This window comes from Balaenoptera musculus, chromosome 2 (genome assembly GCF_009873245.2).
Source record: "Balaenoptera musculus isolate JJ_BM4_2016_0621 chromosome 2, mBalMus1.pri.v3, whole genome shotgun sequence".
Classification (NCBI taxonomy): Eukaryota; Metazoa; Chordata; class Mammalia; order Artiodactyla; family Balaenopteridae; genus Balaenoptera; species Balaenoptera musculus.
The window spans coordinates 82,287,018-82,409,076 of record NC_045786.1 but is presented as its reverse complement, the minus strand read 5'-3'; the positions used below and the strand labels follow the sequence as shown (position 1 = coordinate 82,409,076).

At 37.7% G+C, this 122,059-nt stretch overlaps 4 protein-coding genes and 1 pseudogene across 4 annotated transcripts; 2 read left to right on the top strand and 3 right to left on the bottom strand.

The window, feature by feature from the left end:
• Positions 1-8,557: 8,557 nt before the first annotated feature.
• On the bottom strand, positions 8,558-34,284 carry LOC118889843 (annotated as a pseudogene).
• A 1,850-nt stretch (positions 34,285-36,134) lies between these two features.
• Positions 36,135-95,224, top strand: USP8 (ubiquitin specific peptidase 8). Its single transcript, XM_036843187.1, has 19 exons — positions 36,135-36,270; positions 48,930-49,098; positions 52,807-52,951; positions 57,822-57,907; positions 59,598-59,760; positions 62,337-62,379; positions 64,164-64,308; positions 68,308-68,470; positions 71,484-71,628; positions 71,930-72,150; positions 75,266-75,850; positions 84,925-85,002; positions 85,417-85,679; positions 87,675-87,887; positions 89,313-89,523; positions 90,416-90,652; positions 91,381-91,523; positions 94,081-94,213; positions 94,382-95,224. Exons 2-19 carry the CDS (start codon positions 48,995-48,997, stop codon positions 94,565-94,567), a joined length of 3,264 nt encoding a protein of 1,087 aa, XP_036699082.1. The 5' UTR covers positions 36,135-36,270; positions 48,930-48,994; the 3' UTR covers positions 94,568-95,224.
• On the bottom strand, positions 79,511-80,107 carry LOC118890389 (ATP synthase F(0) complex subunit C2, mitochondrial-like). Its single transcript, XM_036843188.1, has one exon. It carries the CDS (start codon positions 80,054-80,056, stop codon positions 79,628-79,630), a length of 429 nt encoding a protein of 142 aa, XP_036699083.1. The 5' UTR covers positions 80,057-80,107; the 3' UTR covers positions 79,511-79,627.
• Positions 95,225-96,164: 940 nt separating the features above from the next.
• USP50 (ubiquitin specific peptidase 50) lies at positions 96,165-120,812 on the bottom strand. Its single transcript, XM_036843553.1, has 7 exons — positions 120,607-120,812; positions 118,848-119,042; positions 118,414-118,609; positions 116,568-116,777; positions 115,178-115,320; positions 111,211-111,343; positions 96,165-96,481 (listed from the first exon to the last, which is right to left on the bottom strand). The coding sequence occupies exons 1-7, from the start codon at positions 120,657-120,659 to the stop codon at positions 96,290-96,292; spliced, it is 1,122 nt and encodes a 373-aa protein (XP_036699448.1). The 5' UTR covers positions 120,660-120,812; the 3' UTR covers positions 96,165-96,289.
• On the top strand, positions 100,183-109,906 carry LOC118891125 (acyl-coenzyme A thioesterase 9, mitochondrial-like). Its single transcript, XM_036844760.1, is given in 2 exon segments — positions 100,183-101,058; positions 109,850-109,906. Coding segments are annotated over 2 exon segments (933 nt in total).
• Positions 120,813-122,059: the final 1,247 nt, after the last annotated feature.

Sequence of the window (122,059 nt, the reverse complement as noted above, 5' to 3'; positions counted from 1 at the left end):
AAAGGAGTCAGAAGGACCAAGTTCCCAGAAGATTAATCTAAACCCAGTGCCATTTTTTTTTAACTTTATAGTGAGAACTATAATGGCTAATAGGGGAATGGACATCTACTCAGTTTCTCCCCCTATACCGAAATGGAAGTCTACATGGAAATAACCAAATTTATAATGGCTACCACTTATTAAATGTTCCTGTTTGCCAGCCACTGTGCAAAACCTGTTACATATTATTGTCTCATTTAACCCTCATAACAACTCTTAAAATACGTATTATTAGCCCCATTTTTCCAAAGAGGATACTGAGGCTAAAACAGTTTAAATAACTTGCCTAAAGTCACCAAGCTGGTAAATGTTAGAGACAGGATTCCAATACAGGTCTCTTTTCAAAGCTATTGTCCCTAATCACTTTTTTTGCCATTATATTCCAAGTATCTAGCAGATTCCATGGCACAATAACTCTACATTGGTTTAGAGAGAATGCACGAAGTTGACCGCATTACCTACCAGAGGGTCATTAGGGAATTTGGGGTTCTGCAGAGTAAGAGGAGTTAGTGGTATTCTAATAGCATCCGACAAATGCATTCATTTCTACAATAGAAATATGTCTGTTTTGCTGCTATTCAGAATTTGTAGACTCCCACAAATCAATAAAAAATAGAGACAGCCCAACAGAAAAATTGGTAAGATTTAAACAGTCACTTCACAAGAGGGTATCTAAATGGCCAATAAACATGTAAAAGTGCTCGACTTCTGTAATCATTAGGGAAATGCAAATTGAAATCATCATGAGCTACTGTGGCACACCCACAATAATGGCTAAAATGGAAAACAAAATGTCAAGTATTGGAACAAATGAAACTATACACTATACAATGTCAAGTATTGCAACAAAAGAAACTATACAATAACTATACATTATTGGAACAAATGAAACTATACACAATATGAATGTTTATTGGTATAACCATTTTGGAAAATTCACAGTTCAAGAAAACACATGAAACCAAACTAGATTTAGGGATACAGGTTTAGGTAGTAAAATCTATAAAGAAAAGAAAGGAAATGATTAGCTTTGGGTGGGGGAGTAATGCTTGGGAGGGTATGTAGGGGTGCTTCTGGGGTGCTAGCAGCGTTCTGTTTCTTGACGTGAGTGGGGGTTGCATAGATGTTCACTTTGTGATTCATTGAGGTGTCGGTTTTGGGGTGGATGACTTTTCGGTAAGTGTATTATATATTTCATGGTTTTAAAATTTTTGCTGAAGTTAACAAGTTAGAAAAAATATCCCATGCTGGATACAGACTACCAACTATTACCTTACTGACTGAGCCAAGCGTTACGGATGTGAAAGATAAGGCAGGCCTGAATTCTGGGGTGGGCAGTGGTGAAGGAGAGGAGAGACAGATGCAAAAAAATGCTGCAAAACTTGAGGCAGTATGAGATGGTGAAAGAGCATAGCAATTGGAGTGAGGAGTCCCAAGTTCAGGACTTAACTGGTTTTTCATCTAGACTCTAACCACTCTCTAGCTTATGACCTGGGTGTATCTGCTAACTTGCCTTAATATCATTTTTCCCACCTGGGGCTGAGGGGAGTTTGATAGAAAGTACATTTTTGTTTTGTTTATAACACTTCGTAAGCTATTAAAATGTCATATAAAATTTTTACTGATGTTCAATTAGATGTGATGGGAAAGGGGGAAGGAGTTAGGATGATTGAGATTTTGAGTCTGAGTGATGGAGGTTATGGTGATAGCATGAACTAAATGATTTGGAGAAAGATTTTATTTAAACTCTGTTTTATACGTGTTGAGTTTAAGATCATGCCAGAACATCAAGGTGGAATTTTCAAACAGATTTAGAACCTAAGTTTTGGTACTCTGAAAAAAGGGTCAGAATTGGTGATAGAAGTTGGAAATTACCCACATAAGGGTAATAATTAAAGCCATGGGCGTGAATATGATCATTGGAAGAGAATATAGAAAAACAGTACTGAGGACAAAGAAGGAGAGAGGTAAAGGAAAAAGGGAAAATCAGCACTTACTGAGCACCTGTTGAACTGTGTGCCAGCTGTTCTATATTTGTTATCTCGTTTATTCCCCTCAAATTCCAGGGTAGCCAGTTGAGCTTCGTTTGGTAGACTGACTTTGTAGACTCACAGTAAGGTAAAGAACCAGCATTTAAAACCAGCTTGACTCCAGCTTGTATGGTGCAATACACCATGCCTGTAGAGCCAAGTATCTAAGTCCATGGGGAGAATTTGAGTCAAGGAAGGATATGCCCTGAGAAAAGACCATTGGAATTTTGTGATTTGCGACCAAGGGTTTCTGGAACATAAAGCGGTGCCTGTACTCTCATATTTGTTGTGCTTCTGTGAGCATGGTTAATCCAGACAAACATTTGTGTTCTAGACCTCTGGTAATAAGAAAAAAGTCAAGGTGGTAACTGTGAAAATTAGTATAATGAAAACAAAGTCAGTTATTAAAGCCTAGCTAGATACTCTTGTGCCAAGTGTGTTAAATCATGCCAAAGCATGAAAGAGAAACGGGAATAACTCATACGTGATTCATTGTTGTTTGCTGCTTTGTTCGCATACTGCCAAGAACCATCTCGCATATCACCAGTGGTATGGATCCTTCACATTGGAAAACACTGAAATGTTATATAATAGTGTTCACTGTTTACAGGCATTTTCAGTCACCTGAAATTTTAAGGGGAAAGATCAAGATGGCTTTGCCAGCCAAGGACATTATAACTTAGAATGAAAGATAATTTTGCTGGTGATAAGCACTTGCCTTTTGGAAAGCAGCAATACCTCCTCAAAATTTAGAGTAATCCACTGTATCTACGAGGAAGACTTTTCTCTACTAGGTTTACTAAAACTATTTACTCTTAGAATAGCATCTTAACATTAAAAAAAAGTAAAAGAAGAATGTTCCACCACAATACAATTACTGGTTTCTTACTGTGTGTTTTTAGATTTACAGATGAATAATGTGTGCATTTTTGGAAAACAGACTCTTGAGGAATTTTAAATTGATTGCAGGAGACTGATGTCTTCTGTCTTTATCTACTCCCTCTTTCTGAGTTCTAGAGAAGACCTCCGATAAGCAAGTGAAACTCTTTGGCGTAGTCACTGATCTCAGAATCCCCCAGGAGCACCGAGAACTTTGATTTCCAGGAATTGGTTAGGCACAGCCACTTCACTCAACCTTATATTTTACACCCCAGAGTAAAGGTTGCATTTGGGCAACCTGATTTTCTTTCTTTCTGTTTTAAGGCAGTGGGTAATTAATAATTGTGGGTTGGTTACAGCCTCCAGTCAGATTTGTTAAAATAGATAATCCACCCACGGGTGCAAAAAACTTTTTAAACATCATCACTGTCTTCCATCTATACATTTCCCACCCCCAAGGTAACCTCTACTCTTACTTTCTTGTGTATTTTTCAAGAGTTTTTTTTCATGCTTATACATGTAATTATTTCATGCCTTTACATGTTATTTTTCCCCATTTTTATATAAAAGGGAGGATACCGTATACAATATTCTGCACTTTGCACTTAAGACATCTTGGGCTTTTCCATATAAATGCATAAAATACATCCTTTATTCTTACCCCTGCAGATTATTTAACCAGTCATTATCCAGTTGAAGAACATGAGTTTCTTTTTTCTTTTTTCTTTTTTTTTTTTTGGCTGCGTTAGGTCTTCATTGCTGCATACAGGCTTTCTCTAGTTGCAGCACGTGGGCTTCTCATTGCAGTGGCTTCTCTTACTGTGGAGCACGGGCCCTAGGAGTGCGGGCTTCAGTAGTTGTGGCCTGCAGGCTCAGTAGTTGTGGTGCATGGGCTTAGTTGCTCCACGGCATGTGGCATCTTCCCGGACCAGGGATCAAACCCATGTCCCCTGCATTGGCAGGCGGATTCTTAACCACTGTGCAACCAAGGAAGTCCAGAACATGAGTTTCTAATCTTTTATATTCTAATTAGTGCTTGGATGGGTATCGTTGTACACACATCTTTTCTTGTATATTTAAGCATGTCTCATCTCAGTTCCCAGACTAGAATTACTCTGCAAAAGGGCGTATGTGTATTTTTAATTTTAATAGGTACTGCCATATTGCCCTCCATGTACCAAATGTTTCTCCACAGAATTGCTGATAGACTAGAGTATTACCAAATTTTTTGATATTTCCCTGTGAACTTTTGAAGGGTAGATTATTTCAAGTCCTACCTAATATTTTCAGGACCAGTAACAGAATCATTTGGTTAAACTGGGGGAAATGAGATTTGGTTTACACAGTTTGTTCAGGACACAAATTATTTGCTGCAGATCCTGCAGCTACACACCCACAACTAGTAAAAACATGGTTGCTTATGCAGTGGAAGCAGCCAGCAAAAACCTGGAAAAGTGCCAAGAATGACTACAAACAGCTCCACCTACCCTTTTTTTGTGTGTGTGTGGCAAATTTGCAAGCTTAGCAGTATCTAAAAAGATCCTTCAGCCTTTGTTTGAATTACAGAGAATCAACCTGGTAAGAGGGAGGGAGTTACTCATTTCATGAAAAACTCCCCTGATATGATAGGAGCTGAAAATGATTTTTATTTAATTTTGCTTCAGTGCTGAAGTGGCACAGGGAGGGAGAAAATAGAGCTGTTAGGCCATGGGGTCCACCTGCACTGGGGGTTATGTTAGAGTGTGAAGAAAGATTTCCAGGAATGATAATCTCAGTTACTTGGAGCCAAGGTAATTTACAGAGGAAAAAAAAGAGTTCAATGTGGCATGCTAGCTTACTGGCTTTTCAGACTTTTTTTGTTTTTTTAACATTTTTTTAAATTGCAGTATAGTTGATTTACAATGTGTCAGGTATACAGCAAAGTGACTCAGGTGTGTGTATATATATATATATATATATATATTCTTTTTCAGATTCTTTTCCATTATAGGTTATTACAAGATATTGAATATAGTTCCCTGTTCTATACATTAGGTCCTTGTTGGCACTTTTAAATCATTTTACAAATTTGTAGGCTTTTATGGACTAAATGTGTCTCCCCCTCTCCCCCAAAAATATTCATAACTCCTAACCCTTAATGTGATAGTATTTGGAGATGGTGCCTTTGGAAGGTAATTGAGGTTAAATTAGGTCATGAGAGTGGGGCCCTTATAATAGGATTAGTGACCTTATAAGAAGAGGATGAGAGAGATCTTTTCCAGCTGGAGCACAGAGGCACAGAGGAAAGACCATGTGAGGACCCAGTGAGGAGGCCATCTGCAAGCCTGGAATAGAGCTTCCTACCAGGAACTGAAACGGCCAGCACCTTAGTTTTGGACTTCCCAGCATCTAGAACTGTGAGGAATAAATTTCTGTTGTTTAAACCACCCACTTTATGGTAGTTTGTTATGGCAGCCGAAGTTGACTAAGTTTATCTCTAGTTTCCCACAGATTCATAAAGGTCCATCCAAAAAAAATTGTGATGACTATTAATAGTGTCCTGTCTTTCGTCAAATTAACTGCAACCAACATATTGTCTGTGTAGTTCCTGCAAAATTTGGAAACTTACCTCTTTAGGCATGGCAGGTGACTACTGGGGAATCCTTCCATTTATTTAATATACCCAAATGTTAACTTGCATCTCAGGAGTGGCTTAGAATTTGGAATCCTTCTGTCTCTTGAATTGGAATAAGAGGCATATAAATGCAGGCCTAAACTCATTCACTTGATGGGCTGTAAGTAGTGGTACACACTGGTGATTGATTGGATATTCGATGATACCAAAAAAACATATTACTTTTATTGAACTTTGATGTTTTGTTATGATAATAGTATTATGATTAAGTTTTTTAATCCAGAGTCTTTTAGACATGATATCTGGGGTTTGTTTCAAAATAATGTGGTGTTGCAACAGGGTGTAAAGTGTTGGCAGTATCAAGGAAGTAATAGTGGTCTAGGGTATATGATAATTGGAGAAGCTAAATGACAGATACTTGGGGGTTCTTTGTATTGTTCTGTACTTCTGTATACGTTGACATTTTCTGTACTAAAAAATTGTTAAAATAATTTATGATTGTGTATAACTAGTGACTTATAATTTTACCTGCTGAAATTAACATATAAAGAATCTTCAACTTAAATGTCTTCTTAAGCGTGGGAATTTAAATGCTGGCCATGAGCATGAATTGGACTTCACTTACCATGCATTTATTTAGCAGCTGCTAAATGCTTTCCTGTAGATTTTTCTCATTTAATCTCTGCAAAGGTAGGTGTCATCCCCATTTTACAAATGAGGGAAATGTAGACTCTAGGTAAGTAGTACACAGGTAGAAAATAGCATAATTGGAATTTTCCCCCCATTTGGTCTGTCTCCCAAAATTCATGTTTTATTTCTACCATACCATGCTGCTTCTCAGACATACCTGACCACCTTTTCCTCCATGCTGTTTTCCTTTTAGTAGTGAAAGCTTGGCACAACAGGTGGACAAACATATATGAAAATGTGGAAGATTTCTGGGGTCTTTGTCCTCTCCTTTCCTGTTAGGGCAGCTAGAGTCCCAAAGCAGGAGTTAAAGGTTTGTTGTACCTAAAGGAATCCATGAAGCAATGAATTGATAAAATTCTAGACCAAACTCACCAGCCTTTGGTTCTGCAAGAATTCATTTGACGATTATTACATATATTTGTGTCAGTTACTGTTCAAGATACTGAACTGATACTCTCATCTCACTTTCAGAACATAAATTAAGAGCTCAACCTTGAGGACTTTATGCTAACCTTGAGAGCATTATGCTAAGTGAAGTAAGTCAGAGAAAGACAAATTCTGTATGATCTCACTTATATTTGGAATCTAAAAAAACCAAACTCTTAGAAACAGATTTGTGGTTGCCAGGCATAGAGTAAGGGGAGGGGATGTGACGAAAGAGGGAGGAATGGGTGAAGGTGGTCTAAGGGTACAGCCTTCAGTTATAAGCTAGATAAGTTCTGGGGATCTAATGTACAGAATAGTGACTATAGTTAATACTGTATTGTATAGTTGAAACTTACTAAGAGAATAGATCTTAAAAGTTCTCACCACAAAAAAAAAAATACAAGAAAAAATGGTGTGAGGTGATAGGTGTGTTAACTAAACTTATTGCAGTAGACATTTTGCAATATAAACCTATATCAAATCATCATGTTACGAGCCTTAAACTTAATGTTATGCATCAGTTACATCTCAGTAAAGCTGGTGGGGGATGGTGGTGCTCAGTCCTAACACACTTACCTCTCTCCTCCTCCCTCCTATATCCCTACTCCACCCTCAGTTAGAAGCAACAGCTACACAGCTCAGGAAATGGACTAAGTGCAAGGTAGAAACACTGAGCAACCTGTCCAGCCACTCACTGCTTTCTCCTTTCTCTTCCCAAGAACATGCCAAGTTTGCAATATAAGGGAACTTGGGATAACCCCCTACTTCCATGCCAGTTGTAACAATGGAGCTTTAAGAATACTTAATATATAGTGTGGCACAGCTTAACAAAAGTCCCATCCTGAAGTGTGTGGAGGGAAAAGACCAGATTTTATAAGCACTTGTGGTTAAAGCAAGACTTGAATCCAAGGAAGGCTTTATGTGCAATCTGGATATTTACACTCCCTTTATTCTCCGTCACCCACCCATCCCCAAATAAAAATCACCATACTTAGGCAAATCTAGACTTACCTGTGCTTAAAATAACCCCATGCTGACTAGCCTACAGAGTGGGTCATGTGGGATAGACTTTCAGCTCCATGGTGTACTTTCCCTGCCCCTGAATTTCCACATCTCTAGGCCAGAGAAACCTAACATGACAGAGTTAGTAAGAGCACAAACTCCAGTTTTATCCACAGAGCTGTCCTTTGACCAAGCAAGAATGCTGAATTACTGGAGAAGCTATAACATGTTTGATTCTTTAAAAAAAGATTTGATGCTTGAGCCCAAAGAGTTGGAAAACTAAGAAATGAGAGATTGAGAGTTTCAAGTTAGAGTAAGAGAATACCTACAGATTATTTAAGGGCATAAATTCAAAAATGCCCCTGCCCAGCCTCCTGAGAAGGCTTTCAGTAGGATGGAAAGCTGAGAGCTGCCTTTCCCCCTGGCTAACCCACCTTTTGCTGGCCGCAGGCAATCAATAGGTGGAGTAATGTATTATTTAATAAAGCACTGAAACCCATAGCTTGATTTAAATTTAGATGTTTAGTTTTTCACATGTACTAAAAACTGATTTGTCTGCCTTTCTGCCACCTGCACACGTGTACAGGATCTAGAAGAAGGTACTTAGGTTTCGCTCTTCCCCTTAAACTCTTCAAATGAAACTTGTTTTGCTTTTCGCCTCCCCAACTTTTTTATCTTTACCAAGGTGCCACCTTTCTAAATAGGCCAGGCTCAAAACTTTATCTTCATTTTTCTCATTTAGTTTTTATTTCATGATCATAAACTTAACTATGCAATCCAACTAGACTTGGAGGGGAATAAGGAAAATATAGAACCCAAAGAGCTGCAGCACATGAATAGATGTTGAGTATTTTCAGACAGCACAAAGATTATAGGATAGAGTGAGCAGATGAAGGTGGTGGGGTACACTCCTGAGCTATAGAAGGAATGGTATGGAAGTTAAAACACAAGTCAAATTTATTGGAGTTGTCTGTAGTCAGCATTAAAGAGCTTCTCGGTGGTTCTGCCATTCCTGGACCGAAGCACTCCATAGCTTCCACAATATTCATGCCCTCTTCTACCTTGCCAAAGACCACAGGTCTGCCATCCAACCAGTCCGTCTTGGCAGTGCAGATGAAAAACTGGGAACAGTTTGTGTCGGCTCCAGCATTTGCCATGGACAAGATACTAGGACCCATATGCTTCAGGATGAAACTCTCATCATCAAATTTCGCCCCACACATGGACTTGCCACTAGTGCCATTATAGCATGTGAAGTCACCACCCTGACACATAAAACCCACAATAATTCTGTGAAAGCAGGAACCTTTACAACGAAGTGCTTTATCCCCAGTGCTCAGAGCATGAAAGTTTTCTGCTGTCTTTGCAACTTTGTCAGCAAACAGCTTGAAAGAGACGTGGTCCAAGGGCTCGCCGTGGACAGTGATGTTGAAGAACACAGCAGGGTTGACTGTGGCTGGGTGGTGGTGCTGTCTGCAAAGCCAAACTTTCTTCACTCTTTAGTCCAGATTGCTTGTCCTCCTGGGAAGAAATCTCTTGTGTTTTTACCTGTATCTCCACAAGTAAGGACTTCACCCTAAATGCATCTTTATCACTTTTCCTTAAGGTGACTGAGTCTTGTTGCCCTCTTTGAATTTAACCTTTCCTTCCTGCCCCCAGACTACCCTGCCTGACTACCATTGTGATTTTCTTCACATATTGCCTTCATCTTGAGACTCCTCGGAGCATTAGCCTACAGAGTATCTAGGCCCTATCCAGCCCTGGGTATGAGCAGACCTGCAGTCAAAGATGACAGGATGTGAAAACACCTAGTATCGTTCCTGGCACATAGCAGGCACTGTTGACTTCTTTTTTCTCTTCTTATCAAGTTAGTTCCTTTACCGTCCCAAAGACTACCAATGGTTATACCAGCCTCATAGATTACAGGCATACCTTGGAGATATTGCAGATTTGGTTCCAGACCACCACCAAAGCGACTATCACAATAAAGTGAGTCACATGAATTTTTTGGTTTCTCAGTGCCTTTGAGTTATGTTTACACTATTCTGTAGTCTGTTAAGTGTGCAAAGCATTATGTCTTAAAAAATACCTTAATTAAAAAACACTGTATTAAAAAAATACTTCATTGCTAAAAAAATGCTAACCATCATCTGTGTTTTCAGTGAGTTGTAGTAACATCAAAGATCACAGATCACCATAACAAATATAATGAAAGTTTGAAATATTGCCAGGATTACCAGAATGTGACACAGAAACATGAAGTGAGCAAATGCTCTTGCAGAAATGGCACCAGTGCACTTGTTTGATGCCACAAACCTTCAATTTGTAAAAAAAACACAATATATGCAAAGTGCAATAAAGTGAAGCTCAAGCTTTTTGATAAAATGAAATATGCCTGTATTCTCCCTCCAAGAAATATATTCACTCCAATCTTTTGCCTCTCCAAATCTATCAAGTATGAACAAATTCAAATTCTACATTCAAACTTTAGAACAACCTTGAAGGTCACAGAAGTAGGAACAAATGGAAAACCATACCTTGTTCTTGGCTAAGAAATTTAACATCATAAAAACAATGTTATTTAACATGTCCAAAATACTAATAAGGTTCTGGGGGGAACAAAGGAAACGGGAGGAGGGGAGCTAGCCAAGCTGATGCTAAAGCTCATATGGGAAAAATAAAGCAAGAATGGGCAGAAAACTCTGGCAAAGAAGAGCGATAAAGGGAGATGAGCATCTGTTAGATATTAGTCAGATTATAAAGCCTATGTAAGGGCACTAATCCACCCTCATGACCTAAACACCTCCCAAACATGCCACCTCCAAATACCAATACATCGGGGATTAGGTTTCAACAGAATTTTGGGAGGACACAAACATTCAGTCTGTAGCATCAAATGTCCATCAATAGGGAGATAGAGGGGAAAAAAAACACTAAAAGTATAATATAAACTATATCATTAAGGGCTTCCCTGGTGGCGCAGTGGTTAAGAATCCGCCTGCCAATGCAGGGGACACGGGTTCGAGCCCTGGGCTGGGAAGATCCCACATGCCACAGAGCAACTAAGCCCGTGCGCCACAACTACTGAGCCTGTGCTCTAGAGCCCGCAAGACACAACTACTGAAACCCATGCACCTAGAGCCCGTGCTCCACAAGAGAAGCCACTGCAATTAGAAGCCTGCACACTGCAATGAAGAGTAGCCCCCGCTCGCTGCAACTAGAGAAAGCCCACGGGCAGCAATGAAGACCCAATGCAGCCAAAATAAATACGCTATTAAAAAAAAAGAGTACACGCACATTTTCTAAAAATATATATATATATCACTAAGTTAAAAAGTAAGGTGCATAAAGTATATATAGTGTGCTACCTTTTAATAAATAGAGAAGATAGATATATAGATATATAGATATATATAGATATATATAGATATATGCCCATGGGGACAGTAGTGGAGCAGGACCTTTCAGTGTACCCCTTTTGATACTGTTTTGTTTTTGAACCATGTGAGTTAAATGTATTACCTTTAAAAGAAAAAAAAAATGCTTTCCCAACTATAAATAGAAATTTAAAAAGTAAGAGTTGGGAAGGCCTTCAGAGATCACCTACAAGTTTCTTCATCTTAAAAGTGAGAAAAAGAAAGAATATAAGAGGGAAATGTTCATGAGATAGCATAGCTAATTTGTTACAGAACTAGAATACAGGTCTCTTGAGTGCTTTTCTCTTAGGTTTCTCCTTAAGTGCTGTCTACTCTAGCCCATGCTGATCTCCCTTTTTACTGACTCACTGATACCTTATTTGCTGATTTCATGGGTCTTAATTTTTTCTCATAAATGTTTACATCTTTGAAGGTATTCCTCTGTATTTTCTATAGGACTGCACATGGTGTTTGTTTGGCCCATAACTACTTTGTTCATTTATTCAATAATTTATTGAGTGTTCACTGAAAATGCTAGACACACTGCTTGGTTTTATGGATAGCTGTCAATTGGGATACTGGAAGTGGAGGTAGAAGTTTTCATCCTTGTTCTAAGCATTGAACATAAAGTCAATAAAGCCTGTAATTCATTCACCTACTTATATGAAGCCATATTTATGTTTACTTTCTTAATAATTCCTTTAGGTAGGGCCGAAGCAGTGGGTGACATACATCCTGCTGCTCATATGTAGGTGTTAGATGAATAAGATTACTGATCACCAAGCCCAGAGTTAGGTAAACAGAGAAAACCTTTAGCCTGCCCGTGTTAGTCAGATTCCCCTTCCGTCCTACTTCTGGTGACTGGATCACTCTGGGTTTTCAGGAACCTTTTAGAAAAGACTCTCTCCCCTGGTACCCAGTCTCCTATTTCTGTCAGCAGACTGCCTATGCCAGACTGTCAGTGTCTTGAAAGCAGGAACTCTTTCTTTGTACTCCTAGTGCCCGTTAAAGTGCCCAGCACAATCAATGTTAGTTGAACTGAACCAAACCTCTAGGGCCATACAAACCTATACTTAAAATACAAATGTGTCCCCTCCAATGTGTTTCCACAAGAGTGAATTTCGTTTCATTTCCAGTCTGTTTTAATGTTTCTGATTCCCAGCTATAAAACCTGTAGCCTCCATTCCCTTTTCCCATAAACATAACTGCCATCTTTCCTCTGTCCCTTCTGGAAAGTGCCCTACCCGTAAGTGCCCTAAGACCACTGGGAAGCAGGTGTTTCCCTGGTGCTCAAGATAAAACTTGGCAAATAGCCAAAGTAATCTCGAGAAAGAAGAACGAAACTGGAGGTTTTACACGCTGTGGTTTCAAACTATACTACAAAGCTACAGTAATCAAAACAGTATGGGACTGGCACAAAAACAAGACACATAGATTAATGGGACAGAATAGAAAGCCCCAAATAAATCCGCACTTATTGACATATTTTGTTAGTTAATATATGTCAAAGGAAGCAAGAAAACACAATGGGGTAAAGATTCCTCTTCAATAAATGGTCTTGGGAAAACTGGACCACTTTCCCACACCATATACAAAAATAAACTCAAAGTAGGTTAAAGACTTAAATGTAAGACCTGAAACTATAAAACTCCTAGAAGAAAACACAGGCAGTACACTCTTCGACATCATTCTCAGTAATATTTTTTTGGATATGTCTTCTCAGATGAGGGAAACAAAAGCAAAAATAAGCAAATGGGACTACACCAAACTAAAAAGCTTTTGTACAGCAAAGGAAACTCAACAAAAGGAAAAGGCAGCCTACTGAATGGGAGAAAATATTTGAAACTCATCTGATAAATGGTTAATATCTAAAATATACAAAAAACTTACACAATAGCAAAAAAAATTTTTTTTTAATGGGCAGAGAATCTGAATAGACATCCTTCTAAGGAAGATATACAGATGGCCAGCAGGCACATGAAAAAATGCTCAACATCATCATCAGGGAAATGCAAATCAAAACCATGAGATATCACCTCACACCTGTTAGAATGGCTATTATCAAAAGACAACAAATAACAAGTGTTGGCAAGGATGTGGAGAAAAGTAACCATTGTGCACTATTAGTGGGAACGTAAATTGGTGCAGCCACTATAGAAAACAGTATGGAAGTTCCTCAAAAAATTAAAAATAGAATTACCATATGATCCAGCAATTCCACTTCTGGGTATTTATCCAAAGAAAGTGAAAACACTAACTCGAAAAGATATATGTAACCTCATGTTCATTGTGGCATTATTTACAATAGCCAAGACATGGAAACATCTAGGTGTCCCGCAACAGATGAATGGATAAAGAAAAAGTGGTATATATATATATATATATATATATATATATATATATATATATATATATATACATACATACATACAATGGAGTATTACTCAACCATAAAATAAGAATGAAATTCTGACATTTGCAGCAATGTGGATGGACCTAGAGAGTATTACACTTACTGAAATGTCAGACAAAGACAAATAATGTATTACACCACTTATATGTGGAAAAAAATAATACAAGTGAATGTATATGCAAAACAGAAACAGACTCACAGATATAGAAAACCAACCAATGGTCGCCAAAGGGGAGAGGGGAGGGGAAAGGGGAAAATTAGGGGTATGGAATAAAGAGATACAAACTACTATGTATAAAATAGATAGGCAACAAGGATATGTTGTATAGCACAGGGAATTATATTCAATATCTTGTAATAATTTTAAATCGAATATAATCTGTAAAAATACTGAATCACTATGCTGATAGATCTGAAACTAATACTGTAAATCAACTACACTCCAAAAAAACAAAACTTTTTAGAGAAAGACAAATATCATGTGATCTCTCTTATATGTGGAGTCTTAAAAAGAAAACTCATAGATACAGAGAACAGATTAGTGGTTGTCAGAAGCAAGGGGTGAAGGGTAGGCAAAACGGATGAGGGGAGTCAAACAACTTCCAGTTATAACATAAATAGGTAATGGGGATGTAATGTACAGGATGGCAACTATAGTTAATACTCTATTGCATTTTGAAAGTTGCTAAGAGAGTAAATCTTAAAAGTTCTTACCACAAGAAAAAAATAGTCTTTAACTATGTATGGTGATGGATGTTAACTAGGTTTATTTTAGTGATCATTTTGCAGTACATACAAATATCAAATCATTATGTTGCACACCTGAAGCTAATATAATATTGTATGTCAATTATACCACAATTTAAAAAAAGATAAAACTTGGCAAGTTTATTTTTGTTCCTCAAGGATTTCCTCAATAAAAATTTCATAAAAGCCTGATCCTTGGTCCTGGCAGGTTATGCTACCCTAGATTCAAGTGTTTCTCTAGTGGTTTCTCCAGAAACCTTCTGAGTATATTACATGATGAAGTGAGAAAGAGCTTGTGCTTGACAGTCCCATATACTACCAGCCTTCAAATCTCCTTATTTGTAAATTTAGAAATAATAATGCTCATAATAATCTCATAATGTTATGGTGATGTAGAGATAAGGCATGTGAAAATCCCTGGCATATAGTAACTGCTCTAAACACATCCCCCTTCTTATCCACAAAGTAGTTTACAAATTAACGAAGAAACAAATGAACAGCTTTCCCAAGCAGTAATATTTACCTTATTTATAGAAACCTGTGCTACCAGTTCCTGAAGAAACCAGGTCTTCAGAAACCAGGTCTCTTAGTAGCTTGCCTTGGCCTGTCTCTAGCAGTTTAGTTTTGGAACATTGTGCTCTTGAGGTGTGTCATAGTATGTCCTGATCAAAGGACAAGCCTAGTTTTGTCAATGATATTGGTATGTAAGGATCCCTCTTACTAGGTTCCATGAGGTCCTCAGATATGACAAGGCAGAGTCTCTGCCCCTTAGGTGATAACCATCTATTAGAGGATATAAGGTATTTACATAAATAACAGTTACACAAGGTAGAAAGTAATGTGTGTTTTAAGTATATAAGAGATGTACAGATAAAAATGCTATCGCGATTTAATAAGGAAAAATTACTTCCAGCTGGAGAAGATCAAAAATGGGTTCACTCTGGGACTTCCATGGTGGCACAGTGGTTAAGAATCCGCCTGCCAATGCAGGGGACACGGGTTCAATCCCTGGTGCAGGAAGATCCCACATGCCGCAGAGCAACTAAGCCGGTGTGCCCCAACTACTGAGCCTGCGCTCCATAGCCCACGAGCCACAACTACTGAAGCCCGAGCGCCTAGAGCCCATGCTCCGCAACAAGGGAAGCCACCACAGTGAGAAGCCCCTGCACCACAACGAAGAGTAGCTCCCGCTCTCTGCAACTAGAGGAGAAAGCCCACGCAACAATGAAGACCCAACACAGCCAAAAAAATTAATTAATTTTTTAAAATGGGTTCACTCAATCATTCAATAGACATTTATCATAGATGTGTCTCTGCAAGGTATTAGGCTAGACACTAGGGATGCAAGATTTAAATTATATCACATTTGTTCTGGGAGAGCTAAGAGCTTAGTAAGGGAGAAAGTCACAGAAAGAATAATTGCGGTACTATGTGGTAGGGACTGCTTTGTAAGTGGGATGTTCAACGTGCTTTGGAAGTAGAGATCAAGGGTGATTAACTCAGTGTACAGAGACTGGGGAAGAAATGATGTTTGAGCTGGGTCTTGAAGGATAAAGAGGAGTTTCCCAGATAGAGAAGATTGGAAAGGGTATTTATTAAGAAGTTGCCTTTTTATCTTGAAAAATGGGAAGAATTTAGACATTCAGAAGTGGGGAGAATCCAGAATTGCATCAACAAAGATTGGAAAATCAGAAGAAAGCATGAAGTGAAATAGTTCTCATGGGTGAGTAGAAATTAATGAATTTGATCCAGTTTGTGGTGGGATTAAAGACAATGGGGAAAACTATTAAAGATCTTCAAACTGGGACAGGATAAGGTTAGAACTTTGAATTAAGAAGATTGAGCTTATAATTTTGTACAGGATAGTTTGGATAAGACCACACTAGGAGCAAGGAGGGCAAGTAGGAGACTATTAAAATAACTAGGTAAGAGGTAACAAAATCATGTAGAATGTGGCAGGAGGAATGGAAGGGAGAGGCCAAATGGCAGAAGTGTTGCAGGCATGGGGTGTGGTTATTGGCAACCTGAGTGCTTGAGAGGATGCTGTACCATTAACAGGAGTAAGAAACATAAGAGATAAGGCTCGGGAGAAGTGAAAAGTAGACGCACTAATTTTGAGAATCTGCAATAGACTGGTAGAAAATAGACAAGATGGGACAAGTGGTTAAGGAGGAATGGGAAGTGAGAGACAACAAATGTGACTACTTTTCGTGAACTTTGGCAGTGAAGGAAAAGAGTTTATGAGGCAAATATGGAGGGTTTTCACTGTATGATGAACTGGAGAGATTGAGCTAATTTGTAGGTGGAAAGGGAAAATGAAGAGCAGACCAAAAATTGAAGATGAAAGAGAAGGGGGTAAATGATGGAGCAAGGTCATAGTTTCAGAGGTATTAGTGGAGGAAAGGATATGAACTATTTCTGTGACAATAATTTGTAGGCATAAGAGGTGAAGAATTTCACTTTCTACTTAAGATGATGTCAGATGATTTGCAGATAATTTTTTTCCAGTATGGAAAATCTCACCCTGTTTTTCCAGTCCCTTGTCAATTAAACCAATTTCTGACTGGCTAGCAACATGGCCTACTTAGTAAGAGACACTTTGCTGTAGTAGAGTGGGAGTTGTGTAATTGTTTTCCCTAGTATTCCTGCTGCAGAGAGCTGCTTGTTCAACCACTTCAGATTTGATATCATAATACTCTGTGACTGGCTCCTCAAAAAAAGCTCTTCAATTTGGATAGATGTTGATTTTCACAACTTTCCCAACTCAGACATTTTAAAAGTCAGGAGTAAAAGAATAGAGCTTCTAGAAGAAAACAGAATAGCTTCATGACCTTAGAATAGGCAAAGATTTCTTAAATAGGACAAAACCCCGCTAATCATAAAGGGGGAAAAATGTGATAAACTTGGACTATTAAACAACTGTAAAGTCTTGTTCATCAAAAGACATCAATAAGACAATAAAAAAGACCAAGACACAGAGTGAAAGATGTTCTCAATATGTAAATAAAATAGACACATACTCAGAATACATAAAGAATGTCTATAAATCAGTAAGAAAAAGACAGTTCAATCGCAAAATAGGCAAATAATTGAACAGGCATCTCATAAAAGAGATTATCCAAAAGACCAATAAACATTTTACAAGGTACTCAACTTCTTTAGTGATCAAAGAAATATACATTAAAACCACAACAAAATATTTTAGCCATCAGAACTGCTAAAATGAAAACACAAAATATCAAGTGTTGGATAAGGATTTGGAGCAACTAGAACACTCATACACAGCTGGTGAGAGTGTAAATTGGTACAACCACCTTGGAAAATAGTTTGCTCATATCTCATAAAGCTGAACAAATGCATACTCTGTGACCTAGCAATTCCAATCCTAGGTATCTACTCAGCAGAAACAACTGGATTCTATGCAAATGTCCTACAGTAGAATGAATGAATACACATGGTATATTCATGCAGTGTAATACTACTCTACAATGAGAATGAATGAACCACAACTACACACAACAACATGGATGAATTATACTACATCATGCTGAGCAAAAGAAGCCAGAGGCAAAAGAGTTCATGCTGTATGATTCCATTTGTATAGAGTACAAAAACAAGCAAAGATAATCTATTCAGTTAGAAAAGAGGATAGTGGTTGCCCATGGTGTGTGTGTGTGATGGGGCAGGGGGGCAATGGAGCAACTGAAAGGGGGAGCAAGAGAAATTAATGGGGATGGGTAACGTTATCTTTCTTGATCTGACAATAGGTACACAGGTGCATTCAATTTGTGAAACTCATTGAGATGTACATTCATAATTTATGCACTTTTCTGTGTGCTTGCTATACTTCAGGATTTTTTTTTTTTTTTTAGTCAGAGTTCTCAAGTCTGTCAACCTTGTTCTCATAATAGGCTTAAATCAAGACAAGATCAGGATTGTAATTTATTATTTTCCTTCTGATTTAATCTATGAATATTTATTAAAATTATTCATGTTTCTCAGTTTCTACCTTCCAAATCTCTGACTGCCCAGTTCTCCACATCTTGAAACCCTTTAACGATTTCCACACAAGAGAATATTACCCCAAGTTCTGTGCTTTGTGGTCTGTGCTTTTGTGTTACAGAGCACAGAGTATCTCCCTTAAAATACACAACTCTAATGAAATTGATCAAATAACCAAATGGATAATAACATCCATTTAGTTTGGAGTTCACAACCATAAAGTCCTCTCAGCACTACTACAACTATGGACATCCTCGGTTTGGTCAGTGCTTTTGATGCCTATTGTTGCCACATGCTAGTCTTCTGGTCTCCTTGAGAACATTTTGGATGTTAACACCAAGTTCAAGGGAAAATAATGATAATGGAGGGATATTAAGGTCAGGAGTTCCTTGTTTGGGGCAGCTTCCTGGTTTATTAGTTATTCACCATTCTGGAGAGACAACTAACTATGCAAAAATACCTTCAATATGGACATCTGGGTACTAGAGGAAAAAAAATGAAACATGAACTAAGTTTTAAAGAATAAAAATAAGCTTAATATCATGGATTCCTGGGATTTTTAAAATAATGCATTACTGGTTCAGAGGGCATGAACATTTTGACTGGTATTGCATTTCACTGAAAATGTGATTTGCAAGAAATGACATTTTTAATAATGTTCCATTTTCTAATCCAGGAACATGATGTGTCTTTCCGTTTATTTTCTTGTTCTTCTATGTAAAGTTTTAAAGATTTCTCATTTAGGCCCTGCCCATTTCTTATTGCGTTAATTAATTTCTAAGTAAACACGAGTGACGACTTTGAAATTCCTGGGGACTCAGGGCTCCCAAGGGAGCCCAAATGAGCACAAAGTGAATCCTTTTACCTCTTTAAATTGTTTATCTCCTAGTATAATTCAGGAAGGAAAGATTTCCTACTCATGAAGCCTCAGATAAATCTGTCTTTTTATTTTGGCTGGGACAAAGGATAGAAGAGAAACACATGGTCGTGTTTTACCATTCTGTTGTTGGGGTGAAAATATTAATATGTTATTTCTTTTTTTTTTTAATTTATAAATTATTGGTTCACAGCTTTCATCCTCACGACACTGTGAAGAAAAGCAAAGCATTCTTTTTATTATTATTATTATTTATTTATTTATTTTTGGCTGCGTTGGGTCTTCGTTGCTGCATGCAGGCTTTCTCTAGTTGTGATGAGCAGGGGCTACCCTTTGTTGCAGTGCGCGGGCATCTCATTGCGGTGGCTTCTCCTGTTGCGGAGCACGGGCTCTAGAGCGCAGGCTTCAGTAGTTGTGGCACATGGGCTTAGTTGCTCCGTGGCATGTGGGACCTTCCCAGATCAGGGCTTGAACCCATGTCCCGTGCACTGGCAGGCAGATTCTTAACAACAGTGCCACCATTGAAGTCCCAATATGTTACCTCTAATCAGCTAATTTTCTCATTATTATTGCCCTTCTACAGTACTGCCATTAGGCCCAGGATAAAATAAATTATTAAAGAGCACAGAAGTGTGTCTGACACTCAGGATGGGATGAAACCCTTAACAATCACTCCCATGATTACTTTCATTTACTTGTCAAGGAAGCGCTTCACATCTCTTGCTCTTTGAAATAAAAGGCAACTATGTTCAAATGCCACAGAGCAGAGGTTCTCAAACGTTTTAACTCAAGATCCCTTTACATTCTTAAAAACTGACGGCCCTAAAGAGCTTCTGTTTATGTAGGTTATGTCTATTGACATTCACCATAATCTAAATTAAAACTGAAAAAAATTATTAAATCATTTAGAAATAATAATAAATCCATTATGTTAACATAAATAATATATTTTATGAAAAAAAACTGTATTTTCTCCAACCAAAAAAATTTAGTGAGAAGAGTGACATTGTTTTACATTTTTGCAGAGCTCTTCAATGTCTGGCTTAATAGAAGACAGAGGGATTCTCATCTGCTTCCACATTCAATTTGTTAGAATATCACACATCATACAGCCTTTAGAAAATTCCATTGTACATTTGTAAGAGAATGAAAGTGAAAGTGCAAATGATGTCATAGTATTCTTAGGAAAATAGTTTTGACCTTGTGGACCCCCCAAATGGAATTGGTAACTTCCTGGGATCCCCAGACCACAGTTTGAGAGCCACTACCACATAGGGTTGGCAATTTCACATGGTTCAACCTCATATACATCTCTTTCTTCAAAATATTCAGTGCCAATAAGTCAAATAAATACTTACATCTCTTTAAACATGGTATTCACTGCTTCTTAATAATTGCCTTTTATAGTAATGTGTGGGTAGTGTGACACATGTATCCAACTTTTACCCACATAGATTTATGAAATCAGAAAATATACCAGTAGAAAAGTGCTAAAGGATAAACGATACATGTGGGAAATTCAGGAAAAAGAAAGACTAATATACATATAAAAACATTTTTTCACTACCGCTACTCAGGGAAACCCAAATAAAGCAACACTGGGTACTATTCTTCAATAGTCAAACTGACAAACTCTTGGGGGATTTATTGTAAAAATATGAATCCATATCTATCATCATCACATTTAATGTTATCAAGCTTTTGGGAAAATGCTTGATAATGGGGTATGAGCTAGTTCAGCCTCACTAAAAGGCAGTTTGATAACAGGTATAAAAAAGCTTGGGATTTGCCCTGCCCTTTGTCCCAGAAATGCCACTTCTGAAAATTATTCTAAGGAGTTTATCATGGATGTACACTAATATTTATATTACAAATCCATAAGAGTATATGTTTTTATATTCAGTGCTTTTTATAATATTGTTAAATAGGAATAATCTAAGTGCCCAATGGTAGAGTTAAATAATTAAGAGATTATTGAATAATATTGTGCAGTTATTAAAAATGATATTTAGAATAATTCAATAATGACAAGGAAAAGTGTTCATGAAATATTAAGTGAAAAGGAGTATGACAAATCAGTATGTATAGTACAACACAATTGTGTAAATGTATGTGTGCCTTTGCAGAGAAAGGAGGTTAGAAGGCAGGTGTGCCATGTCCATGTTGCATGTTGAGCTCTCCAGAGGGAGCTTAGCAGGAGGAGAGTTAGAGCAGAGGTCAAGTTCTACTCCATTTGCCTAGCCCTGCACCTTGTGCACAGGGCTGTCTACAGCCAAGGGAAGGGGATATCTTTTTCTGAATTGTTCAGGAGCATCAGCTGGACTATTGATAGCCCTGGGATTGTGACCAGTATGTATTTTCTTCTCCTGGGTAATCTGTATTTTCTATATTTTCATCAATGAATAAGCATTATTTTTGTGAAAGAAAAAATACAATTATTTTTCAAATTTATTTATTTTTTATTTATTTATTTTTGGCTGCGTTGGTTCTTCGTTGCTGCACACGGGCTTTCTCTAGTTGCAGTGAGCGGGGGCAACTCTTTGTTGTGGTGCGGTGGCTGCTCTTGTTGCGGAGCACGGGCTCTAGGCGCGTGGGCTTCAGTAGTTGTGGCATGTGGGCTCAGTAGTTGTGGCTCACAGGCTCTAGAGCGCAGACTCAGTAGTTGTGGCACACGGGCTCAGTTGCTTTGTGGCATGTGGGATCCTCCCGGGCCAGGGATCAAACCCACGTCCCCTGCATTAGCAGGCGGATTCTCAACCACTGCGCCACCAGGGAAGTCCCCAATTATTTTTTAACTATATCTTTTTACAGGCAGACAAGTGATAGTAGTTGAAGCTGGGGGATGGGTACATGGGTATTCATTATACTGTTCTATTTTTTCATGTGACATTTCCTATAGTAAAAATATCTTTTTTGACACCCTTATGGACATAATACTTTATATAACCTGCTCTTTGTTAAAATATGAACCCGTTTCTCTTGTCATAACTGGAGCTTTGGTCTCAAAATCTCTGAAAGACTTAATTTAATACCTGAAGAGGCTCTAAAAGATTAACTTTAAAGCTATGCAGCAAATACAAGTCTCTGCTAATTTAAACTGGAATGTTTCAGCAAGATTAATAGTGACTCTTTAGACTCCAGAAAGCCCTATACTTACCTCACGTATCCACTTAAAATCTAAGCCTGTGGGAGTTTTCAATTTGAAAAAGATTACTAGGTCTTGGTTGATAGTTCTGACCTGTAGCAGAAAAGTATTCAAAACTAGACACAGAAACTCTCTGTCCTTTTTTCCCCTTTCTTTGAGTAAATAAAATAATTCTTAACTTGATGAGCTGTTTCCTTGACAATTATCAAAAGCTAAATTGTCACTTTCTGAAATGCTTGCTTGAAATTCGGTCTTTCTAAGCTGTCTAATTGTCCCTTGTGCTTCAATCAAAAGTCATAGGAAAGTTTTTTCTCTCTTACCAAATGTACTTATTTGCTGATCACTATGCCATCCTTAACTGAAGTTGTCTACTTTAACTTGAATGAGAATTTCCTTTTTCACCTTGACTCTGTGAATTCAAGAGAGGTGAAGTCAAATTTTATCTCTAAGCTCTGGACCCATGTATCCAATTTCTCTAAATATCTAACTCCATTTGGAGGTCTCCTAGCCACTTCAAATCCACATGTTCATGGCCCGGGGGGAGATGGGGGGCCGTGGCTGACTAAATTAACATTTTTTGTTTTTATTTTTTTTAAGTATAGTTGGTTTTTTGTTTGTTTGTTTGTTTTAATTTTAATTTATTTATTTATTGGCTGTGTTGGGTCTTCGTTTCTGTGCGAGGGCTTTCTCTAGTTGCGGCGAGCGGGGGCCACTCTTCATCGCGGTGCGCGGGCCTCTCACTATCGCGGCCTCTCTTGTTGTGGAGCACAGACTCCAGACGCGCAGGCTCAGTAGTTGTGGCTCACGGGCCTAGTTGCTCCGCGGCATGTGGGATCTTCCCAGACCAGGGCTCGAACCCGTGTCCCCTGCATTGGCAGGCAGATTCTCAACCACTGCGCCACCTGGGAAGCCCGTATAGTTGTTTTATAATATTATATTAGTTTCAGGTGTACAGGACAGTGATTCAGTATTTTTACAGATTATACTCCATGAAGTGCTATTCCAAGCTAACACCTGTTCAACAGTGAGTCCTTCCCTTTTCTCCCCGAGCCTGATTCTCTTCTAGTGTTCCCCATCTTAATGAATGGCTCTATCATGCACCCAGTGGCTCAAGTGAGAGTCCTCAGCATCCTCATGTTTTTCCCCTCCCCCCGATCTCCCCACATTTCCTCTCACCTACTCCAAACTATTCTCTCCCACAGTAGCAGGAGTGATCTGTAAAAAAGCAAATCAGATCATGCCATCCCTTTGTTTAAAAACCCTTGAGAGGTTTTTCATGGCTTTTAGGATAAAAACAAAATCCTAAATCCAATGTATGGTCTACAAGGCCCCAGATGACCTGGCCCCTGCCCACTCTAGCCACTCTCAGTTCCTATCAGTTCTCCCAAACACCCTGCACCTTCCTCCTGCCTCAGGACTGCAAATATGATGTTTCCTCTATCTAGAAAGCTCTTTTTCCCCACTCCCCACTGCACTTCTAATTAATTCCCATTAGCCATCTAGAATTAGCAACAATTAACAGTTAGCTAATATTTAGAGGGAGCACTTCGTAGGTACTAAATAATTTAATCCCCAGACCCACCCTGTGAGGTGTGTTATCATCTCCATTTTACAAAGGACATAACTGAGGTTGCAGAGCAGTGAAATAACTTGGCCAAGGTCACATAATTATTAACTGGCAGAGCCCAGATTCAAAAACAGCCATCTGGTTCCAGAGGCTATCCTTTCTTAAATATTACCTTATGCTGCTCTGCCATTTCATCCAGGAAATCTTTGCTCTAGACCTCGAATTATGCTTGCTGAGTAAATGGGAGGAAGAAAGAAGGGAGGAAAGAGAAAAAAAGAGGGACAGAAAAGTGAAAAAGGATTCTCAGTTTATGCATGTCAAGTTGCACACCCTAGTTGATTTCAGTCTTCTTCGTTGGAGGTTTTCTGTTACAACTGGCCAAAGATTTAGCTTCTTCAGTTTGATACCATTTGTGTAGGAAAGATATTTCCTGGAAAGCCTAAGAAAAAGGCATAAGAAGAAACATGGAGTGTACAATATACTATTATGTAACAAGAAAGAATTGGCAGAGACACATGAAATTTAAAGACATTTTTAGTAAATGTTATGAAACTTCTGTAGACAATCTAGAGCACTTCTGTGTCCCAATAGGGGGAATGTGCACCTTGGGGTAAGACATAGACATTATTAACAGAACGGTCTGGGTTCAAAGGCAATGTTTTTGAAGATTTTCAGAAGATCATCCATTATATTTTGCAAAGACCATCAGATCATCTGGCTGATAGACTGAGATAGCAAGGTTCATTTTGATGGAAAGTATGGATTCCAAAGGTCCGTGAAGAGGAATGGCCTTGGGGGTGGAGAGTAGGAAGGTAGGCTGGGTCAGCTGGGAATGACAGGGTGGCAGCATGAAAGCAGAAAGTGCCTGGTGAGAAGAAGGAGCTGCAGAATAGGAGGGGGAGATAGACTGTGATTTATAGGCTGCAGCTGGTAGACTAAGAAGCAGACAATCACACTAAGTAGGATAAGTATGCAGTGCTAACGGAACTCAGAAGCAAAAGCAAGGAGGGGATGAGAGTAGTGTCCAGAGGAGAGAGAAAACTTGATATGAAGATTAAAAGGACAGTGGGAATTGCCAAATGGTTTCAGGGGAGGGAGAATATTCCAGGTGAACAAAGGGTACAGAAGTAAATGCAAGAAAGCTAAGCTTATTGAGAGAACTGCAGCTAGTACAGCATGACTAGAAATTCAAGTGCTGTGGAAACCTGATGGGGAATAAGATTGGAGAGGGAGGAGTTCCCTGGTGGCCCAGTGGTTAGGAAGCCGCAGGTGTGGCCAAAACAAACAAACAAACAAAGCCTCTTTGCTGCTGCACTGAGGGAGCTTTATCTTGAAAGTGATGGGCAGCCATTTAATATCTTAAGTAGAGAAGTTTTACTTATCAATTAATCAAATATTTTTTGATCACCAGTTGCCTACCATGTTCCAGACCCTACGCTAGATGCTAGAAATTCAAACCAGATTTTTAAAAGAAGGGAAAAAAAGATTTATAAGGAATTATTCCATAAATAATGTGACCAGTGCTTAAAGGAAGTATTATGTACAAGGTGCAATAGGAACATAGAAGTTGCTTGTTCTGCCTGCCTCCTTCACAGCCTAGGTGAAGCTTGAGCTGTGTTCTGAAGGGTGAAAACCTTTCTAGATGAACAGAATGCAAAGGTACAGAAGTATAAAAGAGTGTGGCAAGCTCTGGGAATGACCAAAGAGTCAGTATGAAAGGAGGAGAAGATGGATGTATAAAAATGGCAGGTGAGGCTGAATAAGTTGAAGACAGTCAGATCATGAAGATTCAAGTGGGTGTGCTAAGGGATTCAGACATGATGTATAGATGATGGGTGTATTAGTCACTGTTCTCCAGAGAAATAGAACCAATAGGAGATAGAGAAAGAGAGAGAGAGAGGGAGGGAGGGGGGAAGGAAGAAAGAAAGAAAGGTGGGAGGGAAGGGGAAGGAAGAAAGGATTTTAAGGAATTGGATCATGTATTTGTGGAGGCTAGCAAGTCCAAAATTCATAGGACAAACTGGCAGGCTAGAGATTCAGGTGAGTTGATGTTGCAGTTTTGAGTTTGAAGGCTGGAAACTCAGGCAGAATTTCTATGTTGCAATCTAGAGGCAGAATTCCTTTTAATTTCTTTGGGAAACCTCAGTCTTTTGCATTTAAGGCCTTCAACTGATTGGATGAGGATGAAGCCCACCCATATTATGGAGTGTAATCTGCTTTACTTTAAGTCAACTGATTGTGTAAATGTTAGTCACATCTGGACAAACCATGACACCACTTATATGAAGAATCTAAAATAGTCAAACTCATGGTGGTTGCCAGGGGCTGGTTAGGGGAGGAAGCAAGAAGGTATAAGGGTACCATGTACTCCTTTGATCAAAGGATATAAGGTTTCAGTTACATAAGATGAATAAGTCCTAGAGATCTATTATACAGCATAGAGCCTGTAGTTAACAATATTGTGTTGTATACCTAAAATTTGACTCAGAGGGTAGATCTTATAATTGTTCTTATCACACACTCGCAAAAAGTTAATAATCGTAAAGAAGGCAAGGAGAATATTTTAGAGGTAACGGGTATGTTTATAGCATAGATTGTGGTGATAGTTTCACAGGCATATACTGATCTCCAAATTCATCAAGTTGTATACATTAAATATGTACTGGTTTTATATGCCATTCATACCTCAATAAGGTGGTTTAAAAAATGTTAATCACATCTACAAAAACACCTGTAATCTAGCCAAGTTAACAAATAAAATTAACTGTCACAATGGGGAAACATACAGGCATAGGTGACTAGTGAGCTGTTTATGTATTTATTTATGTATCTGGAGATCTGGAAGGAATACTGGGCTGAATAACTTAGAGCCCAGGAGTAGTTGAAGTTATGAATGAATGAAATTTCCTGCGGAGAGTAACAGTGTGAGATGGGGAGAGCACTGAGGGTGGACCATGGGAGACATCAACATCTTAGGGAGGGGGTGGATGAAGAAAGTGATATCCTTGAAGGTGACTGAGAAGGAGCTATCCACGAGGTTGGAGAGGTATCAAGAGAGCATAAAGTCACAGAAATCAAGGGAGGAGAAAGTTCGAATGGATGCTAGAGAAAGGCCAAGGGAGATAAAGACTGAAATGTCTCCACTGGATCTTGCATTTAGGAAATCCCTGGTGACCTCAGCAAGAAGAGTCAGTCCTGAGAGAGAGGTGAGGAAAGAGAGACCCTGAATTTAAGCATTCTATTAAGAATGTGAAGGAATCTTGCGTGTGAAAGGAAAAAGGGTGAGAGAGTGATGGTAAAGGAGGATATGGGATGGAAAAAGTTGGGAGGAGGTATGTGTTTAAGATAGAAGAACATGTTCATGTTCAGAGAGGAAAGGGCAATAAGAGAGAGGCAGAGATAGAAGTTACAAGAAAAAAAGGGTAATTGACAAAGCAGGGTTCCTGAGGAGGCATGAGGGGATGGGATATAGAACACAAGTAGCCTAGCACTAAAAGAGAGATGGGTGGTGATAGGTAACAACTCTCAGAGGAAGACACGGCTCTATGAGTGTTGGAGAATAATAAACCCTAGAGTTGGAATGGACTTCAAAATATCTTTAGCTTCAGTCAGGTAGTGCATTAATGTCTCCACTTTATAAATAAGAGGGCTGTGGCCTGGAGAAGTTCATAGTTTATCTATTCATATGACATTATCTTCACAACCACTTTTTAAACCTTTGGGTAATAAGACTGCCAACTCGTGGGGCTTCCCTGGTGGCACAGTGGTTAAGAATCCGCCTGCCAATGCAGGGGACACGGGTTCGAGCCCTGGTCCGGGAAGATTCCACATGCCCCGGAGCAACTAAGCCCGTGTGCCACAACTCCTGAACCTGCGCTCTAGAGCCTGCAAGCCACAACTACTGAGTCCACGTGCCACAACTACTGAAGCTCGTGTGCCTAGAGCCCATGCTCCGCAACAAGAGAAGCCACTGCAATGAGAAGCCCGTGCACCGCAAAGAAGAGTAACCCCCGGCTCACTGCAACTAGAGAAAGCCTGCACGCAGCAACAAAGACCCAACAGCCAAAAATAAATAAATAAATAAATTTATTTTTAAAAAAAAGAAAAAAAAAGATTGCCAACTTGTGCCTTCCAGAAAGAACATTACTGCTTAACAGATCTGTGACAAAAACAGGCTCTGCCTTATTTCACTATTTTTCTGATTCCCTATAAGAGAACCCACTTCTGTTCATAAGCTCTACTGACTCTTTTGCTGTATTTAAAATAAGATGCTAGTAAAGAGGTTCTGGGAATTCCGTGGTGGTCCAGTGGTTAAGACTCCACGCTTTCACAGCTGAGGGCGTGGGTTCAATGACCAGGAACAAAAATCCTGCAAGCCGTGTGGCTTGACCACAAAAAAAAAGAGAGATTCTACTCTTACGTTAGTTATGAAGATGTTTACTTTTTGTTATTGTTATGTATCACTTGTGAAAAAATATTATTTTAATTAGAAATAACTCCTTTTAAACATTTTTATAGAACCATGGCTATAAACAAAGTTTCTGTTTTGCCAAAAAGTTAAATCCCAGTAAAATGTCCTTAAGTCTGTTCCTGACACATAACCTTAGAAAAGTGATAAATAGAACTCAAGGTGCCCTTTAAAATTAAAAGTGTAATATTGTGTGTGCACCTTCTATATCCTAACAGGTCTTTCTTGCCTTTGAAATGCTATAGGTGGTGTGACTTCCCTTCCAACTCAACATTTTTCGTGGGGGTTAGAGAAGGTTTGAGCTAGACTCTGACCATCTTATCCTGTAGACAAAGAGTTTTTTTTTTTTTTAAAGAAATTCACGTTCTTTTATTTATTTATTTATGACTGTGTTGAGTCTTCGTTTCTGTGCGAGGGCTTTCTCTAGTTGCGGCAAGTGGGGACCACTCTTCATCGCGGTGCACGGGCCTCTCACCATCGCGGCCTCTCTTGTTGCGGAGCACAGGCTCCAGACGCGCAGGCTCAGTAATTGTGGCTCACGGGTCCAGTTGCTCCGTGGCACGTGGGATCTTCCCAGACCAGGGCTCGAACCCGTGTCCCCTGCATTGGCAGGCAGATTCTCAACCACTGCGCCACCAGGGAAACCCAAGACAAAGAGTTTTAACCAGTAGTTTGCATGTTATCAGCTGTGGACTCTAATGTTTCTAATAATTGTGTAAGCAACAATTTTGTAGTGTTCAAGTGAGACCATTCGTGAATTCATTGTTATCTGGCCCTCATAGACATAGCTTTTTGGAGTTTGTTTCCTATTTTTAACCATATTCCACTTCCTAAATCTGCCTTCTAAATTATGCTTTCAATTAGGCATTAGCCAGCGGTGGATGACTCTTTTCCCAGAGGATAGCTAACTAGAGACACTTTCTTTTTTTTTTTAAATTAATTTATTAATTTATTTTTGGCTGAATTGGGTCTTTGTTGCTGCACGCGGGCTTTTGTCTAGTTGCGTCGAGCAGGGGCTACTCTTCGTTGCGGTGCGGGGGCTTCTCATTGCGGTGGCTTCTCTTGTTACAGAGCACAGGCTCTAGGTGCGTGGGCTTCAGTAGTTGTGGCACACAGGCTCAGTAGTTGTGGCTCGCTGGCTCTAGAGAGCAGGCTCAGTAGTTGTGGCGCATGGACTTAATTGCTCCGCAGCATGTGGAATCTTCCCAGACCAGGGCTCGAACCCGTGTCCCCTGCATTGGCTGGCGGATTCTTAACCACTGTGCCACCAGGGAAGTCCCAGAGACAATTTCTTGATGTCATAAACTTTTCTGCACAAGATGCTGCTTTAGAAATAGCTGTTGTCACCTGAGAAAACTCTGTTATATATGTGAGACATTGAACATCAAGGCAGATGGCTTGAGGATGGGAATTTAGGTAGGAATAAAAACAGGCAAGGAAGCACTGAGGGAGAAACATACAGATTTTATCACTCTGTGGCCCACTGTTACCGGAATATTATAAAATTGTTGCTCACATGCTAGTATGTGACTTACAAAGCAACAACAGCTGAGATGCACGAGGACATGCATTCCATTTCTTTAATATTTGTTCCCCTGAAATCAATGAAATGAGGTAGTGTTGAAGACATGCCTTGCAGTATGCCCAGATGTTAGAAGAAAGCAGCTGTCAGTATCGGGACATTCGCCCACCCTTGGCTCAGGGTCTCTGGCCTGGTCTGACTCTGAAACCTTAGTGCTCTGTCCTTGGACTTGACGCTCAGTGCCGTGTAACCCACTGGATCCTGTATTAACCCAGGAATGCCTTGCTTGTTTCTGTGCATTTAGCTGTGGTCTTAAGTACAATAAACTGAATAAATTGTTTATAAACAAAAAAAGTGGGGAGCTTTAGCCCATGTAACTTCCCTTGTGCACCCATGTGTTCTCCTTTGGTAGGGAGGAGTTCATATATTCAAATCTCTTTGTGCTGCCTCTCAGCTGCCCAAAGCCTTCTATGAAACCTTGGTTCTCACAATACTCCCATCTTCTTATCTTCACTTTCCAAATCCTATCAAAATTTACCTGTCCTCTGTTTAATTCTCTCTCTTTAATAGAAGGCTGCCTGATATGGGAAACTAGTTTAACGCTAGGAAGGAAGGTTTTTTTCAGAGATGCTCCATTTTCATATGAAGAAATGAATCTTTAATGGTAGCATTTCAAATACTATGATAAGTCAGAGGAGGGATTAAAAATGACCTTGTCTGTCTGTCTTGCTACTAGATAGAAGAACTAAATTAATTGTGGAAAACAAATTGTGGAAAGAAAGCAAGATTATTTCAAAGGCAACACATATGTCAGTGAGTCAGAGAGCCATTGGCGGTTCCACAGTTTGTGTATAGGAAGGAGCAGTGGAACTGTTGAAAGGACAGGCTTAAAGTTGCTTTTACATGTCACTTTACCAAAAAACTGATAAAAATGTTAACTGATCCCATTAAAGAACAAAGGGGGGGGGGGGGTTGCTGATGGAGTCTATTAAAGGGTATTAAACCACTCCTCAATTTTTCCTCCTAGGTGCCAGCCACCTTTACAGTCAGGTAGCATATTCATTGAGGGCCAATTATGTACCAGGCATTAGTTATAATCCTTTAATTATACTTTTAAATCCATAAAAGTATAAATCATTTGATCTTTTCCATACAGTCCAATCATGAAGCAGTGGGGAAAAAAATCTACTTGTGCTTTTTTCCCTTATCCCAAATCATCACACTCCTAGACACAGACTGGTAAATAGGCTCATCCAGTCATCCCATTTTTACCTGTGAATATATTATACAAAGACAGGCAGAGACACTCACTCTATTACAGTCTGAAATATGCTCACCTCTCTATAGAGGTACTGCATAATCACTGAGATATTTACTCAGTTCACAGACTAATACGACCCACTGAGAGGATGCATGTTCTTACTCTTTCTGCATATCTATATATGCAATACACTCACTCCTTTGTAATAAAAATCTAGCAGAATAACTGACATGGAAGAAACATCAACCAGAATGGCACCCTGTTTTTACACATCTCAGTCACAAAAAGGACCATTAAAAATGGCTTGGGCATTGTACCTCTGCACTTAGCAGATTATAGAATGACATACTGATGGATTTAGAATTTTAAAATATTGCAGAGACAAGATTATATACTCCCCAGTAATGTATAAAGAATCTCATCCTCTAGTTAAAATCTCAAAAATCTTCCATACGATTTCTCACAGACAGCTATTACAAAAGTAAATTCAGATTGAAGAGAGTGTTTTGTCATTTCTTCAGGGGTAGTTCATGACGGCCAGCATCGGTATCACCATAGATATTTTTAAACGCAAATTTGTTGTTGCTTTTCCTTATCTACTAAATGTAAACTAGAGGTTGGTTCTTATGCACATTTGAGTAAAGATACACTAGTCTGTCTGCTGGATAACCCGGGTGCTCTCATTCTCTTTCTGCAGCCTAGCAACAAGCTAGCTCAGCAGGGTGGCTCTAAAGGCTCAGGCAGAAACTAGAATTGATAAGGAAAACTTCACAGGCGACTGGTCTCAAAAACCTTGTTTTTTAAACCGATAAAATTGTAACCCCAATAGAAAAGCTTAGTTTTCCAGATTGGCTGGGTGATCCCTGCTCCCTCTCCACTCCTCCAGAAGTATGTGATGAGGCAGGGAGTTGGGATCCCTCATCCAGAACATTTCCCAAGGTGCATCCAGTTGTGCCACGCCCAGGCACAACTCTCCATGTGTTGGCTAGCAGCTGGGGGATCCCAAGCATTGGGCTAGCCCGGAGTCTGTAAATTTTTGTTTTGGGCCTGCATTGTTGTTGTGTTTATTCAAGCCACATATTGCTTGATAATGCTGAAGTTTGAACCACTGGGCATGTATTATTTAATATATTTACCTATAACTTGGAAGACGTAAATGCCACATCAAAAATCGTACCCCTATTCCCATAGACATTACATTACTTTAGATAGTTAAGAGTTGTATAAATGGGAATAAATTACAGAAAGACTTTTTTGGAATTTTGACTTAAAAAGTATCTTCTTTAAATTAGGTGCTTCATTAAAATGTCATTATATTGAAAGCTTAATAAGTTTTTTTTGTAAATATGTAGAAAAGGCTAAAGCATGTGTGATTCTATGATCTCAATTCAATACACTGATAGCTCAACAGTTCCTGTGGTTATTGAATGGGATTCTCTTTCTGCCAGTTAGAGTTAACATGACAAAACTGCAGAGACAATTCTTAAGAAGTTTAAGTAACTCTTTGATGACCTCACTCAAGTAGGTGAAAATTCTGTGATAGGATCAACAAACTGAAAAATTTATCTTGTTGGGATAAAACCATGTGCATCACCACTTGTAATATTGTATTCTGAGTATTACAAGGAAATATCTTTCTGCAAGGAAAATCTAATGGAAGTAGGAAGATCCAGAAGACATTACAATGGGGAACCACTGAAGAACATAATAACCAGATTAAAACTTTTCAGTTTAGATAGAAAATCAAAGGGAGAAAGGAAAGAAGACCTAAATCTGTAAAATCATTAAGGATTGAAAAAAGTAAGTATAGTTGTTCATTAAACCCTGAAATCATAGAATGAGGACATATCTCTAAAACTTAAAGTTTAGGCCAATTAGATAGAAGTATAGGGACTTCCCTGGTGGTCCAGTGCTTAAGAATCTGCCTTCCACTGCAAGGGACGCAGGTTCGATCCCTGGTCAGGGGACTAACATCCCACATGCTGCAGGGCAACTAAGCCCACGCACTGCAACTACTGAGCCCGCACTCTTGAGAGCTCACGTGCCACAACTAAGGGCCCACGCGCTGCAACGGAAGATCCCACATGCCACAACTAAGACCCGATGCAGCCAAATAAATTTAAAAAAAAAAGATAGAAGTATAACTTCACATTAAAAAAAAATAGAACTCAAATCACCTTAAGTGGTGATATAGTAAATCTTTTACAACTTAAGATAAAACAATCTGGTAGAGTCTTAGTGAAGTGCAAAGATTGGTGAGTGCCTAAACTTTGAAGTTGATAACCAGGAGAATAGCCAAGACTTACCACCCCTTTTCTGGTTATGCATTCCCTAGAGATAAAATGTTTGATGGGCCATGCAACTGGCCCAATGCGATGATCATTATGATTTTAGGAAATAAAACCCAGATGAATAGAAAAGAATAAGTGATTAATAAAAAAAAAAACCACAAGACACTTGTGCTTTGGCTAAAAGATAATTGGGATGAACATTTGTACATAATGTAAATTTTATTATACATATGAAAGCTAAATTTTCTCATAAAATATTAACTTGTGATTCACTTCTTGTGTTATTTTGGGATAAACATGTTTTATTGGCTTACAAGGCCTATATAATCTGTGCTCTATTCTCTCCCCACCCCTTTGAGATCATCTCCTATCACGATCCCACTCATTCACTCTATGCTAGCTATACCGTCCTCCTTGCTGTCCCTCCAGCACACTCTCCTTTTCCTCCCTCACTGCCTTCACCTGTGCTGCTCCCAGTGCCTGGATGCTTTTCCCCCACACGTATCCATGGCTCGCTCCCTCTTTTCACTAAATGCTCTATGGAAATGTCACTTTGTCAGAGAGCTCTTCCCTATTTCACCAAAAATACCACTGTCTTTCTGGCCGTTTACCCTGTTTTATTTTTCTTTTTAGCACTTAACAACACCTAACATAGTATACAGTTGACCTTTGAACAACACAGGGACCAGGGGCACCAAGCCTCTGCAGAGTTGAAGATTCGAGTATAACTTACAGTCGGCCGTCCATATCCCAGGTTCCTCCGGATTCGCCAGTTCAGTTCCGCAACCACAGATTCAATCAATGTCAGGTTGTGTAGTACTGTAGTATTTACTATCGAAAAAAATTCACATTTAAGTGGACCTGGGCAGTTCAAACTCATGTTGTTCAAACTCATGTTGTGCATGTATTTGCTTATCATATTTCTCGCCCATCAGAATGTAAGTCAGCTCTCTGTTGAGGAGGGACTTTATAACCCAAGTCCAAAATAACCCCTGGCATAGTATACATATTCATCATATACTTGTTGAATGGATGGAGGATGAATCAGGTTCAGTACGTTTTGGACTACTGCTTATGCTGGATGGCCTGGGTACCATAGATACTGCCGCCTGGTTTGTTACAGTACAAATTTGAACAAGAGTTAGGGTTTATAATTCCATTCAATAAGCATAGTTTCATCTAGGTAACCCTGCTCCTTAAGAACTCTCATTCCACTAATTTTGAAAAGTCCAGAGCCCGTCCCCAGATTTTTGTGAATTTCCCAGGAATGTTTTGTTTTTTCCTGCTTTCACCAACTCAGTTCAGTTTTGGAATCATCTTGTCATCTTGTGCCTGGTTTCTTTCCCACACCTGTCGACCCACATGTGGGAACTTCTTAGTTTTCAAAAAAACGCACGCAAATGACTTATGTTTTAGCAAACTTGACTGATGCTTTAGGGAAGTTGGGGAATTCCACTTACTGGGAGGATGGGATTGGGATTGGGGCAATTACATCAGAGCAACAAAAATAACTTTAGGTGAATGTTAGAGTCCTATTTATTAAAACCTTTCTGTCATCCCACCATAGGAGACTCTTCACTGGTTGATTCATTCTTATGGGCTTCGATCTTTATCACCTCACATTCCTAGGATCCTCCCTCTCCGAGATTGTCTTCAGAGAACTTTTCTTCCTCTGTCTTTGTTTGGTTCCTACTCCCAAACTCAACTCTGGATTTTCTTTGCATACTCAAATTCATCAAGATGCTCAGCAGACCAAAAACAAACCAAAAAAAGCAAACAACCAATAACCAATTTACTTTCTTAAGATCCACCCTCGAAAGATAGATGCAATTTTTCCCCTTAGTTATGAAAAATTTGCTAAGGCTTCCTAGTTAGCAGTCTCAGGTAGTATAGTATATGTCTTAAATCTTTTGGGAAAATAGTGTATAGCTTAGGTATAAAAGAGCTACCATATTTTTGCAGGTATTTCATTGTGATGGAAAGGAAATTACCATTAATGGAAAGACCACTATATGTGAAACACTATTGGGTTAGGTCCTTTCATTTATTCATTACACGTTTACTGAACACCTATGTGGCACACACTTTGACTTAACGCATTTGCTAGACCTCGCCTTCCAGCTTTTCCATCCATGAGACACTTGGACTGTCCCTGGGGACTTAGTGACCATGGCCCGCAACTCCATCCAAGCAACTTTATGTTTACAGATAATCGGAGCATTCAATCACCTACAAAGAATCACCTCGCGAGAAAGTTCAGACCTCTCGTTTTGTTTTTGTAAGATTGGGTTTTTAACTGTGTATGTGTATATATAATGTGCTTTAGAACTGTGTCTATTCTTCTCTTACCAGAGGCGTGGCTTCGGAGAACGTTAAACTTTTAATCAGATTTGAGATTCAAATCCCTTTTCTAGTCTGCCTTAAATCTCCAACCTGAAGAGGAAGAGGCGTAGCTAAGGCGTTAAGAGCAGCCCTGCTTCCTTCACAGCAAGGCCCAGGATGCGAGTAACACCAGGGTGACAGAACTAAGCCCGAGAAATGCAGGGCGCAGGGGACAGGCGGACAAGCTCGCCCCAGCTCGGTGTAGCCTGGACACTACCCAGACCGTCCATCCAAAACGTCCTCCTCGGCCCTCCTCCGCCCTCCCGCGCAGCCCTCACAGGGTAGGATGGGGCTGGGAAACAGCAAATAGTCAAGGGCACGCGCGCGCATCCCCGCCCCTGCGTGACGTCAGAGACGCGACGCGTCGCAACGCAGTGCAAATTGGGAAAGAGGGATGAGCTGAGCTGAGTTCTGTTGGGATAGAGATTTTTCTTCGGGTTGGTGGGAGATGGGCCTTTGGCGAGGAGACCGGCATTAGTGAAGCGCGCCCGGTGCCAAGGTGAGTGCGGGGCTGGGTCCTGGCCTTTGTTCGTCGGGAATCCGTCCGCAGTGAACCCCTTTCCTTCCACCAGCTGCTGGTCACCCGGGAGACAAGCCGTGTCCTCGGAGGGGGTGGGACAACCCCGAACATAGAATCGGCTTTTGGAGGAAGGGTCCTACCTCGAGTCTTTCCCGCTACCCACCTAGGGTTGCCCAGCGAGTTCCGTGTGGGCTCCGGTTTTTCCGGTCTTAGAAGGTGGCCTTGACCATTCTTCCACCTTCTTGGACACTCAGACCGACTTTGACCTCTTTCCTCTTGCCTCCGTTTTCAGATTTTCTGCCCGTCGAGCTACATTCCCAGGCCTTAATACAATCTCTCAGAGTGTTTTCCAATCCTTCCTCTGATCCAGTCAAACTTGCTTGTAGTGAAGTCCAGGTATGAGTTTAAAGAACCTGCGAGCGCTTCAGAGTTAAAACTGTGACTTCCCCAAATAAAAGCTTGTCTTTCCTAAAATGTGGCCTCTCTCCTAGAGCTGTGGGACAAGTTAATTTAACCTCCACTCCACCTTGGAAATTATCAGAACCCTGAATTTGTACTTAAAGCTGCAGACCACACTTCTCGGTTTATTTCTTGCCTCCAGTTCATTTTGTGACCTTGGAGCAAGTCCCTAATCACTAACAAAATATTTACCCGGAGGCAGAGGTGTTGCAGAGTCTAAGGAATTTAATATTTGTTAAGAGGCCTGAGAGTTTCAGCTGTAGGGGATGCCGAACTGAGGATTTTACTCTCTGCATCAGCAAGCATCCTAATTTTTGTGTACTTTCTACTGCAACCATGAAAAATGTCAAGTGATTTTTGTTGGGGAAGTGTTCCTATTCTAGGCTTGCTCTGCGGCTTTGCTATGTAAGCAGATTTTGCATTTCAACAGTTTCTGTTTAAGATTCATTGTTGAATGTCTTTCATGATGGCTTTAGATCGTTTCTCATGATTCCAGAGTACTGGACCAGTCTGTCTGAAAGGTTCCATAGGTTGTGCTATGTCTTTAACATGTTGAAATGTGTATTCCTTTTCTTGTGACACATTAGGTGCATCTTTTAAATTAGATAGTAAGGACCCTATAATAAAAAACAAACCTGTCATTAATGACATAAATTTATATTAATTGCACATAGGTATGCATTGTAGTTTTTGAGAAAACAATGCATGAGAAAAACAAAAATATTTTAAAGATGTCTTTCTAGAATTTAATTTTTAATATATTTACTTGAACTTTGTCAGTCATTATGGTCATTTGTTTATTAGCGTGAACATAATGGGAAAGAACCAAAATGGCTTTTGTAAAGTAAGAGAGTCAGTACATCAGATTATTTTCCCGTAAAATGTCTAGCATTATATTTTATTATGAACATTTTCTACATAAAAACGTACTTATTTTTGTAGAGATGAAAGGGAAAAAAGTGTCTATTAAATATGAGGTGTTAATAAAATTAGATATTATTGAGTCTTTTTTGTTTTAATCTTGGTCATTGTCCCAGTTGCCTATTGCTATATAACAGATCACTCTAAAACAAAGTGGCTTAAAACTACAATTCATTATCTCATGTTTCTGTGGGCTGACTGGACTCAACTGGTTGGTTCTCAGTGAGGGTTTCATGTATTTGTAGTCAGATATCCAGCTTGGGTTGGAGTCATCTGAAAGCTCAGCTGGGCAGGACATCCGAGATGGCTCATTCCCATGGATGGCAGTTGATGTTGGCTGGGAGTTCAGCTGGAGATGTCGACTGGAGTGCCTACAACATAGCCTCTTCATGTGTCTTGGACATACCATAGCATGGAGGCTGAGTTCCAAGACAAGTGTTTGAAGGGTCAGGAAGTGGAAGCTTTCTCTTAAAGTCTTTTAAAGCCTGGACCCAGAAATTGGCACAGCGTTACTTCCAACATTCTGTATTGGTTAGAGCAGTCAGAGCCCTCCCCCAACCAGATGATAGACCTTTTGAAGAGGAGAATGCTGAAGAACTTGTGGCCATCTTTAGCCTACCATAATTTTGTTGACTGATGCTTGGATATAGTAGTAGATGCAGAATAAGTTACGCTTTTGATTTCTTTAGCCATTTCATGGCATGTTATAATTTTCGGAGCACTTTTTATGTATATTTTTTCATTGACACCTTTGAAAACTCTATAGAAGCAGATGGATTATTCCCATTTTGCAGATGATAATAAACTGAGCAGTGGCAGTGGTTGTGGTGGAGGATTTAAGGAATTTGTCCAGAGTTGTATGATAATAAGTGGAAAATGAGACTGACTTTTATAATATAAAATTTATTAGTAAATGATGAAATGTTAAACTTATTTGTAATAACATTTATAACCATACTAATTCAAGTAACACAGTACTCATGTACAGTGAATAAAGTTAGTGTTGAGATAGCTAAACCTTGCCTCTTCTAACAATTACAGTTTAGTCTTTCATAATACTGAATTCTCTGAAATGTACCAACAGTGATGTGAACCTGCATGTCTTTCTTGTTTTTTAAATTGAAGTATAGTTGATTTACAATGTTTCAGGTGTACAGTAAAGTGATTCAGTCATATATATGTATACTTTTTCAGATGCTTTGGCATTATAGGATATTACAAGATGTAGAATATAGTTCCCTGTGCTACACCATAGGTCCTTGTTATCCTCGTGGTTTATCCATTTTATATGTAGTAGGGTGTATCTGTTAATCCCAGATTCCAAATTTATCCCTCCGTATCCCCTTTCCCTTTGGTAACCATAAGTTTGTTTTCTGTGTCTGTGAGTCTATTTCTGTTTTGTAAATAAGTTCATTTGTATCATTTTAGATTGCACATGTAATATCATATAACATTTGACCTGATGTCTTTGTAATGTAGTAAAATGAAATTATTATGCATTTTAATACCAATTTCAAAACAAATTGAAAAGCCGTGGGTATAGGAATCCTGGGGTTTTTAATTTCTTAATTACAAAATATTAAAAATTAAAATGATTTTTCATAATTTTGGTAGGTTGGGAGTTATATAACTTAAGATGTTGATTTCATGTAAAATAGATAGCTAGTGGGAAGCAGCTGCATAGCACTGGGAGATCAGCTCAGTGCTTTGTGACCACCTAGAGGGATGGGATAGGGAGGGTGAGAGGGAGGGGCAAGAGGGAGGGAATATGGGGATATATGTATACGTATAACTGATTCACTTTGTTATACAGCAGAAACTAACACAACATTGCAAGGCAATTATAATCCAATGAAGATGTTAAAAATAAATACATAAATAAAAATAAAATTCTACCTTAAAAAAATGTTGATTTCAGCTGAAAACTAATTGTCATCTTCATAGTGTTTGATTGCTTCTAGTAACATGCTTATATCCATTCTTTATGCCTATGGTTCCCTGTCTTGATTGCACGCTAGAATTCACCTGAGGAGCTTTATAGAAATACCTATGTGCAAGTCTCACACTCAGAGATTCTGATTGAACCATTTAGGAATGGGTCCTGGGCATCAATATTTTTTTTAAGTTCTGTAGGTGATTCTAATATACAGCTAGGGTTGAGAACCATAGCTCTTTTTTTGGTACTTACTAAGTACAGTTGGGTTCCCAGCTCATCCATTTTGCATCTGCTAAAAAAAAATTAAAGAGGTAAAGAGGAAGAGGAGATAAGAAATGGATCAAGGTTATATAGGTAGATAGACACCTATTGTGTAAAACAGTTACCCTCGTGTTTTTTCTAGGAATGGTCCTTAATAAAACCAGAAAATTTGGGCATGGTACGTTAGTGCCTGTACTTGGCTTTGTATTACCACTGTGTACTCATCTTTCATCCTAAGAGGTAGAAACTATGTTAGGAGGTATATTCTTTGTATCCCCTGCAGCCCCCAGTGCTACACTTTGAATAGTTGTAGGTATTCTAAATGTTTACCACATTGAAGCTGGTTTTTAATCACTCTTCAGAACTAGGGCTAGTTATTTTAGTCCGTTTTTCTTTTTAGCATTGTAAGAACTTTGTAACTTTGGACTTCTCTTTTTCTTTGGTTTCCATGATATTGCACTTTCCTGGTTTTCCTTCATTCTGTGTTTCTTTCCTCCTTTAGGAACCACCCGCATCCCCCCAATTTCTGAGCCCTTCAGGTATCTTGTCAGCTGTAGAGAAACAAGATCTCATTTCCTTAGTGATTCATTCTCCTGATTTTAGTTACTAGTGTAAATGATGTTTATGTTTTTAAAACTATTACAGAAGTTTAAAAATATACATAAAAGTGAAGAGAATAGAATTATTTAAACTATATCCTAGATAGCATATTATTTCAATGTCAATACTTTGTTGTCTCCCAAAACACTAAGGATTATCAAAGTAACATTAACGCCTTAATAGTTGATTTAATATCTGGTCTTTCTGTAAACCTGATGTCTGATTACGTATTTACATCTCTATCAAGGCATCCTTCTTTAGATGTTATTCCTTTTGCATACACTCAACATGTTCAAATATTTTTGTAAATCAGTGGTTCTTATTTGGGGGTAATTTTGACACCCACCACCCCCCAACCCCCACCCCCGCCCAGGGGACATTAGGCAATGTCTGGAAACAGTTTTGGTTGTCACAACTAGGGAAGGGTGGATACTACTGGCATCTAGTGGGTAGAGGCCAGGGATGCTGCTACACATCCTACAATGTGTAGGGCAGCCCCACAACAAAGAATTATTCAGTCCAACATGTGAGTAGTGCCCAAGTTGAGAAATGCTGCTGTAAACTGATCAGTTTTTTAAACTTTTTATTTTTGTTAACAGCACTACCATTCTTCACATTTCTCAGGGTTGAAAGTGTGTGTGTGTGTGTGTGTGTGTGTGTGTATACTCAAGAGAGAAAATACTGTTTCAGTCAAAGCACATTTCTACCTTTTTATGTTCTTTTTTTCATGGCCTGCTAGTTACTCTTTTCTAAAGTATCATTCCCTTGTTCCCATTTCCTTCAAATCTGTCTTGCATATCCCCACTTTGACCTGCCCAGAGATACCATTTTCCCTTCAAGATCTGGCTTCTTATTGCCTGCTGAATTAAATGTAAACAATTTGGGTGGCTTCAAAAGTCCTCCATCATGTAATTCCATTTCCTTACCTAATAGAATTTATTATTGTTAGCCAACAGTTATTATGGGTTGCCTATAAGGACTACTAAGGTAGATGTTAAGAGATCTAGCATGTTAGAGTAATGACATATTTTATTTATTTATTTTTGGCTGTATTGTGTCTCCGTTGCTGCGCGCGGGCTTTCTCTAGTTGCGGCGAGCGGGGGCTACTCTGGGGGCTACTCTTCGTTGCGGTGCGCGGGCTTCTCATTGCAGTGGCTTCTCTCGTTGTGGAGCACGGGCTCTAGGCACACGAGCTTCCGTAGTTGTGGCACGCGGGCTCAGTAGTTGTGGCTCGCGGGCTCTAGAGCGCAGTCTCAGTAGTTGTGGCGCATGGGCTTAGTTGCTCCGCGGCATGTGGGATCTTCCCAGACCAGGGCTTGAACCCGTGTCCCCTGCGCTGGCAGGCAAATTCTTAACCACTGCGCCACCAGGGAAGCCCAGAGTAATGACTTATAAAGACATGTTAGTATAATCCCTTGATCTAATTTTATTATTTCCTAATAATCCCTATAGCATTCTTTATTTTTCTTATTACCTTCCCATACTGATTTCTCATTTTGTGTCTTTGTTCGTGTTGATTTCCTCTTCTGGCATGCCCTCCTTTCTCACTGTATTCATAGCTAACTCCTATCCTTAGGGCCAGTTTCTGTCTCTATCACAGCATCATGAAACTGCATGCTTATAAGGTATGAATATCTTAAAGCCTAGTCATAATTGTCATTTGGTCCAAATTCTGTACTAAAGGAATGATATAGATAACAAATACTGATAGTATAGGATTTAGATCAAGAAATAAACTCCAGGGCTTCCCTGGTTGCGCAGTGGTTAAGAACCTGCCTGCCAATGCAGGGGACACGGGTTCGAGCCCTGGTCCGGGAAGATCCCACATGCTGCGGAGCAACTAAGCCTGTACGCCAGAACTACTGAGCCTGCGCTCTAGAGCCCGTGAGCCACAACTACTGAAGCCTGCATGCCTAGAGCCCGTGCTCCACAACAAGGGTAACCACCGCAATAAGAAGCCCGTACACTGCAACCAAGAGTAGCCCCCGCTTGCCGCAACTAGAGAAAGACCGTGCGCAGCAACGAAGACCCAATGCAGCCAAAAATAAAATAAATAAATTTATATACATAAAAAAAAAAAGAAGTAAACTCCAAGAACTGAGACCATCAAGGATGGAAGAGGTGGAACTTAAGTTGGTTTTTGCAGGACGAGGGATCAGCACAGAAGAGTACACTCTGGGCTGGAAGAAGCTCCCCCCTCGCCCCAAGTTACAGTGAATTTTCCCCTCCTTTTGACTTCCCAGTGACTGGAGTCACGTATTAATGTACAGTGTAGGAATTAATTGTTGGCTTATTATTTAATGAGTATTAGTTTGGTCTTGATAAACAGACTAAGGTATTTGTGATCAGAAGCCCTGTGATACTCTCTTTATCTCCCTAGAGCAGTGTTACTCAAAGTAGCCAGTCTCTTACAGGCTTGCAGCTTGTGCTAGAATATAAATGAGTACATTGCTTTCTTTGTAAAGAACGTCTTGCTGCTATGAAAAATTCAGTGTGCTTAATAGGTTTACATTCTGTTATAAGCTTATTTTATCACAGACTGGTAACCAACAGTTCCTCAACCAGCACTGGTCTGTGGACCACACTTGGAGTAGCATTGCTCTGCAGGACTTTTACACTTTCAATTGTAACCCATAGACATTTCACATTTATACCCAGTGTTCTATATGTGCATACACAGGTACACAGCCAAAACTAAAGTTTCATGAAACAATTCTTAACCTTACTATGTGTGACATGCTCTGATATTTTCTCTTCAGGTTTTTTTTGTTTTTGTTTTTTTAATGGTGATTGTGACCTTCTAAAGGGATTTTAAAAAAACACTGCTATTGTCACTAGACTCATAGTAGATACTCAGAAAATACTAGAGGTTATTTTAGCAGTGATTACTTCTTAAAAGGGTTGGGCCTTAACTTTAGGATTGATTTAAAGCAGATTATTTCATCAGTACTTACTTGTCTCTGGCATTTTAACTAGAATGAGTATAGAATGGATTATATGAAATTTAAGATAGTCAGATGATGTAGTGAATACTGTCGCTATCTGAAGGCCAGAGACGGGGTGAGATGAGATGATGGATGGCCAACAAAGACAAACTGCTTTCCTTTCAGTGTTGCCAGCAACCTTGGCAGTGGCTGGTGTGAAGCCCTAGTTAAGATATCAGGACCAGTTTGAATGACAACAAACCTCAATCTTTACTTTTTTGCTTTTTAGTCATCACTCTGTGGTTCAGGTCATCCAATCTCTACTCCTTTCTTTGGAAGGATCAGAAAAATGTCAGAAAGAGAGAGAGTGGTATATATGCCTTCCATTTTCTCCCTATTGTCAGCTCATTTTCAGCACTGCTTGTATTTCATTTTTGGAGCATTGCTGTTTGATTAAGCTGTTCTTAAATCTTTATCAGGTTTACACATCTTAAAATTTTTTTTTTAGGAGAACTTTTTCTTACATATACTTAGTTATTTTATTTTTTGTACTTACAATCCTTTTTGAAGTATAACATAGTTTTAGTGGGTTATGTGTTGTATTTAGTTCTAGAGCTAAACAAGTAGATTTTAAAATTATTTGAGTTCTGTAGTTATTGAACATTCCTATATAAGTATCAGTGGGTTTGTTTTTACTGTTGCAACCAAAATAAGGAAATTGTAAATCCATTCAGTCATTCTGGCCTTAAGTTATTTTATGCCAGTCTCTTTTGAAATTTCTTTAATGGCAAAATGCAGCAGAATGACTTATCAAACATTTAATACATTAAAGTTTACATACATTTAAGTTGGATATGTATTCTTTGCTTTCTCATATGATTAGGGAAAAATACCCTTTACCTTGTGCTTTGACTTCTGCAGAAATATATGTGATTGTAGAGGCTAAAATAGCAATTAAGGCAATGCTGGAGGTATTTTTAACACCAGGCATCTTATTTGACAGCATAACGTATAATTTAATGAATGAAAATGGAAACAACTGTGGTCCTTCGATGACATTATCAGAGCAAGTTCTTTATTTCAGCTGTTCTCAAAAATCAAATAAGGACAGAAAAAGTAACTTTAAAAAAGCACAATCTTTTTCCTGGAAACCCTCATTAGAAACTTTGTTGTCATCATAATCTTATCCCTGTAGTTTCCATCGGTGTGTCTGATCGGTTGTCACTAAGTCGGAGTCCTGTCATTCTACCTTTGCAGTGTCTCTAGTATCTGTCTGCCTCCTCCATTCCATCTCTACTGCCCTAGTTCTGACCTTCGTCATCTTTCCTTAGGATCATTATTATGGGTAACTAATGTCTTCCTTATCTCCAGTCTTTTAAAGCCTAACCTTGTACTGTTAGTTTAGATCATATAACTCTGTTCTTAGAATCCTGCTCTGGCTCTCTGTTACCTTTAGAAAACAAAGTAAATGCTTTAATGTGACATTCACGGCCTTCCATTTATCTGTTCCTAGACTATTTTTCAGGCCTTACTGCCTAGCAAATCCTTGTTCATTCTGTATACTAGCTAGTTCCTAAAGATGTTCTTTACTTTTTTGACTTTTTCCTCGTACTCTTTCTCATCTCTACCAAAAGCCTTCTCTCACCAAGACTCACAGAAATGCTGTCTCTTCCATGATGCCTCCCAAGATCCCTCTAGTCATACTTGATCTTGTTAATTTTCTTATTGTACATTATTTGTAACTGTTTATAGTTTGATATAATACATGTTGTATTAACACTGCTTACAACTTTCTCTTTCACATTAGTTTTTTAAACTTTGTGAGGAAATGGATCACATCTAATTTTTGAGTTCCTGGGAGCACAATGTCTTCTGTACAGTAGGATGCCTGTGAATGTTCTAATGGAATTTAACTTTGAAATAGCTAATGATTTTATTATTTTAAGTTGCCTAGGTAGCATATATAGTATTAATATCCTTTTGTCTTTTAAAGATCCAAGCTTTAAAGGTAATGATGAGAAAAAGATTTGATTGAGACATATTCTAGACCTTCATTTTAGAGGGTTCAAATAAATAGCTTTCTTTTCCCAACCAAGAAACCTAATTGTCATGAATCAACAAAATAGACTCTACCTGACTTTTTGAATATATGTCCTGTGGTTAGACCACTAATACTTAAGATGCAGGTAAAGGATAGAGTAGGAAAAACAGATACTGTCAGACTGGTACGAGGTCACTCTGCCTAACTCTGGCGTTAATCCTTATCTTAGTACATTTAGTGTTGCCAGTAAAAAATCATTGGGCTTTTTGGAAATTACATTTCAAGAGCTAGCCTATATCAGGGGAGCATATGTTGGCTTTTCGTGGTTGAGTAAGCTTAAGATCCTAGCTGAGCTACGTGGGGGCAGAAAAGTCAGGGTTAACTCTTGTTACTGTTATCTTACTGTCCTTTAGCCCTCCTTAATAGTCCAAGCTCCAACATCCCCTGCCCTCTGCCACCATGGTGTCGGTTGTGGCATCACTAAGGCCTCAAGTTTCCTTAAGCACCTTCCTGAAAAGTTAGTTTCTTGGCCTTACTGTACTTTCTCTTAGTCAAAAGTATTATTTCTCAACTGTTGCTTCTTATGTTTCAGTAGAAATCATGTTCCTGAAGCACCACTCTATCCCATCATTTTCTTTTTCATTACCAATTTTTTTTTTAAGTTGTCTACAGTCTACTTCCATTTCTTTATTCCTTAATGCTTGTGCTCTTGCTTCCACTCACACCACTGTATGGAAGCTGTGCTCAACAAGGTTATATATACCAGGCTCTTACAATATTCCAAATCTGTTTTTTTTTTAAATGAGTATTTAAAAACATATTTTACGTTTGCTTGTTTCAACCATAACTTCCTAACTGTTATATCTGTCTGGGTATTCTTTTCATATTTGTAGACAATTGGATATTTTTATTCATATTTGCATTGTTATATAATATAATTGCTTTCTTTAAAATTTTTTAATGAAATACATTACGTACATTACATATTATTTTATGTTATAAAAGCCTGATAATAAAATGAGCATCTGTACAAACTATTATATGTAAAATAAGCTACAAGGATATATTGTACAACAGGGAATATAGCCAATATTTTGTAATAACTATAAATGGAATATAACCTTTAAAAATTGTGAATCACTATATTGTACACCTGTAACATGTAATGTTGTACATCAATTATACTTAAATAAATACATAAAACAAAACAGTCATCTGTGAGCATCTGTGAACATACCACCCAACTTGAGAAATAAAAAAAACCTTACATATCGCTGAAGCTCTTTGTGTGTGCCTCCCTTATTGTATCTTCTGCCTCTCCAGAAATAGAATTCTATATTTACCATTTCCTGCCTTTATAAATTTATCTGATTTGTATCCTTAAGCAATATATTGCTCAGTTTAGTTTGTTTTAAAACTTCTTACAAATGGTGTCACGTTATATGTATTCCTGCTTTTTCACTCAGCTTTAGGGGGATAAGGAGGGGTTGAGGAGGTGGTGAGCATGGGGGAGTAGGGAATGTTCTCTTGTTAAACTTTATCCTGGAAGGTCAGGGACCACGTCTTATGTACCCTTTGTGTCTTTAACATGTAACATAATGTTTTTTTACAAGGTAAGACACTCAATACTGTTGTCTGTATAAGTATGAGGAAATCCAAGGGATCCCTATCATATTCTTTAATGGATGCTCTTAGCTGTTTTGGTGGTGCATTGTTGATGAATTATATACCTAATCAAGAAATGAGAAAGTATTAATATTTATTTATAAAATATTTATAAAATGTGACAAGAATCAAAGCAAATTGGGGTGCTTTTGGAGTTTCACATAGGTGAACAGAAGCCTTTTCGCCCCTAAAGTTGTGTACCTTACTCAGCATCTTAGGATTCAATGTTCATTGATGTCCATTCGTCTAATAATAGTGAACTGATAGAATGAAGAGCATTAAGGTAGTGGAAATAAGTGATAGAAAAAAATTTGTAATCTCTCTTTTCTTTAAATTGAAGTATAGTTGATTTACAGTGTTGTGCCAGTCTCTGCTGTACAGCAAAGTGACTCAATTTTACGCATACATACATTCTTTTTTTATATTCTTTTCCATTATGGTTTATCACAAGATATTGAATATAGTTCCCTGTGCTATACATTAGGGCCTTGTTATTATCCATTCAAAATATACTAGTTTGCATCCGCCAGCCCCAAATTCCTAGTCCATCCCTCTCCCTCCCCCACTCCCCCTTGGCAACCACAAGTCTGTTCTCTATGTCTGTGAGTCTGTTTCTGTTTTGTTGATAGGTTCCTTTGTGCCATATTTTAGATTCCACATATAAGTGATATTATATGGTATTTGTCTTTCTCTTTCTGACTTAATTCACTTAGTATGATAATCTCTAGTTGCATCTATGTTGCTGCAAATGGCATCACTTTGTTCTTTTTTATGCCTGAGTATTCCGTTGTATATATGTTACCACATCTTTATCCATTCATCTGTCGATGGACATTTAGGTTGTTTCCATGTTTTGGCTCTTGTGAATAGTGCTACTATGAACATAGGGGTGTATGTTTCTTTTTGAATTATAGTTTTGTCCGGGTATATTCCCAGGAGTGGGATTGCTGGATCATACGGTAATTCTATTTTTAGTTTTCTGAGGAACCGCCATACTGTTTTCCATAGTGGCTGTATGAAAAAAAGTTGTAATCTCTTAAATGTATTAATGCAGCTATTTATTCAAATTGTAATTAGTTCTTTACAACTGAAGACCTTGTATAAATTTACTTGGGTTCCTGAAGTTTTCATTTGGTGACACTTATGATCTTGCCAAGATTCCCATTTAGTGTGCTCCCCTGATCTGCCCCATCTATATGCATCCCTGCACAGGTACACACACACACACAACTTAATTGTTACATACCTAGCCTTTCTTCTTCATTTTGTTTACTACCTCCATCCTCCTAGTCAGAATTTACCAGAGCAGATGAGGAAACAAAGAATGTCATGAAACATCAAAGACCTTTTCAAAGTAAACCAAAGTATTTGGGTGTATTCTACCAGAAACATGTTCATGCATCCCCAGCTTCATATAATGTGCCCTGGCTACCCCTCCCCCCAACTTGTTTCCTTTTGTAAACTGATGAGGAAGAAATATTTCTAAATGAAACTTCCTTCTATTTGTAAACTATACGTTAATGCAGATTTAACAGAGGAAAAATATAAAAGCTTTTATTATTCTGTTCCTTTGACAGGAAAGATTCCTAATACTTAATGCAAAATGATACAAACAGTAATTCATTTAGTTAATGAAAATTTGGAGGGGAAAGTAAATTGTTTATTGATACCCTGTATATTGAACTCTGAAAATAAATATTCAAGATAATTGAAAATTAACTCTGTTAGCAAAGGACACAGCTTAGGAGGTTTGTTTGTTTTTTAAACTGCTCACTTGTTTTATTGTTAATGAGGAAAACTAATGAGATTATTTGTGCTCATTTTGTTTCAGAAAAGAACTACTTTTAATGAAGTACACTATCCATTGTGAAAGTGGAGAAGTAAGGATTATTCATCATGCCTGCTGTGGCTTCAGTTCCTAAAGAACTCTACCTCAGTTCTTCACTAAAAGACCTCAATAAGAAGACAGAAGTTAAACCAGAGAAAATAAGCACTAGGAAGTATGTATACTTTGCTAATTTGAGTCATATACAGGTATCCCCCGCTATTCAAAAGTAGAGTGTTCCTATGAAGCCTTTTGTAGGCCAAAATGGCATAAAGTGAGGAAACAATTAACTTTTTTCATGAAAGCAAAAATCGCCTCTGGATTTCTTTTGATTAGTGAAAAAGGTGCTTAGTTAGGTGTTCTGTAAAAGCAAAATGGTGTAAAGTGGGGGATAGCTGTTAACTTTTAGTTCATTTCCATTTTATTAAATGAGTTAGAGAAGTTCTTAATTTTATCTTGGCAGAATACATATATATTCTGCTAATAAGCATATTATCTGTTTTCTGGACAGTATGTTACATCATAAGTTTAAGAGGTGAAGACTGCAAGGATTCTACAAAACTCATTCAGCCACAGTTAATGTCTTTTCCTAAAACAGTGTAAAAGTACTTCTTAATTAAAGATCATTTTTATCCTTGTGTATTTCACATATAAGATCTGGTTCTAGCATAGTCTTTGATTAAAAAAGAAGAGATATGTATTTTTTATGCCGTATTCAGCAAAGTATTTAATTTTTACCAATTTGACATGAACTTTTAACCTAATGATTTTTTTTTAATTTACTTTATTTATTTATGGGTGCATTGGGTCTTCATTGCTGCACACAGGCTTTCTCTAGTTGCGACGAATGGGGGCTACTCTTTGTTGTGGTGCACTTGTTGTGGAGCACAGGCTCTAGGCACACGGTCTTCAGTAGTTGCGCCACACGGGCTCAGTAGTTGTGGCTCACGGGCTCTAGAGTGCAGGCTCAGTAGTTGTGGCGCATGGGCTTCGTTGCTCCACGGCATGTGGCGTCTTCCCGGACCAGAGATCAAACCCATGTCCCCTGCAGTGGCAGGCGGATTCTTATATATCCTCTTTCTTTTTTAAAGTCTTGTTTGTTTGTTTTATTATTTATTTATTTGGCTGTGCCGGGTCATAGTCGCGGCACGTGGGAGCTTTGTTGTGACATGCGTGTGGAATCTAGTTCCCTAACCAGGGATCGAACCTAGGCCCTCTGCATTGGGAGCGTGGAGTCTCTGCACCACCAGGAAAGTCCCCTAATGATTTATTTTATGTATTTTTATTTTTGAGGGCATGTAGTCTATCTATGTTGGGGTAGACTACATGTTGAGGAGGCAGAGGCTAGAGATGATACTTTCCTGATAACAGTTGCAGAATTTGTCCTGAGATAAAATATAATAGAGATGGAGAGGTCCAGCTATTTTGATATTTACTGGAAGTTACTTTGCTAAAAATGGGATATCACTAAAATTGTTAACTTGTTGATAGTTTTATCTCTGTTAAGGAGGGATAGGAGACAATAGGGGAACTTTTCCTCTGAATTTATTTTGACCAACAAAGGAGAAGACTTAGAGATATATAACTATATTATTACAGAGCTGGGAGTAAGAGTTTCAGAAAGAAAGGTGGGTCTAGCCAGCCTTACAACCTACACTTGAGGTAAGCAGATTTTAGGAATCGGGGAAAACAGGTGTTCTTTGGCTGGAGATAAATGTGAGGCTCTAAAAAATTATATGTATGATCCCAAATGAACCTGTAAAGAGGCATCTTAAACCTGTGTTTTCACAGGAACATCTTTATGAGTCATTTTCTAGAGGAAATAAACAAGATGGGAAGGAAATAAAACATTAAGGATGAAGACAGGAGAGTAGTAAGAACTTTAAAGAAGGTCAGGAAGGAAAATCCCAGAATGAACTAATATTCTTAAACACTACTAAGTGTAAAATGGGCTTTTAAAAAGATCTTTGGGTGGGGAAGGGATAGGAAGAATAAGAGAGGGATTGGCCTACTTCTTGAGCTTAGTTGGTAATGTTGATGGGGTGATAGAGAAAGTAGCGCTGTTTAACTCACATTGAATGATTTTCAAATAGGAAATAGTGAGAAGGGTAAAACCGCCTTGAAGCTTTCTCAGAGAGCTTCATCTAATCCTAAAACAGATAAATCTGTTTTAGTAATGTCTGGTTTAGCTCTAGGACTACCCTGATCCCACAGGAAGTGGTATGTTGGCCTAAGTGTAGCACCACAACATGTAGCACTATTCTAGAGAATGCTAGAATCCTTTTAGGATATTTGGCTGGTTCACTGGGCTCACAGTGGCATTGCAGCCATCTCAGCTGGGTCTGCTACGTATGGGCCCATGAGATATACATGCATCATAATGAAAGAAATTTGGAAAAACCTAAGGACTGTTGTACCCACTCCTAAACTCTTAGAGAATCTTCTTACTGGCTTTGGTTTGATTTACCTCTATCCTGGGACTTTGATGCCATGCTTAGCAGGGCATGCACACTGACTGAAATTGTCCTTGTGTAGGACCATCTTTGGTCTTAAAGACCAGTTTGGCCCTGTTCCTTTGTGTGGTGTTCTAGTTCCTTGGCCTGACCAACTTCATCACTAATCCATGTCTCAATCGTAGAGCACAGTTTGAAAAATATAGAAAACAAGATGAACTGATTTGTAGAAATAAGTTATTGATAAAGCATATTGTATATCAGCATTGGCACTACAACTTAGTTCCCAAAACTTTAGTCCTAAGTAAATGAATTCCTCTTGCAGAAATGTCTGTTTTATTAATTTGCTTTCTGAAGACTGTTAAACCAGGAAAATGTCCTTAGAATGAATGCCGTAGTGGACTTCCCTGGTGGCTCAGTGGTTAAGAATCTGCCTGCCAATGCAGGGGACATGGGTTCGAGCCCTGGTCCAGAAAGATTCCACATGCCGTGGGGCAACTAAGCCCGTGCACCACAACTACTGAGCCTGCGAGCCACAACTACTGAGCCCGCGCTCTAAAGCCTGCGAACCACAACTACTGAGCCCACGTGCCGCAACTACTGAAGCTCACGCACCTAGAGCCCGTGCTCCACAACAAGAGAAGCCACCACAATGAGAAGCCAACGCACTGCAACAAAGAGTAGCCCACGCTCTCTGCAACTAAAGAAAAGCCCACGTGCAGCAATGAAGACCCAATGCAGCCATAAATAAATAAATAAATAAATAAATAAATTTATTTAAAGAAAAAATAAATGAATGCTGTAGACCCCTCAAATTATTTTACTGAAGTGGAATTTTAAGATGACATGTTTTTAGACTTTAAATCTCTTTTCTTTTCAGGGCCAGTAAATCAGAGTGCAGTTCAGCCATTGTGTAGAAAACTCTAAAAGATTGAGCTCATGTCCCCTTTCCTGTCCCTAGTTTCTTGAGTTTTTAGGTGGGGAAAATTTTACATCATGTTTAGAAAGGAGTCAGAAGAATTGAAAAGTATTTGTTTTAACATTAAAATAATAAATATTTTAGCTCCCCTACTTCAGTACAAGTAGTATGCAGCTATGTTCTTTAATTATAGAGTATGACTATTATATGGATGCTGGAGGACCATTTGCCTCAGGATTATCTATTGTAGCAAATCTTTTAAAACTGGATTTAGAATGCATTCTGAACAGTTTGGTGACATACAAACAACTATTAATGAAACATAAGTATTTAATTGTAGTATAAGGGGAATTTTCATGTTGCATCCAAACTTATATCTAACTTTGTATAATTCTGAAGTAGTGCAACCTAAATTATGATATGTATTTTATTGAGATTCTCTGTGGACTTTATACATGACTTTTTTCCCCCAGATGTCAAGTGTTTTAATTACTTTTTCTCTAATTTTAAGTTATGTACAGAGTGCCCTGAAGATCTTCAAGACTGCAGAAGAAAGCAGATTAGATCGTGATGAGGAAAGGGCCTATGTGCTATATATGAAATATGTGACTGTTTATAATCTTATCAAAAAGAGGCCTGATTTCAAGCAACAGCAGGTACCTTTTATTTCTATGTTTTTATTTGCTAAGTTATTTTTACACAGTGGAGCTATTGATCTCCTCTAAAATTTTTAACTAATACTGAAATTTAGATATTATGTAGCAGCAAGTTCAAACTCTTCTGCAGATAGAAAAAGCAAACTAAAGATTTTGTTTCATTATTTGCAATATATGTGTATATGTATGGATACACTCACACTATATACACGTACTTAATTTGCTTTGGATTAGTACAGGTTTATAGCAACATACAGACTCATGATTAGTCTTCTGTTGTAATAAATCACTGCCAGGTCAAATAGAAGGATTCAGTTTACTCATGCATTCAATAAGAAAAATATGACTATAGTTGTACTTTTTCAAGGGTCAAGGTTTAGTCACTTGTTTTTATGTGACAGCTTTTTGTATTTAATTGACATTATAGCCATATTAAAGATCTCAAGTTTGCAAAATTAATGTTGATTAATCTATTTAATTTAGATAATCATTTTTATCTATTTATTTATTTTTTGCTTTTAATCTTTTGAGCCAGGTGCCTTTCTTCCAATTTGCTGAAGCGTGAGGAGGGAGGGAGGATGGGAGAGGTGTAAATGGGTAAAGAGAACTGATGACTAGTATAACCGTCGCTAGAGAAGATGGTTGCATTTTTATTACACCAGAAACAGACAAAAGAAGAAAATAGAGAGTGGGTTAAAGAAATGGTAAGAATATTGTGTTGGTGGTTCCACCTTTACCTAGGAATGATCTTGCTACTAGAGAATAGTAGCAAAATACTGCTTATAGATTTCTTACCTGGTAGACAAGCCATTCTTTCATTTTTTGGCCATGGCATGTGGCATGTGGGATCTTAGTTCCCCGACCAGGGATCAAACCCATGCCCACTGCGATGGAAGTGTGGATGGAGTTTTAACCACTAGACTGCCAGGGAAGTCTAAGACAAGCCATTCTTGAATTAATATTGAGATTTTTATTTAGTTCACTTTTGGCAGAATTGTCTTGCCTCATTTAAATTTTTTTTTAAATTTGTTTATTTTATTTATTTATTTTTGGCTGCGTTGGGTCTTCGTTACTGTGCATGGGCTTTCTCTAGTTGCGGTGAGCAGGGGCTACTCTTCGTTGCAGTGCGCGGGCTTCTCATTGTGGTGGCTTCTCTTGTTGCGGAGCACATGCTCTAGAGTGCAGGCTCAGGAGTTGTGGCATGTGGGCTCAGCAGTTGTGGCTCACGGGCTCTAGAGTGCAGGCTCAGTAGTTGTTGCGCACGGGCTTAGTTGCCCCGCAGCATGTGGGATCTTCCTGCCTCATTTAAATTGACTTATAGAAGTGGAAAAAAAAAAAAGTTCTCTTATTCTTCGAAATAACCTTTTTTTGTCCACAGTAGTGGGACTAATAAAATTTCTTTTGGTTGTTGGTTATGGGATAACTTTAATGTTTTATTTAATGGTGACAAATGATTGCTGGTGTTTCTTCTCACCAGCAAAATTATGCTGATAATCTTTATGGGGTTTTAGATGTAGCTTTGGAAAGGTAGCTCCTTGCATTTGGAGATTCATCTTCCTGTCTACAAATGGCTGGGTTGGTCCTGCCCTTGGAACATTCTTGGACATACTTATCTGCAGATAGAGACAGAGGCTTGTCTTGCACACTCTTTGATGGTTTTTACAGTATCTGTTAAAAAGATACTGCTTAGAGCCAGGATACGGTTCATGTGTTTAATACTTTCTGTCATCACTGATATTTTTCCTAACCCCACTGGAAGGTTTCAGAAAACAACAATGATGTAATGGTCGTTTTACTCAGAGAGTCTTTGAGTCATGTTGTTTCTGCCCAACATAAAATTGAATAAAAGCTACTCTGCTATATACATGATCTATGGGATATGAAGGACTACCCACAACTAAAAGTTTGGCTTATTTATGAGATGATAAAGAGAAACCCAGTGCCGGAAGACCCTGGTGGCATGACAAAAACATCACAGACTGGGGTAGAGTAGACCTGGGTTGGGAATGTGCTCTCTCACTTTGGGCTCTCTTACTTCATCTTTCCTGAGCCCCCCAGTACATTCATCTCTAAAGAGGACCTCCTTGGTGGGTTGCTATAAGAATCGAAGATAAGTCTTGTATTCGTTCCTGTCATACTATAAGTATTCTATAAATATTGGATGGGTGAATGAATGAATAAATGACTGGTGGCAATTATTCTGCTTATTACTATTGTAAATGTATATTTTATTTATTAAAACATAAATCTGAACCCTGTCAGAAATTTAAAAAAAAAAAGATACTGCTTAAAAAGAAGTGTAAAAGTATTTACTGAAATAAATATTTTTGAAAGATTTGCGAATTTGGAGATCTTCGGAAGTTTTGGTGTTTCCTTTTTTGTCTGTTGTGGTAGGGCCAATTTTTTATATACTTATTTAATTTTTGCTTTACTTTTCTAACTTACTGGTTACCTTTTTTCTTTGGCAGGATTGGGAGTGGTTTTGTAGCTACCTTTTTTTTTTTTTTTTTTTTTAAACTTGAGAAGGTTGGGAGTAAATTTTAATCAGTAAGAAATTTTTCCATTTCCACAGAGTATCTATTGCATTTCCAAAGACAGTATCTATTTGAAAGTGGCAGGAGTTTTTCAGGTTAGGAAGCTCCCTGCAAAGGCTCAAGTAACCCAGGCTGTTACTTCATATGCTGTAGATGTTCAGTTCCTGATATTAGTAAAGGGACTGTTTCCATTTGCTCTGTCCAGGGTACCACATCTGCTTCTGTCTTAGAACTGTTTTTTGTTTTATTTTATTTAGCTCAACGTCTCCAGTGCATTTTAAGTATGTGAAGTGTTAAATTTAGTAACTACATATTTTCTGGTTTTTACCCTTTAAATCAGGAAGCGACAGGATGTAATGTGACCAGCCTTCTTCAGAAACTTACATTTTTCACTTGTTTTACACTAAGATTTAGATAAAACTTGTTAATTTAGCAAGCTCACTAGTAGAAAACACATTACATTATTGTTTACTCATTGAAAAAAATTAGTTTATGAACAATTTTTTCAGGGCTATTTGAAAAGGGGGGGAAGGCAAATATATTGAAAATCTTAGTATAGCAAAGTCTAGATACAGTTAGAATATTTTTAAATATCCATGGAAATCATGATAATTAATGCTACATATTATTAGTAGTGAACCATTTTGTTTGGGAAATCATGAGAATTGCTTGAATTTGTGTGTTCAGGAGTAGGAAAGTTCTACTAAGTAAACCTAAGAAGCAAATGTTTTTAGTTGTATAAGAATTGGACTTTTTTTTTTTTATTCTGCCAATTGTCAATACTATTGAAAATTGGAAAAAAATTATACTTACTCCAACTGTGTTCCTTTAAGAGCACAGAGAGAGGTAATTATTGACAAGAAACCTCATTAATATTAGGGGAGTGTCTTCTGGGAGTTTGTACCAGACATGCCCAAACATGATTTTTTCAGCATTTTAACAGTGTTAAGCTGGGCTTTTAAATGAGTTCATGTCAAAAAATTAATAAAACAAGTCATATAAAGCAACCATACTCCAATAAAAATTAATTAAAAAAAAAGTCATAGTGTTTTTTGGTTTTACTTTGTATTTTGTTTTTATCAGAGAAATATTACAGTAATGGCTAATACTGTTTTCTCTTAAAAAAGTATTGCATCAGAAGTCAGGACATTGTGATAATGGAAGTAACTACAGCTTCCACTGTAATTTTTAGTTGATATAATATTGAACAAACTATATACTTTTATTAAAAATTACATAGTGAATGGCCCTTTTATATATTTTATCTCTAATCTAGAAGAATAAAATCAAATAAAACACGATCTACTTTTAGGCTAGATAGATAGGCATATGATAACTGTTATCAACAGACCTATCTTACCAGCTCTTCATAACTGCCTCTCAAAGAGCCAGAGATGGGTATTTTTGGCCTCCTGGCCTTTCTTTTTATAACTTCTGATTACAGTATCATTTGTGATAAACTGTGTTAGTAGGCTCTATTTGCAAAGTCATAGTGATAAGTTGCGGCAAGTTAGATCCACTAGTCAGTTAGCTGAGTCTCACTGCACTACTGTCATGTTAAACCAGCCTTGATTTGGAAATATCTCTGATTGCAAGATCTAATGAGTGACCCCTTAGGGAAGTGATTTATTTTTTTTCAATTCATTATGCTTGTTAATAAATTATGTGCTAAACCTTTTGTGTATGTGTGTGTTTTAACGTAGATCATACTATTGATTTATTTTCTACCATTTGATTTTTGGTTACTCAAGGTTTCCTCAAGTGTAAAACTTGTTTTATGTCTAAAGTTATTTGACTCCAGTTGGGAGGTAGGTAGGTATTATAAAATACAGGTGGAAGGAAACATCTCAGTTTAAAACAGGCAAAACAAAACAAATTCTATGCTGTGGATCAATACAGAATTTCCTTTACTGCTTCTGAGACTAAAAGAAAAAACTAAGTAACATATTTACAGTAGGAAAATATATTTTGCTCCTAACGTATATGGTTTGCTTTTTGGCACTTATTCAAAAGCAATAAGAATAGTATTTACACTTCATAAAGGTGCCTCACAAATAAGTAAAATTATTACCTACCAGCTTTTTTTTTTTTAACATACTAATAGTATGAAAAAAAGTTTTGTTTTTTTTTTTTTTTGTTAAAAAATATTTTTGAAACAATTGGAGAATAAGTTGTACACTTTTGTAGGTTAAAAGTTTTAAGAAATATTTTATTCAGTCATAATATTTTTATCTAAACTTTTGTTTATATGAACACCATAATTTTGTGTTTTTAGCATTAGTGCTATGTACAGTGGCTAGTACTAACAGTATAAGATGGTTTTCCTATAATTTTAGGACTACTTTCATTCAATACTTGGACCTGCAAACATCAAAAAAGCTATTGAAGAAGCTGAGAGACTCTCCGAAAGCCTTAAACTCAGGTACAGACACTATTATGAAATCTTTAAAAGAATGTAAATTTAGAAGATTAAAATTATATTTAGAATTTGTCCATTTATATATGACCATGCATATTAATCCCAATTCCTAAGAAGTCTTATATTCATGTGTTACCATTAATGTTCTTTACTGAAAATTTTTAAATGTTTAGACTGATACATTGGTAAGATAAGCATTGGTCTATTAGATTATAGCTCAGGTCCAGTTTTTTCTAAGTTTCTGACAGGATTCTTCAGAAAAACATAATATTCTCATATGCTTCATGTCATAATGTGCTACTGGACACTGGACTTGTGGGAATGAAGTATTTAATGTTAGTTTTGACTTGCCTGGTTGCAGAAGTTACGTATTTAAAAAAAAAATCTAACTCTAGTATTTGCCATGACTGACTTACCAGGCTTATAAAATAATTAGAAATTAAAAACAGTATGTTTCAATTTTTAGTCATTAGTCACTCTTTAAATAACAAAATTAAAAGGGAACTATTTTTACTCCACTATTTTTTTTAAACTTGGATCAGTTAACTGCTGTAGTTACACAGGTTTTCCCCTGCTATCTGAAAGTAAAGTGTTCCTATGAAACTTTACCTAAGCCAAAATGGCGTAAGGCAAAGAAGCAACTACCTCAGGACACGTCTTGCTACAAGATGCACAAAATAAATCGAGATAAAGCACAGATGTTCACAGACACAGTTAGTTCAAAGCTCTGGCAGCTTGATGCTGAGATGCTTGTGTAATTCCTGGGGAAGGAGCTTGGCGGTGCCACTCTCGGATCAGGGTGTGGCTACTTCTCTAACAGCTGGCTGCAAAACAACTACTAAACGCTATTTTCATTTTTCACCTTTTTTCCATAAGTGAATATCCTCTTCAGATTTCTTTCGGTTAGTAAAAACAAGTACTAATGTAGGTCTTTTGTAAAAGCGAAGTGGCGTAAAGAAAATGTTTGAAAAGCAGAGATACCTGTATGTATCATAGCCTTTACTTAGAAATTATCTTTTTCAACTAGTGTGTTCCTTGGTCCTTTCCACAATTACTAATCTTGGGGCTGGAATATGTTAAAGTGGATGAAGTCATTTAGAATTACTATTCTCTTTCTCCTTAGCCAGTTAATCAACTAAGTAGAATAGAATTTCTCCTAATCTTTGGGTTACCCACTATTAACTGTTCTCTCTTAGATTGCCTAGTTTTTCCCTAATTATACTACTGCTAGCAATAATCATGTTCTTTACTCCTCTATCTTTGGGGCTTTAGGTTCTTTCACTTATTTATTGTCTGTACGTTTTTGTATTTTGAGCTATTTTATAAGTAAATCGGGCTTTATAGTTGATTTTAGGATTGTAAATCCTTTGAAAAGGAAATGGCAGCATATTTGAATCTTTAAAGGGTTGAAATTAGGGGGAGGGAAAGAGCAAAAAGAATATTGAACAACTTCAACTTGAGAGCATAGAGTTTCTTTTCAAGATTTTTGAGCAATTTGAAATAAATCTACAGAGGACAAATTTGTGAGTTGTGATTTGTGATGGAACACTGGCAGAGTTGAATTTCAACTGGAGGGAGAAAGATTGCAGCCATAAAATACCTCACGGCAGGATATTAACTTTATGGAACTGGAAATCCTTTACTTTCCACCATCATGCCAATAAAAGACATCCTGACTTCTTTTTTCAACTAGATATGAAGAAGCTGAAGTTCGGAAAAAACTTGAAGAAAAGGACAGACAGGAGAAAGAGCAGCTGCAGAAACAGAAAAGGCAGGAAACAGGAAGAGAGGATGGTGGCACATCAGCTAAAAGTTCTTTGGAAAATGTATTGGATGCCAAAGACAAAACCCACAAGGTATTTCAGATTTATTCTGCTAGGTAAAAAGACTGGTTCTTTTTGTCAGATGATTTGCTTAAGAAGAGTTGAGGTACCACTATATCGTTCTTTTGGGCAAAAAGGATAAAATTTAATGTGTTTTTATTAGAAATTGAATTAATTATTCTAGCTTTAGTTGATTCCAGGTTTTTCTTGAAACTTCTAAAGAAATATGTTGTGTGTATTTGTTAGTTTTTAGCAGTCACTATAGACTTGACTGGAGCAGTGGAAAGAGCATTTGGGCTGTGATGCAGTATATCTGAGTTCTGGTCCCATATCAAGTCTTGCTTAACTGTTTTGGGACTCAGTTTGGCCAATTAAGATCTTGAAATAGATGATCTTTAAGGTCTCTCCTTTCTAATAAATGTAATATACATTTGGGAAAGATTTGGTACACTATTTGGTGTGAAACTTTTTTTCTATTTCTGGCGTCTCATTCTCTCCCCTTTGCTTTTTCCTCCTTTCTCTGCCTCAGTTTCCCCTTCCTCTTTCTCTCCCTCTTGTTCCATTTGTTAAGCGACTACTAGTAGTCTTTTCAGCTACATCATTTGTTTGCCAGAAACTGTTAGTGACTCAACCTATACCTGCTAGCTGTCACTGTATCTCCCTCCCTTTACCTCCTCAGAAACTATTCTTTCTAAAATATAATTTCTTCTGCACTGTTGAAATTCATGGAAAGATTTCTAATTTAATTTTTCTTAAGCATTTTGTAGCTTTCAACTATCATTTGTATGTGGGTTATCACTGATTTCATTAAGAAGTAGTAGTTGAATTGCTTGTGACATTGGGCTAGGCACTATGTAAAAAGAAGTGAAGAAATCGGTCTTTTGATTTTAGGAACTCCATAATGTAAGGTAAATAGTACTGTCTTAGAGACATGTTCATTTATAGGTCAAATGACTGATATAAAAAAATACTAAGATTCCAAAGAACTATATGAAAGGGACTTTTCAAATTCTTCATTTTGCTTTTCCAACAGCAGGGCCAACTACCTTTCGTTACCTTTACTTTAGTTTAGCCTTTTTATGTTGAAAAGAGAATACAGTTAAATCCTGTTACCCAGCTTCAATAATCAACTAACATTTGCCATGTTTTTTATCTGCACCTCTCACCTCTTCAATCAAAGTCCAGACAACATATCATTTTACCCCTAAATATTTCAGTATGCATCTCAAAGAAAGGAACATTTTTTTTAACCTTTTTTTTTTTAAATTTTATTTTTGGCTGCATTGGGTCTTTGTTGCTGTGTGTGGGCTTTCTCTAGTTGCAGCGAGCGGGGGCTATTCTTCGTTGTGGTGTGCGTGCTTCTCATTGCGGTGGCTTCTCTTGTTGCGGAACATGGGCTCTAGGTGCACGGGCTTCAGTAGTTGTGGCATGCGGGCTTCAGTAGTTGTGGCTTGCGGGCTCTAGAGCGCAGGCTAAGTAGGTATGGCACGTGGGCTTAGTTGCTCCGCAGCATGTGGGATCTTCCCGGACCTGGGCTCGAACCCGTGTCCCCTGCATTGGCAGGCAGATTCTTAACCACTGTGCCACCAGGGAAGTCCGAAAGGAACATTTTATTAATAACCGCAGTGCTATTTTCCCACCTCACAAAATTAACAATAATTCCCTGATATAATCTAAAGCCCAATCTATTCAGATTTTTTACCCACTTGTCTCATAATGATTTTTCAGAGTCAGTATGTTTGAATCAGGATCCAAACAGGGTCCACTCATTGTCTTTTGGTTGCAGTTTCTCTTAAGTCTCTATAGAATTCTCTGATTGAGTTTCCTTCTCATTTTTCATTTCCTGCATTTGGCTTTTTAATACTGGATCAGTTCTGTAAAATCAGCCACATTGTAGATTTGTCTGATTACTTCCTCCTTGTGTCACTTAATTTGTTCTTCTGTCTCCTATATTTCCTGTAGGCTGGAAGTTCAACCTAAAAGCTTAATTAGATTGAGGTTCAGTTTTTGTTTTTTGGCCAGAATGCTTCATAGGTGATACTGTGTACTGTATCATATTAGGAGGTACATAATATACATTTCTTTTTTACTTTTAGTGATGTAGAAATTGATCAGTAGGTTCTAGTGGGTCCTTAGTTTTCCCATCTATGAAATGAGTTAGTACCTTAGAGAATTATCTCATGTTATCTTGGTTAGGAAATGCAAATGTATAAAACTTTGTATCACTTCATTTTCCTTTAATTCTGTAATGGAGGACACTGAAGGGATTGACCAGAATTTTTATTACATTGTAAGAAGTGCTCTCTCGTTAAGTTAAATACTAAATTTCTCTAATAATCTGTGCTTTGAAATCATATTTGGCCTTTAACTGGAGAAAATTTTGAGGAAATGACATATGATTGTGATATGCTACTAGTTATTTTAGTTGTTATCAGGGTAATCTGTTAATGCCATTACTGTTCATCTGTATTTTTATAAAATGCCAGTACTCTGCACATTTCATTTCCTAGAAGACTTTCAGTTTCAAAGAAGTATTAAAGTTGAACTTTTTCTGTCTATAAAAATGTGTGTTTGTATTAAAGTTGAAACTTTTTTTTCCTATGAAATAGATAAATGGTGAAAAGAGTGAAAAAAATGAGACTACAGAGAAAGGTAAGTGTGCACAGAAAGAGGGAGTTCTTTTAGGCTATTATTGAGATCTTTTAATCAGAATAAGCTTCAGATTTTAGACAGTGAGATTCTTAGCATTGCGTTTAGTCTATATATGAGCTTTATCATTTTTCCTAACCTGTACAATAATATTGAAAATGTATTATATTCTGTATTTACATGTCATGGGGAATATTTATGGTAATATGCATTTGAAAACATGAAAACCACAGTTGGTACTTGTCATTGCTTTTTTTTTTTTTTTTTGTCATTGCTTTTTTTCAAGATATAATTTAGCATAGTGGTTAAGAGCATGGACTCTCAGAAGTCAGACTTCCTAGGTTTGAATACAGGCTCCTCTGAGTTTGCATGTCATCTTGAGCTTATTACTTCCCCTTTCTACTTTAGTTTCCCCATCTGTAAGGTGGGAATAATAATCGCATCTATTTCATAGTGTTATTGTGAGGATTGACTGAGTTAATGTATGTGACACTCTTAGAACACAGTAAACTTCATGTAAGTAGCTGTTAGTACTTATGACTTTAAGTGGAAAACTTAAATATTTAAAGGCTTTTTCACTCCCCTCAAAAAAAATCTAAACCAGTAATTTGGATGTTATCCGTAGGTGGTGTTGATGCTCCAGTAACAAGTATGTGACCTAAACAACAAGACTTATTAGGCAATTGCCTAAGTTTTCCTCTCTCAGAAAAGGTTTAATTTAAACATTAATTGTATGTAACACTAAAATTAATTATCTATTTAAAATGTTTCCATACAATTATTTAAAAAATAAAACTGAGTGTAGTAAGGTACCTTCCTAAAAGCTGTTATCAATTCATTCTAAGATTAGTTTTTATCCATATGTTCCTTTGTATCTCACCCTGCTTAGGTGTTGCACGTCTTGGTGGTTTGTTCTCCACTTTAGATTGTTTTGTTATCAGAATGATCTTGATGGTTAGAAAGGGAAGTAAGGTGGTTATTAGCAACTGGGTATTTTAGCTTAGGAGATGGTGTGACTGTGTTCTTCGTACAGCTTACTGCTGAAATAGTTCTTTCCATATTTAAGCTTCCTTTTAGTGCTTTTTAATCTTTCACTTCAGGTGGTAGAACCTGGAAGAGGAAAATAGCAACATAGGGAATATTTATTTTGGCTAAATATTAAAGGGCTAGATATTAAACATTTTAGGCTTGGGGGGCCCTGTTGTCCTTGCAAGGAAGCAGCCACAGACAATATGTAAACAAATGAGTGTAGCTGTGTTCCAGTGAAAATAAGTGGCCATAGTTTACCAACCCCAGATGTGGAACACAGATAACAAACTTTTGGCTTATTATTCTAGGAGACCTACAAGTTTTTCAGATAGCCCCCATAAGACCCCATGGAGACTTTTAAAAAAGAATTTAGAACCTTCCAAGAACTTTTGAACCACAGGTATTTCTTCTGGTTGACATTTCTCAAATGGCTTGATTTTTAAAAATAGAATATTTTCATGAGACACACATACTAATTTATTTTATACAGCAGCAGAGCCCACACCAGATGTAGCTGTAACATCACCAGCAAGTTTTGGTATTTAAGTCTTTATAAACAAAGCATTGAACTAGTTTTTTGATAAATGTCAAAAACATAAATTGTATTTAAAATTAGTTTAAAAAGTAATAAATAATATGACAGACTAGCAAGTATATGACACTTCTAGGAAAAGCTATGCTTGTCCTGTATTTAGTGATATGATAGCACACGGAACTGGGTGTTTCATGTCACTTATATTGTCTCTCTCGATTCCAAGGAGCAATCACAGCAAAGGAGCTTTACACAATGAGGATGGATAAAAACATCAGCTTGATTATAATGGATGCTCGAAGAATGCAGGATTATCTGGATTCCCATATTTCAAATTCTCTCAGTGTTCCTGAGGAAGCCATCAGTCCAGGGTGGGTCGCTGTATATTTAGATAAAATGGTAAACTGTGGACAGTAGTAAATATTACTACTTAGCATCCAAGCTAAATGTGATAAAGTAGTCTTTTCTTTTCCTGTGGACCTTTTCATTCTTTGCTCCTTAGTGGCACACCTTACCCTTTCTGAAGGGTAGTGTAAAGGACATTCCAGTTTGGCTGTTTTTTCTTACCTGTGGCATTTGGAGTCTTATTAGAAGAGAAATGAAACTCCCTTGTGTGTCCTCTTTCCCCAGGTGTTTGTTGACTAATTTCTCCTGCTATTTTTTATTTGAATTGCTTTCTATTTTGAAATTCCCCATACTATTATCTGTGGTAAAAGATTACACAAATACTTTTTTGAAGAAGAAGCAGGATAGCTAAGTGATTAAGAAGAAATACAGGCTCTAAAATCAGACTATATATTATAACTCTGTCTCTTATTAGCTACATTACTTCTAGCTAGTGGCCTAACCTCTCTAAGCCCATGTTTCCATCTGTGAAATGGGAATAATGATAGTACCTATCTCAGAAGTTTTGAGAAGTTTAAATGACATTTTATATATGCACACAGATAACACAGTGCCTGGCACTAGTAAGGACTTACTAAAAAAAATACCTTTTTCTTTCTTTTTTGATAAGAAGGCCTTTAACCTATAAAATAATTTAAAGTTACTTGCATGAATGTATGGTATATTAGAAACTATCATAATAATGATAGGGCTAAAACTCCAGTCCAGGGCTATTTTCAACTATTATGAGTGTTATAAAAATTATATAACCTCTCTAGGTCTTAGTTTATGGGACTGGATTAGTTAAAATCTATGGTCCATTCCAGTACTAACTTAAGCAACCTTAAAAAGATATATTTTTAAAATTAGGTAATAAAATTTGCATAGTTTTTAGCATATTGCCGAGGCTTATGAATGTTCGACCTGAAGAATAAAGTGCTTTGTAAGTATGCTATTTAAAAATGAGATTAGAAAGGAAAAAAAAAATTAAAAAAGAAAGACAAGAAATTTTTTTAAAATAAAATAAAAATTTTAAAAGGAAAAAAAAATGAGATGAGGGTGCATAGTCTAATCAAGTAGGTATGAATATATTTCCCGGATTTGAAAAGAGAAAGTTATGATTAATCTTTGATGATCTAATCTTTACTGACAGAAAGCTGGTGACTTTTATTAACTGTTTCCCAAAATGTGAGAATTTGACTAATGTGAAACTCAAGATGAGTTTAGGTTGAAGATTGAAGATGAATTGCATACCAAGAAAATTATTACCTTTTAATTTCTGTTTCAGTCCTTCTGAATTAGTTAAAAGAAGTTTCAATTTGGTGCTAGCATTCCTTTTTAGTATTTGATAATATCCCTTTCTTACCAGAGAGCAGGCCTCAGAGCTCACTGTAGGCAACAGTATCTTCAGCTAGCTGATGGTGAATACTATGTTACTAGTTTTTCACTGTCTGTTTTAAAATTTTAATACAGCATAATATACACACAAAATCACTCTTATCCTCAGTATTTAGCCCAGTCAGTTTTCAGAAACTGAATGTATCCATTTACCTAGCATCTGGACCAAGAAACAGAACATTACCATCACTGCAGAAGCCTCTCTTATGCCACCTGTCAGTGGCTACCCTTATCCCCACCCACCCAAGGGAACCACCAACAGAATAGATTTGTTTTTGTAGTTTATATAAACGGAACCATACAGTCTGAAGTCTTTTATGTCTGGCTTCTTGTACTCAACCTTATGTTTATGAGAGTCATGTATATTATTGTGTGTAGTTGTAATTCGTTTATTCTCATTGCTATATGGTGATCTATTATGTGAACATAGCATAATTTACTGATCTGTTTTATTTACTTTTAGGATTATCCTTTATTTATTGGATATGATGCTGTTTTCCATGTATATAGGAATATACATTTTCCTGTTAAAACAAATTTAAGTAAAGTATCACTTTCAGTTAAATAATTAAATTAAAACATTACACAGTAGACAAGGTAGAGCAGAGTTGCAGCAGCTTGTGAAGGGGTTACATGAAAGACTGAAGTTTGGGGAGTACTGACTGATATTATTGTTTCCCAAACTAGTATTCTGCAGAATACTAATGCTGAGTTTTTAGACAGAGTGATTTAGGCAAGTATATCCTTAGTGTCAGAAATTGTCCTTAAGAATATCATGTTTCAATTTTTCTCATTCTTTGTTGACCAAGCATCCTTCTAATCTCTATATATCAAGTGAGACTTATTACGAAACAGTATTTTATATTTCTTTTTTTTTATTTCCTAGAAGGTACGGTAACCAACATTATTATATAGGGACAGGATTTTTTCCCCTTCAATTAGTTAAACCATTTAGTTTTACTTAAAATACAAGTTTCTGCCCAGCTTGCCAATATCACCAGTTAAATACCTGAAATACCTAGGTGCTTTGCTAGGAATAATATGGAGTTCCTTTCCTGGAGGAGCAAATCTGTATTATTCATTCCATCATTCAGCAGATATTTACTGAGCACTTATTACGGGCTGGGTTACTGTGGTTCTAAGTGCTGGGGCTAAATCATTGAACAGACAAAAATCTTTGCTTCATGGAGCTTATATTTTAACAGGGAGGTGGGATAGGTGAGACAGACAATAAATCTTAAAATGTGTATCTGCTGTTGATAAGTGCTATGGAGATGGTTGTGTCAAGTGTGTATGTTGGGGTGAGCATTGAAAATTTTAATCCATGAAGGCTTCATGGAGAAGTTATTCCTGAGCTAATCTTGAGATAAGGGAAATGAGTGATGCAGTTATCTGAGGGAAGAGGGTTCCAGAAAGAGGGGACAGTAGGAGCAGAGGTAATTAGGCAGGCGCATACCTGCATAAACCAGTAATTACAAGGGAGCCAAGGGTGGAGTGGAGAAAAGGGGAGTAAGTTAGTAACTAGTGATGAGGAAGTTGAAGTAATAGGATTGGAGAGAGGGGCCACGCATCAGGCCATGGGAAGGCCTTTAGGTAAGAACTTAAGCTTTTGTTTGAGTGAAGGAGGACGTGAACAGCATGCTTTAGTGTAGAGTTGGTATTGTTCACAGGTGATGATGTAGAAGGCAGCACAGCAAAACAGCTAAGAGCATAGATGTGAGCCAGATTGCCTGAATTTGAATTCTGGCTCCACTTGGCAACTGTAACCTTGGGTAGGTTACTTAACCTCTTTGGGCCTGTTTCCCCATCTATAAAATGAGGATAATAATGCCTGTTTTATAGGAGTATAGTGAGGATCTAGTGAGAGTCAATGAGAATAAAACATTTAGAATAGCACCTGGCACATAGTAAATGCTGTATGTGTTTGTTAAATAAGCTGTATGTGTTTGTTAAATAAGCATTTTGGTATTTGGTTTGTGTTTGTTAAATAAGCTGTATGTGTTTGTTAAATAAGCATTTTGGTATTTGGTTAACTATTAATTATCTCTATAGGTATAAGAGAACTGAAATATAAAGTGTTACCCAGGTGCTCCCCCCCCCACCAATTATTTATATTTGGCTGAGACATACTCAGATGACTTCCTGTGTTTTCATTTTTGGCCCTTTTTTTTTTTACATAAAGGGTCAACTGAGTCTATTTCTTTCAGTCTCTAATAATTACTAAAATACATCCCAATATTACGCAGTGGTAAAGGTGTTAAACACTTTAGGCTATATACTATCTTAACATACAGTCTGACCTTAGAAAGGAAGCTGTCTTAAAGTTTGCTATGGTATGGGGAAATTTCCTGGCAGTCCAGTGGTTAGGACTTCAAGCTGTCACTGATGAGGGCCCTGGTTCGATCCCTGGTCCGATCCCTGGTCAGGGAACTAAAATCCCACAAGCCCCGCAACATGGCCCAAAAAAAAAAAAAAAAAAAGTTTGCTACGGTATGATAAAGACTGAAGAACAAAACTCAGTGTCTTATATTAGTATGTTAGGACCTCTCATCTACTTTTGCCCCAATACAAATGTTAATACATTTCAGAGTCACTGCTAGTTGGATTGAAGCAAACCTCCCAGATGATTCTAAAGACACATGGAAGAAGAGAGGGAATGTGGATTATGTGGTACTTCTTGACTGGTTTAGTACTGCAAAAGATTTACAACTTGGAACAACTCTACGGAGTCTGAAAGATGCACTTTTCAAGGTTAGCAAGTTTCCTTGTTAGTTTACTGTAATTGCAAGCCTTCTCTGGTTGTTAGAAAGATATGTCGACTAGTTGATTATCTTAAGGACATGAAGATCCGACATGCTTTGGTTGTAGACTTTTAAAAAATTCAGATTTAAAAGACCAGTTTTGACTCACCCAATAACAATAAACTGATCTTTATAAAGTAGGATATTAGAATTTTCCAAAACATAAATTGTCTGGAAAAAAGTGTAATTTTTTGTTATGAAACATAAAGGCAAAGGAAAAAGTCACTAAGGAAGAAGAAATTGATAGATTTGACTTAATAAAATAAAAACTTAGGTGTGCAAAAAAATACCAGATTTGAAGGCAGAAGACAAAAAAAAATATTTGCAACAAATATGGCAGTGATTTAGAACACCTAAAATCTGAAGAGCTTTTGCAAATAAATAAGAAAATTACTTAAGATAAAATGTTGAAATAAGCAGTGGACACAGATAGACGTGAACACAAGAAGATATGCAAGTGACAAAAACATAAAAATGTCAACTTGACTAGTAATCAGAGAAATGCAAATTGAAACAGTAAATGCCACTTTCATGATGAAATTAAAGATAAAAAATAATACTCGGTTTAATTTGTTAAATTATTAAACAATAATAGCACTGAATGCTGGTGAGCATGGGTAAGTATAAAACTCAGTCTGCTGGTAAGAGGGTCAATTGATGGAACATTGCCCTCCAGGAGAGTAATCTTAAAAGCCTTGAAACAAATCATGCTTCAAAGTAAGGAATCTAGAAATATACCCAGATATAGGCCAACATATGAGATTGCCAATATTCAACTACAGTTAAGTCCCCTACATACGAACGAGTTCCGTTCCAAGAGTGTGTTCGTAAGTCCAATTTGTTCGTAAGTCCAACAAAGTTAGCCTAGGTACCAACTAATACAATTGGCTATATAGTACTGTATTTTATTAGGTTTATAATACTTTTCACGCAAGTATTACATACAAAACAAACACAAAAAAATAAAACATTTTTAATCTTACAGTACAGTACCTTGAAAAGTACAGTAGTATAGTACAACAGCTGGCATACAGGGGCTGGCATCGAGTGAACAGGCAAGAAGAGTTACTGACTGGAGGAGGGAGAGGAGGTGGGAGATGGGAGAGCTGAAGAATCGTCAGCAATAGGAGACAGAGGGCAAGATGCAGTTTCACTCACGCCTGACTTTGATGGAACGCACGTTCGCATCTTTGAAAGTTCGCAACTTGAAGGTTCGTGTGTAGAGGATTTGACCTGAAAAAGTGGCAGCTTCATAAAGTTACCTGAAAGTTTAGTGTATGATAAAGATGATATAACAGATCAGTGAGGAAAAGATGGATTGAAATAACTGGTTTGAGGACAGCTGGCTAGCCAGCAAGTAAAAGAAAGGGGATCCCTACCTTATTTCTTAGACCACACTAGATTCCAAATGGGTAAAAGATATAAATATGTTGATTCAAACAAGGAACTACTAGGAAAAAGCATTGATAAGTGTTTTTATTACCTTGATCCTGAACCAAGAGGCTAATATTTTTGACCGTGTTAAAAACACCACAAATAAAGTAAAAAGTCAATTAAGGGAAAATATTTGTAACAAATATGACAAAGACCTATTTTCCTTAATATTCAGAGTACATTCACTGTTTACCAAGAAAATAGCAAATTCTATAGAAAAATGGGCAAAAGATGAGATTAGTTAAGCCATAGACTATAAAGGGTTAATAAACATATTAAAATATGTTCAGCTTCACAAATAAATACTAACTAAAACAACCTGGGCTTCCCTGGAAGCGCAGTGGTTAAGAATCTGCCTGCCAATGTAGGGGACACAGGTTCAAGCCCTGGTCCAGGAAGATCGCACATGCCGCAGAGCAACTAAGCCCATACGCCACAACTACTGAGCCTGTGCTCTAGAGCCCACAAGCCACAACTGCTGAGCCCACGTGCCACAACTACTGAATCTCACGCACCTAGAGCCCGTGCTCCACAACAAGAGAAGCCACCGCAATGAGAAGCCCGCGCACCGCAACGAAGAGTAGCCCCCGCTCGCTGCAACCAGAGAAAGCCCGCACACAGCAACGAAGATCCAACACAGCCAAAATAAATAAATTAATTAATAAAATAAAATAAAACAACGCACTTTATGTCCACCAGTTTGATAAAAATTATAAAGACTTATAACAGGCATTCTCATACACTGTTGGTAAATGTGTAAATTGGTATTGTCTTTTTGAAGGGCAGTTTGGTGGCATCTACCAAACTTTTAAGCCAAAAGTTCTCCTAGGAAATTATTTTACAGAATACACATATTTTTAAAAGATCATTTCAAAGATTAGCAATATACATTAAAAGCCTTAAAATGTTCATGACCCTTGGCTTAGCAGCTCCACTTGGGGGGATTTTCCCTAGTAGAGTTGATTGGGTATGTACATGTATGAGGATCTTTAGTTTTTATCTCAGCATTGTTTATAATTAAATAGGAAAAATAATAATTGTTCAAATGATTGATTCAGTTTTGGCGTGTGTGTGTATGTCTGTTTAAAATACAATATTATCTGTTCATTACAGATGATGAGATAGTTCTTTATTAATAACAGATGTTCATGTAAGAGAAAAGCAGCATAAGTTTCATTGTTTTATAAAAATAAAATTTAAAAAGAAGTATGTCTATGTAGAAAACTGTAAAAATAAACTCTAAAATGTTAAAGTGGTACCTCTGGGTGATGAGGTTATAGAAAATTTTTATTGTGTTATTAAGTTGTTTTCCTGTTTTTCTTCTAAGATCATGGATTACTCGTGTGGTTTTAAAAACCTGATCTATCTGTTTGTTTCACTTAATGCTGAATTTTGAATTCAGCTCTCTCTTTGTTTTAATCATTTAGAAGATGAATCTTTAAAGAGCAATTTTAATATTCAGTTTTGTTGTGTTTTTAGCTGTCAAGAGGCTGCCTCCATGTTAAACATACCATTTCCTTATTTTATAGTGGGAAAGTAAAACTGTCCTGCACAATGAGCCTTTGGTTTTAGAAGGAGGCTATGAAAATTGGCTCCTTTGTTACCCACAGTATACAACAAATGCTAAAGTCACTCCACCCCCACGAGGCAAGAATGAAGAGGTGTCTGTCTCATGTATGTATGTGAAATTTTTTGTTTAAAATTGCTTCGGTAAAATAAACTTTATTTATGTTCTCAGGGTAATGTTCTTGGTTGTGTGTGCGTTTGTCCTGTCAGAGAGCAGTTTGCTTTTAGGCATAAAAATACAAGATGTCCCCATCCTGGAAGTTAATGTTTATTAATTCTTTAAGGCTGTTGTGGCTGTCACCTCTTAGTTTACATTTAACTATCACATATAACATGCATGAGATATGAAGTACTGTTTATGGGGTTTGCTGTTCTTTCAAAAATATTTTTATTCTTTTGGGGATTTTAGTGGATTTTACTTACCCGTCACTGGAAGAATCAGTTCCTTCTAAACCTACTGCCCAGATCACACCTCCTACAGAAGTCAATGAAAACATAGAAGTGATAAACAATCAAGATGAGAGAGTGGGACCACTGAATATATCAACTCCAGTTGAACCAATTGCTGCTTCTAAATCTGATGTTTCACCCATAATTCAGCCAGTGCCTATTATAAAGAATGTTCCACAGGTATGTTCTTGATTTTCTTTTAACTTTATTGTCTCTTTTTTTTAATATTATATTAAATATATAGTATAGAAATATGTATCTAGCATATATATGCCTTCAATATTTTAGAAAGAAAAATATTGAGAAATATCTATATGTTTTGGTACCTTTTTTGCTATAAAAAATTTTCATTATAATTGTCTTACTGCCACAGCAATATTAGAATAACTAATTGGAAGGATTTTAAACCCAGCTGGGTCCATTTAGTACAGGCAGTACTAATGAAAGACAGTATTAGCACAGTGAAGTTGAACAACACTTTCAGGTGTTTTTTATTATAATTTAATTCATAGTATTTTCCCAAATAATTTGGCTTATAGATGATAGATATGTGATGTCAATATTTTGGTTTTGAAATAGTACTTGAGTTCCATTTCCTTAGAATTTGACACATAAATAACAGACATGTTTTAACAATAATTATTTAGAAGAGTTTAAATAAAAGGTGTTACAATAGGGGGCTTTCCTGGTGGCGCAGTGATTAAGAATCTGCCTGCCAGTGCAGGGGACACGGGTTCGAGCCCTGGTCCGGGAAGATCCCACATGCCATGGAGCAACTAAGCCCGTGCGCCACAACTACTGAAGCCCGCGCGCCTAGAGCCTGTGCTCCCAACAAGAGAAGCCACCACAGTGAGAAGCCCACGCACTGCAATGAAGAGTAGTCCCCGCTCGCCGCAACTAGAGAAAGTCTACACGCAGCAACGAAGACCCAACGCAGCCAAAAATAAAATAAATAAATAAATTTATTTTTTAAAAAAAGATGTTACAATAAAAAACTTGTAGCATCTTTCTCTTCATTAGATTTTACTTAAAGGTAGGTTAACTGATTCTTTCCTGTGTGTTTTCCAACAAGATTTTTTAGCATTTACTTTTAATTTTTTTTCCTCAGATATATTTAAATAGTATTTCACATTTGAAGTGGATGACATCTGGTTTGTGGAGCAGGCTCTGATTAGAAAATTAGTCATTTTTTTGTTATAAAATGAAGTGGTTCATTTCTTCATTTTTTACGGCCTGCTTCTAATATTTCTGATTAAATCTTAAGACTAAATAGTATTTGAATAAATTATTCTTAAAATGGAAATTTAAGAAATTTTAAAAAGAGCTTATGATATTGCACTTCCTTTCAACTTAATCAACATGCTATTTGCACCCTAATCCCTTTGTGACTTTCTGAGATATGTACAATTTATCAAACACATTTTGAGGATTTCCTATATGAAACAAAACATGAAGGTTTACAAATATGGGTAAGCCATGGATTCTGTCTGATGTTTAGGAGAGACATGGACAAAATCAGCCACAGCATAATGCAGAATATCCTAAATGTTTTTAATAGTCACTAGAGCACACAGCAAGGAGAGAAATTCTGACTGAGAGTGGGTATCATCAGGGGGTCTTCATGGAGGAGGTAGTATTTTTATCTGAGTTTTAAGGATTGAGTAGGATTTGAGAAACAAGTGGAAAATTGTATGACTGAAGGCACAAATTATGTTCTGGGGTCAGTGAGTAGTTTTGACATGCTTGGGCACAGCTCTCAGTTGGAGACAGGTGAGTGTGATAGTAGATAAGATTGGAAAAGTGGACAGAAGTCATCAAGAGAGACTTGGATCTCTTTTGGAATTTTATCCTGGAGGCAAAAGGAAACTTAAAGAATTTTAAACTTGAAAGTAACAAGATCATAGCTATGCTTTTAATATGAGTGGAAAATGGATTATTGCCAAAATATGGATGAAAACATTTATTTTGGTCTTGTTCACCTTTTATTAACCTCATTCTCATAGTGGTTCTTCCCACTTCATTCTCAAATAAATTTAGAAAAGGGGGTGGGGAATGGTTTTGTTTTTATTTTAAGTGAAGAGGCAAAAAGAGAAGTAAGGAGCAAAGGAATGATTCCTTCTTCCTATGGTAGTGTTTCTAATGGAAAAACATAGTTCATTTTGTAAGAACACTACACAGGTTGTTACTGGCAGATATTCTCATTTTTGTTTCAGTGAACTTCATTCTCAAGAAATGATGTTAGGGTCACTTTTAACAATTTTGTATGGTTAGTATGTTGTTAAATTGAGGTAATTACTCAATTTGTCATTAGTATCTTATCTCTTATGAAAGTTGTTACGAATATTTTATTCATTTGCCCTGCAACATTTATTTACTAAGTGTCAGGCACAATCTCTACCCTCCTGGAGCTTATGTGCTCAGAGGGAGGAAAGATTTTAAACAGACAATTATAGTTGTTTAATCAGAATCCCAGTAAGTACTATGAGGGAAAAGAATAGGGTATTATGAGGGCATGTATCAGGGGACTTGGCTAGTCTTAGGGATCAGGGAAGTGTTTAAGGAAGAGATATTTAAGCCAAGATCTAATGTTGTGGTGGGGATTATCTAGATGAACAGCTGGTATAAAGACCTGAGTTGGGAAGGAGCATGGCATCTTTGAGGAATTAAGTGGAGGGAGGCAAGTATGGCTGGTGTAACAAGTAGTATGAGATAAGATTGGGGAGATAGGCAGAAGTGAGACCACACAGGCATGGCAAAGATTTTAGATGTAATCTAAGTACAGTGAGTGGCTATTTAAAATAAGGTTTTAAGTCGGTGGTCGGATTTGTGCTTTAAAATGATTAGTCTGGTAACAGTGTGGAGAAATAAATTTTCTGGTTTGAGCAGCTATTTGCACAGTGGTCACACCCATGTGTTTGTGGGGCGAAATCATGAATTCACTTTTGGCCGTTTTAGGTTTGTGGTATATGTGAGACACTCACATGAAGATATTGAATAGGCAGTTGGTTATGTAGAAATGGAACTTTAGGTATGCCCAGGTCTGGGTTTTATGTTTTAGAGTGAACTCTTCATATACAGAACATATCAGGGTATTGAAAGTGTGGAATCAAGAGGACGTAAGTGCCAAGTGCCTTCTGAGAAATCTTGACATTGGATAATTTACAAGTAGATGTTTTGGTAGATGCTGTCTCTACACAGTGATGGTTCTTTTATCACAACTTGATATCAAGAACTGAGATTACTGTGTTCCTGGATTTTGACAAAAGTATGTTTTTCTCTGTTTTTGTTGATATAGATTGATCGTACTAAAAAACCGGCAGTCAAATTGCCTGAAGGTTATAGAATAAGATCTGAAAGTACAGATCATGAGCAACAGTCTCCTCAGAATGGAAAAGTTGTTCCTGATCGGTCCACAAAACCGGTGTTTCCCCCGCCAACGGCCATGTTAACAGATGAAGAAAAAGCTCGTATTCATGCGGAAACTGCTCTTCTAATGGAGAAAAACAAACAAGAAAAAGAACTTAGAGAAAGGCAGCAAGAGGAACAGAAAGAGAAACTGAGGAAAGAAGAAGAAGAACAAAAAGACAGAAAGAAACAAGAAGCTGAAGAAAATGAAATCACAGAGAAGCAACAAAAAGCAAAAGAACAAATGGAAAAGAAAGAAAGTGAACAGGCCAAGAAAGAAGATAAAGAAACCTCAGCAAAGAAGGGCAGAGAAATAACAGGAGTAAAAAGACAAAGTAAAAGTGAACATGAAACTACTGATGCCAAGAAATCTGTGGAAGATAGGGAGAAAAGGTGTCCAACCCCAGAAGTGCAGAAAAAGTCAACGGGGGATGTGCCCCATGCCTCTGTGGCAGGAGATTTGAGTTCAGGCAAGGTAAGCAGAAACACACAGTACAGGTTGCCAACTAAGTGTAATAAAATGTACATAAAAAGATGACACCAGTAGCATTCCATAAACAGGGCAGGCATTTTAAGTAATTTTCTTAGGAGATGATAGATTTGTACTGATCCACCTACATTTGCTTACCTACTCTTATTTGATTGGTTGGGAATGGAATTGCTTTTTGTGTCTATGAAATGCAACATATTTTCGATAATTGAGATAAATAGCTACGTTTTTCTTTTTTTTTAATAAATTTTTATATTTATTTTTGGCTGCATTGGGTCTTCGTTGCTGCACGTGGGCTTTTCTCTAGTTGCAGCGAGCGGGGGCTACTCTTCGTTGCTGTGCTCGGGCTTCTCATTTTGGTGGCTTCTCTTGTTGCGGAGCACGGGCTCTAGGCGCAAGGGCTTCAGTAGTTGTGGCACGTGGGCTCAGTAGTTGTGGCTCACGGGCTCTAGAGCACAGGCTCAGCAGTTGTGGCGCATGGGCTTAGTTGCTCCACGGCATGTGGAATCTTCCCAGACCAGGGCGCAAACCCATGTCCCCTGCATTGGCAGGCGGATTCTTAACCACTGCTCCACCAGGGAAGTTCTACATTCTTTATTTTTATTCTTGATGTATGATCATCAGAAGACTAGAATGAAATATAATCTGATCTCCGAATGGAGGAATTTGCTGCCAAATATTTATATAATGAAGTTTGTCTTTGCTTAGAATATGTCCAAAATCAGTGACATGTGAATGAACCAACATTTATCTTTGTGTATAATGACTTTTTTTTGTCAGGTCTATGTCGGGTCTATGTCATTTTGTTTGTTGATTCATCTAGTCAATAATATTGGCAGTAACCCCATTAATGTTGCATTTTTCTGCCCTTGGCTATTCCCCAACATTGATTTTCATAATTTTGGAGGAGATTTTTTTTCTTTTTCTTTTTCTTTTTTTTTTTTTTTTTGGCTGTCCCGTGCAGCTTTCAGGATCTCAGTTCCCAGACCAGGGATTGAACCTGGCCACAGCAGTGAAAGCACCGGATCCTAACCACTAGACCACCAGGGAAGTCCCCTGGAGGAGATTTTTTTTTTAACCTAATAATATCGTGTATGCTTTTCATGGGCTTTTTTTTTGCCTTTTTTTATTTTGTTGCTGTTGTTGTCTATTATGCAATTAACAATGCCTTTCCCTTTTGAACACTAAACTAAATAAGTGTTTTGGGTTTTTTTTAATCCTACTTTGTTTTTATTTTTTTCCTTCTAGTTATATTGCGATATAATTGACATACAGCACTGTATAAGTTTAAGGTGTACAGCATAATGATTTGACTTACATACATCATGAAATGATTATCACAGTAAATTTAATGAACACCCATCATCTCACAGAGATACAAAATTAAAGAAACTAAAAAAAAAAATTGTGTGATAAGAACTCTTAGGATTTACTTTCTTAACATCTTTCATATGTAACATACAGCAGTGTTGAGTATATTTGTCATGTCGTACATTACATCCCCAGTACTTACTTACCTTATAACTGGAAGTTTGTACCTTACAACTACCTTCATCCAGTTCCCCCTACTCCCACCTCCCACCTCTGATAACCACAAATCTGATCTTTTTTCCTATGTGTGTGTTTGTTTTTGAAGTATAAATGATTTATAACACTCTGTTAGTTCCTGTTACACAACATAACGATTTGGTATTTCTATACATTTCAAAATGATCACCATAATGTCTAGTTACGATATGTCACCATAGGAGGATACATAGCTATTGACTATATTCCCCACACTGTGTATATTTCATCCCTGTGACATTTATTTTGCAACTGAAAGTTTATACCTCTTAATCTCCCTCACCTATTTCTTTCCTCCCCACACTGTCCTCCCCTATGGCAACCACCTGTTTGTTCTCTGTATCTATAACTGTTTCTGTTTTATGTTTGTTCATTTGTTTTTTAGATCCTACATGTAAGCAAAATCATACAATATTTATCTTTTTGGGGCTGACTTATTTCACTTAGCATACTACCCTCTAGGTCCATCCATGTTGTCACAAATGGCAAGATTTCATTCTTTTTTTTATTTTAATGGCTGACTAATGGGCACCTGGGTTGCTTCCATATCTTGGCTATTGTAAATAATGCTGCAATGAATATAGGGGTACATATATCTTTTCTAATTACTGTTTTGGGTTTCTTTGGATAAATAACCAGGAGTGGAATTGCTGGATCATATGGTAGTTCTATTTTTCATTTTTTAAGGAATCTCCATACTGTTTTTCATAGCGACTGTACCAATTTACATTCCCACCAACAGTGTTGTAGTAAGGTTCCTTTTTCTCCACATTCTCACCAATACTTGTTATTTGTGGTCTTTCTGATAATAGCCATTTTGACAGGTGTGAGGTAATATCTCATTGTGGTTTTGATTTGCATTTCCCTGATGATTAGTGATGTTGAGCATCTTTTCACGTGCCTGTTGGCCATCTGTATGTGTTCTTCAGAAAAATGTCTATTCAGATCCTCTGCCCATTTTTAAATCAGGTTTTTTGTTTCTTTGATGTTGAGCTCTCTGAGTTCTTTGTATAATTTGGATATTAACCCCTTATCAGATATTATCATTTGCAAGTATCTTCTCCCATTCAGTAGGTGGCCTTTTCATTTTGTTGATAGTTTCCTTCTCTGTGCAAAAGCTTTTTAATTTGATATAGTCCCATTTGTTTATTTTTGCTTTTGTTTCCTTTGCCTGAGGAGACATATGCAAAAAAATATTACTAAGACCAATGTCAAAGAGTGTTCCGCCTGTGTTTTCTTCTAGAAGTTTTATGGTTTCAGGTCTTACATTTAAGTCTTTAATCCATTTTGAATTTATTTTTGTGCATGTTGTAGGAGACTAGTCTAGTTTGATTCTTCTGCATGTAGCTGTCCAGTTTTTCCAACACCATTTTTGTTTTGTTTTTTTGGGGTTTTTTTGTTTGTTTTACATCTTCTCTCTTGGTTTTTCTGTTTGTTTGGTTGATTTTGGTTTTGGTTTTTTTGGGGCTGCTTCACACAGCTTGCGGGATCTTAGTTCCCCGACGATGGATTGCACCCAGGGCCACTGCAGTGAAAGCATGGAGTCCTGACCATTGGACCACCAGGGAACTCCTGGCTTATTTTTAATATTAATAAAATGTCAGTGCTCTTTGAATGCTGAACTTTATAATGAATACATACTTTGAATTATTTCATCCAATAAAAAAGTGTGGAAAAAAATTACTTGCTTCCTTATGTATCTCAAAGACCTGATCCATCAACAACACCATTTATTGAAGAGGTTGTCTTTTCCCCATTGTATATTCTTCCTCCCTTGTCATAGATTAATTGACCATATAAGTGTGGGTTCATTTCTGGCCTCTCTGTTCTGTTCCATTGATCTGTGTGGCTGTTTTTGTGCCAGTACCATACTGGTTTGATGACTGTAGGTTTGTAGTTGAAGTCAGGGAGCATGATTCCTCCAGTTCTGTTCTTTCCCAAGATTGCTTTGGCTATTTGGGGTCTTTTGTGTTTCTGTAAACATTTTAGATTATTTGTTCTAGTTCTGTGGAAAATGCCATTGGTGTCTTTTTTGTTTTTTTCTTTTTTCTTATTAATACAGTATTTATTTGTCTACCTTCTGTCAAACCCTGAGCCAACCCCTTTCCCCAGGCTGCCTGGGGTGGTACAGGAAAAGGAACATACAGGGCAGACAAGACACAGGAGAAAGAACTATGGGAGGTGGAAACAGCCCCTTCACATGGCGAAGAGGATGAGAAAGGCCACCATCAGGCAAAAGAGTCCCATGGCTTCCGAGAGGGCAAAGCCCAGAATGGTGTAGGAGAAGAGCTGTTGCTTCAAAGAAGGGTTCCTGGCATAACCGATGATGAGGCTCCCAAACACAGTCCCAATCCCAGCCCCAGAGCCAGCCACCCCTACTGTGGCATCCCCAGCTCCAGGGAACTTGGCTGCTGTGTCAGTGTCCCTTGAAATGGCACTGGTTTGGAAGCTGCGGCTAGGAATAAGTGAGGTGGTCAGGGGACTCGGGGCTGCCAAGCTGCTGTGGCTGTCATCTGTCAGCGTCTCTGGTCGTTTCAGCACCACTGCAGACAGTGATCGGCTCATTAGTGGAGAGGTTCTCCTGATCAAGGAGGGGATGGAGACGAACTTGGTGCAAGTGTACATTTTCCAGGGCTGAAGGGCCGTGGCAGGAGAGCTGCTCCCAGTGCAGAGAAGAGAGAGCACCATTGGTGTTCTGATAGAGATTTCGTTGAATCTGTAGATTGCCTTGGGTAGAATGGACATGTTAACAATATTAATTCTTCCAGTCCATGAGCACAGTATTATCTTTTCATCTGTTTGGGTCATCCTCAATTATCTTTCATCGGTGTCTTATAGTTTTCCAAGTACAGGTCTTTTACCTCCTTAGTTAGATTTATTCCTATATATTTTATTCTTTTTTAAAAATATTTATTTATTTTCTCTATTTTTTTAAATTTTTTTTTGCTGCATCGGGTCTTAGTTGCAGCATGTGGGACCTCTCGTTGCAGCGCAGGCTCTTCGTTGTGGTGTTGGCTTCTTCTCTCTAGTTGTGGCGTGCGGGTCTTCTCTCTCTAGTTGTGGCATGAGGGCTCTGTAGTTGTGGTGTGTGGGCTCCAGAGCACATGGGCTCTATAGTTTGTGGCATGCGGGCTCTCTCGTTGAGGCATGCGGGCTCTCTTGTTGAGGCGTGCGAGCTCAGTAGTTGTGACACGCAGGCTTAGTTGCCCTGTGGCATGTGGGATCTTAGTTCCCCGACCAGGGATCGAACCCACGACCCCTGCATTGGAAGGCAGATTCTTTACCATTGGACCACCAGGGAAGTCCCTATTTTATTCTTTTTGATGCAATTGTAAATGGGATTGTTTTCTTAATTTCTTTCTGATAGTTCATTATTAGTGTATACAAATGCAACAGATTTCTGTATATGAGTTTTGTATACTGCAACTTTACCGAATTCATTGATGAGCTCTAGTAGTTTTTTGGTGGCATCTTTAGGATTTTCTATGTATAGTATCATGTCATATTCTAACAAATAAGTTTTTATAATAGCAAGAACAGCTATAGCCCTTTTTACATTTCATATAAATGGAAATATATTTCTGGTAGTGTGAAAATGAATTCTAATGGGAGGTGAAATACTGTCTGTATTGAACATCAATTTCTATACTTCTCAAGCAGCAGTTTATGCATATACCAAAATTAACAATTCATATTAGTGCCACATTTATCCAGGGAACACTTAACCTAGTAACTTTAATTATCAGAGATGTAGGTCCCATGCAAAAGCCTTCTGAACATCCAAAGGTAGGAAAATGAAGCCCATGTTCTAAAATTCTCTAACTTTATTCATAGGAGAAGCAGAACTTATGAGCTCTCACCATTTAAATATTATTCATTGTGTAGCTAGTATATGCCAGGTATTTCTTCTATTGATACATAATCTTACTTATTCCTCCTAATGATAACTCTATCAGGAATTCAATTTACAGATGAAATTGAAGCTTAGAGGTTAAGTAAGTTGCCTGTGAATCACATATGCAGTTAAATTCCAAAGCCACCTTCTATCCAGAGGCAGGTAGTCTTAAGAATTTAAAGCATTCGTATTTCTGGGGTCATTTAGTATAGGTGCCAAATATCCATACAAGTCTAAATAGCCCTGAGATGATCACATGTAGTTTTTTTATGTTTCCTATAATGTAACACACTGAAGGAAAGTTAAGATTGCATTCATTGTATGGACCTTTTAAAAGTAGGCAAAATGTGTGATTTATTCTGGAATAAATTTTATTTAAATTATCACACTTTTAAGTTTTTACTTTACTGTAGTTATTTTTAAAATCTTTAAAATTAAAGTGAATTTTTAAAAGCATCTATGAGAAGTTCTAAGAGGATATAAAATGAATTTTGCACTCCTGAATATTGCTCTGTATGAAATTCTATAATCACTTCATTCTCTTTAATATGTTAGTGATTTTAGATCACGACCACTTTCAAGGTAGCCAAAATCATAAGAGATTTAAATAAAAGGATAATGTTCACAAGAGGCCATGGTGTGTGTACACTAATGACCCAACATCTTATACTTGGCCATGTATTATGAACCAGTGCTTCATAATCCACTGTGATTGACATCTCTTCCCCACCACTGATTCATCAAAGTTTCTTAGTTCTTTACCTTTAGAGTTAGGAAATCCCACATGGGCCCTGCCGCCTTTAATTTTAAGTGTCTAATTTGACAATAAAATCAAATAAACTTTTCAGAGCCTCATTTTTTTTTTCTCTCTTTTTACATTTGCAGTCTGATGGATTTGCTTGTATTAGCTAGTGATAGGTAGGTTTATGTTGGGGGAGAGTTAAAGTTTTGTTTCACTTCTGATTTTAATAATTTTACAGCCTGTTAAGATTAAAGGACAACCAGAAAGTGGAATTCTAAAGACTGGAACTTTTAGAGAGAATACAGAAGACACTGAAAGAAATAAAGTAAGCAACAGTTCATTGGATAGGAAAAAAAACATGGATTATAACCATGTGGTTATCTCTACCATATCATCCTCCTCCATCTTAAGATCTTCTCTCTGAGGGAATCTTTGCTATCTTCGGTAGCATTTTTTTGCTTGTTTTTACATGATGGATCCACTTACATGCTAAAGGGAATAGTTCCTTATCTTCCTATTTAAAGTATGATGGTATGTTCTATTCATTTTATGAAATTAAAAGATACTTAGGCCTTATAGTATGATCAAGCAATTCTACTTCTGGATATATACCCAAAAGAATTGAAAGCAGACTCTCAAAGAGATATTTATACACCCATGTTCATAGAGTATTATTCATAATGGCCAAAGGATGGAAGCAACTCAAGTATACACTAACAGATGAATCTATAAAAAATGTGGTATGTACATACAATGGAATATTATTCAGCTATAAAAAAAGAAATTCTGACATGGATGAACCTTGATGACATTACGCTAAGTGAAATAAACCAGTCACAAGAGGACAAATGTTCTTTGATTCTGTTTATATAGGGTACCTAGAATGGTTAAATTCATAGAGACAGGAAGTAGAGTGGTGGTTGCCAGGGACCTGGGGGTTGGGAGAAGTTGGGAGTTGTTTAAATGGGTACAGAGTTTTAGTTTTGCAAGATGAAGAGAGTTCTGGAGAGTGGTTGCACAACAGTGTGAATATACTTAATGCCACTTACCTATACACTTAAAAATGTTCAAAATGGTAAATTTTACGTTATATTTCATCACAATTTTAAAAATATTTAGGCCTTTTATAAGATGTCTTTGCCTTTGTTTTTATTTAAGAGTTTTCTTGAGGTATAATTTGCATACCATAAAAGTAATCCATTTTTAGTGTACAGTTCAGTGATTTCAGTTCAGAGTTGTGAAACAGTTTTTATTAACACAATCCAATTTTAGGACATTTCCATCACACCAAAAAGATCTCTGTGCCCAGCTATAGTCACTCCCCATTCCAGGCAACCATGAATCTAATCTTTGTCTCCACAGATTTGCCTCTTCTAGGCATTTCATACAAATAATATATATATAGTCTTTTGTATATTTCTTCTTTCACCTACCGTAATTTTTTGACATTCATCTATATTGTACCACGTATCAGTAGTTTATTCCTTTTGTTGCTGAGTAGTATTCCATTGTGTGGATATACCACATTTGATGGACATTGGATTGCTTCTGCTTTGGGGCTGTTATGAATAATGCTGCTATGAACATTTGCATATAAGTGTCTTTGTATGGAAATGTATTTTCATTTCTTTTGGGTTGACACCTAGAAGTGAAATTGTCTTTGTGTTTCTGTTTTTTTGTTTTTTGGGGTTTTTTGGTGAAGTCCAATTTATTATTTTTTCTTTTCTTCTTTTATAAATTTATTTTTTTCTTTTTTTCTTTTTGGCTGCATTGGGTCTTTGTTGCTGTGCACGGGCTTTCTCGAGTTGCAGAGAGCAGGGGCTGCTCTTCATTGCAGTGGGCGGGCTTCTCATTGCAGTGGCTTCTCTTGTTGCGGAGCACAGGCTCTAGGGCACACGGGCTTCAGTAGTTGTGGCACGCGGACTCAGTAGTTGTGGCTCACGGGCTCTAGAGCTCAGGCTCAATAGTTGTGGCACATGGGCTTAGTTGCTCTGCGACATGTGGGATCTTCCGGGACCAGGGCCCGAACCTGTGTCCCCTGCATTGGCAGGTGGATTCTTAACCACTGCGCCACCAGGGAAGCCTGTGTTTCTGTTTTTCTAGAGAAACTTTTACAAGTCACCGTTATTATAGGCTTGTGCACACACACTCCTTCCCCTTGCTGGGATAATTTTAGGACTTTAAGAAAACATATAAATGGAATATTACTCAGCCATAAAAAGAAATGAAATTGAGTTATTTGTAGTGAGGTGGATGGACCTAGTGTCTGTCAATACAGAGTGAAATAAGTCAGAAAGAGAAAAACAAATACTGTATGCTAATGCATATATATGGAATCTAAAAAAAGAAAAAATGGTACTGATGAACCTAGTTGCAGGGCAGGAATAAAGAGGTAGACATAGAGAATGGACTTGAGGACTTGGGGTGGGAGGGGGAAGCTGGGGTGAAGTGAGAGTAGCATCGACATATATACACTACCAAATGTAAAATAGTTGGCTGGTGGGAAGCAGCAGTATAGCACAGGGAGATCGGCTTGGTGCTTTGCGATGACCTAGAGGGGTGGGATAGGGAGAATGGGAGGGGGATATGGGGACATGTGTATGCATATGGCTGATTCGCTTCGTTGTGCAACAGAAACTAACACAGTATTGTGAACCAATTATACTCCAATGAAGATCTATTTAAAAAAAGAAAAAAAAAACATGTATAGTTCTTCATCTTTGAACTTGTTTTAAAAAATACTAAGGGCAGCAACACAAGGCTTTTTGGTTGTTTGGTACAAGTAGCTTAAGTTTGTATGTGGCAAAATGTAATTTAAAAATCTTTTACTTTTTTGTTGTTTTTTTTTTAAACTAGTCTCGAGAGCCTTTGACAAGAGCACGAAGTGAAGAAATGGGGAGGATCGTACCAGGACTGCCTTCAGGCTGGGCCAAGGTAAAATTCAAAATTAGCACAGAAATAAATTACATGGTCACTGTTTTTTTAAAAAACAAAACATGTATTTGTTTATTCTGCATCTTCTCTAATGCAGAGTCGATTCTGTCTCTTCATTATAAAGGACATAGCTCATTTCCCTAATTACAGCAGGGTTAGATTTTTCGATATCCATTCTGGGATGCTGGCTACCGTATATGAACATACTGGCATTTGTCATTGAGAAACAGTGTATCACTTTAAAACCTAAAGTTCTTTGAAAGTTTAATTATAGAAGTGATTATCACCATTTTATTCAAATTATTTTAATGCACAAGTAAATTTAGCAGTGAAATACTTTTGAGTGATTTTTTCGTCGTTGTTCACTCAATGTTCATCATTTTTTGACCTGTCTTTTTTTTTCCCCCATGTAAGTTTCTTGACCCTATCACTGGAACTTTTCGTTACTATCATTCGCCCACCAACACTGTTCATATGTATCCACCGGAAATGGCTCCTTCATCTGCACCTCCTTCCACCCCTCCAACTCATAAAGCCAAGCCACAGATTCCTGCCGAGCGGGATAGAGAACCATCCAAACTGAAGCGCTCCTACTCCTCCCCAGATATAACCCAGGCCATTCAAGAGGAGGAGAAGAGGAGGCCGGCAATAACTCCAACAGTTAATCGGGAAAACAAGTGAGTTGATCCTGACTCCTAGAAACAGAATCATCTGCTGCATTTGAAAACTTCTACTCTAAACATACCAGTTTATTAATATCACGGCATCAGAAAATCCTGTGGATGGCTATCCCAGCCTTTATTTACTAAAGAGGGAAAAGAGAAATAAATGGATTAAATGTCCTTGGTTTTTCTCCCAAGTGCTAACTTAAATATATCACAGAGGATTATCATACGTAATAATGTAGATATAAAAGTATACACCTTGTTAAGTTTTAAGGCAGTGTGCCGTAGACTGCTTAGATGTGTTTTATAAACTTCCTGTGATCCCTGAATCTCCTTCTGAGGACCATAATTTATAGGATTATTGAGTATGTCTTGTTGCAGCTCTTAAATTCCAAACTTTTTTTTTTTTTAACTCAGCCAGTAATGTGGGAGCAAACTTATATAGTATTAAAATAATGAGCATTTTAGTGTGTATCAGCTTCTAATCCGTATTCTGCTTCCTTTTCCTTCATTGCATTTCTGTTACTCTGTTCACAAGTGGTGATCAATAGGTGATTCATTTAGGTTTCCCCAAAACAGTATCTCATTTAGATGTATTCCTGGCTTTATCCCTTATTGAATACTCTAATGCTCCTAGCTTATGATTGATAGGATTATGAGAAGATAGTTTGCTAGTCTATTTACCACTTCTGATCATTAATTTTGGGGGATGTAGGATAGATGGAAGTGAAAATAAATGGATTTTTCTATTTGTTAAATACACTCTCTAAATTGCTAAGGAATTCTAACTAGGCTGTCTTTTTGGCCTCTTCAGAATCACCTCTGCAAAAAGTAGTTAATATATTTTCCTCATGAGAACCTTCCCTGCCAGGTAGGACTTACCTGGAGGAGATTTTGTAAAATCGGTAAATCTAGTTATAGATTTTAGGGCTCACTATTAAAGCTGGTGAGGTGTAATTCCTTCTTGAATTATCATTCTTATGAAAGTTTGTTAATTTGAGTTTTAAAAACTACAGCATATGCAGTTCATGTATTTTTTTATCTGTGTTGAACAGAGAAATAGCACGTGAGTACATACACCTGAGCCATGTGTAAAGAAAAGGTGGTTGAAATATAATCTGTTCTCAGTATTCCTTTTAGAGGTGGAAATATACTTAGGATCAATAATAAAAGAAAGACTTATCAATTAGGAGTTTTCTTAATGCTGTAGCTGTCGTAGAAGTTCCAGATATAAATCAAATACACTAAGTAACAAAAGTCTTGGAGGCATTCTCTAGTCTAGTGCTGTCCAGTAGACATGTTGATAGAAACGTTCTGTATCTGTGAAGATAGAAATGTTCTGTATCTGTGCTGTCCAGTATGGTAGTGGCTATTTTGAATTGTGGCTAGTGTAACTAAAAAGCTAAATTTTAAATTTTATCTTAAATTTATATAGCCACCTGTGGCTAGTGGCTACTACCATGTTTGTCAGCACAGCTCTAGACTTTAGGTTATAGTACCCAAATAACCTCTGCCTGCTTGATAATACACTCCACAGTACCATATATATATACACACACACACACAAACACACACACATATATATACACATACACTTTTTTTTTTTTTTTTGATTCCTTATTTGGCATTCTGGTTGAATACAACATTTGGTAATGCTAAACTTCCTGGGATCATTTAAAGAAGTTTGAAAGAGCCTTCTCTACTAGAAGACTCTACCTGTTCATGAGAAGCCAGAGAAGCTATCTCAGGGTACCTGTAAAAAACCATGGATTCACATAAGAGGTTAAAGGTGTTTGTTTCATGGGAGGGTCACAGAGTATAACCAGTGTTAACCTAGATACTAAATGTGCTGTAAGACCCATTACCTTATGAGCTAACTTAGTAACTATTTGCAAGATTACTGTATACTCTGGTACAGATGCTGGAGTTTACTGCCCTTTGTAGTGTGAACCTTCATTTCAGGTGCTGTGCATTTTAAGGTATCTTGTACACTTTTTTCTTCCTTAGGCCAACAAGCTACCCTAAAACTGAGATCACAAGGCTTTCTGCTTCTCAGATTCGGAACCTCAATCCTGTTTTTGGAGGATCTGGACCTGCTCTCACCGGACTACGTAATTTAGGAAATACTTGTTACATGAACTCGATACTGCAGTGCCTATGTAATACTCCACATCTGGCTGATTATTTCAACCGCAACTGTTATCAGGATGATATTAATAGGTAAAGAAATATCATACTTTTTTTTTTTTTTTTTTTTTTTTTATTATAAATTTTTATTTATTTATTTATATTTTTGGCTGTGTTGGGTCTTCGTTGCTGCACGTGGATTTCTCTAGTTGCGGTGAGTGGGGGCTACTCTTTGCTGCAGTGCGCAGGCTTCTTGTTGCGGTGCTTCTCTTGTTGCAGAGCACAGGCTCTAGGCACACAGGCTTCAGTAGTTGTGGCACACAGGCTCTAGAGTGCAGGCTTAGTAGTTGTGGTGCACAGACTTAGTTGCTCCGCTGCATGTGGGATCTTCCCAGACCAGGGCTTGAACCCGTGTCCCCTGCATTGGCAGGCAGATTCTTAACGACTGCACCACCAGGGAAGCCCAAGAAATATCATACTTTTTGCAGTACAGTATTAAAAGGGTGATCTAACCACACTTCCTTACCAGCCAGTTGCAGAGATGTCAAATTAGGAAAGAGGAAAATATTCTTAAGGACAGTGTAGAAATTGCCAGGACATGGAAGCAACCTAAGTGTCCATCGACAGATGAATGGATAAACAAGATGTGGCACATATATACAATGGAATATTACTCAGCCATAAAAAGAAATGAAATTGAGTTATTTGTAGTGAGGTGGATGGACCTAGAGACTGTCATACAGAGTGAAGTAAGTCAGAAAGAGAAAAACAAATACTGTATGCTAACACATATATATGGAATCTAAAAAAAAAAAAAAGGTTCTGAAGAACCTAGGGGCAGGACAGGAATAAAGACACAGACGCAGAGAATGGACTTGAGGACACGGGGACGGGGAAGGGTAAGCTGGGACGAAGTGAGGGAGTGGCATGGAGTTATATATACTACCAACTGTAAAATAGATAGCTAGTGGAAAGCAGCTGCATAGCACAAGGAGATCAGCTCAGTGCTTTGTGACCACCTAGAGGAGTGGGATAGGGAGGGGTGGGCGGGAGGGAGACACAAGAGGGAGGAGATATGGGGATATATGTATATGTATAGCTGATTCACTTTGTTATAAAGCAGAAACTGACACACCATTGTAAAGCAATTATACTCCAATAAAGATGTTTAAAAAAAAAAAAAAGAACAGTGTAGAGAAAAGCCTCCTCTAATTGGTAAAGAACAGACAGGAAAGGAACAGTACAAGAAGGTGGAACCTCACTGTCATAAACTGGAGCCTGTTGATAAGGAATAGGAGACCGTGCAGGGCTGGCAGCCAAAAGGAAGCAAGTTGGAGGGGTGTAATCAAAGTAAGATTCAGATAGGTATTTGGTAATAAACCTGTGAATAAGTATTTTAGTGTAGGGTCACATATTACAGTATGTGAATAGTTTAATGTAGATGTCAAGAACCCACTGTACCTTGGCTCTTTATAATTCCTGTATTGCTTTTTTGTAACTTTAATTTTATTTGCAAAGGTCAAATTTGTTGGGGCATAAAGGTGAAGTGGCGGAAGAATTTGGCATAATCATGAAAGCCCTGTGGACAGGACAGTACAGGTATATCAGTCCGAAAGACTTTAAAATCACTATTGGGAAGATCAATGACCAGTTTGCAGGATACAGCCAGCAAGATTCACAAGAACTGCTTCTGTTCCTAATGGATGGTCTCCATGAAGATCTTAATAAAGTAAGAAATTTTTCTAAGTTGCAAAGGCCCCTTAGGGTTGCTTAACATTGTACTCATTTTTATAGCAATTTAAAATTATAGTTGGTGATTGTTCGGTGCTAATTTATTGAAACCTAGTGACTGTACTATGGCATGGAACTTTAAAACAAATATATCTGATAGGTCTAATATTTGAAAGGAAGTATATGCAATTTGTATTTACTTATGAAAATGTTAACAGGTTGTATTACTGCAAGAAGTTTGTAAATGTTGTAAATTTGTAAAAATAGTTGTCAGAGATGCTGTGTTTGTGACCCACATGACCAAATGATTGATGTGAAAAGTTATTACTGAGGCATCTTTGTCTGTGTACGGTGGCTTCTTTTTAGCACCAAGCTGTCCTCTTTCAGATACCTTTGGGGTCACCTTTCTTACCAGCGACCATATACATACACAAATAGACACACACACTTATCTATGTATATGTATGTGTGTGAATATATGTATGTTGTGTGTGTCTATATGTGTATATGTGTGTGACGGTAGAAAGATAGATAGATAGAATGTATCCATCCATGAGACTAGGACAGCAAAATAACATCTGTCTAGTTGTAGCCCTAACTCCCAGCTATATGTGGAATGTCTTTTCAAAACCAGACTTTTCAGCTCTTTAAATAAAAATTTGTTAAGAAATTGCAACAAGTTACATCCTTTTGATAAAGTGAGTTTTGGTATTTTAGGAGGTTTTTTTGGCTAGAATTTTTTTGTAGCACTTGATGAGATTAGAATTCCTTTCTGAAAAGAACAAGAAGTGTTTCTAAATCTGCAGTGTTTGTATTTAATATACTCTTTCAATTTTATATTTAAATGTTGACTTTGAGATATTAATATAGAGTCTAAATCTTATTTCCAGGCTGATAATCGGAAGAGACATAAAGAAGAAAATAATGATCATCTCGATGACTTTAAAGCTGCAGAACATGCTTGGCAGAAGCACAAGCAGCTCAATGAATCTATCATTGTTGCCCTTTTTCAGGGTCAATTCAAATCCACAGTACAGTGCCTCACCTGCCACAAAAAGTCTAGGACATTTGAGGCTTTCATGTATCTGTCTCTACCACTAGCATCTACAAGTAAATGTACATTACAGGTAAGTTTAGGATTGAGAGAAAATGATTTGTTGAAGAAAAATTCTGTTCATATGCACATAGAGGTGTACTTTATTCAGTAATTTATTTCTCTTGTTTGCCCCATAAACATTTTATAGGTTAAAACTAAAACAAAAATTTTGTTTTAATTAGGTCTCTGTAGATTAGGAAAAAAACAGCATTTTTTAAAAGAAATTTTCCTTTTTAAAAGATATTTTCCTATAAAATATTCTTTTAGAGTTAATAATTTTTTTTAAGTTTGTATTTATTGAAGAAGTTTTAAAAGTTAATTTGGAAAATTGTATGTTGACTTTAACTTAGGTACAGTTTTTATAGGAATTTGCTCTACATGGGTATATCAAATAAATATGTTTTGCAGGCAACAGCGGTGTGATTTAGAGAGCTTGTTGACACCCTTTAGTGTTGGCCTCCTGTTAGTCAGAACTTCCTGAGCCACCAGGTAGAAGTTGTTCCTCGGTGCTCTCAGGGCATGCAGGACTTCTTCCCTCCACTATAGGCAGCACCACCACTCGCCACACTCTCTGTCACTGTCAGCTCCCATCTGGGTCTGCATTCCTCACTAGATCATAAACTTTGTGGGGGCAGGAACTGTTTTGTAATAGTTTACTGTTGTATTCCTCATGCCTGGCAGAGTAACTTATTGAATAGATGCTCAGGGATACTGTGTTGAAAATATTAACAAGTATCTACTACTTGTTTTTGCCTCCAGGATTGCCTTAGATTGTTTTCCAAAGAAGAAAAACTCACAGATAACAACAGGTTTTACTGCAGTCATTGCAGAGCTCGACGGGATTCGCTAAAAAAGATAGAAATCTGGAAGTTGCCACCTGTACTTTTAGTGCATCTGAAACGGTAAAAGGGACACATTTTTCTAAGTGTTTAGTACTTTTTAGATGAAGGACTTCTAAGTCTTTTATTCTAAACACTTTGTTGTACTACCTGCTTAGGATGTATAACAAAGGAAGATTATCTGGTTAGGGTATCTCTAGGGAAACTAGGCAGAAATAATGAGATTCTAGTTCACCTTAGTGTTTGTAATAACAGGGCAAAGTGACAGCATCACTCTTTCATATAATTCTGTCTTTAAAAATCTGTGAAACTAGCGGGGAGGGATAGATTGGGAGTTTGAAATTGACACGTACACACTGCTATATTTAAAATGGATAACCAAGAGAATTCCTTGGTTGCCCAGTGGTTAGGACTCTGCACTTTCACTGCCAAGGGTGTGGGTTCAGTGCCTGGTTGGGGAATTAAGATCCTACAAGCCATGCAGCACAGCCAAAAAAATTAAAAATAAAAAATAAATAAAATAGATAACCACAGGGAGCTCTGCTCAATATTCCATAATAACCTAAATGGGAAAAGAATTTGAAAAAGGATAGATACATGTATATGTATAACTGAATCACTTTGCTGTACACCCAAAGCTAACACACGTTGTTAATCAATGATACTCCAATATAAAAAAAAAAAAAAAAAAATCAGTGAAACTAAATTATTACATTTCAAATATGAAAATTTTAAATCATTACAAAGCATTCAGTGAAACTGTATAAAAATAATGTTATACAATATAACTCTAACACACTATTAGATAAAATTTGTCATACAAACAATAAAGTAAACATAAAAAAGAATACTGTGCTGAAAATGAAATATATGAGTTTTTTAAAAGTGTAATTTTTAAAGATAAAACATTAAGGATGCCATTGTAGAGTACAGACATATTTTTGCCCAGATTTTTCCAGCCAATGAAAAAGATCTGGACCTATAGCAGTAGAAGAATAATGGCGAGAGAGTTGTAAAACATGTGCCAGGTCTTTTGCTCTGATTCTTTGTCTTTATGGTATCCATCTGTGGAGTGATAACTTCAAGTCATTTTTTGGAAAAACTTTAAAAGGAAGTTTCATCTGCTTATTGAGAGCTCTAATTTTTGTTTCAAAGAAAGCATTTATTTTTAATTTTTTGTTTCATCTTATATTATTGGAGATTCTTAGGCAGTTATTTATGTTAATTTCCACATTGATATGTTCAAATTCCTCTTGTGTAAATTTTCTAACAAAAGCTTATTATATCAGTTGTCCTTTTCTGCTTCTTGCAGATTGTGGAGGTATAAACATTCTATAAATGATTACACATTTGTTCTGTTAAAATTTTTAATGCTGTGTATTACTCTTGGAGAATATCTAAAAGTATAAATGGTTCAGAGTTCATTTTTTTAAAAATAATTCTGAAATAACCATATTACACTAACCAAAATACCAGTATTTTGGTGTTTAAAGAAGCAGAATATGTCAGGATAATGGAATGCCATTATTTCAGTCACTAGTTTATGTGCTTGCAATTACCAGCTCTAGTGTCCCCAAAAGTACAAGCTTAAATCTAGAGCAGCTCTCCTCTGTCATTCCTCTGTTCTTTTGTGGTGATTAGCATTATAAATGGGGGTTTTCATAACTTTTTACCTTTGTAGAAGACTAATCTAACAGCTTTAGCTGGTCTAGGGATTAAGGGACCAAGGTATGGCCCTGCCTCTACCACTCTAGCTGTTTGACCTGGGGTTAGACATTTAACTCATTATTGATGGGGGATTTTTGCAGAAACTAACGCCTGCAGCTGGTGATTTGTTATGTAAATGAATATTGAAATGCCTACGGTCAATAAGGTTCAGGTAACAAAAGACGTATTAATACGTCTCTGGTCAATAATGTGTTAATATCTGTGTACGTCAGTTTCATCATTTGTAAAACAAATGACACCAAGTACAGCAAGTCCCCTACATAGGAACGAGTTCTGTTCTGAGAGTGCGTTTGTAAGTCCAATTCATTCGTTAAGTCCAACAAAGTTAGCCTAGGTACCCACCTAACTCCGCTATATAGTACTGTACTGTAATAGGTGTATAATACTTTTCACACAAATAATACATAAAAAACAAACAAACACAAAAAATAAAACATTTTTAATCTTACAGTGTAGTACCTTGAAAAGTATAGTAGTACAGTACAACAGCTGGCATACAGGGGCACATTTACATCTTTGAAAGTTCACAACTTGAAGATTCGTATGTAGGGGACTTACGTTATCTTTTTCTTCTTCTTTTTTTCTCTTCTTTTTTTCTTTTTTTTTCTTTTTTGGCCGTGCCACGCGGCATGTGGGATCTTAGTTCCCTGACCAGGGATCGAACCCACGCCCCCTACATTGGAAGCGCCGAGTCTTAACCTCTGGACCACCAGGGAAGTTCGAAACCAGGTGTCTTTAACAGGTCCCTCCACTATTAAAATTCTGATTGTGTGTTTGAAATGGATTTTATGGTCCTGTCTAAAAATCTGGATTGTTAATGAATGAATTAGGGTTCATTCTGATGTCTTTCTTTGGTCTGTCAGTGTAATTGCTGTAATGTTATGCTCTACAGTTTTTCCTACGATGGCAGATGGAAGCAAAAATTACAGACATCTGTGGACTTCCCATTAGAAAATCTTGACTTGTCACAGTATGTTATTGGTCCAAAGAACAATTTGAGGAAATATAACTTGTTTTCTGTTTCGGTAAGTATCTCGTTAAACTAAATACGTTTTTTTTCGAAGCAAACGAAAAAACCAAGTTTCAAGTGGTTCCTTACCTCATAGGAAAGTAAGAACAACATAAGTCTTTGAAATTATTGACATATTTTAAATAATTCAATTTGATTTGATTTTCTGTCTTGTTTGGCACAGAATCACTATGGTGGGCTGGATGGAGGCCACTACACTGCCTATTGTAAAAATGCAGCAAGACAGCGGTGGTTTAAATTTGATGATCATGAAGTTTCTGATATTTCCGTTTCTTCTGTGAAATCTTCAGCAGCTTATATCCTCTTTTATACGTCATTGGGACCACGAGTAACTGATGTAGCCACATAAGGAGAAGTAGGTTATAAGCTAGTTATCTTTTAACAGGCTGAGCAACACAACTCTTGAAATGCTTAAAGATTCTGGATAGCTATAGCTGGCCATTTAAAGGAATTCTAGGACAGTGAGAGTTGTGTTACTATACCATATACTTCAGGTCAGTGCTATTATCAGAAAACTGACCAAGAACATTTAACAAGAAGTATTGCAGTAAGCAAGCATTCCTTACAGGTACCATTTATTTCAAAACAACTTTTTTAGTTTACTCCAAAGTTAAAATAATTAGCTAAGCATAATTATTCTACTGGTCTAAAAACCATTGTATCCTGTATTTTCCTTTTTACTGTTATGGCCTTTTCACATTTCTAAATCCCAGCTTGATCTATGAATACTCTAGAATGATGTAAAACAGATAGGAATGTATGTGTATATATTTATTGCACACTTGCACATCAAATCAATGTACATAGTATAATATGTGGTCCTTTTGTGAAGCCTAGAACTCAGAGGATTGCTTTTTTTTTTTTTTCCTTTCCTTTTGGCCTATTCTGAGTAATTGCAGTGCTTTCTTAGGGAAATGACAGGGCAAAGCTATTTTTCTGTTGGCTTTGGGCTGTATTTGTGCACTAAATCTTTATTCTAAAAAAATAAATGGAAACTTTTCTTTAATTTTTTAAATGAGAATTTTCATTTACACCTACATTAAAATCTTAATGAGAAAAATAATTTAAAACCCTGTAAGTGTTCTGTCTTTAATTTTATATTATTAAACATAGAACAGTAGAATTATAGATTTTATACATACACTCTTTATACCACTACAATGACTTAAAATTTAATACACTTATTCCTTTGCATCACTTGATTCCACTCGTCCTTCACCTTGACCCTGAACTGCATATAGCACTTATGATTCAGAGTTGGGAGTCAGAGTAAGATATAAATAACTTAATGCCCAGACTCATTCTATCAAGAATAGTAGAATTCTTAGGATTAAGATAAAAAGAGAAGAGTCAGACATGACTGCAAAGTGAACTGCATTATAAACCACATCTTTACAAAGTGATGTATTAAAAGGGATAGAGGAGCTTAGAATTTATCATTTACCTCAGGGACTTAGTTGTTATAGTTAAAGTCAATATATAACACTCCATATAAAGACACGATTCTAAAGGTGCTTCTGAAAGATGTCACCATTAGTGGACTCCCAGGAAGAAGATGAAAGGATGGTGTTGAATTGTGAAACTGACAACTTTTCATGTTCTACAATTAGAGAGATTATAGTTTCTTGCCTAAATTATCTGAACAATTAAATATTTTCAAATCACATTCCTAACCTCACAGAGCCACTTGAACAAAAGCTATTTTGGTTTAGCTCCATGAAGTATCTTTGGAAAATAATTTGTTGGATATATATAATTATTATGAGATAGTTTATGATAAAAATACACACTAATAAACACTGTACTTTGAAACCTGAACACAATACTTACAATCTGATTGCTTTGAAGGTCCCCATTCGTTAGCATTGCATCATTTTCATGCTGCCTCTTTCAGTGGGCCAGGACCCATCTTTTTATAGACTTACCTTGTGAAAGGTTGCATAACATGCCAGAAAGACTTAAAAATGTCAGTGATGCAAGTAAGTTGCAAGAGTTTTAATGACAAAGCAAAACTTAAGTAAGTACTAGGTTCTAATTGCTAGTTTTGCAATTTTCAGGAAACACCATTTTCCTAGCTCTTGCGTTTTTGTATAGGTATAGAAAAGGGCTGGCAGCTATAGAACAGGAGATATGCTGTAGCGGTTTGAACTGAAGTATCTGGAATCTCACTGGCTCGTGTGTCATCAAAGTTATACCAGGCGTGAGTCACTGAGTTTTTGCAGAAAGCAGTGTAGTGGCCACCATCCAGATCACCAAAGTGGTTCTACGGGAGAAAGGAATGTCACACAGTATTTACATTTGAATACCTTAACTATTAGAACCAAAACGGTAGGGCCAAGAAATATTTTTATAATTGTCCCTTATACTGGATTAAAAGGAAATCATATGTTACGTTAAATCATACATATAGCCTGACTGGTATATTTTTCATGTCAGTGAAATGGTTATATATTGTGTCCATCGATTATTTAATAGACTCTGTGAATGAAATAGGATAGTATTTGGCATCTTCTAATATCAGTTAATACTGAGCACCAACTGTACATAGACTATTAAACATCAAAGGAAATTTTAAAATAAGAAAATAGTCATCTTTCCTAAATGAGCTTATAGTTTAATTTTGAAGACAGTCTAAGATAGACATGAAAAAAGACATTTAACATTGGAACAAGACATTAAAACAACTGCATACTCTGCTACCACACAGTTTGAGGAGGTTGTACAGCAACAGCCCCCTTGGTCATCCAAGGCCCAGAAAAGAACCTGTTCTATTCTCTTTTTCCCATGTCTTCCCTAACCCAGTAAAGCAATGTTTGAAACAAAGGCATTGGAGAACCTCACTTCTCAGAAGGTGGTATGGCATAGAGCAGGGGTTGACACACCATTTGCCCATGGGTCAAAGCCAGCCTGCTGCCTGTTTTTATATGCCCTGTGAACTAAGAATGCATTTTATATTTTTATATGGTTGAAAAAAATCAGAAGAATAATATTTTGTGACGTGTGAAATTATATGAACTTCAGATTTTTCAATGTCCTTAAATAAAGTTTTATGGGAACACAGCCATGCTCACTTGTTTATGTTTTTAAGTGGCTGCTTTCACACTACAAGTGTAAGACAAGAGAGACTATAGACTACATGGCCTGCAAATCCTAAAATATTTACTATCTAGCTTTTTAAGTTTGCTGACCGCTGGGGTAGAGGGAAGAAAATGGATTTTTCTAGTCAATTTTATGAATACAGCTCTAATACTACACAATGACCTTAAGGAAATTATTTAACCTTTCTGAGCTTTAATTCCCCTATCTTTTAAAATGGGTAATAAGACCTTGTCTTATACAACTACTGTTTCTCTTATAGTGCTAGCACATAGGAGGTACTTATTAAGTGTTCCCTTAGACCTTCATCTTCCCCACATCTCCTGTTACACCTTAGAGAAATATCCCAAAGCTGACATTTTAAAGATTCAGGCTCTGGTCCTGGTCTTGGCCATGTGACCTTAAGCTGATATGCTTAAACTTCCTTATTTATAAAATGGTGCCCATAATAGTGTAATGTAATTTGAGAAAAACAAAACATCTGGTGGATCCAGATGATGAAGTAATGTTCTAAAGTGACTAGACAGATTATGGCTGGAATATGTTCTGTTTTGATGACAATGTAAACAAAAAAAATTGACATAGTAGAATAGGGTAGGGTGAAGCATCATTCTAGACTTCCATTCCCAGTAATTTTGGCAGACAATTAGCTAGCCTAAAAGCCTTAGTTACGAAACTGTAAAGAATGCTCGATAGGGACTTCCCTGGTGGCGCAGTGGTTAAGAAACTGCCTGCCAATGCAGGGGACACAGGTTCGAGCCCTGGTCCGGGAAGATCCCACATGCCGCAGAGCAACTAAGCCCATACGCCACAACTACTGAGCCCACGCACCTAGAGCCCATACTCCACAGCAAGAGAAGCCACCACAATGAGAAGCCCACGCACCACAACGAAGGGTAGCCCCTGCGTGCCATAACTAGAGAAAGCCCATGTGCAGCAACGAAGACTCAACCAGCCAAAAAAAATAAAACAGAATGCTGGATAAAACATGGTAAATACCCTTTAAAATATATGGCTAACTTTAAAGATTGTATAGTGAGAGTAATCTCCAGGGGCCAAGAACAGAGGAAATAAAAGATTAGCATGATGTGTGGTTAATGCTGTGACTGCCTGAGAGCAAAGACAGTTCCTGGTCCCTGGAACCACAGTGCTTGGGTTTTAAAGGTCACACAAGGGCTGGAGGTAAAGTCTTAAGTCCCTGCAAGGTGAGGAGCTGGATTGAAATCCACACACATAGCCACAACTTCTTAAAGAGAGTCACCCTCAATAAAAGAATACACTAGGGGGGAACAAATCCATCCTCCAGTGCTTAGCTTAGGCTTTGGGTACAAAGAATAAAAGTCATTCCTGGAAAGTCGTTACCACAGACCTGGCTTCTCTTTGGTTTGGGATTCAAATTTATACTACCGTCTGTGTCTCAGAATCCTGTGAATTTAAGGTGAGAATGAAAAGTATTTTGGGGTTGCTTGGCAAAAGAAAAGAGAATTACTTTCTGATTGATGCACCTTAATTCAGGCTGTACAGGATACCCACATATAAAACCCAGTGATGCTGAACTCAAAATTCAATATTACAGAACAGACAAGGAAACAATTCACCAGGAGTAAGAGAAGGCAATAAATAGCAAGATTAAAAACTCCAAGGACTTTAGGTAATAGAGACTATACAGAAAGTATATAGACATTTAAGAAAAGGAAGCAAACTGAAAACCTAAAAAGAACTTTCAGAAATGATAAATACTTGAAATTAAAAATTTAATGTAGAGAGTAAATAGTACATAGAATTGAAGAGAGAATGAATAAACTATAGAAACAAAACAGGAAATTACCCTGAGTGTAGTAACGACGAGACATTGAATGAGGGACTTCCCTGGTGGCATAGTGGTTTAAGAATCCGCCTGCCAGTGCAGGGGACATGGGTTCAAGCCCTGGTCCGGGAAGATCCCACATGCTGCAGAGTAACTAAGCCCGTGCACCACAACTACTGAGCCTGCACTCGAGAGCCCACAAGCCACAACTACTGAAGCCCGCACACATAGAGCCCGTGCTCCACAACAAGAGAAGCCACCACAATGAGAAGCCTACACACTGCAACAAAGAGTAGCCCCCGCTCGCCGCAACTAGAGAAAGCCTGCATGCAGCAACAAAGACCCAACGCAGCCACAAATAAAAAAAAAAAAAGTTGAATGAGAACATTCAGTATATGCCTAGTAGAAGTTCTAGAGAATATAGGAGCAAAACAGTATTGAAAGTGATAATGACTAGAAATGATTAATGAAAGGCATGAATCTTCAAATTTAGGAAATACAGTGAACCAAGGATAAATAAAAATAATCCTGCAAGACAACAAACACAAAGAGAAAAGTTTTTAAAGCAACAAGAAGAAAAGATTACCTACAAAAGAATAACATGATGGTAGAACTCCATGGCAGCCATATAAACAGAAATAATAAAATAGTTTCAAAATGATAAAAGAAAATAATCTAGAATTTGGTCTCAAGTTATTCAAGAATCAAAGTAAACTAAAGACTTTTTCAATCAAAGACTTGGGAGACTTCAGGATAAGAGACCCTTGTTGAAAAGTCTACTGAAATATGTCCTACACAAATAAATAAAATTGAATACAAATGAAAAAGTAATATATAAGAGAGATTAGTTTGCAAAAAGGTTGGTAAAGGTCCTGGTAAATCTAGCCTGCCCCTGCCCCCTCCCATGGCCACACTGCAAGGGTGAGGTCCTGGGGAGCAAGGTCCAGTCCGGCACCCGCTATCCCTCTCCCTCTCCTGCCATCCATTGCCTCAACTTCCCTCCACCGACCGGCACACAGAGCCCAGGTCTGTGGTCATGTGCGCGGCGGCAGGCAAGCGTGATGAGGCGGGCAGTGCTGCAGCTTTGTACCCTGAGTAAAGGGCTCCTTGCTCCCATCAGAGAACTGACTCAAGGATCTCAGAATCCCGAGAAACAGAGAGTCTTCCACATTCATGAAATTCCAGATAAGTTGCAGGAGATAGTAGGAGCATCCACAAACTGGAGAGAGCACGTGAAAGCAATGGAGGAAAGAAAATTACTTCATAGTTTTTTGGCTAAGTCACAGGAAGGACTGCCACCTAGGAGAATGAAAGACAGTTACACTGAAGTTCTCTTACCTTTGGGCAGTCAGCCTGAATTACGAGAGAAATATTTGACTGTTCAAAACACTGTAAGGTTTGGCAGGATTCTTGAGGATCTTGACAGCTTAGGAGTTCTTATTTGCTACATGCACAACAAAAAACATTCAGCTAAGATGTCTCCTTTATCAATAGTTACAGCCCTGGTGGACAGGATTGATATGTGTAAGAAGAGCTTAAGCCCAGAACAGGACATCAAGTTCAGTGGCCATGTTAGTTGGGTTGGGAAGACGTCCATGGAAGTGAGGATGCATATGTTCCAGTTACACGACAATGAATTTTCCCCTGTTTTGGATGTGACATTTGTAATGGTGGCTCTTGATTCTGAAAACAAAGGGCAGGCGTTTGTAAATCCACTCACCCTTGAAAGCCCAGAGGAAGAAGAGCTCTTTAGACAAGGAGAATTGAACAAGGGGAGAAGGGTCACCTTCAGCTCCATGTCATTACTGAAAATGGCTCCCACTGCTGAGGAGAGGACAACCATACATGAGATGTTTCTTAACATATTGGATCCAAAGACTATAAGTTTTTGAAGTCGAGTTTTGCCTCCTAATGCAGTGTGGATGGAGAAACCTTTAGCGAGAGTCATCAAGGAAAAAAAGAGAGAGGGCCCAAATCAATAAAATCACAAATGAAAAAGAAGTCACAACTGACACCACAGAAATACAAAGGATCATGGGACTTCCCTGGTGGTTCAGTGGGTAAGACTCCATGCTCCCAATGCAGAGGGCCTGGGTTTGATCCCTGGTCTGGGAACTAGATCCCGCATGCATGCCACAACTAAGAGTCTGCATGCTGCAACTAGGATGTCCGAATGCCGCAAGTAAGAAGCCCTCGTGATGCAGCTATGAGCCCGCATGCCACAACTAAAATATCCCGCATGCCACAACTAAAGATCCCACATGCAGCAACTAAGATCCCAAGTGCCACAACTAAGACTTTTCACAGCCAAAATTAAAAAAAAAAAGTACAAAGGATCATAAGAGTACTACAAGCAACTATACGCCAATAAAATGGACAGCCTAGAAGAAATGGACAAATTCTTAGAAAGGACAACCTTTGAAGACTGAACCAGCAAGAAATAGAAAATATGAACAGACCAATGACAAGTACTGCAATTGAAACTGTGATTAAAAATCTTCCATCAAACAAAAGTCCAGGACCAGATGGCTTCACAGGTGAATTTTATCAAACATTTAGAGGAGAGTTAACACCTACCCTTCTGAAACTCTTCCAAAAAGTTGCAGAGGAAGGAACACTCCCAAACTCATTCTATGAGGCCACCATCACCCTGATATCAAAACCACACAAAAAAAGAAAATTAAAGGCCAATATCACTGATGAACATAGACGCAAAAATCCTCAACAAAATAATAGCAAACCGAATCCAACAACACATTAAAAGGATCATACACCATGATCAAGTGGGATTTATCCCAGGGATGCAAGGATTCTTCAATTTATGCAAATGTGATACACCATATTAATAAATTGAAGAATAAAAACCATATGATTATCTCAACAGATGAAGAAAAAGCTCTCAACAAAATTGAACACCCATTTATGATAAAAAAAAAAAACTCTCCAGAAAGTGGGCATAGAGGGAACCTTCCTCAATATGATAAAGGCCATATATGACAAACCTACAGCAAACATCATTCTCAATGGTGAAAAACTGAAAGCATTTCCTCTAAGATCAGGAACAAGACAAGGATGTCCACTCTCACCACTATTATTCAACATAGTCTTGGAAGTCCCAGCCACGGCAATCAGAGAAGAAAAAGAAATAAAAGGAATCCAAATTGGAAAAGAAGAAGTAAAACTTCTTCTTTTCCAATTTGGAGAAGAAGTAAAACAGTATCATGTCACTGTTTGCAGATGACATGATACTATACATAGCAAATCCTAAAGATGCTACCAGAAAACTACTAGACCTCATAAATGAATTTGGTAAAGTTATAGGATACAAAATTAATACACAGAAATCTCTTAACACATTAGAAGGAACACTCTCAAGCTCATTCTATGAGGCCACCATCACCCTGATACCAAAACCAGACAAAGATATCACAGAAAAAGAAAATTAAAGGCCAATATCACTGATGAACATAGACGTAAAAATCCTCAACTAATAATAGCAAACCAAAAAATTAGAAAGAGAAATCCCAGAAACAATCCCATTTATCATTGCATCAAAAAGAATAAAATACCGGGCTTCCCTGGTGGCGCAGTGGTTGAGAATCTGCCTGCCAATGCAGGGGACACGGGTTCGAGCCCTGGTCTGGGAAGATCCCACATGTTGCGGAGCAACTGGGCTCGTGAGCCACAACTACTGAGCCTGAGCGTCTGGAGCCTCTGCTCCGCAACAAGAGAGGCCGCGATAGTGAGAGGCCCGCGCACCGCAATGAAGAGTGGCCCCCACTCGCCGCAACTGGAGAAAGCCCTCGCACAGAAACGAAGACCCAACACAGCCAAAAATAAAGATAATAAATAAATAATAAATAAAAATTAAAAAAAAAAAAAAGAATAAAATACCAAGGAATAAACCTAGCTAAGGAGGCAAACGACCTGTACTCAGAAAACTATAAGATACTGATGAAAGAAAGAAAAGATGACACAACCAGATGGAGAGACATACCATACTCTTGGATTGGAAGAATCAATACTGTGAAAATGACTATACTACCCAAAGCAATCTACAGATTCAATGTAATCCCTATCAAATTATCAATGGTATTTTTCACAGAATTAGAACAACAATATTACAATTTGTATGGAAACACAAAAGACCATGAATAGCCAAAGCAATCCTGAGAAAGAAAAACGGAGCTGGAAGAATCAGGCTCCCTGACATCAGACTATACTACAAAGCTACAGTCATCAAAACAGTTGGTACAGACACAAAAACAGAAATATGGATCAATGGAACAGTATAGAAAGTCCAGAGATAAACCCACGCACCCATGGTTACCTAATCTATGACAAAGGAGGCAAGAATGTACACTGGAGAAAAGACAGTCTCTTCAATAAGTGGTGCTGGGAAAATTGGACAGCTACATGTAAAAGAATGAAATTAGAATGCTCCCTAAGACCATACACAAAAATAAACTCAAAATGGATTAAAGACCTAAATGTAAGATCAGACACTATAAAACTCTTAGAGGAAAACATAGGAAGAACACTCTTTGACATAAATTGCAGCAAGATCTTTTTCGATCCACCTCCTAGAGTAATACAAATAAAAACAAAAATAAACAAATGGGACCTACATAAACTTAAAATCTTTTGAACAGCAAAGGAAACCATAAACAAAACAAAAAGACAACCTGCAGAATGGGAGAAAATATTTGCAAACGTAGCAACTGACAAGGAACTAATCTCCAAAATATACAAACAGCTCATGCAGCTCAATATCAAAAAAAGAAGCAACTGAACAATAAATGGGTGTAAGATCTAAATACACATTTCTCCAAAGAAGACATACATATGGCCTAAAAGCACATGAGAAAGATGCTCAACATCACTATTAGAGAAATGCAAATCAAAACTACAATGAGGTATCACCTCACACTGGACAGAATGGCCATCATCAAAATATCTACAAACAATAAATGGTGGAGAGGGTGTGGAGAAAAGGGAACCCTCATACACTGTTGGTAGGAATGTAAATTGGTCCAGCCACTACGGAGAACAGTATGGAGGTTCCTTAAAAAACTAAAAATAAAGCTACTGTATGATCCAGCAATCCCACTCCTGGGCATATATCTGGAGAAAGCCATAATTTGAAAAGATACATGCACCCCAATGTTCATTGCAGCACTATTTACAATAACCAGGACATGGAAGCAACCTAAATGTCCATCAACAGAGGAATGGACAAAGAAGATGTGGTACACATATATAATGGAATATTACTCAGTCATAAAAAAGAACAAAATAATGCCATTTGCAGCAGCATGGATGGACCTAGAGATTGTCATAATAAGTGAAGTAAGTCAGACAGAAAGACAAATATCATATGATATCGCTTATATGTGGAAACTAAAAAAAGGGTATAAATGAACTTATCTACAAAAAAAATAGAGTTACAGATGTAGAAAACAAACTTATGGTTACCGGGGGGTAAGGAGAGGGGCATAAATTGGGAGTTTGGGATTGACATATACACACTACTATATATAAAATAGATAACTAATAAGGACCTACTGTATGTATAACACAGGGAACTCTACTCAATACTCTGTAATGACCTATATGGGCAAAGAAGCTTAAAAAAAGAGTCTATATATGTATATGTATAACTGATTCACTTTGCTGTACAGCAGAAACTAACACAACAATCAACTCACTTCAATAAAAATTTTTTTAAATAAATAAAATAAAATAAATAGCATTAAAAAAAGAAAATCCTAAGATGCCATCAAAGAACTACTAGAACTCATCAATGAATTCGGTAAAGTTGCAGGATACAAAATTAATATACAGAACCTACTGCATTTCTGTACACTAACAACAAACTATCAGAAAGAGAAATTAACACAAAAACAGACACATAGATCAGTGGAACAGAATAGAGAGCCCAGAAATGAACCCACATTTACATGGTCAATTAATCTATGACAAGGGAGACAAGAATACACAATGGGGAAAAGACAGTCTCTTAGAGAAATGGTGTTGGAAGAGTGGACAGCTACATGCAAAAAAATCAGACTAGATTACTCTCTCATAACATGCACAAGAATAAATTCAAATGGATTAAAGATTTAAATGTAAGACCTGAAACCAGAAAACTTCTAGAAGAAAACATAGGCAGTATGCTCTTGGACATTGGTCTTTTTTGCATGTATCTCCTCAGGCAAGGGAAACAAAAGCAAAAATAAACAAATGGGACTACATCAATCTAAAAAGCTTTTGGATAGTGAAGCAAACTATCAACAAAACAAAAAGGCTGCCTACTAAATGAGAGAAGATATTTGCAAATGATATATCAGATAAGGGGTTAAAATCCAAAATATATAAGTAACCCATACAACTCAACATCCAAAAAACAAAAACCCTATTAAAAAATGGGCAGAGGAGCTGAATAGAATTTTTTCCAAGGAAGACACACAGATGGCCAACAGGTACATGAAAAAATGCTCAATATCACTAGTCATCAGAGAAATGGACATCAAAACCACAATGAGACATCACTTCACACCTGTTAGAATGGCTATTATTAAAAAAGATAAAGTGTTGGTGAGAATGTGAAGAAAAGGGAACCCTAGTACACTGTTGGTGGAAATGTAATTTGGTGCAGCCACTATGGAAAACAGTATGAAGATTCCTCAAAAAATTAAAAATAGAACCAGCATATGATCCAGCAATTCCACTCCTGGGCATATATCCAAAGAAAACCAAAACACTAATTTGAAAAAATATATGCACCCTTATGTTCACTGCAGCATTATTTACAATAGCCAAGATATGGAAGCAACCCAAGTGCCCATCAATAGATGAATGGATAAAGAAGATGTGTGGTGTATATACACAATCGAATACTAGTCATCCATTAAAAAAAAAAAAAAAAGAATAAAATCTTGCCATTTGTGACAACATGGTTGGACCTAGCGGGTAGTACGCTAAGTGAAATAAGTCAGCCCGCGAAAGACAAATACTATACAATTTCACTTATATGTGGAATATGAAAAACAAAACAAATGAACAAACAAAACAGAAACAGAGTTATAGCTACAGAGAGCAAACAGGTAGTTGCCAGAAGGGAGAGGCATAGGCGAAGGAAAGATAGACATGAGGGAGATTAAGAGGTACAAACTTTCAGTTGCAAAACAAATGAGTCACAGGGGTGAAATATACAGTGTGGGGAATATAGTCAATAACTATATAATATCTTTGTGTAGTGATATAGCATAACTAGACTTACTGTAATCATTTTGAAATGTATAGAACTATCAAATTGCTCTGTTGTGTGACAGGAACTAACATATTGTTTTAAGTCAATTATACTTGAAAAACAAACAAACAAACAAACTCATAGAAAAAGAAACCAAAAAGAAAATCCTAATGTGATTTCTTTAAAAAAAAAAAAAGAAACCAGATTTGTAGTTACCAGAGGTGGGGGGTGGGTGAAGGAGGAATTGGAGGAAGGTGGTCAAAAGGTACAAACTTCCAGTTATAAATAAGTACCAGGGATGAAATGTACAACATAAATATAATTAACACTGTTGTATGTCATATATGAAAGTTGTTATGAGTAAATCCTAGGAGTTCTCATCACAAGGAAAACTTTTTTTCTATTTCTTTAATTTTGTATTTATATTAGATGATGGCTGTTCATTAAACTTATTGTGATAATTTCATGATTAAATAATTATGCTGTACATCTTATACAGTGCTGTATGTCAATTATATCTCAATAAAACTGGAAGAAAAGAAAAGAAAAGGGCAGAAAAAGAACAAATACTATCATCCAAAAGAAAGCTGGAATAGTTTTTTCAATATCAGACTAGACAGACTTTAAGTGAAAAAGTATGGCTAAGTATAAAAGATTCCCCTAGAATGACAAAAGGAACAATTCACTACAAAGATATAAAATTGCACACATAGCTTCAAATTATGACAATTACTGGAAAATTTTGGCAAAATCACAGTCTTTTTTATCACATATCTTTCAGTTATTAATCTTGTTAAAGCAAACAAAAACTTATTAAGAGTATATATTCAAACAACACAATTAACGAATTATATTTAATGGACATATGGAACCCTGAACCTAATTTAAAAATTCTTTTCAAGCACACAAAACTATGACACAAAGTGAGTATCAACACGTACCAAGAATGGATACCATTTGGACCATATTTTCTGATAAGAATGCAATTAAGTTAGAAATTAGTAACAAAAAGATGACTAAATAAAATTATGTTTGGAATTTTTCAAATGCACCTCTAAATAACATGTTGATGGAAACTCAAAGAAAGTACAAGAAGGGAAATAAAGACCAGAAATTAATGAAATAGAACACAAAGGAATAAAGAATCAACAAAACCACAAGCTGGTTCTTTCAGATAACAAAATAGATAAACTTTGGCAAGACTGACCAAGAAAAAACAGATTAGACACAGATAATATTAAGAATAAACAAAGGGAGAACTGAGAATTCCATAGAGATATTAAAATGTCAAGAGTATAATGTGAGCAATTTTCTGCCAATAAATTTGAAAATGTAAAAAATGGGAAGTTTTAAATATAATTTTTTAAACCATGCTAAAGTAAAACAAAGCTTTTATAAGATAGAATAGGTAAGTGTCTTCATGATCTTTGGGTAGAGCAATTTGTGGTATTTTCACACAGTGTAATACTATACAGCAATGAGAAGGAACAAACTACAATACATGCAACAATAGGAATGAATGTTGCATAATTTTGAGTAAAAGAAGCCAGGCACAAAAGAGTACACACAGTATGATTCCATTTCTATAAAGCACAAGAGCTGGCAAAACCTATTCTGTCAGCAGCCAGTGGTCTCCTGGACTAGAAGGGGGCACAAGGGCAGTTAGGGTGCTGGTAATATTCTACTTGGACTGTTTTCTGGTTACATGGGCAGGTTACCTTTACGAAAATTTATTGAGTTTTACATTCATGGCTTGCATTTTTCTATATGTATGTTTTATCTCAATAAAAAGTTTATTTTTTCAAAAATGAAGAAACAGAAACTCCTGAATAGTCTCATCCTGGCTAAAGCAAATTGAAAAAATATTTAAAAATCCACCCACCAAGAATAAAAATTTCAGGACCAGATAGTTTTTTTGTTTAATTCTACCAGCCTTTCAAAAAACAAGTTATTTTTATCTTCTGCAGACTGTGCCAAAGAATAGAAAAGAATGGCCAGCTTATTTTATGAGGCTAGAAACAGGCTGATCCTCAAGACAAAAACAGAAAAGAACAGTATGAGAAAGTTACACGTTAGTTTCTCGACTGCGAAAATAGATACAAAAAATGTGAAAACATTTTTAGCAAAGAAAAAAGAAATTAAGTGTTTTATGTTAATAGATTAAAGGAGAGATTCAGGTCAGTTATCTTCAAAATGTGATCTGGGAGAACATACACACACACACGTATATATAAAGTTTCATGTGTTAGCACATGACAATGCATTATACAAAGTTGTAGGAGCAGAATGCTGGAAACAACCTAACTGTCCAGCAACAGGAGAAATGATAAATAAATAGACACAACGAATTAGTAAATGCAGGTAAATGTATGCACTAAAGCTAATATATCACTATGGATTAATATCATAAAAATAATGCTGAGGAAAAAAGTTACAGAAGGATATGTACAGTTAATGATACTAGATTTATAAAACACGCAAAACACACTATATCACACATGTGTGATAAAAGTGTGAAAGTATAGTACAGACACATATGAAAGAATGCATGGGTATAATTCCCTCCAAATTCAGGACAGAGAAGGGAGAGGAGTGGGGTTGTTAAAGATACACAGGGGCTTGATGTTTTCTACAATATTCTATTCTTAACATCTGTGTGCACACTTACTGTATTCTGTTTTCTGTGCCCGAAATATTTCATAATTTAAAAAAGTTTTTCTAGAAGCCAATCATCTGAAAAGCGTTGAAGGAGGTAAACACTGTTGGTGTATGATCACTATTTTCAAATATTTGAAGGGTCATCATGTATAAGAAAGAAGAATGTGTTCTGTTTAACTAACACATATGTACAAGCATTTGTTAACCAAAAATCCACGTACATATTACTATTACTACCTCAGAGGACAGAATTAGGACAAATGGAAGGAGTTACAAGGACGAAGGTAGATTTGTGCCCCATACAGAGAGACAAGTTAACAATCAGAGGCAGCATAACATGGCAGTGAGAGCAGGACAGTTTGGAGCCAGCCTGCCTGGCTTCAGGTCCTGGCTCTGCCCTTTGTAGGCAGTAGATTGGAGCAGATTATTTAACCTCTGTTCCTGTTTCCCATTCTGTAAGATGGGGATAATAATAGTGCCTACACTTCACAGGGCTACATAAGGATTAAATGATTGGTAATGCATAAAGTGCTTGGAACAGTGCTTGGTACATAGCAAGCACTATATGTTTGTAAAATAAACCAAACAAATCTGGCAGATAAAGAGCCTTCCTTATAAAGCAGGAAGCTCTTTAAGGGCTTATTCAAAAACTGGATAAATCTCTGTCAAGGGTGGTGTGGAGGTAATCCTTCCCTTCTGGTCTAGCTGAGTACTTCTCAAACTTCCATATGCATTCGAATCACATGGGGATCTTGATAAAATGCAAGTTTCTAGTCAGTAAATGTGGGGTGGAGCCTGAGATTCCTTATTCCTAACAGGTGTCTCCTGGGGACGACACCTTGAGTAACAGAGCTATGGATGACCTTTCCCTATGACCATACATTGTAGTTTCTAAGATGCTTAGTTCTTGTTTCTGATCAATCATCAGTTTGCAGCAAATTCTAGATATATTTCTCTTTCAAAACCAATTTTTACCCTTCAATTAACTAATAATTTAAACACTAAAAGGATTAAGAATTTATAGGAAGCTTGGGTGACTCTTTTTATGTAACTGTAGATAATTACCACATAATTTTTAATAATTCTGCTTTTGGATTTTTTTTGAAGCAGAAACACTTATAATGAGATGTTAAAACAGTAAAATATGGGGGGGACGTATCATTTTGGAATTCACATTAGAGTCTATTATGATAGGGAAGAGGATGTCACTCTAGATTTCCAAATTGGCGAGTGAGAGAAGGAAAATCATGTTTAAGGGCAGGATAAATTAGAAAGGAGAATGTCAAGGCTTGAAGTAAAAAGGAAAAAGTAAAGAAGGATATTTTTTTTAAGTTTGAAGTATGGTTCTGAGAGATGTTAAAGAGAAAGACCAGTGGGATCAACATTTTATATTAATTCAGTGATAAGCCAAAAAGGGAAATTAGACTTCAGTACCCTGGAGGGCTCTGGTGAATCATACTGGGCTCCAGGGGGAGCCCCGCCCATCTGACATTGGACACAACTGGACCTCCAGGTTCAACTGAAATCTGAATGTTCTGAAGCAGATCTTTAACACTGTGATCCAGAATAGAAACCCAGAAAATGGCCTGGTGCTTGGGGTGGTTGATGCTGTGGGAAGTTCTAGACGATTTGGTCTGAATTATACTCCATGCTTTCTTTCCTTCAATGATGACAGTTGATTTAGAGCCAGAGGGAACCCCCAGAGTTTCCTTAGGACTGATGCACACAGGCAGTGAGTCTATGACTACCATGTACCTCGTGTTTGGGGCTTTCACCGTAGAGGGGCTCATGATTATTCAACATAAAGCTACTGGAACCGACTTCTGCTGCCCCCAGAGCACAGCTCACAAATGTCCCTAGATCTGAAATAGCCTCTCTCCACTATTGTTATAGTATTATTTATTAGTATAAATACTAATAAATAAATACTCTGTAGTATTATAGAGTAGAGGGACAGTGGGGAGGCAGCATAGAGGACATTGTATTCTTTCATGTATTCTTTCACTGCTCTACTACTGTTCAAGGTCAAAGCAGGGAGTTTCCAGGCTCTATATTTTGTTTTAAAAAGGGCAGTATAGGAGAAGTCAGGGAGAGATAGAAGTAGTAGTCATTCAAGCAGATAATTCTACAGTTTTCTTTAAACCTGTGTTACTTTAAATAGTTTCAGTATTTTACTCACCACCACTGCACAGAGGTTATATTTAGGATGTTTCCGAAAAACTGGACAAATGTAAGGAGTAAGGTCCAAGTTAGTGAGCGGGTAATGAATATCTGTGCTCAGTTTCCTTTTCATTGTACCCAGGATGTCAAACCTGCAGAGATATAATAAATGTGTAAAATAGAAAGTAAGTTTGTGAACCACTCATGAAGTCCACATACCTTCACAAGTTCCAAGTATAGTTAAAAGTAATTTCTTGGAAAGATTATTTGGTGTAGACCTATACATAAATTATTTTTTTCTTATCTACATATATTTGAATCTCCACAGCCAAAACTGAGGCTGAAGTGGGCCAAGAGCCTGAGTCAGGGAGTGAGACAGGGTAGAGTCAATCTAGCGGGAGAAAAAGAAAGGGATAAAGCCAAGCTCAGCATCGGGGGGAGTAGAAATCACATTGATAACTTCCAGAAGTCTTCCCTCCATCTGATGCTGTTCACTCTAACCAAGCTGACTCAGCTTTTCCTTATGTTGATTTCAGCACACACTGTCTTCGCAGTGTCCTGTTTTCCAACTTGGAGGTTTTAATATATCTTTAATAAGATAAAATTTTGTGAAAATCTTGTCACATTCTCTATGTGTTATACAGATCAGCAGTTCCCAAATCTGAGTTAATATCAGAATCACCCCAGAGCTTTTTAAAGAATAAATTATGTTCATTTTGGAAAAACAGCTGGTTTAGGTCGGGGGAAGGGAAATTACTGGGTGAGGCTGAGATTTTCCTGTGCCAGAAAGCAAGAAATCTTGTTTGCAAAAACTAAGGGAATATCATATCATATGACCCAGCAATCCCATGCCTAGGTATCATCTCAGAAGAAACAAAGACTTATATCCACACAGAAACCTATATGCAAAATTTATACCAGCTGTATTCATATCTGCCCCAAACTGGAAACAACTCAAATGTTCATCAACTAGTGAATGGATCAACAATTTTGGTACATTCATAAAAGGGTATACTACACAGCAATCAAAAGGAAGGAACCATGACTACATTTCACAACATGGATTAATCTCATTGTGCTAAGTGAAAGAAGCCAAACTCAAAAGGCCACATATGGTATAACATATGACATTCTGGAAAAGGCAATAAAGATGGAAATCAGATCAGAAGTTTCTAGGGGCTGAGGGTGGGAGAAGGAATTGATTATAAAGGAACATGAGAAAACTTTTTGGGGTGATGGAAAGAATCTCTGTTGGCAGTGATGGTTACATTACATTTATCAAAATTCATAGAACTATATAAAAGAAGGATACATTTTATATATGTAAGTAAACTTAAATTAACTAATGGGGTCACAGGAGCTGGCTTGAAGGGGATCCCACTGGCCAACTTAGAATAATTTGAACATGGAGAAGAATGATAATAGTAATGGATATTAAACCAATTAAGTTTAAAAATATCCATGAGTCCAGAGTGATACTAGTTACAGAGGGGAAAACTACTATACCTTAAAATGGTGAGATCTTATAGTCACTACCTTAACTAAGTGATCAAACTTAACATTACCAATAGTGGGACAAACTTTTATGATTTGCCTCCTGATGTAATGTAATGACGAGTCCATAACATCAGCTATGGCAAATTCTTGCTAAAAAAAAAAAAGTTTAGCCTGAATCTAACTATGGGGAAACAATTAGACAAATCCAGGATGGGTGACATAATCTAAACAAACTCAAAATGAGAAAAAAATGTTTAAATATGAAAAAAGAGGGAAGGATTCTTCTAGATTAAAAGAAACTAAAGAGACAGCCAAATGCAATGTATGACCCTTGACTGGATGCTAGATTGGAAGAAAAGTTATGAAAGATATTTTGGGGATGGGGGAATTTAGATATGGACTGTATCTTGGGTGATATAAAATTATTGTTAAATTTCTTGGGCTATATGATAATGGTGTTGTGATTATGTAGGAGAATGTCCTATTCTCAGGTGATACATGCTGAAGTATGTAAGCATGAAATGCCATGGTGTTTGCATCTTACTTTAGACGGTTCAGCTAATAAAATGGAAGGGAGGGCTGGAGGGAGAAAGAGACAGACAGGAAGAACAAAAGGAAATGTGGCAAAGTGGCACCAACTAATGAAGATTCTAGGGTATATGGGTATTCATTATATACCTTTTCAAATTTTCTGTAGATTTGTAACTTTTAAAAATAAAAACTGGGACTTCCCTGGTGGCACAGTGGTTAAGAATCTGCCCGCCAATGCAGGGGACACGGGTTCGAGCCCTGGCCCGGGAAGATCCCACATGCCGCGGAGCAACTAAGCCCGTGCGCCACAACTACTGAGCCTGCGCCCTAGAGCCCACGGGCCACAACTACTGAGCTCACGTGCCACAACTACTGAGCCTGTGCTCTAGAGCCCACGAGCCACAACTACTGAAGCCCGTGTGCCCTAGAGCCTGTGCTCCGCAACAAGAGAAGCCACCACAATAAGCCTGCGCACCGCAACCCATGCTCCACAACTAGAGAAAGCCCGCACAGCAACAAAGACCCAATGCAGCCAAAAATAAATTTAAAAATAAAAAATAAAAATAATAACTGAGCACAGTGTGGTGGGGGGGTGTTAAAAATTTAAATAGTGATGCTTAGATTCCACCTCAGACCTGTGCGAACAGAATCCCCAAGGGTAGAGCTAGGGAATTTATTTATTTATTTATTTTATAACATCTTTATAGGAAATTTATTTATTTTTTTTAATTTTTACTTACTTATTTATTTATTTATTTATGGCTGTGTTGGGTCTTCGTTTCTGTGCGAGGGCTTTCTCTAGTTGCGGCAAGTGGGGACCACTCTTCATCGCGGTGCGCGGGCCTCTCACTATCGCGGCCTCTCTTGTTGCGGAGCACAGGCTCCAGACGCGCAGGCTCAGTAATTGTGGCTCACGGGCCCAGTTGCTCCGTGGCATGTGGGATCTTCCCAGACCAGGGCTCGAACCCGTGTCCCCTGCACTGGCAGGCAGACTCTCAACCACCGCGCCACCAGGGAAGCCCGGAAATTTATTTTTTAAAAGCACTCAAAGTGAGTGCCAAATGTCCATCGACAGTTGAACAGACAAACAAAATATGATGTACATACATACGATAGAGTATTATTCAGCTATAAAAAGGAATGAACTTCTGGTACACGTCACAACAAGGATGAACCTTGGAAACATGCTAAGTGAAATAGGCCAGCAAAAAGGACAAATGGGGGGCTTCCCTGGTGGCGCAGTGGTTGAGAATCTGCCTGCTAATGCAGGGGACACGGGTTCGAGCCCTGGTCTGGGAAGATCCCACATGCCACGGAGCAGCTGGGCCCGTGAGCCACAACTACTGAGCCTGCGCGTCTGGAGCCTGTGCCCCGCGGCGGGAGGGGCCGCGATAGTGAAAGGCCCGCGCACCGCGATGAAGAGCGGCCCCGCACCGCGATGAAGAGTGGCCCCCACTTGCCGTAACTAGAGAAAGCCCTCGCACGAACCGAAGACCCAACACAGCCAAAAATAAATAAATAAATAAATAAATAAAGTAGCTACAAAATTTAAAAAAAAAAAAAGGACAAATGGTGTGTGACTACACTTATATGAAGTATCAGAACAGGCAAATTTATAGACACAGAAAGTAGACTGGAGGTTACCAGGGGCTGGGAGGGAAGAGGAATGGGGAGTTATTGCTTAATGGTTCCAGAGTTTCTGTTGAGGGTGATGAAAAAGTTTTGAAAAATCGATGCACAATACTGTGAATGTAATTAATGCCAGTGAAACTATATACTTAAAATGGTTAAGATGGAAAATTTTGTTATATATATTTTACCACAGATTTTTAAAAAATTAATGTAATATATTCAACACCATTGAATTGTACACTTAAATAGGTGAATTGCATGGTATGTGAATTATATCATGATAAAGCTGTTCAAAAAATCTGCTCACAAAATGTCAAAATCCATACCTTTTTAAGTGAAAGACAATTATTTTTGGTGCTTTAGAAATACTGGCCTTCACAGCTGTTTCTTGCTTGGTTTCGCAAAAGGAACAGTAAATTTGGTTGTTCCAGGTCAGTGTGTCTTGTTGAAAAAAACACTGGAGACAGTCCTGTTGAGGAAAAAAGCATTTGGTGACCAAACTGAATCCACTGCAACCTGGGGTCCTGTCTATATTAGAACTTTGAAAGAGCTGCGGAAATGTAATCCTCGGTGCTTTTCTCCAAGTTAAGTCCAAGAGATGCCAGCGCCGCAAGCTGCAGCTTGGATATAGTCCACCTGGCAAAGGAGGTGCTGCCTTCTCACTGAGTTACCGAAATAGATCCAAATGTCCATCTCATTTCTAATCTCTGAATCAGCATTTTAACATTTCTGGTTTGTTTCAGAATAATACCAACTATGCAATTTCCACTAACCAAGTCAGGCAGCTGCTTTAAGTTACTCATCTCATCAGAAAAGTGATCTGGGGACTGAAAAATGACCATATCCCTGTATTTGGGGGTGGCCCATAATAAAGACAGCAGAACAGAGGGAATTAGATCTCATGCCCACAGGAGACATCCTCAACCAGCCAGGCTCCCCACTCTGCAAACCATTAACCTAAAGAGGAAGATGAGCACAGATTGCCAGCACCTCACTTAGAGGCTTTGGAATTATCTTCAGTAGTGTTTAGCAGTTTGAGCTGAGAACAAAGCCCAGTTCTGAATAAGTAGTAGGATTATTTTCTCTAACTCTGGTACTTGAAGACTTTTAGCAATTTAAGAAGAAAAATATAAATGTGTGTTTTCCTGCAAGGAAACTTATTGCTCCCTGCCTCCTCACAGTTCCCTGGCTTTTACTGCCACCTTCCACCCACTCCCACCACTCCTCCGTTTACAGATTAACTTTTGGTATTATGGTAAAGAAAATTTGAGAGGTAAACTAAGGCACTATTCCATTCTATCTTTCCCCCCAGATTCCTCAGCTTTTGTCCAAAACATAAGAGCTCAAGAATAAGAGTCAAAGTCATTTCCTAATATGTACCTACAGACCTCTGGGATGAGAAAGGGCCATAAAATTTTTATAAGTGTAAACTCCCTATATGCACCAAGCCATCTCAATAGACTGAATAAAGCCCACCCATCTTTCCAGTTTTACAGTGAGGCTCTTTCATTGAGCACATTTAGAGATACATCTGAATTCATAGTAACTTTTGGCTGTATGTCACTTTTCTACAAAACGTTTTCATCACGGGTCTCCAATTTTTTTAAGTTATAAAGTAGCTCCCCTCATACTAGAAAATGTAGGAAACAGCCTTGGGAAAACCCAGGGCTGGGGTAGAGAAAGACAAAAGAAGTCTCCAGGAGTAAGAATCCCTACCTGAAGAGAGCACTCGTATTTGGATGGAATGGGGAGGGAGAGGACGGTGAAGACTTCATTCTTGTAGGTACAGTTCTCACACTTTAAACATATGATGCTATAATTGAGCTGCCCTTCAAACAGCCGGGTGATGATGGAGGACTCGTTGGCAATCATCTTCCTGCAGAATCTCGGAATAGATCTTTTTTCATATGCTCTTCTTCGGTGGTACTGAATAAAGGAACAAATTTACCCCAAATCAACTACTGGTTATCAAAATTTTTTTAATAGAATGACCTGATTTTTCTAACAGAATGCTACCCAAAACCACTTAGTTTTGGATTCAGACAATAAACAGAATAAGATCTTCTTAAGAGCATATAATATGTGTGATTTCTGATAATTCAGTTATTTCCCTCTTTAAGTGAAGCTGAGGAATGAGGACACCCTAACCCTGGTAAAACACATGTCCATGGTGCCATAAACTGACAGTAAATGATAATGTGATATAGGGTCCTGCAGGCAGTTTTTCCTGGGAAGAGGGTAAGCTGCAAACTAGCTTCCGGTCATGCAAGCTGATCTAGAGGTAAGATAAAGGAATTGGATCTCTCCTCCAGTCCCTTCAGGTTATGTTCCGTAGCCTCTTCTTTTATTGTTAGAAAAAAATTTTTTTAAAGAGCAAATCTTAAACTCCAAAGGCAGCCCGATTTCACTAGCCTTGTAGCCTGATTTGAATCTAGCTGGTGCTCAGGAACAGTATTTCCGGGAGCACACCCTGACCCGTGATTCTACAGCCTCAGCAGAATATACATTCTGAAGGCGCTTTAGCTCCACAGTCAGCTCTGCTTTGGAACTGTGCACCAGGCTCCGCTTTGGCTGCTTCTTTCATCACACCCACCTGCCCGTGTCTTCCACCTGACAGTAGTTTGATGCCTCTAACTCCAAGTTTAACCTTGAGAACCAGAATGCTATTTATTTCAGACTGGCTGCAGATGAGGACCTCAGTGATTTTTACTGACCATCACCCTCCCCTCTGGCTAAAAAAAGTGCTGCTGTGAATATCTCAGTAAAAATTAAAAATGGAGCTGAGGATTGCAGATGAGAGGAATTAACAGTAATAGTTTGTGGTCTTTCGTGATAAGTGTCTCCTGGCTATGAGGTAAGCTAACAGCAGCACAAAGACACTGCATAAAGTCTAGGGCATATCTTTGGAGAGTGTGGGTCTCAGATCAAGGCTGAAGGTAGTGAGTCTTATAATTAAAGGCAACCTCCTTAGTAGCTGGCAATTTCATGTTTTATTCAATGTATGTCCTAATCCAGTGAAGAACTCAGGTTAGGCACATTTAGTATAAAGATGAAACTGCAGTTTACAGATCTGTCCTTTCACCTCACACCAAGCTTAATATTTCCTCGGGTTTGTAACTACCAAGAACACTTGTTTTAAGTTGTAAATTTTATATATTATACCTCATGAGGAATATATTTTTATAAAAAAATGTAATTTTCACTCTAAAAAAATACTCAAAGCAGATGTTACCGCAAAGGGAACTAGACCAGTGGTCCCCACACCTGCTGATTACTGGAAATCCCAAGTGAGTTTTCCCAGAAGACAACCCAGACATTCTAATTCAATAACACCAGAGGGCCTAAGAAGCTGTGCCATAAAATCTCTCCAGGTGATTCTGATAAACAGCTAAGTTTGGGAAATACAGGCCCATTCAAATACTAACCTGAATGCTCCCCATAGTGACCCCAGCACCTGTGCTCAGCACAGAGTAGGCAATACTGACTGAACAAATGAAAGAATGAAAAGTGAAAGTTGCTGATACAGCTAAAGGTCTATTTCAAGGCCATTAATTCTACTTACCTTTTTCAGAGTTTCATGAAGTTCATTCAGGACATAAATCAAGAATTCCTGAGCATCTTGCTGCGTCTTTTTCATAAATGCTGGGTAGAGTTTGCCAAGAGCTGACCAAAATATTTCTGGTGAGACACAGTCAGAGTCTCCAAGCCACATATCTGTCATCACATAGGCAAAAGCAGTGGCAACCTCACTGCAATCCCTTGGAAGAAGGAAGGGAAATGATTCTGGCTAAGCATGTGGCATCAGACCCCAAACAAAGCTTCATCCATTTCTTGGTTGACCTTCCCGTTTTACTCACCCTAGAAATGGGATCTGGGGCACTGCAGCCTCTCCTAACTGGTTTAGCCCTTCATAGGGACTCCAGAGGGTCCCTTCCCTAACCTCACCTTGGAGAGCAGGGGTGAGGGCCCGGCTGCAGGGATGGCAAATGGTCTTACTTTTGAAGAGCGGTAATGTACTTTCCAGAGAGAAAGTATTCCACCAGTGGTGAGATGCTGCAGAGACACTGTAAGATGGCATTCATGTAGCATGTGTTGCCCAGGTTCCGCAGACCAGTCACGCCCTGGAAATGGGGCCGGTTCTCATCAGCCTCGTTAACTGGAAAGGGGTCATAGTGATCTGTGCACTCTGTGCTATGTTGGTGCCACATGGAAAGAAAGGAAAGCATTTTGAGGAAACAAAATACGTACAAATGAAATAAGGCCGTCTCAACCTAATGACACAAAGAAGAGTCCTTCATAAGACTTCCACCCAATACATTCCCTATCAAAGACAGAAGTATTCGGACTTGGAGTCTAAAATTGCATTACTTTGTTTGGGACTCTTTGAACAGTGCCTGCGGCCAAATAAGCAGAGATAAAGTTTCTTCCTAAAACCAAAGCAAGAGGACAGAAAAGACTGGCCTTTCAGAGACCTAGAATTGCTTTGCTAAAATGCAGACTTCCTCTCTAAATACCAAAGTATTTCCTTTTTTGCTGGGCAAGTAATTTAATTATTATTAGCAGTAATAATAATAACAATAGATAGTAGTTAATAACAATAGCTATCTTGTATTGACCTGACACTATGTTAAGTACTTAACATGAACTTTCCCATTTAATTCTTTCAACAATTCTATGGGGTAGGTACAGTTATTTTTAAATCCTGTTTTACAGGTGAGATATCATGTGTAAATAAATGGTTTCGTCATTTGCCCATGGTAATATACTAAGGCATGTACAGTGGCACATAGAGAGAAGGGATATCTATCTATCTACCTACGCATCATCTGTCTGTCAAGTTATTTGGATTTGTATATCAAATATTAGGAGTATATACGTGTTTGTATATACATATATATGCCATATATACATTTGAGAGCATAATATATACACATATTGAGAATATATACATATATTAAGAGCACATACATATGTATGTTATATATGTATATATAATACATACATATATAAACACACACACACATACATAGAGAGGGGGAGAGAAAGAGCATTTAGTTTAAATTTTGACTGTCACTTACTAGTTACATGATCTGGGACTCATATCTGTTTCTCATCTATAAAATAGGAACAGTGTTACCTGTCTTATAGGATTGTTGGATTGTGAGGATTAAACAATGCAAGGAACGAGGCACAGATTACATAGTTAATGGTAACCTAAAAAAATTTCTTTAAAGAAATGACTGATCCAGGATGTCCTTAACAGTAGCTACGGAATTCGTGTGTCCATGTGGATCAACCAGACCTGCACAGAGGAGAGGGTCCTCTTCTTTCCACACAGAGCTTCCTTTTGTAATTTGGCTACTGTACCAGGCTGCCCAGTATCTTCATCCTTTTGGGTTTTCTTTCCATGTAGTATCTAAAATTGGGACTCCAGGAGACAGCTACCTCATGTCAGTACCTCTACTTACAATTCTGCCAGTTTGAAAAGTGCTCTCTTTTACACGGAGGGACATTTCCCCTTTTATTTACCAATGTCACAGGAGGCCCTGGGCTGTCACTCTTTAGGAATAACTATTGGCTAGATATTAAATAACATCGTCCCATCCCTTCCCTTTGGGAGACCTCCAATGGGTCAACCCTGAGGAATCCATTCAAAATTCGGCATGTACCTCCTGACCCCTTTAAGCATGGCTTCCCCCACCCCACCCCAGCTCAGCTAAGCTTATCTAGAAAACTGTAGTAGACAGAGGCTCACAGGACATAGTAGATACTGAAGTCATCTGCAGTGAAAGGCTGTCGCGAAGCCATTTTAGTGAAATGACGTTGATCTTTCACTTCTATTCAGGAGCTCCATCTAATCCTTTTAACTTCATTTCTCCAAGCCTGTTCCTTTGGCTCTTCTTGTTTGTAATACACAACTTATATGTTCCTTCCTACTGTCAGTAGCTGCAAACTGATTTCATCCGTACTTCAGGTACCTTCCAACTTGGATTTCCCATACATCATAATCCTTTATATTACACTTCAAAATTCTAGAATGCTGCCATGAGATACTGTTACTTGGTTGCTTTAAAACTTAAAAGATTAGATTTCAGAGAATTAACTGAACATATAACCTCTCTTCATCTTTCCAAGTTTCTCTTGTATATATATATTACAGACACACACACACACACAAACACAGAAGATTCGCCTCCATATCAGTGGATACTATGGCAACTCTGCCCCCTTAGGGTACTCATCCACCTTTCCAGTAACCACACCACTCCAGGGACTTTGAGGGACTGTGTCTCACACCGGGGAAAGAGGCAGATGGATTTTGCTGCTTCCCAAAATGCATAGCATTGGGATAGACTGGAGTATTTCCCTTCACGGGCATCAATTATAGTGCAAAAGAGGTATACACACACACACACACACACACACATACACACACCACTAATGCCACACTGGGCAAATAAAAATATTCATCAAAGAAGAAGTTATAAATTGAGAAATAGCAAAGCACACATGAGATCCTGAGCTCTCATTTTCTTCACAGAGAACTGTGCTTAAGAAAGCACTTCAGCCGCATAGCACAGGGAGATCAGCTCAGTGCTTTGTGACCACCTAGAGGGGTAGGATAGGGAGGGTGGGAGGGAGATGCAAGAGGGAGGGGATGGGGGATATATGTGTACGTGTAGCTGATTCACTTTGTTACACAGCAGAAACTAACACACCATTGTAAAGCAATTATACTCCAATAAAGATGTTAAAAAAAAAAGAAAGCACTTCAATAGAGAGGGACCCCCCAACCCCTGCAAAGAACCCTTACCCAATGCTCTGTCTAGATGAAAAGGGGTCAGAGAATACATGCGACCAAAGCAGTGATAGCAACCTGGTCGAGGAAGTGGCCTTGTTAGAAAGGGGGAGCTACTGGAGTTCCGGAGCTAATACCAACATGTTCTTCCTCCGAGCTAACTTAGAATCTGTAGAGAGTAGGTAAAGAAAGAGCCATTAGGGCCAATTCAATTCATCTTTTCTCAACTCTACATCAAGTAAAATGAATGAGGTAACAAAAGGAAAAAACTCTTCAAAATTGTCAATGTCAGGAAAGAAAGAAGGCTGAGAACTATTTCAGATTAAAAAGAAACTAGAGAAACAAGACAAATACTCAATCCTGGGCGGGATCCTTGATCAGGAAAAAAAATAGTATAAAAGGACATTAT

Bases quoted from the DNA above. Each gene is read 5' to 3' on its own strand.
- LOC118890389 (XM_036843188.1), bottom strand. From the start codon at position 80,056: ATGTACACTTGCACCAAGTTCGTCTCCATCCCCTCCTTGATCAGGAGA.
- USP50 (XM_036843553.1), bottom strand. From the start codon at position 120,659: ATGGCTTCGCGACAGCCTTTCACTGCAGATGACTTCAGTATCTACTAT. The intron at 119,043-120,606 runs GTGAGCCTCTGT...GCACCAACATAG, and splicing joins TTCAGTATCTACTATGTCCT to CACAGAGTGCACAGATCACT. The intron at 115,321-116,567 runs GTAGGGATTCTT...TTTCCTCAACAG, and splicing joins AATACGAGTGCTCTCTTCAG to GACTGTCTCCAGTGTTTTTT.
- USP8 (XM_036843187.1), top strand. From the start codon at position 48,995: ATGCCTGCTGTGGCTTCAGTTCCTAAAGAACTCTACCTCAGTTCTTCA. The intron at 62,380-64,163 runs GTAAGTGTGCAC...CTCGATTCCAAG, and splicing joins AAATGAGACTACAGAGAAAG to GAGCAATCACAGCAAAGGAG. The intron at 85,680-87,674 runs GTGAGTTGATCC...TTTCTTCCTTAG, and splicing joins ACAGTTAATCGGGAAAACAA to GCCAACAAGCTACCCTAAAA.